The sequence below is a fragment of the Pan paniscus genome, chromosome 19, assembly GCF_029289425.2.
Source record: "Pan paniscus chromosome 19, NHGRI_mPanPan1-v2.0_pri, whole genome shotgun sequence".
NCBI lineage: Eukaryota > Metazoa > Chordata > Mammalia > Primates > Hominidae > Pan > Pan paniscus.
This window is the reverse complement of record NC_073268.2, coordinates 75,329,237-75,458,111: the sequence shown is the minus strand read 5'-3', so window position 1 is coordinate 75,458,111 and position 128,875 is coordinate 75,329,237. Positions and strand designations below refer to the sequence as shown.

The following is a 128,875-nucleotide window of genomic DNA, read 5'->3' as shown; positions in this document are numbered from 1 at the left end:
ACTAAAAATACAAAAATTAGCCAGGCATGGTGGTGTATGCCCGTAATCCCAGCTATTTGGGAGGCTGAGGGAGGAGAATCACTTGAACCCGGAAGGTGAAGGTTGCAGTGAGCCGAGATCACGCCACTGCACTCCAGCCTCGGCAACAGAGCGAGACTCTGTCTCAAAAAAAAAAAACAAAAAAGATTTTCTTGAGGGTAGGGCCCAATTTCAAAGTTTTGTACACATTAGACATTCCATATGTGTTTACTAAACTAATGAAAATTGGATGTGCACATTGAGGGAAAAAGTCACTCCAATATGATACCTTTTATTTTGAAGATGATTTTACTGACAATATCAGTTGGATATTGTGCTTCAGATTTTCTCAACAGTTTACAATGAGCCAGCTGCACCATTTCTCTCTGGTTTCCTGTGAATAATGGCACACGTTTGTGAAGGCAGATTGCCAGAGTTCAGTGATATGGAACAGTTCTTCTCAGCAAGAACTGACAAATTGTAATGTGGATCAAAGTCATACCAACATCTCATTAACTCAAGGTTCCAATTAATTAAACTGACCAGACTGGCCAAGTGTAGTGGCACATGCCTATAATTCCAGCACTTTGGGAGGCCAAGGCAGGAGGATCATTTGAGGCCAGGAGATGAAGACCAGCTTGGGCAACACAGCAAGACCCCCCATCTCTACAAAAAAGAAGAAAAACTAGCTGGGCATGATGGCGTGTGCCTGTAGTCCCAGCTATTCAGGAGGCTGAGGTGGGAGGATCACTTAAGATCAGGAGTTTGAGGCTACAGTGAACTATGATCATGCCACTGAACTCCAGCCTAGGCAATAGAGTGAGATCTGGTCTCAAAACAAATAAACAAACCAGGATGTAAAATGGCAAAGATATCGGGCAATTACAGGACTAAGTAGGCCTGGAAGCTCTGAGAAAGAGAAGCAGTAAGTACACATTCTGAAGATTAACTGCCCTCAAAACTTTTGGTATATATATATTTTTTCTTTTTCATATTTGATTTCCTAGAACTGAAAAAGTTTTGGTTTATAACAAGAGATTTATTTTAGAAGTTTTTCTCACTAACTTGCCTATTTATATTATTTTCCCCTATTACTTTTTTTTTTTTTTTTTTTTGGACACAGAGTCTCACTCTGTTGCCCAGGCTGGAGAGCAGTGGCGCAATCTCGGCTCGCTGCAGCGTCTGCCTCCTGGGTTCAAGTAATTTTCCTACCTCAGCCTCCAGAGCTGGGATTACACCACCATGCCTGGTTAATTTTTGTATTTTTAGTAGAGACGGGGTTTCACCATGTTGGACAGGCTGGTCTTGAACTCCCTGCCCACCTCGGCCTCCCAAAGTGCTAGGATTACAGGCATGAGCCACCACTCCTGGCCTCCTGTATTATTTTTGGATTGTTCATCAGTTCCTTCTTCACTTTTATGAACTATCAAATGTGCTGCAATATTTTTCCCTGTCTTTTGACTTATGATATTTTTGGACATACAGGAGATTCAAATATTTATAGATTAAGATGTAATTCATACAGGCCGGGCACGGTGGCTCACACCTGTAATCCCAGCACTTTGGAAGGCCGAGGCGGGTGGATCACCTGACGTCAGGAGTTTGAGACTAGCCTGACCAACATGGTGAAACCCCGTCTCTACTAAAAATACAAAATTAACTGGGTGTGGTGGGGCATGCCTGTAGGAGTCCCAGCTACTCTGGAGGCTGAGGCAGGAGGATTGCTTGAACCTGGGAGGCAGAGGTTGCAGTGAGCCAAGATTGAGCCATTGCACACTCCAGCCTGGGCAACAAGAGTGAAACTCCGTCTCAGAAAAGAAAAAAAAAAGATATAATTCATACAACATATGATTCCAGAAGATTGTGGGGAAAAGAAAGAGAGATCAGATTGTTACTGTGTCTGTGTAGAAAGAAGTAGACATAGGAGACTCCATTTTGTTCTGTACTATGAAACATTTTTCTACCTTGAGATGCTGTTAATCTGTAAACCTACCCCCAACCCTGTGCTTCCTGAAACACGTGCTGTGTTAACTCAGGGTTAAATGGATTAAGGGCTGTGCAGGGTGTGCTTTGTTAAACAAATGCTTGAAGGCAGCATGCTCGTTAAGAGTCATCACCACTCCCTAATCTCAAACCACTCCCTAATCTCAAGTACCCAGATACACAAAACACTGCGGAAGGCCGCAGGGACCTCTGCCTAGGAAAGAGACCAGGTATTGTTCAAGGTTTCTCTCCATGTGATAGTCTGAAATATGGCCTCGTGGGAAGGGAAAGACCTGACCATCCCCCAGCCCAACACCCGTAAAGGGTCTGTGCTGAGGAGGATTAGTAAAAGAGGAAGGAACGCCTCTTTGCAGTTGAGATAAGAGGAAGGCTTCTGTCTCCTGCTTGTCCCTGGGCAATGGAATATCTCGGTGAAAAGCCGATTGTATATTCCATTTACCGAGATAGGGGAAAACCGCCTTAGGGCTGGAGGTGGGACATGCTGGCAGTAATACTGCTCCTTAAGGCATTGAGATGTTTATGTATATGCACATCCAAAGCACAGCACTTTTTTCTTTACCTTGTTTATGATGCAGAGACATTTGTTCACGTGTTTACCTTCTGACTTTCTCTCCACTATTATCCTATTATCCTGCCACGCCCGATAATGATCAATAAATACTAAGGGAACTCAGAGGTCTTGGCCTCTGATTACCTTAAGGAAACTGAAGCAGCAACCCTTGATAGCTTTGCTCAACCTCAGGATTAGAGACCTGAAAAATCTAGTGGCCCTAGGCCCCCTCTTTGTACTTGTATCCAAGGGCAAATACAGCTCTTATTTAGTGAAGTCTCAACTAGAAGATCTGGAAGATTTATTTTTGACTCCAGATTATTGGGTTGGACAACATCAGATAGGACTGGGCCAGTATGAGCAGAGCCGTGTTTACAACCTTGCTCTCCTCCCCTGGAGTCAAAGTTCTTTCCTCCTCAAAGTATTTTTCAAAGACTGCTGGTTATTTTATTGATTGATTGATTGACTGATTTTGAGATGGAGTTTCGCTCTGTCGCCCAGGCTGGAGGGCAGTGGCACGATCTCGACTCACTGCAACCTCCGCCTCCTGGGTTCAAGCGATTCTGCTGCCTCAGTGTCCCGAGTAGCTGGGACTACAGGTACACACCACCACACCCGGCTAATTTTTGTATTTTTAGTAGAGACAGGGTTTCACCATGTTGGCCAGGCTGGTCTCAAACTCTTGACCTCAGGTGATCCTCCTGCCTTGGCCTCCCAAAGTGTGAGAATTATAGGTGGGAGCCACCGTGCCTGGCCAATTGAGCGTATTTTTTTTTTTTTGAGACAGAGTCTAGCTCTGTCGCCCAGGTTGGAGTGCAGTGGCATGATCTCGGCTCACTGCAACCTCCACCTCCCGGGTTCAAGCAATTCTCCTGCCTCAGTCTCCCGAGTAGCTGGGATTACAGGTGTGCACCACCACATACGACTAATATTTGTATTTTTGTATTTTTAGTAGAGACGGGATTTCACTACGTTGGCCAGGCTGCTCTTGAACTCCCAACCTCAGGTGATCCTCCTGCCTCGACCTCCCAAAGTTCTGGGATTACAGGCATGGGCCACCACACACGGCCATCAGCCTAATTTTTTTTTGAGTCAGTCTCGCTCTGTCGGCCAGGCTGGAGTGCAGTGGCACTATCTTGGTTAACTGAATCTCCGTTTTCCGGTCTCAAGCAATTCTCCTGCCTCAGCCTCCCGAGTAGCTTGGATTACAGGTGTGTGCCACTACGCCAGGCTAATTTTTGTATTTTTAGTAGAGACGGGTTTTCACCATGTTGGCCAGGCTGGTCTCCAACTCTCTAACCTCAAGTGGTCCACCCACCTTGGCCTCACAAAGTGCTGGATTACAGGCGTGAGCCACCTTGCCCGGCCTATCAGCCTATTTTTTAAAAGAATTTTTATTGTTTCATTTTCTTGATATTTAAATCTTTGTTCCATTTGAGATTTGTTTTGTTTTGTTTGTAGAGATGGGGTCTCCCTATGTCGCTAAGGCTAGTCTCAAACTGCTAGGCTCAAGCCATCCTCCTGCCTTGGCATCTCAAAGTTCTGGGATTACATGCCTTAGCCACTTTGCCCAACTAGGTGTAGTTTTAATATCAATGTTGGCCGGGCGGGGTGGCTCACGCCTGTAATCCCAGCACTTTAGGAGGCTGAGGAAGGAGGATTGCTTGAGGCCAGGATTTCCAGCCTGGCCAACATTGTGAAACCCTTGTCTCTACTAAAAATACAAAAATTAGCCCAGTGTGGTGACACACACCTGTAATTCCAGCTACTTGGGAGGCTGAGGCATGAGGAGTGCTTGAATCCAGAAAGCAGAGGTTTCAGTGAGCCAAGATTGCACCACTGCACTCCAGCCTGGGAAACAGAGTCTGTCTCAAAAAAAAATATATATGTGTGTGTGTGTGTGTGTGTGTGTGTGTGTAAATATCAGTTGGCCAGTTTACACATAAGTTTATCAAATTTACTTTGACCTTTTTTTTTCTTTTGAGGACAGGATCTCTGTTGCCCAGGCCGGAGTTCAGTGGCACAATCATGACTCACTGTAGATGCCTGGCTAATAAAAAAAAAAAAAATTTGTTAAGACCTGGAGTCTCGCTGTGTTGCCCAGGCTGTTCTGGAACTCTTGGCCTCGAGCCTTAGCCTCCTAAAGCACTGGGATTACAGGCATGAGCCATAGAGCCTGGCCTGTTTTTGTATTTTTAAAATAGTAGCCATTCTTACAGGTGTGAGTGGTTGTAATAACTTTAAAAAACAAGTTATTTGGGAGAAGTTATTCCAAAAATGAATGAATTTAGAAAACTATAATATTTTCCCTAGGGAAATGTCATACTTCTCAGCTTTCCTCATCTGAGTCAAGAGGTTTCTTTCTTCTAAGAGGATATCATTTATCTTAAGTTTCTGATAGGTTAAATTTGGATTGTTCTTAGTGATCAGTAGGACCAGGTGCATCCTGTTATATTTTGCAAAAGTGCCTAAATGTTTCTTATTTCAGAATCACATGACCTAAAAAATGATGACTGCAGGCATATCCATCAAAAAGGGAAATGAATCAGCCACAGAGGAGAAGGGTGTTGGTTGGGCATGGTGACTCATGCCTCTAATCCCAGCACTTTAGGAGGCCGAGGCAGGAGGATTGCTTGAACCCAGGAGTTTGAGACCAGCCTGGACAACATAGGGAGACCCTGTCTCTACAAAAAAATGCAACAAAAAATTAGCCAAGGCAGGAGGATCACTTGGGCCTGGGAGGTCAAGGTTGCAGTGAGTTATGATGGTGCCACTGCACTCCAACCTGGGTGACAGAGTGAGATCCTGTTTAAAAACATTAAAAAAAGAGAAAGAGAAGGGTTAGGAAAGAACTTGTGAAGGATTATATAGTTCATCTGTACTTTCCGCATAAGTAGACACAACTATAGACTCATCATCAGTAAATTTTACTATTTGACCTCCAAGAGAACAGAAGACAGAAAAGGTGAAACGCCTGTATTTTTAAAAATTCAAATTTCTTTCTTTCATAAATATGATGAAAATGGTTAGAATGAAGAAGTGAAAAAAATTCTCTCCATAACACCATACAGCAGTTGTATTAGACATCAACGTTAATATTAAACATTAAGCATCAAACAGTGTATTTAATCCAAAATCTTACTGGAAGAGAAAGGAAAACAATCACATGAGAGTTAATTTTCTTTTTTCCTTTTTTTTAAGAGAGTTTCCCAGGCCGGAGTGTAGTGACATGATCATAGCTGACTGCAGCCTCAAACTCCTTGACTCAAGTGATCCTCCTTCCTCAGCCTCCCGAGTAGCTATGACTACAGGTGTGCACCACCATGCCCTGCTAATTAAAAATTTTTTTTTGTAGAGAGGCTGGGCACGGTGGCTTATGCCTTCAATCCCAGCACTTTGGGAGACTGAGGCGGGTGGATCACAAGGTCAGGAGTTCGAGACCAGCCTGACCAACACGGTGAAACCCCTTCTCTACTAAAAATACAAAATTAGCCAGGCATGATGGCATGTGCCTGTAGTCCCAGCTACTTGGGAGGCTGAGGCAGGAGAATCACTTGAACCCGGGAGGCAGAGGTTGCAGTGAGCCGAGATTGAGCCACTGCACTCCAGCCTGGGTGACACAGCGAGACTCTGTCTCAAAAAAAAAAAAAAAATAAAGTTTTGTAGATTTGGAGTTTTGCTATGTTGCCCAAGCTGGCCTCGAACTCCTGGCCTTAAGCAGCCCTCCAGCCTCGGCCTCCCAAAGTACTGGGATTATAGGCATAAGCCACTGCATTCAGCCAAATTTTATTTCTTTTACGACACTCTTTCCAAAGTATTATTTAAGAAGTTTAGTGACAAAGGTTACAGAGAAAGAATAGCCGCGCTTGTGTTAAAAACAGCTTTGAACTTGCTCTCTCAAGATTTAGGATTAAAGGCTGGGGACGGTGGCGCACGCCTGTAATCCCAGGACTTTGGGAGGCGGAGGTGGGCAGATCACTTCAGGTCAGGAATTTGAGACAAGCCTGGCCAACATGGTGAAACCCCGTCTCTACTAAAAATACAAAAATTATCCAGGCATGGTGGCAAGCACCTGTAACCCTAGCAACTCAGGAGGCTGAGGCAGGAGAATCACTTGAACCCAGGAGGCGGAGGTTGCAGTGAGCCGAGATTGTGCCACGGCATCCCAGCCTGGGCGACAAGAGCGAAAACTCCGTCTCGAAAAAAAAAAAAAAATAGATGGGTTTGAATGCCAGGTTTGTCATCTTACTATCTGTGCAATTTTTCGTGAGTCACTCAACCCATCTGAGCTTCTATTTCCCCATCTATAAATCAGAAATAATACTACTTATCTCATAACACTATGGTGAAGATTAAATAAGATGATGAGTGTGATAGCAGCGTGGCATACAAAAGGTACTAAATAAAGGTTAACTGAATTCCTTCCTTCAAAGTAGGGTTGAAGTTGTCTAGTCATTTTGTAGAGCCTAAGGTATGCATACCTGGGCTTGGGATGTTTCTCACTTGATCTTAGCCAAAAGGCTGAGAAGTGATGGATAATGTTTCTCAAAATGTGAATTGAATCAGAATGTTTCACATTCCCATTGGAAATCTGTTTCCTTCTCAGTTTTCTCCATCTCAGTAAGTGACCCCACTATTCATCTATCTAGTTGTATAAGCCAAACCAATTCTGAGTGTTGAATGACAAATGTTTAATATTATTTTGTTCTTACCTGGGATTTCTTAATTTCTCAAAAAGGTAGTGGTATAGTTTTCCATCTGTTCCCACAGGCAATGGTTTCAGTTATTCATGGGAATAGTAGCTTGATTCCTATCTCCACAAATGCTATTAATAGTGTTTAAGTAAGGGAACAGTAAGTACATTTGGCATATGGGACTTTTCTGTTTTGTAGCTTTTATTTGGAAAGTTTACTTTCTATAGCATAACATTGCAACTGCCCTTTCTCCCGGCTTTTTACGTTTCTCTCAGCATTGAATGGTGAATGGAAGAAAAATTAGAAAAGTCAGAGTGGGTTGGAAGGTTAAGGAGACCCAACCACATCACTTCTAGCCAGGTGACCCTGTAAATTCCCTTTGAAGGTATCATCTAACTTACAGTTTCATATAAAAAACAGGAAGGTGATAATCTCAACTGCTCTACCAGGTTGTAGTAAGAAACACAGGAATACATGTAAATGTGAAGAAAAATTTAAACTTCACATAAATGTAACATTTACCGTTTTTTAACAATGCCCAAACTTTCAAACTCACTATTCCTCAAATTAATCAGAATTTAAACGTTTGAGGCTGGGTGTGGTGGCTCAGGTCTGTAATCCCAGCACTTTGGGAGGCCGAGGTGGGTGGATCACTTGAGGTCGGGAGTTCAAGACCAGCCTGGCCAACATGGTGAAACCCTGTCTCTACTAAAAATACAAAAATTAGCAGGGCATGGTGGTGCATGCCTGTAATTCCACCTACTCGGGAGGCTGAGGCAGGACAATCACTTGAACCTGGGAGGTGGAGGTTGCAGTGAGCCAAGATCATGCCACTGCACTCCAGCCTCGGTGACAGAGTGAGACTCTGTCTCAAAATAAAGAATTTAAACCTTTGAAAAGTTTATTTCCTCCCCCTAGTGATCTAGATTGTTTGTTATCAATACTCTAAATCTCCAAGTAGGTATCCAAGGAAACAAAGAACTACACAACCTCTTTCTGACAATCCCTGGCTACACTAGATTTCTTCTCTCTCCTAGCCCTTCTGTGGTCAGCTGCAAGTGCTGCCTTTTCCCCTTCCCATCTCTGCCTCCTCTCGCACATAACCAATCTCCAGCTCTCTGCTTTGACCCCCATCCCCACCTGTTATGAACTAAATTGTGCCCTCCACGCCCCCCTCCCCCACCAAATTCATATGTGTAAGCCCTGACCCCCAGTGTGACTGTATTTGAAGACTGGGCCTTCAGCAGGTATTAAGGTTAAGTGAAGTCATAAGGGCGGGCCCTAATCCTATAGGACTGATGTCCTGTAAGAAGAGTAACAGACCACACTAGTTGGCTTTACTACTTTATCCTCTTTCAAGTGCAAATCATCCCAGTCTTTCTTTTTTTTTTTTGAGATGGAGTTTTGCTCTTTTTGGCCAGGCTGGAGTGCAGATGGCACAATCTTGGCTCACTGCAACCTCCACCTTCAGGTTCAAGCAATTCTCCTGCTTCAGGCTCCCGAGTAGCTGGGATTACAGGCCTGCACCACCATGCCTGGCTAATTTTGTATTTTTAGTAGAGATGGGGTTTCACCATTTTGGCCAGGCTGGTCTCGAACTCCTGACCTCAGGTGATCTGCCCGCCTTGGCCTCCCAAAGTGCTGGGATTACAGGCGTGAGCCATGTTGCCTGGCCCATCCCAGTCTTTTATACTTTTCTTCCCATCCTTCCCTGAAGTATGTATAAAAAAGATACCTCTTCCTTCTCTCAGCTCTGGATAACTTAACTAGACCATAAGTACCAAGGGCAGGAAATGTTCAGTATGATTCACAGCTGTAACTCAGGTGCTTGGCAAGGCAGGCATTCAGCGAATCTAAGGATTCGTTGAATAAATTACAAGCCACACAGTCTTGAAACGATCATTGCTCACATGTCCTCTCTCTCCAATATCTCCAATCTCTCCACTAGCTCCTTCTTGTTTTCACACATTTATAAGCCTCCCACATAGAACACAACTCACTTGATACTGCTGCCCTTTCAGATGTCTTGATTTTCTAATTCCTGTGAATAAGTGGCTGATTTTTACTAGCCTCATTTAGTATAATTCAGTCCTCTTGATTCCTTTGCAATCTCATATCAGTTCCATCAACTATAGAGATAAATGAATCATAGTTACAGAGGCCTCCTTTTGAAACAAATGCAGGCCAGGTGCGGTGGCTCATGCCTGTAAACCCAGCACTTTGGGAGGCCAAGGAGTGTGGATTGCTCAGGAGTTTGAGACCAGCCTGGGCAGCATGGCGAAACCTCATCTCTACAAACAATACAAAAATCAGCCAGGCGTCATGGTGCAAGCCTGTAGTCTCAGCTACTCTAAAGGTTGAAGTGGGAGGGTCGCTTAAGCCTAGGAGGTCAAGGCTGTAGTAAGCCATGAGGATGGCACGGCACTCCAGCCTGGGTGACAGAGAGAAACTCTGTCTCAAAAAAAAACAAAAAAACAAACAAACAAAAAACGCAGTTATCCCTTTTCTGGCCCTTAATCTCAGTATTCTCTTTTGGGCATTGATGATAATCACCTTCTTTCTTTCTTTTTTTGAGATGGAATCTTGCTCTGTAGCCCAGGATGGAGTGCAGTCGCACGATCTCAGCTCACTGCAACCTCCTGAGTTCAAGCAATTCTCGTGCCACAGCCTCCCAAGAAGCTGGAATTACAGATGTGCACCACCACACCGGCTAATTTTTTGTATTTTCAGTAGAGACCAGGTTTCACCATGTTGGTCAGGCTGGTCTCGAACTCCTGACCTCAAATGATCCACCCACTTCAGCCTCTCAAAGTGCTGGGATTACAGGCTTGAGCCACCGCGCCCAGCCTACCTTTTCTCTTAAATTCTGTTTTAATAGGGTTGAAAACGTACTCTCCCTTGCTTCTATTTCTCAGACCACAACTTCTCTCCCTTGGGCATATTCCAAACTTGACTTTCTGGGTCATTCTTTTTCCTACTGAACTCTTCCTTCAGCTTTTTCTCTTAATTTCAATGATCAACTCTTTTGTTGATGACTTGTGAAATCACAACTGAGTTGAATGATTTCATCCCCTTATTTTTTTCTGTATTTATATATTTATTTTTTTGAGACAGAGTCTCGCTCTGTTGCCCAGGCTGGAGTGCAGTGGCACAATCTTGGCTCACTGCAAACTCCGCCTCCCGGGTTCAAGCGATTCTCCCACCTCAGCCTCCTAAGTAGCTGGGATTACAGGTACCTACCATCATGCCCGGCTAATTGTATTTTTGTAAAGATGGCATTTCACCACGTTGGCCAGGCTGGTCTCAAACTCCTGACCTCAGGTAATCCACCTGCCTCGGCCTCCCAAATTGCTGGGAATAATGGCGTGAGCCACCGCGCCCAGCCTTCTTACCACAATTTAAAAAAAACACTATTAACATTGGCAGATAGCATTTCAGACCTTTAAGATGAATATTTTTTATTTACACAATACACAATTTTGTGGCTGTTTTCACTTAATATTCTCATATCACTAGATATAGAACATTCATATTTTATAAGGATCTATCATAATTTATTTAACCAGTCCCTTGTTTTGCGATTTTTTTTATTTTTTATTTTATTTTTTGAGACGGAGTCTTGCTCTGTAGCCTAGACTGGATCTCAGCTCACTGCAAGCTCCGCCTCCCAGGTTCACGCCATTCTCCTGCCTCAGCCTCCCGAGTAGCTGGGACTACAGGTGCCCGCCACCACGCCCGGCTAATTTTTTTGTATTTTTAGTAGAGACGGGGTTTCACCGTGTTAGCCAGGATGGTCTTGATCTCCTGACCTGGTGATCCGCCCGTCTCGGCCTCCCAAAGTGCTGGGATTACAGGCGTGAGCCACCAAGCCCGGCCAGACATTTTGTTAAATAAACTTAAAAAAAAAAAAAAAAAGGCAGGGCATGGTGGCGGGTGCCTGTAGTCCCAGCTACTCGGGAGGCTGAGGCAGAGCTTGCAGTGAGCCGAGATCCAGCCTGGGCAACAGAGCAAGACTCCTTCTCAAAAAAAAAAAAAAAGTCTAATGTGAAAATGTACATGACCTAATTTTTACATCATAGTAAAACAGGCCCTATAGAGAGAGGGCATAGGTTTCTCTGCTGAGCAGCCATTATTTTTACTCATTCCAAGGCTTCTAACATGACGATACTATTTCCTCATATTACGTCCATTCCAATATTGTTCTGTTGCCTACTAGTCGCCATCTCCACACATTCATCTATCACAAGATTCATAAAGGGATCAAATCTTCACAATATGTCTGCCATCATTTAATTTCAACGATAATTTCTTGTTCATAAATTTTTTCAACTGGGGAGGATGAGCTTTGCTCATGGTGTCTGCTCTGTGGGCTCACAGATGCCTTGGAATGGAATGCACGGCCTCCCTCACTGTTTCGTTGCTGTTTTGTTTTTTTTTTTGAGACAGAGCCTCGCTGTGTCGCCCAGGCTGGAGTGCAGTGGTGCAATCTCGGTTCACTGCAACTTCCACCTCTCAGGTTCAAGCGATTCTCCTGTCTCAGCCTCCCAAGTAGCTGGGACTACAGGAGCCTGCCACCACGCCCAGCTGATTTTTTTTTTTTTTTTGTATTTTTAGTAGAGACGGGGTTTCACTATGTTGGCCAGGCTGGTCTTTTAACTCCTGACCTCATGATCTGCCCACCTTGGCCTCCCAAAGTGCTGGGATTACAGGCATGAGCCACCACGCCCGGCCTCCCTCACTGTTTTTTGTTTTGTTTTGTTTGAGATGAAGTCTAATTCTGTCAGCCAGGCTGGAGTGCACTGGTGTGATCTTGGCTCACTGCAACCTCCGCCTCCCGGGAGGTTCAAGTGATTCTGGTGCCTCAGCCTCCCAAGGAGCTGCGACTACAGGCCCGCACCACCACACCCATCTACTTTTTTTTGTATTTTTAGTAGAGATGGGGTTTTGCCATGTTAGCTGGTCTGGAACTCCTGGCCTCAAGTGATCCGCCCGCCTTGGCCTCCCCAAGTGCTGGGATTACAGGTGTGACCCACCATGCCTGGCCTAACCAGTCCTTTAATGTTGTATATTTAGGTTGTTTCCAATTTTTCACTCTGCATATGTATCTTTGGACACTCATCCTATTTTTTTCTTGGAATATTATTCCTAGCACTGGAATTTCTGATGAAAGGATGTATTTGAAGGTACTGTCAAATTTATCCTAGAAGTGTTCTGCCAAGGCCAAGTGTTGTAGCTCACACCTATATTCCCAACACTTCGTGAGGCTGAGGTGGGCAGATGGCTTGAGCCCAGGAGTTTAAGACCAGCCTGGGCAACATAGCAAAACCCTGTCTCTACAAAAAAATACAAAAATTAGCTGGCGTGGTGGTACATACCTGTAGTCCCAGCTACTCAGGGGTCTGCGGTGGAAGGATTGTTTGATTCCAGGAGGCACAGGTTGCAGTGAGCTGTGATCATGCCACTGCACTTCAGTCTGCAACAGAGCAAGACTTTGTCTTAAAAAAAAAAAAGCAGGGGAGGAGGGGTGGGCTCTGTCAATTTATATTCCTACCAACAGTTTATGAGTGCTTGTTCTCCTGTGCCTCTCACCAACACTTTCATTCTTGCTTACCTGAGAGTCGGGAATTAGTATCATATTCAATATCATTTCATTTTGTAAGTCTTTTATTATGAGGGAAGTTAAACATTTTTCATGTCTCTTGGCCATTTACACTTGTGAATTAGCTGTTCGTATCCTATGCCTGTCTCTCACCCCTCCTTCCCCACCTATTGGTTGTTCTTGAGAAGTTTCTGACCAGAAAAAAATGATCATAAACCATTAAGGGAACTGACTGAATTTTTAAAAGGCTTTGAGTGAGTTATCAGGGAAGGAAGGGAGGGAAGAAGAAAGAGAGGAAGAGGAGGGGAGAGAGGGAGGTTCTATTAAAGTCCGGGGGGAAGAATCTTAGATCAAAGAATGCAAAAAAGGTTTTTGCAGATAATTCCTATTTCAAATCAATTTTATGTTGAACTCATATATGAAACAGAAAAAAGTGGAGCAGCTCTCATCAAAGTGGGAATGGGTAACCTGCTACACCTGCTCAGCCTCCTCTTGCCCAGGAGAGGCTGTCCAGGACCTGCCTTGTTATCTTAGGACTTTAAAAAACTAAATTTAAAAACTACTCAACAAACCAGAATAATGTATTCTTTTCATAAATAATGCGATGAGTTAAAATTATGCCTGTTTTGGCTGGGCGCGGTGATTCACGCCTGTAATCCCAGCACTTTGGGAGGTCAAGGTGGGTGCATCACTTGAGGTCAAGAGTTCAAGACCACTGTGGCCACATGGTGAAAGTGCATCTCCACTAAAAGTACAAAAATTAGCTGGGTGTGGTGGCATGTGCCTGTAGTCCCAGCTACTTGGGAGGCTGAAGCAAGAGAATCGCTTGAACCCGAGAGCAGAGGTTGCAGTGAGCCAAGATTGCACCATTGCACTCCAGCCTGGGAGACAGAGTAAGACTCCATCTCAAAAAAAAAAAAAAAATTATGTCTGTTTTAATAGAGCTCTCTACTTTTGAAAGAAAAAGGCATAAATGAATGAGATCATTTGTTATGTTGTATGTTATTATTCAGTCTCACTAGGCATTCACGAACTAGGCATCTGGTGGCATGGTACTATTCAAATTGCAAGTAGTATACTGAGAAGCAACTAATATCACCTCTAAAGAGCTAACTTTGCAAATTCATACCTATGAAGTACAGGAAATGCCTAAATCTATTCCTCCAGATTTAGCCTTTCATCCAAGGGCGAATATATCTAAAGCATAGCCACTCAAACTTCTTTTTGCCCTTTCAAACTCAAGTGCGCCCACATTCATCATCTTTACCACCACATTGTTTCTCCTCTCCAGGTTCCCCATTTTTTTGCAGCTTTGTAACTTTCCCTTCTTCTTTTAAGCTTATCCAGTCGCCAGCTCTTATTATTTTTTCCCTTTTTTAACTTTCATTTATTGAGACAGAATTTCACTCTTGTTGCCCAGCTGGAGTGCAATGGCATGGTCTCAGCTCACTGCAACCTCCACTTCCCGGGTTCAAGTGATTGTCCTGCCTCAGCCTCCAGAGTAGCTGGGATTACAGACACCCACCACCACATCCTGATAATTTTTGTATTTTTAGTACAGACAGGGTTTCACCATGTTACTCAACCTGGTCTCAAACTCCTGACCTCAGGTGATCCACCCTCCTCGGCCTCCCAAAGTGCTGGGATTACAGGCGTGAGCCACAGCACCTGGCCTAATTTTTCCTTTACAGAGACACATAGATTCATTGTTTCCCTACTTATAGTACCATTACTTCCTTTTTTTTTTTTTTTATTTGAGATGGAGTCTCGCTCTGTCGCCCAGGCTGCAGTACAGTGGCACAATCTTGGCTCACTGCAACCTCTGCCTCCCGGGTTCAAGTGATTCTCCTGCCTCAGCCTCCCAAGTAGCTGGGACTACAGGCACATGTTACCACGCCCAGCTAATTTTTTGTATTTTTAGTAGAGAAGGGGTTTCACCTTGTTAGCCAGGATGGTCTTGAATCTTCTGACTTCGTGATCTGCCCGCCTCAGCCTCCCAAAGTGCTGGGATTACAGGCATGAGCCACTGCACCCGGCCTCTTTTTTCTTTTTTATTTTGAGATGGAGTCTCACTCTGTTGGCCAGGGTGGAGTGCAGCAGTGCCATCTCAGCTCACTGCAGCTTCCGCCTCCTGGATTCAGGCAATTCTTCTGCCTCAATTCTCATGTAATCCCGAGTAGTTGGGATTACAGGTGTGCACCACCACACCTGGCTAATTTTTTTGTTTTTTTTTGTTTGTTTGTTTGTTTGTTTGTTTGTTTGTTTTTAGTAGAGATGGGGTTTTGCCATGTTGGCCAGGCTGGTCTCGAACTCCTGGCCTCAAGTGATCTCCCTGCCTCAGCCTCCCAAAGTGCTGGGATTACAGACGTGAGCCACTGTACCTGGCCACCAAATTTTTATGCCATCTAATGGCAATTTAGATTTGTATTAATCTGTTTAGACTTCTGACCTGGTTTCTGGACAGTTCTCTGCTCTAGGCTTGTATCTTTCTTTCAGATTATAGGATGATCAACTTTCCAAACATTAATTTTTCAACACTACCTAAATGAGGCACAGAAAATGTCTTCGTATGCTCCGAGCATTTTGATTTCCTCTCTGACGCTTGCATCTGACTTCTTTAGTTCTGCTTTTGTTTTGAGGCCTGGTTGCAGACTGTTTTTCACATTTTTCTTTTGTGACTGAAATCATTATGTCATATTATTGCCTAGCAGTTTTGGTTCTTGTTTCCATTGTCTCAAGTTTAGCCATCTACTTGAGCTATATGACTTTCAGTTTAGAACAAACTCTTCAGCCTGGCATTCATGGCCACCCTTAACTTGTCATTCTTATCTATTGCAGAATCTCTTCTGATTTTTTTTTTCCAATGGATTCTTTCTGGGGTCACCATGTTGCATAACTCTAGGCAAAATCATTCAGGCTGTGTTATATATTAATGGTTTCCCATACTGGAGCATACTATGATTTATTATTTATGTTCTGTTTTCTCAACCCATCACAGCCATCCTTTCTTCACAGTGTGGCTATGAGATGACTCCCTGTAGTCCCTCCCCACTCCTCAATTTCTAGAACTGAAATGAGAGCTTTAAGAAATTCTGAGGCCGGGCGCAGTGGCTCGTGCCTGTAATCCTAGCACTTTGGGAGGCCAAGTTGGGCAGATTGCTTGAGCCATGGGCAACATGGAGCAACCCTGTCTCTACAAAAAAATACAAAAATTAGCAGGGTGTGGTGGTGTACTCCTGTAGTGGCAGCTACTCAGGAGGCTGAGGTAGGAGTATCACTGGAGCCAGGGAGGTTGGGGCTACAGTGAGTGGAGACTGAGCCACTGCACTCCAGCCTGGGTGGCAGAGCAAGACCCTGTCTCAAAAAACAAACAAACAAACAAAAAACTTGATGCCCCTATCAAAAAGCAGAATTCAGATGTTAACTGAATGATGACCAACTTCCTTGTTAGAAAATACTATGTTTTTATTAAGAAAATTAAAGTCACCTTGACTATAAAATCACCAAACTTTTGAAACATTATTTTCTAAACATCTTTACCTTGTTGGGTACTTTTTCTTCTACTGGTTTACATAAAATATAAGCTGGCCCTTTAATATGATCTGTTCTGAATCATAACAAAGCAAAATTTAGAAAGGAGAAATAACAAAAAGAATTCTATCAAAGATGATCAAAATGATCCCTAGCAACTATAACCATAAGTTACAATAAGTGAAATTGAAAATGACTGATTCAGTGGATTACCCGCCCAAGTTATTTGTTCAAATGCCAAGAAGTAACTTTCTTACCATAAAAGTGTTTCCATATTTTCTTTTCTTTACTAGAGAGAAATCTCAGGTGCATTTATTATTCATATGATTAAAGCATCACCTCATTAAATTCTGCAAAAAAATCTATAAATTATATTTGGAATTAAAACTGAAAAAAAATGAAGAATGCTTACTTTGTTCTTGGAAAACTTTATTTCAGTTTAAACAACAAAGCAAATGATATTTATGTCATCCAGGGACAGATGGGAGAGTACAGTCATTCTTCATAGCTGTTTCATTGACAAACTCCAAATGAGAGATGTAATCTAGGTAAAAGACACTTATTATTCCAGATTACATTTACCTCACAATCTGAGATCATGAAAATTAGTCAAATATATTAGAAACAGATGTACACGAAGTCACCTCAGATAAACTGAGAAAGTGATGTCTAATGCTTTGGAAAATTCTGTTTCTACTTAATACTCAGATTAATGAGTTTTAAAGAACTCATTAATAAGTTTTAAATAACTCAGGAACATCTTTATGGGGGTTCATAAATGTTAGGAACAATGATATGCACTTTCATCAGTTTAATTATTAGGATTCAAGATGGTATTTAAAATCTAGATGTAGGCTCAGTTAGTCAATGCCAAAAATGGAAATCTTATATTTTTTTAGAGGAAACACAAAAATATGACTATTTGGATCTTGTCTTAATTTACAACTGATAAGTTCCTTTTTAATGCTTAAAAAAATGGACATGGTAGAATTGCTACACACCTGAAAAAGGTCTCAAATAGAATGTTCCATTAACAACAACTCAGAAATCTAATTCACTCTACAGATTTTATTTCTGATCAACTAATCAACTTTTATTTTCTTGAGCCTGGCTGCTGCTGATTATGTATAACTTGCCAAATAACTACACATCACTGATTTCCAAGCTTTTTTCCATTTTATTTTTCCCCTTTAACTAAGGTGCACCTAGAAATAACAAGACACTACCAAATAGCTGCAATGGCCTTCAAAATTTCTTTTACTGGCCGGGTGCAGTGGTTCAAACCTGTAATCCCAGCACTTTGAGAGGCCGAGGTGGGTGGATCACCTGAGGTCAGGAGTTCGAGACCAGTCTGGCCAACGTGGCAAAACCCTGTCTCTACTAAAAATACAAAAATTAGCTGGGCATGGTAGCAGGCACCTGTAATCCCAGGTACTCGGGAGGCAGAGGCAGAAGAATTGCTGGAACCTGGGAGGCAGAGGTTGCAGTGAGCCAAGATCGCACCACTGCACTCCGGCCTCGGCGACAGAGCAAGACTACATGTCAAAAAAAAAAAAAAAAAAAAAAAAAAAAAAAAAAAAAAAAACTTTTACTAATTGATTGTATTCCAGTGAAGACTAATGCCAATTTTTTTCTTTTTTTTCTTTTCTTTCTTTTTTTTTTTTTTGAGACGGAGTCTTGCTCTGTCGCCCAGGCTGGAGTGCAGTGGCGCGATCTCGGCTCACTGCAAGCTCCGCCTCCCGGGTTCACGCCATTCTCCTGACTCAGCCTCCCGAGTAGCTGGGACTAAGGTGCCCACCACCACGCCCAGCTAATTTTTTGTATTTTTAGTAGAGATGGGGTTTCACCATGTTAGCCAGGATGGTCTCGATCTCCTGACCTTGTGATCCGCCCGCCTCGGCCTCCCAATTTTTTTTTTTTTTTTTTTTTTTTTGAGACAGAGTCTCACTCTGTCTCCCAGGCTGGAGTGCAGTGGTGCTATCTTGGCTCACTACAGCCTCTGCCTCCCGGGTTCAAGCAATTCTCGTGCCTCAGCCTTAAGAGCTGCTGGGATGACAGACGTGTACCACCACGCATGGTTAATTTTTGTATTTTTGGTAGAGATGGGGTTTTGCCATGTTGGCCAGGCTGGTCTTTAACTCCTGACTTCAGATGATCTGCCTGTCTCAGCCTCCCAAAGTGCTGGGATTACAGGCATGAGCCACCATACTCAGCCCATGCCAAATGTATCCAATAGTCTTTGATTCCAGAATTACTTATGATAGAACACTACATCATCTACAGAAATCTTGATCAATAACCTAGATAACCTAGTTTCTAGGTTATTGATCAAGATTTCTGTAGATGATGTAGTATGTACATATCTGTGTATGTTATTAATCAAGATTTCTGTATAAGATCTAGAAACAAAAATGCACGTTAAGAAATTAAAACTTACATCTCATAACCAATTATCTTTCTAAACAATTTACAAACATAAAATATACAATATTATTTAAAATAAATATACATACAATATATAGTTTCTACATTCTCATACAGGCTTAAAAATGAGGTAATAAAAACTGATTAAACCTTTTACCATTCTGGAAATGGCTTAGGGAAATGATCATGAAATATTTTTTTCTTAGGTCTTCATTTTTTCCTTCAATACTTCTAAGTACCTCCTTTTCTATGCTGAAAAGTTATGTAAAAAATCCCTAAGCTTTGTTGGATAGTCTGTCATCACCCCAGTTGCTCCCAAATCAAAAGCTCTTTTGTATTCTTGTTCTTCATTTAATACCCAAATATACACCTGAAAATTAGAAGTGTGAGAAGTATGAGAAGAAATGTTAAAATAGAAAATTATTTTTATAACAGTATTTATCCACTACAGTCTTGGTACATTTAGAAATAACCTTTTAAAGCTATCATTTAAATAAATCATTAGATCCTTTTTTAAAATTCCACTTTGTTCCTTACAGGAATGAGGAGTGTTAAAAAAAAATTCATGGTGCTTGTTAAATATACAGTCTCCTGGCTGAGCGCGGTGGCTCACGCCTGTAATTCCAGCACTTTGGGAGGCCAAGGCAGGGGATACCTGAGGTCAGGAGTTCGAGATCAGCCTGGCCAACATGGCAAAACCCAGTCTCTACTAAAAATACAAAAATTAGCCAGGTGTGGTGATGCATGCCTATAATCCCAGCTACTTAGGAGGCTGAGGCATGAGAATTGCTTGAACCTGGGAGGTGGAGGTTGCAGTGAGTCAAGACTACACCACTGCACTCCAGCCTGGGTGACAGAGTGAGACTCCATCTCAAAAAAAAAAAAAGAAAAAAGGAAAAAAAGAAATATACATACATATATTTATATATATACACACACACACAAACACTGTCCCACCCCTCTGGCATCAGCTATTCTGTACATAAGAGGAATCTAGATCCAGAAATGCCAATGCTTTATTGCTAAGTGTAAGGAAGAGCTTAAGGTCCTCATTTGTGGATCAGTAAAGCAGCAGCATCAGAGTCAAGGGCCAAACTAAGTCAGTTAAAAGTTCTTGCCCTTTATATTTGTGTTAAACTGGTGAGCTATGCTGCTTCCAAAATGCATCATTCCAGAAACTTACTTGAATGCCTCGAGCAGTTAGGTGGTCAAACAAAGCTTTCCTCATTAGTAAGCTAGAAAAGAAAAAGCAAAACTGATTTAGGAATTTAGTCCTTAGTCCTAATTTAGTCAATTTAGAGTTTAGTAATTCCAGTTTAATTTAATCCCAATGCTTCAGCAATAAAAGAAATGGTCTCAAGTAATAATAGCTGTTGTGAATTAATTTATGTCTTAATTGCTGGATCTCCTTTCACTGCAGGCTGCTGGTTGGTGGACAACCAGAACCTCCTTTCTACTTCTTGCTGCTACCAGATTCGTAGGAGACCCATTCTTGTTGGCACAGCTCAATGGAAAAGAGGCTGCCTCATTTTCACTGCTGAAGAAGGAGAAAGAGCTGGCTTTCCTTTCTTACTATTAATGTGTGTTCCTAACTTTCCAAGTTAAAATAAGTCAACAAATGCAGGTCAATTTCTATAACATCATAGTTCATTACACAATGGATTAGTCTTTTGTAAGCTATGTTAGAAGCATTATGTCCATTAATTACACTATCCTATGTCTAGGGAAAAAATATTTTTTTGTTCCAAGTAACTCACTGATAAGTGAACTTTCAAAATACAAACCTCTTGAGCAAGATAGGAATTCATTGCACTGGAAAGACATTATTTCTATTCTGTTATGTCTATTAGAATGATTAAATAACAGAAACTAGAAATCATGTGCTTTTAACACCAATTAACAATGCATCTTGTCAGTTAATAGGGTTGAAAAAAGAAAAAAAATGCATCCTGGTTTTACTTGAGTACAAAAAAAAAGGCATCCTTGAAAACTAGAGCTTAAATCAAGAATAAAGCAAAAAAGAATAAACACTGACAGAGAGAAAAGATAAAATTAATTGTTTAAGACTCCTTGAAAAAGGCGTTAAGGCTGGGCGCGGTGGCTCACACCTGTAATCCCAGCACTTTGGGAGGCTGAGGTGGGCAGATCACATGAGGCCAGGAGTTCGAGATCAACCTGGCCAACATGATGAAACCTCATCTCTACTAAAAAATACAAAAGCTAACCAGGCATGGTGGGAGGCACCTATAGTTCCAGCTACTCGGGAGGCTGAGGCAGAAGAATCACTTGAACCCAGGAAGCAGTGAGCCGAGATCACACCACTGCACTCCAGCCTGGGCGACAGAGAAAGACTCCATCTCGAAAAATGAATAAATAAATAAATAAAATAAAATAAAATAAAATAAGAAAAAAAGGTGTTAAATAATAAAAAGTTGTGATTTGGGACTATTAAAATATTTAAGCATTCAAGGTTCCATCTTAAAGCAAAATATAGTACAATTATTTAGTGATTTTTACTAAAATTAAACTCATCATGTCTAAATTAAGGCATTTTCTTTAAAGTTGATATCCACTCTATAGGTGGGATTTCCTTTCTGCTGTTAAGTCTTGGTGCAGAGCAGATTTTTCTGAGAAATGTGCTGTAGGCAACATACACTTTTATATATACTGTGTTGCTACACTTCTTTTCACCAGCAAGTAAGCTAAAGGGAATGGTTATTTAACCTAGTTCTGCTACTAACTAGCTAGATAACCCCAAGTAAATAATTTAACTGGGTATATGGGGGCTCAGTTTTCTCATGAAGTTGGATGACATTATCTCTCAAGATTCTTCCTAAGGTTTTGTGATTAGTAATTAAGATATTTCTAAATGATTCATACACATTTTACATAGCAGGTGCTCAATTTGTCCTTGTTACAAATTACATGTGGAAAGCTTGCACTACATTTTAAGGGTAGTATTTAATAAATATAGCTGAAGCAATAACTTGCATATTAAGAAATTAAAATTCTTACAGATCAGAAAGCCAGATGAGAAACTTTTGACTTCTGGACATGGTGTGTGGTTCTTTTAGCCTAGGGTAAAATAAAGTTTGAATTACAAATTAGAAACACAGAAATATATCAGTGTGATAAAATGAAACAAATTCAAAAATGAAAACAGTGCCTTGTACTTTGTATATTCTCAAAAAATATTTGTAAAAAGGACAAAAATAAAATAAAGGCCAGTTGGGTTCTGTTTGCACTGGTCTCAAGCTAACTTTTTGCCATCCCTATTCAAAAGTAATAAATAAATAAATAAATAAATAAATAAATAAATAAATAAATATTGTCTTTCCAGAGACCCTGGTGCCCTAGGCTCATATCTCGTTTCTTTTTTGGTGAAATCTTTCTCCTGCTTTGTCTCCTACAATTTAGTATGTGGCAAATGTAAACATACAACGGAACTGTATTATAGATCAAAGTGAGCAGTTTACCACGTGTTTTCCTTTCCTTTAAAATATCTGTAGGCCAGGCATGGTGGCTCATGTCTGTAATCCCAGCACTTTGGGAGGCTGAGGCTGGTGCATCACCTGAGTTCAGAAGTTCCAGACCAGCCTGGCCAACATGGTGAAACCCCGTCTCTACTAAAAACATAAAAATTAGCCTGGCATGGTGGCGCACACCTGTAATCACAGCTACTCAGGAGCCGGAGACAGGAGAACTGCTTGAACCCAGGAGGCAGAGGTTGCAGTGAGCCAAGACTGCGCCACTGCACTCCAGCCTGGGTGACAAAGTGAAACTCTGTCTCAAAAAAAAAAAAAAAGTACAAAATAAAGTACAAGTCCTTTTTTCCCTAACTCCGGCCCCAGTGGAAAGTCCTGGTTGCAATTTCAGGAATATTAGGGATTTAGTAGCTCAAATACTGATTACCTCATTAAACAATCACTATATTGTCTTAGAAAATATCCATTGTGTTCTATAGAAGTATTAAAACACACAAAAGATATCCTACTTGTGTCTTAATCCATAATCACTTTTTAGAGAAAATATTAATTCTATGGAGTTTGTTCTTATGTCTGTATTTCAACAATATTTGCTTCTAAAAGGAACATATGAAGATAAATATAGAGCAAACAGTCCACTCCAGGCCAGAGGAAAGCTAAGTACTTTAGGAATAAATGTTTTATTTATTTATTTATTGGCAGAGTCTTGCTCTGTCACCCAGGCTGGAGTGCAATGGTGCTATCTCGGCTCACTGCAACCCCCACCTTCTGGGTTCAAGCGATTCTCTTGCCTCAGCCTCCTGAGTAGCTGGGATTACAGATGTGCGCCACCATGCCCAGCTAATTTTGTATTTTTAGTAGAGATGGAGTTTCACCATGTTGGCCAGGCTGGTATGGAACTCCCGACCTCAGGTGATCCGCCTGCCTCTGCCTCCCAAAGTGCTGAGATTACAGGCAGGAGCCCCTGGCCCAGCCAGGAATAAATGTTTAGGGATCATTTTAATCTAGCAAATAAAATAGGGTGTTTTTTTTTTTTTTTTTTTTTTGGGTAGACAAGAAGCATTTTCTATTGTTTTGTCTGAGAAACAGCTACAAAGATGTTCATAAATATAATTTAGGAACAAATAAAATAAACATGTTTATCACTAAGATACTGAAATTGGAAAACAAGCATGAAATAGAAGTTGAGCACAAAAGTACTGACTAAATTGTTTTTCTTTTCTTTTCTTTTCTGAGACAGAGTCTTGCTCTGTCGCCCAGGCTAGAGTGCAGCCATCTCGACTCACTGCAACCTCCACCTCTGGGGTTCAAGCGACTCTCTTGCCTCAGCCTCCCGAGTAACTGAGATTACAGGTGTCTGCCACTGTGCCCGGCTAATTTTTGTATTTTTAGTAGAGACGGGGTTTCACCATGTTGGCTAGGCTGGTCTTGAACTCCTGACTTTGTGATCCACCCGCCTCAGCCTCCCACAGTGCTGGGATTACAGGCATGAGCCACCACGCCCGGCCAATTGTTTTTCTTTCTTATTTTTTTTTTTTGAGAAGGAGTCTCGCTCTGTCACTCAGGCTGGAGTGCAGTAGCGCAATCTTGGCTCACCGCAACTTCTGCCCCCCGGGTTCAGGCGAGCCTGGCTAATTTTTGTATTTTCAGTAGAGATGGGGTTTCACCATGTTGGCCAGGCTGGTCTCAAACTCCTGACCTCGTGATCCTCCTGCCTCGGCCTCCCAAAATGTTGGGATTACAGGCGTGAGCCACTGCACCTGGCCTGCTTTTCTTAGCAATATTGTCTGATGACTGCTACACTAACGTTCAGCTTTATTTTTTTCCCCTAAGTCATTACCTTTATTGAGACATGCTATAAAAGAGGAAAGCTCTTCAGCTTGATTTTTTAAAGTTCTGTTGGATATGAAAAGTGTTTTCTTTTCTTTTCTTTTCTTTTTTGAGACAGAGTCTCGCTCTGTCGCCCAGGCTGGAGTGCAGTGGTGCAATCTCCGCTCACTGCAAGCTCCGCCTCCCGGGCTCACGCCATTCTCCTGCCTCAGCCTCCGGAGTAGCTGGGACTACAGGCGCCCGCCACCACGCCCGGAGAATTTTTTTTTGTATTTTTAGTGGAGACGGGGTTTCACCGTGTTAGCCAGGATGGTCTCGATATCCTGACCTCGTGATCCACCCGCCTTGGCCTCCCAAAGTGCTGGGATTACAGGCGTGAGCCACCGCGCCCGACCATGAAAAGTGTTTTCATGCAAATAAAATCACATTTAAATCATCTCCCCAACGATTCCAAATTCCTTTGTCATAATTCAGTTATGAATCTACAGCTAGAAATCACATTCTACATGTGTAGAATTTTGAGATGAAGCTATCATTCTTTATAATAACAAAGATAACAATAAAAGCTATCACTTTTGAGTGCTTAGTATTTGTCAGGCAATCTAAGTGTTTTTATGTACCTATGTATTTTTACAATCTATGTATTTTTATCTTGCTAGTAAATTAGCAAGTGAAATGCAAGGCTTTTCTAGTAGTGGAATTACGTAAATATAAAAGGATCCTGGCTGGGCAAGGCGGGTCACGCCTATAATCCCAGCACTTTGGGAGGAGGTAGGTGGATCATCTGAGGTAAGGAGTTGGAGACCAGCCTGACCAACATGGTGAAGCCCCATCTCTACTAAAACTACAAAAATTAGCCAGGCAAGGTGGTGGGCGCCTATAATCCCAGCTACTCGGGAGGCTGAGGCAGGAGAATCACTTGAACCCGGGAGGCGGAGGTTGCAGTGAGTCGAAATCACACCTTTGCACTCCAGCCTAGGCCACAACGGCAAAACTCCATCTCAAAAAAAAAAAAAAAAAAAAAAAAAAAACACTAAAAAAACAGTATCCTATATAAACTAACTATACCCTTTTATTTTCCTATCTCCAGAGGTTTTTATGGTGGTGGTGGTTTTTTCTTCCTAAATGTATTACAGTAATACCATTGTTTAATTTGGAGTTTAATGGAATTTGAGCTGGGTAAAGCTGTCAATGAAGTAGAAAGCAATAAGGGAAAGTGGAGGGCAACTGCTATTTGATGTGAGAATAAAATAATTATTTACCTTCTGTAATTAAATTAAATTCCTTTTATCTGATTTCTGACTATACAGGCACAGAAAATCATAATCTGAGATGGGTCCTGATTATTTGTTTTAGAGAATGTGTCTTAATTATATAAAAATGCATAATATAGGTCAGGTAATAGAACATGGAAATCACTACAGAAATCTCTTCTTCATCATTGATACTGATATTAGTGAGCTTTTATCTTAGTCTTTCTGTAATTGATAATTGATTTTAAAATAAAAGGGCAACCACTTACTTCAGTATAATAGACGGCATTGGGATTTCAAAAAACTGTTCTCGAATGGGCACAAAGGGCAAGAGGCCAGTGAAGAAAAGGCCAAGAATGAGCAGGACACGTTGTAGACTGAAGAGTATAGGAATATCTGAATTCTAAAAGACACAAGCAATATTACATGTTATTTTTACAACTGCTCAAATAAAGAGGATTACTTCACAACTCTCAGTATTTCCCAAGACAATGTGTTGAAATCTATTACAAACATTCCTGGGATTATGAATATTCATTTGCAAATAACACCACACTTAATAGTGGCTAGTCCTTGATAAATGGGTCAGGATTGATCCTGGAGCCTCATAGTGTAATGATGTTACTAAAATTTCTCTATTACCATCTCTGCTTTTGCAATACCACTTCTGTGTTGGTTACAGTACTTACAGCTAAAGACTAAACATGTCAGAATCCAATGGAACAAAATGAAAAGATGAATATATGGAATATTCAGTAACTTTACTCCTGTTTAAAAAATATGTAGCTTTATAGCTCTATATATGAGTATATATAGATACATATCAATACTGTTGCAAATGTGTCATCTTTTAGCTATGTTATGAATCAAATATAAAATATAAATAGGATTTTGTAAACTAATCCAAGAATCTAACCACCATTTTAAGTTTCTATTGGAAAATATGCTCAATATCCCAAAACTTTAAAAATACAAGATAGACATACATATATATATAATTTTAATTGTGCTAAAATACACATAACACAAAATTTAAGATTTTTTTTTTTTTTTTTGAGACGGAGTCTCACTCTGTCACCCAGGTTGGAGTGCAGTGGCACAATATCGGCTCACTGAAACCTCTGCCTCCTGAGTTCAAGCAATTCTCCTGCCTCAGCCCCCCAAGTAGCTAAGATTACAGGCACACACCACCATGCCCAGCTAATTTTTTGTATTTTTAGTAGAGATGTGGTTTCACCATGTTGGCCAGGCTGGTCTCAAACTCCTGACCTCAGATGATCTGCCCACCTTGGCCTCCCAAAGTGTTGGGATTACAAGTGTGAGCCACCTCACCAGCCAAATTTAAGATCTTAATCATTTTTAAAATTTATTTTCTCACCACCCCCACCCCCCGCCACCCAGCAAAATTGAATGTCAATCATTTTTAAATGTACAGTTTGGTGGTTTTAAGTATATTCACACTGTTGTGCAACCAAAGTCCAGAAGTCTTTTCATTTTGCAAAAGTGAAAACAACTCTATGCCTTTTTTTTTTTTTTTGAGATAAGGTCTCACTGTCACCCAGGCTGGAGTGCAGTGGCACAACCAAAGCTCACTGCATCCTCGACCCTGGCTCAGGCAATACTCCCACCTCAGCCTCCTGAGTTATAATAGATGGGACTACAGGTGTGTGCCACCATGCCCAGCTACTTTTTTTGGTATTTTTTGTAGATATGAGGTTTCACCAGGTCACCCAGGCTGGTCTCGAACTCCTGGGCTCAAGCAATCCACCTGCCTCAGCCTCTCAAAGGGCTGGGAATACAGGTGTGAGCCACCTTGCCTGGCCAACTTTATACCATTAAATAACAAATCTCCATTCCCTCTCTCCTTGCCCTCCTATGTGTACTATATATAGATATATATATATTAGACAGGGTCTCGTTGTCACCCAGGCTAGAGTACAGTGGCTGGCTCATGGCTCATTGAAGCCTAGATCTCCCAGGCTCAAGTGATCCCACACCTCAGCCTCCCACACAGCTGAGACTACAGACATGCACCACCATGCCGAGCTAATTTTTAAAAAATTTTTTGTAGAGACAGAATCTCATTATATTGCCTAGGCTGGTCTTGAACTCCTGGGCACAAGCATTTCTCCTACCTCAGCCTCCCAAAGTGCTGGAATGACAAGCGTGAGCTACCATGCCAGGCCCTGCTATATTTACTGGAAAAAAAAAATTATGCTTACAGTGAACTTTTAATAAAAACATAATATATTTTTTTAAAAATCACATAAAAATAATTTATTTTAAATAGTTCTAGGCTGGGCGCGGTTGCTCACGCCTGTAATCCCAGCACTTTGGGAGGCCAAGGCGGGTGGATCACTTGAAGTCATGACTTCGAGACCAGCCTGGCCAACATGGTGAAACCCTGCCTCTACTAAAAATACAAAAATTAGCCGGGCGTGGTGGCGTACAACTGTAACCCCAGTTACTCGGGAGGCTGAGGCAGGAGAATCTCTTGAACCCGGGAGGTGGAGCTTGCAGTGAGCCGAGATTGAGCCACTGCACTACAGCCTAGGTGACAGAGTGAGACTCTGTCTCAAATTAAAAAATTATATAAATAAATAAATAGTTCTAAATTATCTACTTTTTTATTTTTTTAAAAAATAGAGTAAATAAGTTTGAGAATTTATTTTGCCCCTTTGTTTACATGGTGCTTTGTAATGTTCTTGGCTTACTTACATACAGGTGTTTCAGCTGTAACAAAATATACAAGTCACTGCAAAATCTTGAGTTCTGCAAAATCATACACTAAGGATAACAGAGCTTATGGGAAAACAGGGTTAGGGGCTGACCCTCAAAACTTACAGCCAGGTGCGGTGACTCACACTTGTAATCCCAGCACTTTGGGAGGCCAAGACAGGTGGATCACTTGAGGTCAGGAGTTCGAGACCAGTCTGGCCAACATGATGAAACTCTCTCTACTAAGAATACAAAAATTAGCCAGGCGTGATGGAAGGCACCTGTAATCCCAGCTAGTCTGGAGGCTGAGGCAGGAGAATTGCTTGAACCTGGGAGGTGGAGGTTGCAGTGAGCTGAGATCGTGCCACTGCACCCCAGTGTGGGCAAGAGTGAGACTCTGTCTCAAAAAAAAAAAACTTGGCTGGGCACAGTGGCTCATGCCTGTAATCCCGACACTTTGGGAGGCCGAGGCGGGTGGATCATCTGAGGTCAGGAATTCAAGACCAGCCTGACCAACATGGAGAAACCCCGTCTCTACTAAAAAATACAAAAATTAGCCGGGCATGGTGACGTGTGCCTGTAATCCCAGCTACTCAGGAGGCTGAGACAGGAGAATTGCTTGAACCCAGCAGGCGGAGGTTGCGGTGAGCCAAGATTGCACCACTGCACTCCAGCCTGGGTGACAGAGTGACATTCTGTCTCAAAACATAAAATAAAATAAAATTAAATTAAAAATACTTACGCAACTTTGGAACCAGAGCACTAAAAGAAAGAACCACTGCGTTAAGTGTGAATGAATGAAAAGTCATTAAGCGCCACATTTTCCCACTACCACTGTGTGCCCCAATTCCTTTAATGTTTATATTTTGGGTTTACATCTGGAAATTAAAAGGCTAATGTAAAATTCTTATAAATCATACTGTAAGAATTGCAAAAGTAGGCTGGGCGTGGTGGCTCACACCTGTAATCCCAGCACTTTGGGAGGCCGAGGCAGGTGGATCACCTGAGGTTGGGAGTTCAAGACCGGCCTGACCAACATAGAGAAACTCCGTCTCTACTAAAAATACAAAAAATTAGCTGGGCGTGGTGGTGCATGCCTGTAATCCCAGCTACTCGGGAGGCTGAGGGAGGAGAATCGCTTGAACCCGGGAGGTGGAGGTTGTGGTGAGCCGAGATTGCGCCATTGCACTCCAGCCTGGGCAACCAGAGCGAAACTCCGTCTCAAAAAAAAAAAAAAAAAAAGGAAAGGAAAAAAAGAATTGCAAAAGTTGTATCAATTATATAGTATGTTGGTAATATGAAAGACAAATTTTATTGAGACATTTTTACTGTGATGTTTGGAAAAGTATGGAAATCAAGGGAAAAGTTCTATGATTACAGGCCAAAAGTGAGCCTTTTATTTTGAAAGAATTATAGACTTAATCTCAGCACTTTGGGAGAATGAGACAAGAGGATTGCTTGAGCCTAGGAGTTTGAGACCAGCCTGGGCAATACAGAGAGACTTCATCTCTACAAAAAATTTCAAAATTAGCCAGGCATGGTGGTACATACCTGTAGTATAGTATAGTCCCATGCAACCTTCACCCAGCTTCCTCAAAAGGTGACACTTGATGTAACTATACTATAGTATCAAGACCTGGAATTGACACTGGTACCTTACTGTTCATTAGACTACATAATTTATTCAATTTTCATCATTTTTTAAACACTGCACTCATTTGTGTGTGTGTAGTTCTATGCAGTTTTAACATGTATAGATTCATGTAACCACTACCACAATCAAGATACAAAGCTGTGGCCGGGCGCGGTGGCTCATGCCTGTAATCCCAGCACTGTGGGAGGCCGAGGTGGGCGGATCACCTGAGGTCGGGAGTTTGTGACCAGCCTGACCAACATGGTGAAACCCTATCTCTACTAAAAATACAAAAATTAGCCAGGCTTAGTGGCGGGCGCCTGTAATCCCAGCTACTCGGGAGGCTGAAGCGGGAAAATCGCTTGAACCCGGAAGGCGGAGGTTGCAGTGAGCCAAGATCGCACCATTGCACTCCAGCCTGGGTGACAGAGTGAGTCTCAAAAAAAAAAAAACAAAAACAAAACAAAACCAAGATACAAAGCCGTTTCATCACTACACAAGAAATCTCTTGTAGTGGTACCCACTCTCTACCCTACCCTAAGTCCCTGTCCCCTAATCTGCTCTTCCAGGCTACAGTTAATGGAATCTACAATACAGTTTGAGGTTGATTTTTTTCACTAAGCATAATGTCTTTGAGGACCATCCAGTTCGTTGCATGTATCAATAGTTCATTCCCTTTTAGTGCTGAATAGTATTCCATTGTATGGAAATGTCAGAGTTTATTCAGTCATTTACCCACTGAAGGACATTTAGGTTATTTTCAGGATTTTGCTTTGATGAATAAAGTTGCTATAAACATTCATGTATAGGTTTTAGGGAACGTGCCTTCATTTTATATGGAAGGCTGCATCTCCCTGGTAACATATTTTTATTTTTAAAAAAATGCCTGTAATCTCAGCACTTTGGGAAAACGAGACAAGAGGATTGCTTGAGCCTAGGAGTTTGAGACCAGCTTGGCCAATACAGTGAGACTTCATCTCTACAAAAAATTTAAAAATTAGCCAGGCATGGTGGTACATACCTGTAGTCCCAGCTACTCAAAAGGCTGAGGTGGGAGGATCACTTGAGGCCAGGAATTCAGGATCAGCCTGGGCAACAAAGTGAGACCCTGTCTCTGCAAAAAAAAAATCAAAAAATTTGCCAGGCATGATGGCATGCGCCTGTAGTCCAAGCTACACAGGAGGCTGAGGCAGGAGACCATCTGAACCCAGGAAGTCAAGGCTGCAGTGAACCAAGATCACACCACTGCACTCCAGCCTCAGTGACAGAGCAAGACTTTGTTTTAAATAATAATAATAATAATAATAATAATAATAATAATAATAAAATAAATCATTAAATTTTTTTAAAAAATCATTTATGGGTTTTTGTAAGCATGTATTTCATTTTTCTGGGATAAATGCCTAAGATTGCTGGGAGTTATGGAAGAGTCTAAGTTCTAAGTTCTTAGGAATCTAAAGCCACTCAGCCCAGTGATTGCTCTGTTCTTCCCTTTTGTACACAGCTACCTTGGGATCTCTCAGCCCCTGCTGCACATAAAACATACTTGCTTTAGGCCAGGTGTGGTGGCTCACACTTGTAATACCAGCACTTTGGGAGGCCGAGGCAGGCAGATCACTTGAGGTCAGGAGTTCGAGACCAGCCTGGCCAACATGGCGAAACCCCATCTCTACTAAAGATACAAAAATTAGCTGGGCATGGCAGCACGCGCCTGCAATCCCAGCTAGTCGGGAGTCTGAGGCAGGAGAACCTCTTGAACCCAGGAGATGGAGGTTGCAGTGAGCCTAAATCATGCAACTGCACTCCAGCCTGAGTTGAAGTCTCCAAAACAACAACCACAACAAACTTACTTGCTTTAGTGGGAATCTCAATTATACTCTGAATTGTAATGATGCTGACTGTGCATGTTTTTGCCTTCTCTGTTAGGAAGGAAGGCTTGCCCAAAGAGGTTGTTTGTTTTGTTTCTTTGTTTTTTAAGACTAGTCAAATGAAGCAGTGGGAGTGGAGAAATAAAGAAATCTGTAACTGGTTGTAATCAATTAATTGTAAACACCATTACACTCAGATCAGCCACCAAAGAGTTCTTTGTATTTGAAAATTGCTACTTACATCATGATATTTCTTCTATATTACAGATTATTTCAGCATCTTCAATGCTCAAGATTTTTTAACATCTTAAATTTCAAATTCTCTTACCTGATGATGTATGTAAACTTGATTATGAAGGTTTAACTATCATTTTAAAGCATATAAAATTAATTTTTATACACTTTTTTTTTGAGAAGAGTCTCGGTCTGTTGCCCAGGCTGGAGTGCAGTGGTGCGATCCCAGCTCATTGCAACCTCTGCCTCCTGGGTTCAAGCCATTCTCCTGCCTCAGCCTCCTGAGTTGCTGGGATTACAGGTGCGCACCACCATGCCCGGCTAATTTTTGTATTTTTAGTAGAGATGGGGTTTCATCATGTTGGCCAGACTGGCTTCGGACTCCTGACCTCAGGTGATCCACCCGCCTCAGCCTCCCAAAGTGCTGGGATTACAAGCGTGAGCCACTGTGCCTGGCCGACATATTTTCTTTAACCAGAAAATTTTCAGTGGGTAGATAGATGGTCCTGCTTTTATATCTTGCTTAATAATCATGATCTTGCATGATCTTGGCTTAACTTGCTTAAATCTATTTGGAAGTTTTGAGACAGGGTCTGGCTCCGTCACCCAGGCTGGAGTACAGTGGCAGGATCTTGGCTCACTGCAACCTCTGTCTACTAGGCTCAAGCCATCCTTCCACCTCAGCTTCCCAAGTAGCTGAGACTACAGGCATGTGCCACCATGCCTAGCCAGTTTTTGTATTTTTAGTAGAGATGGGGTTTCCTCATGTTCCCTAGGCTGGTCTCAAACTCCTGGGCTCAAAGTGATCTGTCCGCCTTGGCCTCCCAAAGTGCTGGGATTACGGGGGTGTGAGCCACTTAGCCTGACCCTAAATAATTTCTTTTCTTTTCTTTCTTTTTTTTTTTTTTTTTTTTGAGATGGAGTCTTGTTCTGTCACCCAGGCTGGAGTGCAGTGGCGCCATCTCGGCTCACTGCAACCTCTGCTTCCCAGGTTCAAGCAATTCTCCTGCCTCAGCCTCCCTAGAAGTTGGAATTACAGGAGCACGCCACCACGCCTGGCTATTTTTTGTTTTTGTTTTTGTTTTTTTGAGACAGAGTCTTGCTCTGTCACCCAGGCTGGAGTGCAGTGGTGCGATCTCGGCTCACTGCAAGCTCTGCCTCCCGGGTTCACGCCATTCTCCTGCCTCAGCCTCCCGAGTAGCTGGGACTACAGGCGCCCACCACTACGCCTGGCTAATTTTTTGTATTTTTAGTACAGACGGGGTTTCACCGCGTTAGCCAGGATGGTCTCAATCTCCTGACCTCGTGATCCGCCCTCCTCGGCCTCCCAAAGTGCTGGGATTACAGGCATGAGCCACCACGCCCGGCCTCTATTTTTTGTATTTTTAATAGAGATGGGGTTTTGCCATGTTCGCCAGGCTGGTCTTGAACTCCTGACCTCAGGTGATCCGTCTGCCTCGGCCTCCCAAAGTGCTGGGATTACAGGGGCGAGCCACTGTGCCCAGGATTTTTTTTTTTTTTTAATAGAGTTGGAAGTCTTACTATGTTGCCCAGGCTGGTCTCAAATTCCTGGCCTCAAGCAATCTTCACCCCTTAAATAATTTCTTTCTTTAAAAAAAAAAAAAAAGGCACATGTTCTCAGGATCTCCTGAGGGCTGTGTTACAGGCAAAATAAAATTAAAAATAATTAATAATAATAATAATAGAAAGGGGGTCTCACTATGTTGTCCAGGCTGGTCTCAAACACCTGGGCTCAAGCAATCCTCCCACTTTGGCCTCCCAAAGTGCTAGGATTACAGGCATGAGTCATCATGCCCAGCTAAATAATTTAACTCAAAATTACACATAAAAAATTTAATTACCTAACACAAGACAGTGATTAAAAGATAGAAACTGTATTTTTTCCTTTAATACACATAATGAAATATTGGTAAGCAACTAACATTAGCATGTGAAAATAATAATTCCTTGAACCAGTTCAACTGCATTGACCTTATATTGCTAGGTTCAAATCCATTATCTCTACTATATTAAACTTCTGGCTAGTTGCTTCCACCCAGTACCATCTACCTGTGTATGAAGGCTATGAAATAAGATAAGTGTTTGTTTGTTTTTTTTGAGACAGAGTCTCGCTCTGTTGCCCAGACTGGAGTGCAGTGGCATGATCTCGGCTCACTGCAACCTCTGCTTCCTGGGTTCAAGCGATTCTTCTGCCTCAGCCTCCTGAGTAGCTGGGACTACAGGCACGTGCCACCATGCCCAACTAATTTTTATATTTTCATAGAGACAGGGTTTCACCATATTGGCCAGGTTGGTCTCGAACTCCTGACCTTATGATCCACCTGCCTTGGCCTCCCAAAGTGCTGGGATTACAGGCGTGAGCCACTGCGCCCGGCCTGAAATAAGATGTTTTAAAAATTATTACTGTAATAAGGGCCGGGCACAATGGCTCACACCTGTAATCCCACCACTTTGGGAGGCCAAGGCAGGAGGATTGCTTGAGTCCAAGAGTTTGATACCAGAGTGGGCAACATAGTGAGACCTCATCTTTACTAAAGATTTAAAAATTAGCTGGGTGCAGTGGTGTGTGCCTGTAGTCCCAGCTACTTGAGAGGCTGAGGCAGGAGGATCACTTGAGCCCAGGAGTTTGAGGCTGCAGTGAGCTATGATTGCACCACTGCACTCCAGCCTGGGTGACAGGGTGAGACCCTATCTCTAAAAATAAGAAAAAGAAAAAAAATTATTACTATAATAACTTATCATTTTTAGATACAAAACAACAACAAAGATAGATAACTCTGTATCATTTTTGAAGCTTACCTCTTTGTAGCACTTTTCTACAATTTCATAATTGGCATTACCCCACACTGTTAAGTGTTCTCGATTATACCGCTTCACCAACTCTGAAACCTACGTGTGAAAATTCAAAATTTTATGCATGTGCCTATTTGCAAATCCACTAACAACATTTCACTTAAAAAATGAATTAGAATTGACTATCTGTGAATGAATAGCATAACTTTTGGAAGAATCAATATGTAAATTTAGAATATTTTATAAAATGCAAAATTTATTCACATTATATCATTATATAATTTATTTAACAGAATAGAGTTATTTAGTAATTTGACATAAACTAACCATGAATGAAACAAGTTAAACTAGAAGATAATTACATAAATGCCAGAATGACTGGTTCATACAACCTTATTTTATCCATGACATGCCAACTCTCTCTGAAAATAGGCTCTCTCCTACAGTAAAATGATCTCTTCTACTAAGGCATTATTTAAAACAATGCTGATCCCTAGGGTATCACATTTCCTTGAGCATTATCAATCTATGCAGTCACTGACTCTAACCTTATTTAGTTTGTGAAATAGGATGCAACACACCCAGAGGAGGCAATGCCTTGAGTACCTTCTTAATCAGCACATTGTTGTTGACTTTGATATCGATGTTAATGGGAGTGTTAGGAAAGGCCTCAAAAACTTCCTTCAGTAATGGAATTCGGTTATCTTTTCCTTCACACTGGCATGCTGAGAAAGCAAGATTTTTAAATGTATTTTTTAAATATAAGTTTTACTTTTTGATGACTAGAGAAGGTATTGTATATATTCATTAAAGGACATTTATAAAATAAGGAAAAGTATAGAGAAGAAAAAAATCATGTAAATCCAACAACTTAGATATAAATGCTATGACCATTTGGTGTACTTTCTCTACTCTTTTTTCCTATGCATGATTTAATATACTAATAATATGATGTGCTACAGATTTTAACTTGATATTTTCACATAAAAATAAATATTTTCCTGTTGATTTACTGTGCTTATGATTATGATTTTTTATTAATTTTTTATTTTGAGATAACTACAGATTCACAATCAATTGTAAGAAATAATAGGGTCCATGTACCCTTTACCCAGATTTCCCAGTGGTAACCTTCTTGCAAATCTATAGTACAATATCACAACCATGATACTGACATTGATACAGTCCACCGATCTGATTCTATCATAATTTTTTAAAAGATGTCAAAATACTCCATTGAGTAGCTATACAATAATTTATTTTAATTTAACCATTTCCCTACTAGTAGATACTGAGATTGTTTCTAAAGTTTTGCTATATCATCATTGACTTTTTCAGAGATTAAAAATAACATTCAGGCAAGGGAAGTATACACTAAATCAGTAATGTGTTGAAGAATTATATGAATGCAGTTATTCAAAGAAAATTCAAGTAATGAAAAAATTAGAAGGGGACTTTAATTGTTCTTTATATTTCCTGAGGTTTATTTTCTTTAGTCTTTCTCTAGTCTCTTTTTTGTTTGTTTGTTTGAGACAGGGTCTCACTCTGTCGCCCAGACTGGAGTGCAGTGACACGATCTCAGCTCACTGCAACCTCTGCCTCCTGCGCCCAAGTGATCCTCCCACCTTGACCTCCTGAGTAGCTGGAACTACAGGAGCACCATCACGCTCGGCTAATTTTTTTGTAGTTTTTGTAGAGATGGGGTTTTGCATTTGGCCAGGCTGGTCTCAAAATCCTGAGCTCAAGTGATCTGCCCGCCTCGGCCTCCCAAAGTGCTGGGATTACAGGCATGAACCATGTACCCGGTCCCTTTTTTGTTGTTTTTTTGAGACAGGATCTTGCTCATAGCCAAGGCTGGAGTGCAGTAGCATGATGATGGCTCACTGCGGCCTCCCACACTCCAGCAATCCTCTGGCACTACAGGCATGCACCACCACGCCCATATATATATATGTGTGTGTGTGTGTGTGTGTGTGTGTATATATATACACGTATATATACATATATATATATTTTTTTTTTTTGAAACGGAGTTTCGTTCTTGTTGCCCAGGCTAGAGTGCGATGGTGCAATCTCGGCTCACAGCAACCTCCGCCTCCCAGGTTCAAGTGATTCTCCTGCCTCAGCCTCCTGAGTAGCTGGGATTACAGGCGCCCGGCACCACACCTGGCTAATTTTTTGTATTTTTAGTAGAGGCAGGGTTTCACCATGTTGGCCAGGATGGTCTCAAACTCCTGGCGTTTGGTGATCCACCAGCCTCGGCCTCCCAAAGTGCTGGGATTACAAGCGTGAGCCACTGTGCCCGGCCTATTGTTTATTTTATTTTTTTGTAGAGACAGGGTCTCACTGTATTTTGCCCAGGCTGGTCTTGAACTTCTGATCTCAAGCAAACCTCCTGCCTCAGCCTCCCTAAGTGCTGGGATTACAGGTGTGAGCCACCACACCTGGCTCTCTAGTCCCTTTTGACTCTAATTACTCTAATCATTTATATAATTTACTATACATACTATATAACTATTGTAAAAATTGTTCTGCTTCCGTCTGAACCTTCAATTCCACTAATCTGCAAATAACAAAATGATGAAAATCCTTTATTCCGTCTTATTATATGGCAAATCAAAATAAAGATGCATTATCATAAAGTAAATGAAATCCATGTCAGAAAATTAAATTATTTATAATTACACCCTGTGTGAAAAGCAGCATGTACATTAAAGGGGAAAAAAAGGAAAAGTCTGTTACTATACTTCTTGTAATTCTGATGGGGCTCTGGGTTACTCTGATGGGACTGTCAATCATTGGCTCTGCCTCTCTGACCACAGACTAAATATATGACCAGTCTAACCTGTTAAGCATAACAATATGGACACTGGGAGAGAAGCCTCTTGAAATCCTTTGCTGAACGGATCATGTACAAGCTGCCAAGAGTTCATCTCTGTGGAAAGGGTGTCCCTAAAAGCAAAGCTAACACAAATGAAAGCAAAAGCAAGAAACGGAGATAGAGAGAGACCAATTACTGCTTGAGCAACTGGAATCAGTCATGTCTGAGGGCATATAACCCCTGGACTTTCTAATTATGAAAAACAATATATTCATTTTTAATTTTTTTCTTAAGCTATCTTGAGATGTGCATCTAACACTTATAACTGAAAGAGTTTAAACTTATCATAGGCTACATAATTAAACTCTAAAAATTATGTTTATAGTAGATAGCTTATATATATATGTATATATATTTTGGGACAGGGTCTCAATCTGTCACCCAGGCTGGAGTGCAGTAGCATGACCACAGCTCACAGCAGCCTTGAACTCCTCAGCTCCAGTGATCCTCCTGCCTCAGCCTCCAAATAGCTGAGATTAGAGGCATGTGCCACCACGCTTGGCTTTTCTTTTTTTTTTTTTTTTTGAGATGGAGTCTCACTCTGTCACCCAGGCTGCAGTGCAGCGGTGCCATCTCGGCTCATCGCAACCTCTGCCTCCCGGGTTCAAGTGATTTTCCTGCCTCAGTCTCCAGAGTAGCTGGGATTACAGGCATCTGCCACCACGCCTGGCTAATTTTGTATTTTTAGTAGAGACGGGGTTTCTCCATGTTGGTCAGGCTGGTCTTGAACTCCCAATCTCAGGTGATCCGCCTGCCTCAGCCTCCCAAAGTGCTGGGATTACAGGCATGAGCCACCGCACCCGGCCCTTTTTTTTTTTTTTTTTAAGTAGAGATGAAGTCTTGCTTTGTTGGCCAGGTTGGCCTTGAATTCCTGGCCTCAAGGGATCCTCTCACCTTGGCCTCCTTGAATGCTGGGATTATAGGCATTATCCACCATGTTTTTTACCTACCCAACATTCTTCCTTCCTTTGGAAACCTGTATTTCACATCTCACATTGTTCTGATAGAGCTGTCATCACAGTACCCACTGTCCATTCACCCTCGGGAATGGGCATATGATCATAATAGCCCATTTCTTTTCTTCAGGATGGCTACATGACCCAAGCTGGGCCAATCAGTGTCTTTCTCTGGGACTTCACGCTTGAAGCTCATAAGGAAGGCTGCCTTTTTGTCACGGTGTGGGCAAATTAAAAAATTAATTTAGCAGTCAAGTAAGATGCATGTAAGAATCAGTTTACAAAAAGGTCAAACAGATGAAACTAACTTTGGAACAGCAAAAAAACACATAAGAATATTATATCTAACAGCGAGAGAATAAGAAAACTAAAATGTGTGCTGAGGAAAAAAAGTGCTATAGTGATGTAAAGATACAAATATTAGGCCAGGTGCAGTGGCTCACTCCTGTAATCTCAGCACTTTGGAAGGCTGAGGTGGGAAGATTGCTTGAGGCCAGGAATTCAAGACCAATCTGACCAACATAGCGAGACCTGATGTCTACTTAAAAATAATAATACATAAATTAGATGCCTCAGCCAGCTTAGAATGTAGAAAAACATTTGGAAAAAGAGAAGTTTGCCCTAGTATTTTTCTAGGCAGAAGATAACCAGCTAGGAAGTGGTGGACTACAAAAAGAAAAGAGGAAAATAACAGGAAATAGGAAAGATAGACAAGGAGTATGCCATAGGATGTGTTGGTTGATGGAATAGTGGCCCCTATGCAAGTTAGGGGCCACTATTTAAATAGTTTTCACTATTTGGGGAACTTTAAAACAATAATTATAGTCAACTGTAGATTATCCAAATTTTGTGTTTTCCATGAAAAAAAAAAAGGTTACCTTCAAATAATCAGGATAGATAATAACAAACCATTTGGTTAACACTTTTTTTTGTTGTTGAGACAAAGTCTCGATCTGTTGCCCAGGCTGAAGTGCAGTGGCATGATCTCGGCTCACTGCAATCTCCACCTCCTGGGTTTAAGCGATTCTCCTGCCTCAGAAGTAGCTGGGATAACAGGCGCACGCCACCATGTCCAGCTAGTTCTTGTCTTTTTAGTAGAGACGGGGTTTCACCATGTTGGCCAGGCTGGTCTCGAGCTCCTGACCTCAGGTGATCTTCCTGCCTCAACCTCCCAAAGTGTAAGGATTACAGGCGTGAGCCACCGCACCAGGCCAATTCAGCGTATTTTTTTTTTTTGAGACAGTCTCGCTCTGTTGCCCAGGCTGGAGTGCAGTGGCACGATCTCTGCTCACTGCAACATCTGCCTCCCGGGTTCAAGTGATTCTCCAGCCTCAGCCTCCCGAGTAGCTGGGGCTACAGGTGTGCACCACCACAATTGGCTAATTTTTGTATTTTGGCCAGGCATGGTGGCTCAGGACTAATCCCAGCCCTTTGGGATGCTGATGTGGGTGGATCACCTGAGGTCAGGAATTCAAGACTAGCCTGGCCAACAAGGTGAAACCTCGTCTCTACTAAAAATACAAAAATTAGCTGGGAGTGGTGGCGGGCACCTGTAATCCCAGCTACACAGGAGGCCGAGGCAGGAGGATTGCTTGAACCTGGGAGGCAGAGGTTGCAGTGAGCTGAGATTGTGCCACTGGACAACAGAAGCAAAAGCTCATCTCAAAAAACAATAATAAAAATTTAAAAATTTTTGTATTTTTAGTACAGACAGGGTTTTGCTATGTTGGCCAAGCTGGTCTCAAACTCCTAACCTCAAGTGATCCACCTGCCTCGGCCTCCCAAAGTGCTGGGATTACAGGTGTGAGCCACCGTGCCCAGCCTGGTAAGCAAGAATTCTATGCAAGGGAATAGGATAGAAAAAACGGAACCACTTTTTGACTAATCTGAGTCAAGTTTCTTGTTTTCTTTTCTTTTCTCTTTTTTTTTTTTTTTTTTTTTGAGACTGAGTCTCACTTTGTGCAGTGACACAATCATGGCTCACTGCAGCCTCAACCTCCTGGGCTCAGCAATCCCCCCACCTCAGCCTCCCTAGCTAGGCCCACAGGTGCATACCACCATGCCTGGCTAATATTATTTTTATTATTTTTGTAAAGATGGAGTCTCTGTATGTGGCCCAGGCTGGTCTCGAACCCCTGGGATCAAGTGATCCTCCTGCCTTAGCCTCCCAAAGTGCTGGGATTACAGATGTGAGCCACTGCCATTGTTCTGAGTCAAGTTTTTACACACGGTTTATTAGTCTGTTCCAAATGCAGTCAACTTCACATTTGAGGATCAGTCCTAAAGTCAATTATGATATGAGATGAATGCAATATAAAATGAAAGCTTATTATTATTTCTTTCAGATGTCTGAAACTTGACAGTACACAGTGTTGTTCTTTTTTTTTCCCACAGCATTGTTCTTTTTTTTTTTGAGACACAGTCTTGCTCTTGTTGTCCACGCTGGAGTACAATGGCGTGATCTCAGCTCACTGTAACCTCTGCCTCCCAAGTTGAAGTGATTCTCCTGCCTCAGCCTCCCAAGTAGCTGGGATTATAGGTGCATGTCACCATGCCCGGCTAATTTTTGTATTTTTAGTAGAAACAGGGTTTCACCATGTTGGCCAGGCTGGTCTCGAACTCCTAACCTCAGGTGATCCACCTGCCTCGGCCTCCCAAAGTGTTGGGATTACAGGCGTGAGCCACTGCACCGGACCCACAGCATTGTTCTTAATACAACATTTGGGAATAGTGTTCCAATGGAGAGGGAGTATGGTACAGCTGAACACTGGTCTGCTAAGATAGAGACCTAGTTCAAGTTCTAGCATTGTTATTTCCTTGTTATATGAAATTGATTAAGTTAATTTGCATCTTTAGACTTCAATTTCCTTGTCTATAACAGAAGACAAGATTAGACAGTCTCAAAGGTCTCTTCACATTCAAAAATTGGCTGGGTGTGGTGGCTCATGCTTATAATCCTAGCATTTTGGGAGGGCAAGGGGGGTCAGGTAAATCAGTTGAGGCCAGGAATTCAAGACCAGCCTGGCCAATGTGGTGAAACCTTGTCTCTACTAAAAATACAAAAATTAGTCGGGTATGGTGGCGGGTACCTGTAATCCCAGCTATTCAGGTGGCTGAGGCATGAGAATCCCTTGAACCCAGGAGGTGGAGGTTGCAGTGAGCTGAGATTGAGCTACTTCACTCCAGCCTGGGCAACAGAGCAAGATTCTGCCTCAAAAGAAAGAAAAAACAGTTTCATGACTTTCTGAGGGACATACAAACCCAGGAAAACAAATAAAACTTTTTTTTTCCTCAAAGGATTTTTTTTTTTTTTTTTTGAGACAAGGTCTCACTGTCACCCAGGCTGGAGCATAGTGGTGTGAGCATAGCTCACTGTAGCCTTGAACTCCTGGGCTCAAGGGATCCTCCCACCTCAAGTCTCTTAAATAGCTGAGACTATAGGCATATTCCACCATGACTGGCTAATATTTTTTTTAGAGACGGGGTCTTGCTATGTTGCCCAGGCTGGTTTCAACCTGTTGGTCTCAAGCAACCCTCCCGCCTTGGCCTCTCCAAGTGCTGAGATTATAGGTGTGAGCCACCACATCTGCTGGATTTTTTAATTTTTATGGGGCTTTCTTTGGCTTTGCTCTACAAAGTGAAAAATAGGAAAAACTTCATTTCTGAAATTTTCTTAACTTTCACAAGTCCAAAATTGACACAAATATTACAATAGTTTGGCAAGTATAATCCTATAAGTTACAAGAATGAAGAAAAGTTTCCTCAAACCAACAACTTCAACTTACCTGGAAATTGAAATCAAACACATCTGAGGTTTAAATATCCCTTAGAAATAGCTAATGTTAAATTTTTTCTGATTTTTATTTCATTTTCAAAAATTCCCCTATCAGTGGTCAATTTTTTTTTTTTTAAGAGACAGGGTCTTGCTATGTAGCCCAAGCTAGACTCCAACTCTTGGGCTCAAATGAGCCTCCCAACTCAGTGTCCCAAGTAGCTGGGACTAGAGGTGTACGTCACCACACCTGGCTTGGCCAATTTAAAATCTAGGTCACGAAGCAGTTATAGTTCTTTTAAAAAATTAATATAAATGGAGCTGACATTTAACCAAGGTTTCAACTATATGCAAATCATACCAAGATTCATGATATGTAACATCTTTTGGTTTTATTGAGTTATACATTTGAATCATTCAAAAATGTGAGGCTGACTTGTGACAATGAGGGAGCCTATATCTCTGTTCAGCACATACCTTAAGGTGGTATATTTTCCATTCTAACATCTGCAGTAACTAACAAGTTGGGTCAAGGGACATGTTTCTTTGTGAGAAATGTTCCCTTAGAAGAAAACAGCTAACTGAAGATGACTAGGAAATGTTTTATTTGAATGACAGAAGTCTGTTTAATCATTTAAAATATGGAGCAGTTAAAAGACAGAACTAAATATTATGGAACCAGAAAGGATTTGAAAGGGGTCCTTTCCATTTCTTTTCATTTATTTATTTATTTATTTACTTTATTTTCATTATATATATTTTTTGAGACAGAGTTTCGCTCTTGTTGCCCAGGCTGGAGTGCAATGGCGCAATCTCAGCTCACTGCAACCTCCGCCTCCCAGGTTCAAGCTATTCTCCTGCCTCAGCCTCCCATGGAGCTGGGATTACAGGTGCACATTACCATGCCTAGCTAATATTTTTTGTATTTTTAGTAGAGACGGGGTTTTGCCATGTTGGCTAGGCTGGTCTCGAACTCCTGACCTAAAGTGATCTGCCTGCCTCAGCCTCCCAAAGTGCTGGGATTACAGTCATGAGCCACCGTGCCCAGCCCTTTTCATTTATTTTTTATTATATTTTTTGATGGATGACTAATATAAGTTGCGGCAATATTCTAGAATTTGAAGCTTTAGAAGTGAAATGTTTCTTGCAATCAGTGTTCAGGTTTAAGTTAACTGTACGTGAATTTAAGCAGAATGAATCACTTAACTCTTTGGACCTGATAATTTCACGTCAGATAATTTTCAAGTCTTCAGATTTGTAGGCCTGAGGGAACAAACTTAGAGGTCAGTTACTTTTAGTAAGAACTTACTATGACAAGAAAACACACATATGCTTCTCAACACAAATGTTTAAGCCACAAACAAAAAATATTACCTCTTTGAAATGAGACATCCAGTTTGCCAAGGTAAGGTGGGAGCTCCTTTAAAAAGATATGATTGAAAAAAAAGTTAACTCTCAAAAAATAATAAGATTTTAATGTGTTACATTAAGACACAAAGATATGCTTCTTCAACATACAGAAGACTAAAACACTTTACATAGGCGCCCTTAGCAGAACATCCCCCACAGCAAATTAACCATATTACTTACTTATGCCATCTACAAAAAATATATCTGTACTATTTAATATAGACCTTTTCACAATAATATACAAAGATTTCAGTAGAAAAATGTCAGGAATACACAATTCAATGAAAACCAAAGAAAAATAACTAACAATTAATAGATCTTTAAACTAATTAATAATTAATGAAATGTTAATTAAAATTTAATTAGCAAATTTTGGTATAATTATAATGCTCAATACTAGTAAATATTATTTTTATTTTATTTTATTTTATTTTATTTTTGAGACAGGGTATCACTCTATTGCCTGGGCCAGAGTGCAGTAGCACAATTACACCTCACTGTAGCCTTGATCGTCTGAGCTCAGTGGATCCTCAGAAGGATCCATCCTTTTGGGAGGCCTTCTTTTGGCAGTCCTCAGCCTCCAAAAGCACTGGGACTATAGGCATGAGCTACCGCACCCAGCTGGCAAATGTTCTTTTACCCAATAATTTCCCTTCTGAGAGTATATTTAGAGAAATAATCTTAAAATAGAGAAAACGTTATATAAATAACTTTTATAAATACAAATATTTATATATCGTTATAAATAACTATATAAAAAGCTAAAGATAGAGAAAGCTTTATCTTTATGCACAAAGCTGTTCAGTGCAGGCCGGGTGCAGTGGCTCACCCCTATAATCCCAGCACTTTGGGAGGCTGAGGCAGGCATATCACCTGAGGCCAGGAGTTCGAGACCAGCCTGACCAACATGGTGAAACCCTGTCTCTACTAAATATGAAAAATTAGCCAGGTGTGGTGGCGCATGCCTGTAATCCCAACTATTTGCAGGGGCTGAGGCAGGAGAATTTCTTGAACCCGGGAGGCGGAGGTTGCAGTGAGCCAAGATTGCGCCATTGCACTCCAGCCTGGGTGACGAGAGTGAAACTGTGTCTCAAAAAAAAAAAAATTCAGTGCAGTGTTATCTACAATGGTGAAAACTTAGAACTAATCCAATGTCCATCAATCGAAGAATGGTTAAAAATAACTATATATCCACACAGTAGAATAACTATAGTCATTTGAAATGTTTATGAAAGATGAGTATGGAATCTGAAAGGCCAAATACAGTATGATTCCAGCTATATGACATGCTGGAAAAGACAAAACTATGGAAACAGCAAAAACATCAGCAGTTGGCAGGGGATGAGGGAAGGGGGGACTGAATAGGCAGAACACAGAATTTTTAGAGCAGTGGAACCATTTTGTGTAATAGTATAATTGTGGATACATGTCATTATAAATTTGTCCAAAACCACAGAATGTACAAGAGTGAACCCTAATGTAAACTATGGACTATGAGCATTAATATTGTGTCAATATATGTACCAATCTGGTGCAGATGTTAAAAGTGGGGGACTCTGTGTCTGTGCGGTAACTGTGCTGGTATGTGGGAACTCTGTATTTTCCACTCAATTTTGCTGTAAACCCAGACTTCTCTAAAAAATAAAGTCTATTTTCTTTAAAGCATGGAAAAGGCTGGGCGTGGTGGCTCACACCTGTAATCCCAGCACTTTGGGAGGCCAAGGCAGGAGGATCACCTGAGGTCAGGAGTTCAAGACCAGCCTGGCCAACATGGTGAAACCCCGTCTCTACTAAAAATACAAAAATTAGCCAGGCGTGGTGGTGCATGTCTGTAATCCCAGCTACTCAGGAGGCTGAAGCAGGACACTAGCTTGAACCTGGGAGGCAGAGGTTGCAGTGAGCCGAGATCATGCCACTGCACTCCAGCCTGGGCGATGGAAAGTGTAGAAAAATGTTTATCATTTATGTTTCCTTGTTCTTTTTTTCTTTTTTTCTTATAATGTTTCTATTTTTTTTTTTTTTTTTTTTTGAGATGGAGTCTCGCTCTTTTCAACCAGCCTGGAGTGCAATGGCACGATCTCGGGTCACTGCAACCTACGCCTCCTGGGTTCAAGCGATTCTCCTGCCTCAGCCTCCCGGATAGCTGGGATTACAGGCGCACGCCAACATGCCCGGCTAATTTTTCTATTTTCAGTAGAGATGGGGTTTCACCATGTTGGCCAGGGCGGTCCCGAACTCCTGACCTCAGGTGATCTGCCTGCCCAGCTAATTTTTGTATTTTTAGTAGAGACGGAGTTTTGCCATGTTGGCCAGGCTAGTCTCGAACTCCTGACCTCTGGTGATCTGCCTGCCTCAGCCTCCCAAAGTACTGAGATTACAGGTGTGAGCCACCGAGGCCGGCCATTATCATGTTATAATTTTAAAGTGTCTAAAATTCAATATACATGATGCACAGTGAGAATACAAATCTAAAAAACATAAAAGGTAGAATCCTTCTACATAAGGTAGAATCCTGTTAACATAAGTGTTTTTTTGGCAGTAACATTATGCACGATTTTTCCTTCCGTTCATGAGTATTTACTATAATGAATATATACGTTATAATAATCTTTTTTTTTTTTTTTGAGACAGAGTCTCACTCTTGCCCAGGCTGCAGTGCAGTGGCGCAATCTTGGCTCACTGCAACCTCCACCTCCCAGATTCAAGTGATTCTCCTGCCTCAGCCTCCCAAGTAGCTGGGATTACAGGGGCACCACCATGTCTGGCTAATTTTTGTATTTTTTAGTAGAGATGGGGTTTCACCATGTTGGCCAGGCTGGTCTTGAACTCCTGACCTCAGGTGATCCACCTGCCTCGGCCTCCCAAAGTGCTGGGATTACAGGCGTGAGCCACCGTGCCCAGCCAATTTTCCTATATTTTAATGAAGATGGAGTCTTGCCATGTTGCCTAGCCTGATCTCAAACTCCTGGCCTCAAACAATCCTCCCACCTCAGCCTCCCAAAGTGCTGCAGTTATAGGCATGAGCCAGTACAGTTGGCCTCAAAACAGTTTTTTAAAATTTCCTTTGATGTTTAGTATTTAATCAGTATTTAAATAATATTAGAAATTTTTTACTGAAGCAATATCTGATATTCGCTATTTAAAAAAAAATCTTACAGGCTGCGACATCTATTAGATATTAGTTTATCATGCATTTTTACTTACACAGTATTTGAGATCAGAGATGTTTACATTGACCCCAGTTGCTCTCTTTAGATTCTCATCATGTGACACTACAACTTGTTCATCTTTTGTGATATGGCAGTCCAATTCTAGCATATCAGTTCCGATTTTAACCGCACTGAAGAAATAAAAGAAGAATGACATCTGACACTTAAGTATACATTTGGGTTACATGCATCAGATCTAACAATTCAGAGTTACAAATCCAAAATCCCATAATACTAAAATATCTCCTTAATACCATCACTTAGTATGACTTATTAATATGAAAATATTCTAAATGAACTGAGAATAAAAGAATAATGTTGCCTCCTTTCCATACCCAGTTATCCTTAATTCTTCAACTGAATATAATAGACAGAATACTGAATCTGAAGTTAAGAGATTTGATATTAATTCCTGCTTTGCTGTGAATTTGCATAACTTTGGGCAAGTAAATTCTTCTCTCAGGGACTACATTTTCACTTCTATAAAATGAAAGGATTAAATAACAAGACAAGGATGCTTGTTTTTATTTTTATTTATTTTATTTTTTTGAGACAGAGTCTTGCTCTGTTGCCCAGGCTGGAGTGCAATGGCATGATCATGGCTCATTGCATCCTCAAACTCCTGGGCTCAAGTGATCCTCCTGCCTCAGCCTACTGAGTAGCTGGAACTACAGATGGATGCCACTGTGCCCAGCTAATTTTTTTATTTTTAGTAGAGATAGGGTCTTGTTATGTTGTTCAGGCTGGTCTTGAACTCCTGGGCTCATGTGATCCTCCTGCCTCAGCCTCCCAAAGTGCAAGGTTTTAAAAGCATGAGCCACTGCACCTGGCCACTTTTATTACTTTGATTTAACATAGTATTGAAAGCTCTAGCAATTAGGCAAGAAAAAATTAACAAAAGCATCCAAATTAGACAGGCACGGTAGCTCACACCTGTAATCCCAGCACTATGGGAGGCAAAAGCAGGCAGATCACCTGAGGTCAGGAGTTTGAGACTAGCCTGGCCGACAAGGTGAAACCCCATCTCTACTAAAAATACAAAAAAATTGGTCAGGTGCGGTGGCTCAGGCGTCTAATCCCAGCACTTTGGGAGGCCAAGGCGGGTAGATCACAAGGTCAGGAGATTGAAACTATCCTGGCCAACATGGTGAAACCCTGTCTCTACTAAAATACAAAATGCTCTTCTAGGAGCATTCGACTGGTAAGGGAAGAATGCCTCAAGAGAGCATGAGTACAACTCCAGTAAACACACTGCACATGTGGCCCCTCCCAAGTAGCGGCAGGCTACTGTGCATGCAGACAGCCCATCCCAAGGGAAGAATCAAGGGAGAAGGGATGCAAGACCCCGGAAGTATCCCAACATATAAAACCCTAAGTCAAAGGTCAAACTGGGCACTTGATCTCTCAAGTCACCACTTGGCCCTCTTCCAAATGTACTTTACTTCTTTTCATTCCTACTCTAAAGCTTTTTAATAACCTTTCACTCTTGCGGTAAAACTTGCCTTGGTCTCTCCTGCCTTAAGCCCTCGGTCAATTTTTTTCTTCTGAGGAGGCAAGAATTGAGGTTGCTGCAGACCTCTATGGATTCACCGCCACTAACAGAAGGGCCTATGTCTGTTCCATATTTTCTAATGTTTATGGTGTTGGGCACATTGTAGGTACTAAATATATTTCTAAATGAGGGGAATGGAGCCATGTTTTCATTATCAACATCTATTAATATTTTAAATTTTAATTAATTCCAACTCAGTTGGCACCTAAGTGTTTATCAATCATGATCCAAATCCATAGTATGTAATGTGTAGTCATTCAAAGAATATAGAATTCACATGGAATAGCATTGTTGGGGTATATCTGAATTTTAAAATAAGTATGATGATGGAGATAGGAGACAGCCAAGGATCCCTGGTGGAACCCCACCTTCAAGCCTAAAACAGCCTGATGGCTGAAAGACTGAACTGTTGGTCCAGGATAAAACTGCAACCCAGAGGGAGAACTGCCCCTGTTCGCTCACTTTTTTTTTTTTTTCGGTTGGGGGGTACTGAGTTTCGTTCTTGTTGCCCAGGCTGGAATGCAACGGCACAGTCTCAGCTCACCGCAACCTCCACCTCCCAGGTTCAAGCAATTCTCCTGCCTCAACCTCTCAAGTAGCTGGGATTACAGGCGCCCCACCATGCCCACCTAATTTTTGTATTTTTGGTAAAGACAGAGTTTTACCATATTGGCCAGGCTGGTCTCAAACTCCTGACCTCAGGTGATCCACCCTCTTCGGCCTCCCACAGTGCTGGGATTACAGGCATGAGCCACTGCACCCAGCCTGCCCACCTTTTCCTGAATAATTTTTTTTTTTCTTTTAGACAGAGTCTCACTCTGTCACCCAGGCTGAAGTGCAGTGGCGTGATCGTGGGTCAATGCAACCTCTGCCTTCCAGGTTCAAGCAATTCCCACACCTCAGCTTCCCGAGTAGCTGAGATTACAGGTACCCGCCACCACACCTGGCTAATGTTTGTATTTTGAGTAGAGATGGGGTTTCACCATGTTGCCCAAGCTGGTCTCAAACTCCTGACCTCAGGTGATCTGCTTCCCAAAGTGCTGGGATCACAGGTGTGAACCACCATGCCCAGCCTCTGGACAGATTCTTTCTGAATAATGCCCACATGTGCACTGCAAGGAGAGGGTGGAGCCATGGGAATTCATCCCTTGTGCAGGGGTGAGGGGCCTGGCCTCTTCAGCTCATGTGTGGTGGCCTGGTGATCAGTCTATGAGGTGGGAGCCTGTTAGCAGGACTTCTTTTTTTGCTGAGAGCTTTCTTTTAATAAATTCCTGCTCTCATCACCTTTGAATGTGTCTGTGTGCCTAATCTTTCCTGGTCATGTGACAAGAACCTGGTTTTAGCTGAACTAAGGAGCAAAAACTATCTGCATCAATCATATGATTTTATTGATGTAAAATAAAGTTTATGTAAAAAAAGTTTGTGTGTAAATTTTTAAAATAATAGAAAGATATAAGGCCAAATCATAACAGGAGTTACCTCTTATAAGTGAGATGAGTAGGAATGGGAGTAGGAAAGTGAGCAGGCCAATTTTTTACTTCACATAGATTATTTGAGTTGTTTGAATTTTTAGAATATAAACTTTTATAATGGAAAAACAAATATACTGCCATTAAGAATATATCTCTTAGCCAGGAATGGTGGCTCACACCTGTAATTCCAGCACTTTGGGAGGCCAAGGCAGGCGAATCAACTGAGGTCAGTAGTTCAAGGCCAGCCTGGCCAACATGGGAAAACCCTGTCTCTACTAAAAATACAAAAATTAGCTGAATGTGGTGGCACAAGCCTGTAATCCCAGCTACTCGGAAGGCTGAGGCAGAAGAACCTCGTGAACCCAGGAAGTGGAGGTTGCAGTGAGCCAAGATTATGCCACTGCACTCCAGCCTGGGTGACAGAGCAAGACTCTGTCTCAAAAACAAACAAACAAACAAAAAAACCCAGAATATATTATCTCTTATCTACAAGACAATATTATTGACATCAATTTATTCAACCTCAACATAGTAAATTACAGCAGGAATTTAATCTAATAAACACTGAGCATCCTTTTATTTTTATTTTTTCAGACGGAGTTTTGCTCTTGTTGCCCAGGCTAAAGAGGAGTGGCACAATCTCGGCTCACTGCAACCTCTGCCTCCCAGGTTCAAGCGATTCTTCTGTCTCAGCCTCCTGCGTAGCTGGGATTACAAGCACCTGCCACCACGCCCCGCTAATTTTTGCATTTTTAGTAGAGATGAGGTTTCACCATGTGGCCAGAGTGGTCTCGAACTCCTGAACTCAAGTGATCCACCCGCCTCGGCCTCCCAAAGTGCTGGGATTACAGCCATGAGCCACGGCACCCAGCTCAGCTAGTGTATTTAAAAGGATGCTCAGAGGCTGGGCACGATGGCTCATGCCTGTAATCCCAGCACTTTGGGAGGCCAAGGCGGCAGATCACCTGAGGTCAGGAGTTCAAGACCACCCTGGCTAACATGATGAAACCCCGTTTCTACTAAAAATACAAATAATTAGCCAGGCATAGTGTCGCATGCCTGTAATCTCAGCTACTCGGGAGGCTGAGGCAGGAGAATTGCTTGAACCCGGGAGGCAGAGATTGCAGTGAGCCAAGATCGCACCATTGCACTCCAGCTTGGGCGACAAGAGCAAAACTCCGTCTCAAAAATAAATAAATAAATAAATACACTAGCTCACATGATTCTTATTTTATCTGTGAATCACCTATGTGGGGTAAATGTATACTCCTGTATTCTTACAACACATAATATAAAAATATTATAAAGTCATGCACCACTTAACAATGGGCGTATGTTCTGAGAAATGTATGGTCAATTTTGTCATTGTGCGGACATCACAGAGTGCACTTACACAAATCTAGATGGTATTTAAACATCTATGTTATAGAGTATAGCCTATTGTTCCGTGGTTACAAATCTGTACAGCACATTACTGTACTGAATACTACAGGCAAATGTAACACAGTGTTAAGTACTTGTGAATCTGTCTAAACACAGAAAGGGTACAATTAAAATATGATATAAAAGATAAAAATGGTACACCTGCATTAGGGCATTTATCATGAATGGAGCTTGCAGGACTGGAAGTTGCTTTTGGTGTCACTGAGTGAGTGGTGAGTGAATGGAAGGCATAGGACATTACTATACAGTACTGTAAACCTTATAAACACTGTATACTTAGGCAACATGAAATTTATTTTAAAAATAGACCTGGCACGGTGGCTCATGCCTGTAATCCCAACACTTTGGGAGGCCGAGCCAGGAGGATTGCTTGAGGTTAGGAGTTGGAGACAAGCCTGGGCAACATGGAGAGATCTCATCTTTACAAAAAAAATTTAAAAATTAGGGAGGTATAGTGGCACATCCCTGTAGTTCTAGTGACTTGGGATGCTGAGGCAGGAGGATCGCTTGAGCCCAGGAGTTCATCTATGATCATGCCACTGTACTCCAGCCTAAGAGACAAAGTGAGACCCTGTCTCTTAAAAATATAATAAAATTTAAAAAATACCTATTTAGCTTACTGTAACTTCTTTATAAACTTTTAAATTTTAAAAAACTTGTTGACTCTTTCGTAATAACACCTTAAAACACAAACATTTTACAGCTGTACAAATATATTTTCTTTCTTTATATCCTTATTATGTAAGTTTTTTTCTATTTAACATTTTTAAACTTTTTATTTTTTTTTTTGAGACAGAGTCTCACTCTGTCACCCAGGCTGGAGTGCAGTGGCATGATCTCGGCTCACTGCAACTTCCGCTCTCCAGGTTCAAACGATACTCCTGCCTCAGCCTTCTGAGTAGCTGGGACTACAAGCGCGCATCACCACGCCAACTAATTTTTGTATTTTTTAGTAGAGACAGGGTTTCACCACATTGGACAGGCTGGTCTTGAACTCCTGCCCTCCTGATCTGCCTGCCTCGGCCTCCCAAAGTGCTGGGATTACAGGCATGAGGCACTGCACCCAGCCAAAGTGTAAAATTAAAGGTGCAGTTGCTCCGGCCTATAATCTCAGCATTTTGGGAGGCCGAGGTGGGTGAATCATTCTACAAAACCCCGTCTCTTAAAAAAATATGAAAAATTAGCCGGGCATGGAGGCATGCCCTGTAGTCCCAGCTACTAGGGAGGCTGAAGTGTGAGGATCGCTTGAGCTGGAGAGGGGGAGGTTAAAAAAAAAAACAGTGTGTCCTATGCTGGCAATTAAAAAAAAAAAAACTATACATATTACCTCAGAAATCTTTCTAAGTTTGAAGTTTGTCTCTAGCTGAAATGCTGGCTATTTTTAGAAATGTTTAGGAATTATTTGAAAAATATTTTCTATGTATGTTTATTGTTATTGACAAACTAATAGATAAAAAAATTAGAACAATAATAAGTGTATCTAGGACAACTTGTAAATTATTCTAGTAAAATTATCCCAAATTTGATATGTAAATAGCTAGAACACAGTGAGAAAAAATTTTTTTATCACTTTTGCCTTCAAAAATTTCCATGAATAACAACATGCACCTACTTCCATTGAAATATCAGATATTTTATAGCTGAATTTCTGACAAGCTGTTGACAAATACAAAAAAAAAAATACAAAAAAGAAGTTGGAGATGCCAAGGTTTCAACATTTCCAGAAAAAGAAATAAAAACTCTAGCTCTAAAAGAAAATGTGAAAGAAACTCCACAGAAACAATGCATAACAACTTAAAATAGGCACCATGTTAAAGAATTTATTTGAATCTCATTTACTCTTCACAACACTGAGGTTGTATCACTATTCCCATTTCATAGATAGTCATATTAATTAGATATTCTAAAATATTTATCATGAGAACCAGGTCACTGATTAATTACTTTGGCTGTCTGCCAACTTACACTTCTAGCTATTGCTAATACAATTTGCTTCTTTCTCCTTACCATTCCGGCTAATACTATAGGGATCACATTGTCCTACGGGTATTTCCTAAGGCAGCCTGGTTTAATAACCTAGTTTTATTAGCCCTTGAGAACCACATCTTACATACTCAAGGGTTTAGTGGCTCTGTGTGTATGTGTATAGTACAATTCCTTAGTTTTTGCTTCTGTGCTTTACTATGAAGGAGGCTCTGTCTCCTTCATCAGTCTTTTGCTAATGTTCTGCTTTATTCCTGAATGTCCCATTCCATATTTCATTCAGTAAGCAACTAGTGAGTGTCTATTTATGTCAGAGCCTGAGTTAGGCATTAAGAATTTTGAAATCAGTAAGAAAAGATTCCTGCTCCTAATGAAATAACAGAAGGCTGGGTGCGGTGGCTCACACCTGTAATCCTAGCACTTTGGGAGGCTAAGGCAGGTGGATCACAAGGTCAGGAGATCGGGATCATCCTGGCTAACATGGTGAAACCCTGTCTCTACTACAAGTACAAAAAATTAGCTGGGCATGCTGGCATGCGCCTGTAGTCCCAGCTACTCGGGAGGCTGAGGCAGGAGAATCGCTTGAACCTGGGAGGCAGAGGTTGCAGTGAGCCGAGATCTTGCCACTGCACTCCAGCCTGGGCAACAGAGTGAGACTCCGTCTCGGAAAAAAAAAAAAAAAAAAGAAATAATAGAAGAGCCATATTCATAACCTGAGGGAGATGGTGTTTGTGAAAGCATGTTATAAACCACATTAAAGGATATTTCATACATTGTGAGACATAATTACTTCTCTTTGTCAGTTTTAATTACTTCTTTCTTTTTTTGAGATGGAGTTTCACTCTTGTTGCCCAGGCTGGAGTGCAACGGCACAATCTTGGCTCACTGCAACCTCCGCCTCCTGGGTTCAAGTGATTCTCCTGCCTCAGCCTCCCGAGTAGCTGGGATTACAGGCATGCGCTACCATGCCCAGCTAATTTTGTATTTTTAGTAGAGATGGGGTTTCTCCATGTTGGTCAGTCTGGTCTCAAACTCCCGACCTCAGGTGATCCACCCGCCTCGGCCTCCCAAAGTGCTGGGATTACAGGCATGAGCCACCATGCCCGGCCTTTTTTTTTTTTTTTTTTTAAGACGGAGTCTCGCTCTGTTGCCCAGGCTGTGCCCAGCTAATTTTTAAATTTTTAGTAGAGATGGGGCTTTGCCATGTTCGCCAAGCTGGTCTCGAACTCCTCGTCTCAAGTGATCCGCCTGCCTTGGCCCCACAAAGTGCTGGGATTACAGGTGTGAGCCACTGCACCCAGCTGACCCTACATTTTCAAAATAGCTCCTTCTTGTCTTCAAATGACAGCCCTTCTAGTCTTAATACCTTTTGATTTTCTGGTTAATTTTAATCAGGCTTCCCACACCAACTATTTATATTGTCATTAATATCTCCTCATCTTCACCTCCATTTTGAAATTTATATGCTTTGTGAAATGTGTATTTAAATATGTACATAAATAAGATCTAAGTTTTAGCTGGTCATTTTATTTTTACTATCTCTCCCTCAACTACCCATCCTATCAAGAATATACCATACTTAAGCATAGTATGTATCTTCTCCTGATTGTACATTACAACTCTTTAGTATTTTAATATACAGTACCTTTAAAACAGTATGTTTATTTATTTTTATTTATTTATTTATTTTGAGACAAGGTCTGGCTCTGTCACTCAGGCTGGAGTACAGTGGTGCCATCTCGGCTCACTGTAACCTTTACCTTCCAGGCTCAAGCCATCCTCCCACCTCAGCCTCCAGAGTAGCTGTGACTACAGCTTACACCACCACGCCCGGTTAATTTTTTTTGTGCATTTTCTAGAGATGGGGTTTCACCCTGCTTCCCAGGCTGGTCTTGAACTTGTGAGCTCCAGTGACCTACCAGCCTTGGCCTCCCAAAGTGCTGGGATTACAGGTGTGAGCTACTGCGACTGGCCAAAATAGTATGTTTAAACAGTCTTTTCTTGTTATTCAATGAAACAAGTATGAAAACAAAACAAAACAAAACAAAAAACCTAAGTTTCCTAGCAGTTAACAGTAGAATATTTGTAATTTTTTGAAGTACAATTTAAAAAAGTATGTATTCATAGCAAGGGCACTAATGTGTAACACACATACACAAACCACCACCACTAACAACGAAAAACTCAAAAAAAGAGGGGTTTTATATAAATTTCTAGGTCAGTTGATAAGCAGCCTTACAAATAAATACATCTAACAAACATTAACAATAGCATATGAAAGGTTGGGTGCGGTGGCTCACGCCTGTAATCCCAGCACTTTGGGAGGCCAAAGTGAGCAGATCACTTGAGGTCAGTAGTTTGAGATCAGCCTCGCCAGCATAGCAAAACCTTGTCTCTATTAAAAAAATAAATAGATAAAACTAAAAACTAGCCGAGAGAGGTGGCGGGCACCTCTAATCCCAGGTATTCGGGAAGCTGAGGCAGAGAAATCATTTGAACCTGGGAGGTGGAGATTGCAGTGAGCTGAGATCCCGCCATTGCACTCCAGCCTGGGTGACAGAGCAAGACTCTGTCTCAAACAAACAAACAACAACAACAACAACAACAAAAATAGCATGTGAAAGAGGTGTTCCCTTCTTCTGAAGTACTAGAAAAATCTCCAAAAAAAATTTTTTAAGTTATAGAAAGCTTCCACATGATACAGAAGGCTGTGGTACTTTTCAGTAGTTACTATTTGAACAAAACTATATAAAAACTGTTCAAGATGAAAAATATGTTGTATTTAGCAAGTAAAAACCATTTAAATTAGATATCCTTTAAATATCAGAAAAATGTTAAGAGGATTAAAATCTTCAAAGGTTAGAAAAAATTGTGATATTTTCAAATGTATCATCCTTTAAAATAACTTATTGTATAACCCAGTGTTTTAATTTCATAAATAATGGTGGTTGGTAAAAATTTAACAAAAAAATATGGAGAAAAACATAAAATAATGTACCTTAAGCATGAAGAATGCTAAAATCACTCAAAGTTATGAGTAGTTTTTTTCTCAAGTTATATGTATGACCTACCTCAGGGGCAACAGATGATATATGATAGTGTGTGTATATGTTGTATAATTTGTACACATAAAATTATACATCTATATTTAGTTATGGCTAGCTAGCCAGATATGTAATCCAAGTAGAGAAAATAAATAAAGTATTTAAATTAAAATAGTCCATTTCATGGTCTGTGATAGGAGGAAAAATTTTACTTTTTTTTTTTTTGAGATAGAGTCTCACTCTATTGCCCAGGCTGGAGTGCAGCAGTGCAATCTCGGCTCAATGCAACCTCTGCCTCTCGGGTTCAAGCAATTCTCATGCCCCAGACTCCCGAGTAGCTGGGATTACAGGCGCATGCCACCACGCCCAGCTAATTTTTGTATTTTTAGTAGAGATGGGGTTTCACCACGTTGGCCAGGCTGGTCTTGAACTCCGGACCTCAGGTGATTCACCTGCCTCGCCTTGGCCTCCCAAAGTGTTGAGATTACAGGTGTGAGCCACCGTGCCTGGCCAAAATTTTACATTTTTGTAAGAGGCTTTTGAGATCATAAACAAAAGGCATCATAGTATAGAACAAGAGTAAGAGATGACAAATACAAGGAAGATAGGATTTAGGTGAAACTAGAATATGAAAAAACAATAGCTTTGTACCTAATAATAATAGGAAAAATAATCTCTAAGGTGTCTTTGAATGGTGAGAAGCAGAACAAAAAGTAAAGTCAAATTCTCCAAATTTCTTAGTCCCAATTATATACATTAATTGGCTCAAAAATTATATAAGAAAATATTTATCTTACTAAATATGGACCTTACTAATTATGGATAGGTAATGTCTTTCATTGGGTTTAACTTTTCACATCCTTTGCTTTATTTTTCAGGAAAAACAGTGTTCTCATGATTACCATAGACTGATGATAATCATTGACTCTAAGACAAAGAACGAGGTATTAATTAGTTTTCATTCCTGTCTCTCCTGCTGCTTCTCTGTGAGGTGCTCTAAAAGACACTTATATGAAATTATATATAGGAATTTAAAAATGTATTTTATTTGGAAAAAAAAAAAGATCAACACTCCTGAGGCTTCCAAGAAGAAACCAGATTGCAGGTTCAGTTCTGTACAAAAATTACTGGGTACAAAGACACATAATCCTGTTCATAAATAGCAGCCACTGTAACAGTTGTTTCATTTTCTCTTTCTCTCCAAGACTAATTAGCATTATACACAGTACATTCCTTGTTACAAATGTCTTCTTTCAGCTTTGTAACTATAGTATCTTTTGATTACCCTAAACTCCCATCTGCTTTTTCAGTAATACAGAAGCCAAACTCTTTGTAACACTTCTGACCAACTAATTAAAAAAAGAAATTTTAACAAAATAGAAACAACTATCACAAACTGATGCTACACTTACACTATCCTCACTTTGTGGATCATCATCACTTTAAAGAAAGCCTGCAAACTGTAAAAGAAAAGAGTACCTTTTACCTTTTTTACATACTTACTGCTGAAAGGCTGCCATTGTATTCTCCAAATTTTCTCCAGCACCTGTGAAAATTTAAACTATATTTACTTATTTTGAACATTTTAATTTTCCTGAAGTTAATTTTAATAAGATACACCTAATGAATCCTGACCTTTTTTTTTTTTTTTTTTTTTTTTTTTTTGGGTAGACATTACAAGTGTTTTTTGGGGTTTTTTTTGAGACGGAGTCTTGCTCTGTCACCCAGGCTGGAGTGCAGTGGCGTGATTTCGGCTGACTGCAAGCTCCGCCTCCCGAGTTCACACCATTCTCCTGCCTCAGCCTCCTGAGCAGCTGGGACTACAGGCGCCCGCCTCCACGCCCGGCTAATTTTTTTTTTTGTATTTTTAGTACAGACGGGGTTTCACCGTGTTAGCCAGGATGATCTCGATCTCCTGACCGCGTGATCTGTCCATCTCGGCCTCCCAAAGTGTACAAGTGTTTTAAAGAGTGTAATGGTACAGGTTCAGTATCCCTTATCCAAAATGCTTGGGCCTGGAAGTGTTTTGGATTTCTGACTTCTTTAGACTTTGGAATATCTGCATATATATAATGAAAGATCTTGGGGATAGAACCCAAGCCTAAACATAAAATTTATTTAGTTTTCATATACTCATCATACACATAGCTTGAAGATAATTTTACACAATATTTTAAATAATTTTATGCACGAAACAAAGTTTGCGTACACTGAACCATCAGAAAACAAAGGAGCCACTCTCTTCATCATTCATGAGAACAATCTGTAGTTGTTTGGCATCACCATCATTCTTGACTGAATTTATAGGCTACCGATAAGCATTTTCTTACACTTATTCATACATAAGTACTTAACAGTAAAAAATACGAAATACCACTAATGCAATGAAAAAATAATGTTCAGGGTAACTAAGTAACATAGTAGCATCACCAGAATACCTATATCAGTTGTTAAAAACAGCAACAAAAAAGGCAGGTGTTCAGTCTCCACCTGTCTCATTGTTTTGTTTTTGTTTTTTCTTTCTTTCTTTTTTTTTTTTTTTTTTTGAGACGGAGTCTCGCTCTGTCGCCCAGGCTGGAGTGCAGTGGCACTATCTCGGCTCACTGCAAGCTCCGCCTCCCGGGTTTACGCCATTCTCCTGCCTCAGCCTCCCGAGTAGCTGGGACTACAGGCGCCCACCACCACGCCTGGCTAATTTTTTGTTTTTTAGTAGAGACGGGGTTTCACCGTGTTAGCCAGGATGGTCTCCATCTCCTGACCTCGTGATCCACCCGCTTCAGCCTCCCAAAGTGCTGGGATTACAGGCGTGAGCCACCGCGCCCGGCCTGTTTTGTTTTTTCTTGAGACAGATCATCACTCTGTTGCTCAGGCTGAAGTGCAGTGGCATGATCTCGGCTCACTGCAACCTCCACCTGAAAGGTTCAAGTGATTCTTGTGCCCCAGCCTCCTAAGTAGCTGGGATTACAGGTGTGTGCCACCATGCCTGGCTAATTTTTATACTTTTAGTAGAGATGGGGTTTTGCCATGATGGCCAGGCTGGTCTTGAACTCCTGGCCTCAAGTGATCTGCCCACCTCAGCCTCCCAAAGCGCTGGGATTACGGGTGTGAGCCACTGCATCCAGCCTCACTGTGTTTTGATTAAAAAATTACCATACACTGTTATTTTTTTTTAAGTGAGAAGAAACATCAGAAGTAGTTGAAGGACCAGGAAGTGGGTTCTCTAGGAGTGAGGGGGAATTCTGCTAGATGGCTTTTTAAAATGTTTCCTCCAGAGTCATGTGCCTTACTGACAAGTTTTTGTCTTAGAAGTCTCTCTTTGATTTTATAAAAGAACATGATTTCTTGTCCTGTTATAAATGCACCCTGCTCTAGTCCTTCAATAAGCTCATCACATATTTTCATCATGTTGTCTATGGGCACTTTTTCTGCCATGTTAACATCATCTATATTGTTATAATGTCTATTATCATGATCACCTTGATTCAGAACCATTTTGGCTATTTCACCATTGGTCAATTAATGAACAACTAGAACCTCATGATCAATGTTAAAAACTTCTTCGATATCCATTTCTTTCAGTGTACTGACAATTTTTTTTTTTTTTTTTGAGACGGAGTCTTGCTCTGTCACCCAGTCTGGAGTGCAGTGGCGTGATCTCGGCTCAATGTAACCTCCGCCTCCCAGGTTCAAGCGATTCTCCTGCCTCAGCCTCCCGAGCAGCTGGGACTACAGGCATATACCACCACACCCAGCTAATTTTGTATTTTTAGTAGAGACGGGGTTTCACCATATTGGCCATGCTGGTCTCGAACTCCTGACCTTGTGATCCGCCCGCCTTGGCCTCCCAAAGTGCTGGGATTACAGGCTTGAGCCACCGCGCCCAGCTTGTACTGACAAATTCTGAAGGCAATTTTTTGTATATGTAAGGAGGTCAGACATCATTTTTTTCTCACTTTGTCGACATATGGCATCCTTAAAAGTCACCAACTTGTTCATTATCATCGCTAAACATAGTCAAAGGCCAGAGTTGTGCCAGACATGCACAAATTTATCTTTATTCACTGATTTCCAAGCACTGGCAACAGTATACAAGACATCCTTCATGCTAAACTCCTTTTGAAAACTTTCTGGCAGGGCATGGTGGCTCATGCCTATAATCCTAGCACTTTGGGAGGCTGAGGTAGAAAGATCGCTTGAGCCCAGGAGTTTGAGACCAGCCTGGGCAACACAGCAAAAATAATTTTAAATAATTTTATGCATGAAACAATGTTTGTGTACCCTGAACCATCAGAAAGCAAAGGAGTCAACGATGTTAGTCATCCATGGGGACAATCTGCAGTTGTCTTAATTTTAAATAAAAAAACTTAAAAAAGAACAAAAAGTCACACCCACACCTCTGTTTATCACTGCTTGCACAATAAAATGTTTTTGGCTGGGCGCGGTGGCTCACGCCTGTAATACCAGGACTTTGGGAGGCCAAGGCGGGTGGATCATGAGGTCTAGAGATTGAGACCATCCTGGCTAACATGGTGAAACCCCGTCTCTACTAAAAATACAAAAAATTAGCCGGGCATGGTTGTGGGTGCCTGTAGTCCCAGCTACTCGGGAGGCTGAGGCAGGAGAATGGCGTGAACCCGGGAGGCAGAGCTTGCAGTGAGCTGAGATCGTGCCACTGCACTCCAGCCTGGGCGACAGAGCAAGACTCTGTCTCAAAAAAAAAAAAAGAAAGAAGGAAAGAAAGAAAATGTTTCCATATTTACTCTCATTGATCCAAGCATAGCCTGGTCACATGGAATTACTAAAGTCACGTTTAGGGGAAAGTACATGGCATAAACATTATTTTTGATGAGAATGTCAGCTGGTGGATAAGCAGAACAGTTATCAAGGAGTAACAAAATCTTGCAGTTGTCATCCAGTCCAACTTGCCAGCAGTGAGCACGAGCCGCTGGTACAAAGTGTTTGTGAAACCAATCAGAAAAGATGTCCCTGGTGACCCATGCATGCCTTTTTGGTAGCATAACGGACTGGTAAGAAATTCACTCCTTGAAGACAGTGAGGAAGGAAGCTTTTGCCTACCACAGCAAGTTTACACTTATGCATGCCTGCTACATCAGCATATCCTAACACAGTTATTCTGTCATTGGCATCCTTAATTTCCATCTCATCAGCTGCAGTCAGTGTCTTTCTGGGGCAATAATGCCAAAAGAGTGTTGTTTCATCAGGATTATAGACTTGTTCTTGTGTCAGATTTTCAACAGCAATGACCCTGGCAAACTTGTCAATGTATTTCTTTGCTGCTTCGTGACCAGCAGATGCTAATCACCATTAATCTTTAAAAATGTAATGCCATGTCTTCTCTTAAATTTCTGCAACTGGGCCGGGCATGGTGGCTCACACCTGTAATCCCAGCACTTTGGGAGGCTGAGGCAGGCGGATCACCTGAGGTCAGGAGTTCAAGACCAAACTGACGAACATGGAGGAACCCCAGCTCTAATAAAAATACAAAATTAGCCGGGCATGGTGGCGCATGCCTGTAATCCCAGCTACTCGAGAGGCTGAGGCAGGAGAATCGCTTGAACCCGGGAGGCGGAGGTTGCAGTGAGCCAAGATCGCGCCATTGCACTCCAGCCTGGGCAACAAGAGCAAAACTCCATCTAAAAAAAAAAAAAAAAAAAATTATACAACTGGCCTGTTCAATATTCACAGTTCCTTTCATTTTAACTTCATCGCTTGAGATCTTCATTTTAGCTTTATGCAGTTTTTCTATTTTTAATTAACTTCTGTTCATCACTTCCACTTTATATATACTACTTCTGATATATATAAAACTTCAACAGTTTATCCTTCTTTTTCTTCAGGTCATATATAGTGGTCATTCTAATACCATATCCTCTGTAAGGTATTTCACACTTACACCAGTGTTCAGTTTCTATAACACCTTGACTTTCTGTGCTATAGATAAACATAAATGTTACCTATTTTTCTCATCACTATAACCCATAGGGGTATCTGTGGTCCTTTTTGATATTTTCACATCTTTATACCAAAGAGCAGAGAATAAGCAAGCAAGCAAGCAAGCAAACAAAAACACACAATAAATAATGCATATAGGTCTTGGCACCATGTAGGGCATCATGGGGAATCTGCTGTTGGTGTGATCAGTCTGAACATGTGCCATTTTATTACCCTTTGTGGGCACGCTTGCATAAGGAAACCTGGGCATACTCAGAAAAGATATATTGTAACTGAAGGGAGCTAGAAGAGTCTTTTTTCCCTTGGGGACGCTGAATAAGCCGTGTGTTGTTTGCTTTTGTTTTGACTGCAACCTGTCACATGAGGTCAGGTGTGGAATTCGTTATATATATATTTTTCTTTTTAAAAAATTTATGGCTGGGCGTGGTGGCTCATGCCTGTAATCCCAGCACTTTGGGAGGCCGAGGCGGGCGGATAACCTGAGGTCCAGGAGTTTGAGACCCACCTAGCCAACATGGTGAAACCCCCATCTCTACTAAAAATACAAAAATTAGGCCAGGCGCAGTGGCTCACGCCTGTAATTCCAGCACTTTGGGAGGCCGAGGCGGGCAGATCACCTGAGGTCAGGAGTTCGAGACCAGCCTGGCCAACATGGCGAAACCCCATCTCTACTAAAAATACAAAAATTAGCTGGGTATGGTGGCAGGTGCCTGTAATCCCAGTTTACAGGCACTTCTGTGTCAAAAAAAAAAAAAAAAAATTTAGCCAGGCATGATGACGGGCATCTGTAATCCCAGCTACTCGGAGGCTGAGGCAGGAGAATCACTTGAACCCAGGAGGTAGAGTTTGCAGTGAGCTGAGATTGCACCACTGCACTCCAGCCTGGGCGACAGAGCGAGACTCTGTCTCAAAATAATAATAATAATAATAATAATAATAATAATAATAACAATTTGAGGAAAAAAATTTTTTTCCTCATGTTATTTTTTACTAGGAATTTTCTACTTGTGGAGTTATGTCTGTGCTCAAAAAGTTTCAGATTTTGGAGCATTTCAGGTTTTCAGATTAGGGAAGCTTAACCTGTATTTTGAATTTTTTTTTAGCTGCAACAGTAGAAATCAAAAATCAAAACACAGCCACAGTAACACAGGAGGGTTAAAACAGAACCTAAACTGATTTTTTTTTTTTCTGAGACAGGGTCTCACTCTGTTGCCCAGGCTGGAGTGCAGTGGCATGATCGGAGCTCACTGCAGCCTCAAACTCCTAGCTCAAGCAATCTTCCAGTCTCAGCCTCCCAAGTAGCTAGGACTACAGGCACATGCCACCATGCTCAGCTAATTTTTTTTTTTTTTGAGACAGGGTCTTACTATGTTGCCCAGGCTGGTCTCAAACTCCTAGACTCAAGCAATCCTCCTGCCTCAGCTTCACAGTGCTGGGATTACAGGCATGAGCCACTGTGCCTGGCTGGCCTAACCATGATTTTTAAGCTATAATATCCACTTATTTGTCAAAGGAAAGACAGAAGAGGATTTGGTACACATAAGTCTCCTCAGACAGAGTTAAACAGTCTCTCCTCTGTATCCCCATAGTCTCTTATGCATAGCTCTACTAAGGCATTTATCATATTATGGCATAAATTATTTACCTGTTTCTCTCCTCCCATTCCCATGAATTGCTTAAAAGAAGTGACTGTGTTTTAATCACCTTGACTGAAGGCAGTATAGTCTAGTGGTTAAGGGTGAGACTCTGGAGTTTTAGGATGCTTGGTCTCCAATCTGTTTAATAATTGTGTGACCTTAGAAAAGCTACCTAAGAAACTTTCATAGAATTGGTATAATCAAATGAGTTAATATTTAAACTGCTGTATTTTATCAATTTTTTTTTTTTTTTTTAGATGGAGTCTTTCTCTGTCACCCAGGCTGAAGTGCAGTGGCACAATCTCGGCTCACTGCAACCTCCACCTCCTGGGTTCAAGCAATTCTCCTGCCTCAGCCTCCTGAATAGCTGAAACTACAGGCGTGCGCCACCACACCAGGCTAATTCTTTTGTATTTTTAGTAGAGACGGGGTTTCACTGTGTAGGCCAGGCTGGTCTCAAACTCCTGAGCTCAAGCAACCCTCCCACCTCGGCCTCCCAAAGTGCTGTGATTACAGGCGTGAGCCACTGTGCCCAGCCATTCAATTCTAAAATGATAACTTTTCATTTCTTAACATCTCTTAAGATGTATTTTACAATTAATGCTGTATAATGAACAGTTTAATTGGCAAGATTTTCTCTCTTATTTTAAATCAACTTTTATAGAGGTCTCTTTCTTAATAGTATGTAAAAATTGTATATTTATAACCAATGGCATTAGATTCAACGAAATACTAGAGTAAACATTCCATGAAAGTAAAGGATTATTGCTATTATTAGAATTATTATTACTATTGCCATTATCATAGTAACTGGTAAAGAATAGGTACTTGGTAAATGTCCATTAACTGCAATAATAAATAATATTGTAATTTTTAAAAAAGGACACAGATTTTGATGTGAACATATTGAATTATAAAATATTGTCTAATATTATATACTATGTAAAAAGAGTTAACTAACTTTATGCATGCTACCCAAAAGTTTTAAATTTTTTTTTTTTTTAGATGGAGTCTTGCTCCGTCGCTCAGGCTGGAGTGCAGTGGCGCAATCTCAGCTCACTGCAACCTCCACCTCCTGGGTTCAAGTGATTCTCCTGCCTCAGCCTCCCGAGTAGCTAGGACTGTAAGCACATGCCACTATACCCAGATAATTTTTGTATTTTTAGTAGAGACGGGGTTTCAACATGTTGGCCAGGCTGGTCTCAAACTCCTGACCTCAGGTGATCCTCGGCCTCCCAAAGTGCTGGGATTACAGGTGTGTGCCACCATCACCAGCTTAAAATGTTTTAAAACTAAAACATTTCAGTATTACCAAATAATTGATGAAATATACAGAAAAATACTTTGGAAATAATTTTCCATACACTTTGGAAAAACAGTCAATTTCTTCTTAATAGAAAGAGACAATTCAATAAACTCTCAATAAAAAGGTACTTCTCAGGGCGGGCGCGGTGGTTCATGCCTGTAATCCCCACACATTGGGAGGCCGAGGTAGGTGGATCACCTGAGGTCAGGAGTTCAAGACCAGCCTGGCCAACATGGTGAAACCTCGTCTCTACTAAAAATACAAAAAAAAAAAAAAAATTAGCTGGGTATGGTAGCAGACGCCTGTAATTCCAACTACTCGGGAGGCTGAGACAGAGAATTGATTGAACCCAGGGGGCGGAAGTTGCAGTGAGCTGAGATCGCGCCACTGCATTCCAGCCTGGGCAACAACATCAAAACTCCATCACACACACACACAAAAGGTACTGCTCAAAGTACCTAAAGGACTTAAGTATTAGCATTAAAATGTTTTATATACAATACCATCTGAACATATTTGTATTAAATTTTTCTTCTTTTACATTGTTAGGTTGTATTTTTATGATGACCTAATTAATAATCAACAGAAATACAAGATATGCAGAAACAAATACATTAGCTTTAATATGCTAAAATGTTATAACTTTAGCAGAGGGAAGATACCCATGTAAAAACAAAAAACTACTAGTTTGATTTTAGGTTCACTTGGTTACTAGAGTTGATGCATGATAGAAAACAGATGCAGTAAATATGAAGGGTATAGGTTTTTTTTTTTAAGTCTCCTTTCAAGGTTAGATAACCCTTTATTGGATGAGGCTAGTTGGCCCTTGTTTTGATCTAAAACTATGGAAATACATTATATTCAGATAATATTCAAAAACAAAGCACCACAGAATATTTCTAAAAAGACAAGAGTGCTAAAGGGGTTACCAGTAAGTTAAGTTAAACTACTGACCACTTGTACCAAAGAGCAAAGAAATTAAAAGAACACAAAAGCCAGCTTGAAGGACCTCTCACTGGACAAATCTGGGACAGTGCTAGCATCAAAATAATGATAGTAAACAGATTTTTAAATCAGTGAATAAGAAATTCTGAATCCAGGCTGGGCACGGTGGCTCATGCCTGTAATTCCAGCACTTTGAGAGGCAGAAGCTGGTGGATCATCTGAGGTCAGGAGTTTGAGACCAGCCTGGCCAACATGGTGAACCCCATCTCTACTAAAAGTACAAAAATTAGCCGGGCATGGTGGTAGGTACCTGTAGTCTCAGCTGCTTGGGAGGCAGAGGCAGGAGAATCACTTGAACCCTAGAGGTGGAAGTTGCTGTGAGCTGAGATCCCACCACTGCACTCCAGCCTGGGAGACTAAGCAAGACTTCGTCTCAAAAAATAATAATAAAATAAAATAAATTTTGAATCAATTTTAATAAATGGATTGATAATTTGTTAAGGAATTGGGTATTTGTGTAGTTTTAAAGTATCTCCCTCCAAAAGTTGGCCGAGCACAGTGGCTCATGCCTGTAATCCCAGCACTTTGGGAGGCCGCCGTGGGTGGCCTCTTATTAATTATGAGCCTTTTCTCTTATTAATTATAAGGAGAAAAAGTAACCTCACAGTGGAAAAGCTTGGCAGACACCACCTCATCAAGTGATCAATGTCAACCTCATTAGTTCCTTCAAGCTGATTTCTGCATCCTTTTAACTACCTTGCTTTGAAAATAGGCCAGGTGTGGTGGCTCATGCCTGTAATCCTAGCACTATGGGAGGTGAGGCAGGCTAATTGCCTGAGCTCAGGAGATCGAGACTAGCCTGGGCAACATGGCAAAACCCCATCTCTACTAAAAATACAAAAAATAAAAAATAAAAATTAGCTGGGCGTGGTGGCACCACCTGTAACCCCAGCTATTCAGGAGGCTGAGGCACCAGGATTACTTGAACCTGGGAGGTGGAGGTTGCAGTGAGCCGAGATCATACCACTGGACTCCAGCCTGGGCAACAGAGCAAGATTCCATCTCAAAAAAAAAAAAAAAAAAAGAAAGAAAAGAAAGAAAATAATAAACACATTATATGTTAAAATAACATTTTTATGAAAAGTAACTGTTTTTCTAAATAAAATAATGTATGAAAAGAGTGGTATTGTTTTATATTTTTGCAAATCTCTTTAATATCTGACTTAATAGAAAGCAGCAAGATTCTCATATCTGCTTCATATATACCCATTGTCACACAGATATGTAGTTGGAAATGAGTCTTCTTTGATATGGCATCAAATTTCAATAAGTGGTAATTTGTTTACTTTACAGACAGGGTCTTGCTATGTCGCCCAGGCTGAAGTTCAGCGGCTATTCACAGGCACGATCATAGCAACAACCTCAAATTCCTGGGCTCAAGTGATCCTCCTGCCTCAGCCTCTCAAATAGCCGAGACTACAGGTAGGCACCATCACACCCGGCTCAACAAGTCGTAGTTTTTTTTGTTTTTGTTTTTTGTTTTTTTTTTGAGACGGAGTCTCGCCCTGTCGCCCAGGCTGGAGTGCAGTGGCGCGATCTCGGCTCACTGCCAGCTCCGCCTCCCGGGTTCACGCCATTCTCCTGCCTCAGCCTCCTGAGTAGCTGGGACTACAGGCGCCTGCCACCACGCCCAGCTAACTTTTTTTGTATTTTTAGTAGCGACGGTGTTTCACCATCGTTAGCCAGGATGGTCTCGATCTCCTGACTCCGTGATCCGCCCGCTTCGGCCTCCCAAAGTGCTGGGATTATAGGCATGAGCCACCTTGCTCGGCCCACAAGTGGTAGTTTCTTAAAAGTTCATTGCAATATGGAATTTGAACCATATGAGTAATCACTTCATACTCTAGTATGTGAAAATCCACTGGCCCATCTTGAACTTTGAATGATCTTTCACCCATGCATGATTTTATAATAGCATGCATAAATCATTTGGAAACTATTGATTCATTGAATCATGCTGGTCTTCTATATGTTGACACGGTATGCAATATTTTAAAAATCTCATTTGTTAACATCTGAGTTCATTAGGAAAGTCTTTAAGAATTAAATGATGTCAAGCTCATCATGATGGCAGTGATTGCATCACTGCCCTCCAGCCTGGGTGACAGAGTGAGAACTTGTCTCAAAAAAAAGGTGGAGAGAGAAAGAGCCATCTGTCCATCTGTGATTCAACCCCTCGGAGTGCCCTGACGGAGTCTCGCACTGTCGCCTGAGCTGGAGTGCAGTGGCACCATCTCGGCTCACGGCAACCTCCGCCTCCCAGGTTCAAGTGATTCTCCTGCCTCGGCCTCTTGAATAGCTGGGATTACAGACATGTGTTTTTGCAGTAGACATAATATTGTAGAAATAGAGTAGATATTCAAGTTTTAGGTTATGTCAATTCAGTTGCATATACTTTATACACATAACATGATTAATGTTTCAATGGTCACATATCTAATTTACAAGAAATATCACTGTTTCCTTACTTATAGGGAAAAATAAGTAAATATCAGGTATTTGCAGTTATGGCAGTAGAGAATAAGCCCAAATACTAGTAACTTGCACAGAGAGACCAGTGATTGCTATTATCCGTGTCCAAGACAAAAATTAAAGGCAATCAATGGAGTGACTCCTTCCTAGTTACATTGTCTCTTATTTTCCAGAGACGTAGTATCTTGAATTACAAAGTGTTTTATCTCCTCTAACACTCTGGATTCAACTGGAGTATTGAGTGTACATATTCAACAAAAGCATATGAAGCACTGACATGGGAACTTACTACAGTGTTTATAGGACCATTATATAGGTAAAACAGATTTTGAGTCTGCAGATATTTAATAAGATTATCACAAAAAGTTCCATTACATCTTTAAATATATAAATACTGATGCCGCATTTACAAATAATGAATGGAAATTTTTATATAAGAGGTAATATTGAAATGACCTAATATCTAGGAAGAAAATAGTTTTAAAGTATTTTCAACAGTAAACGAAAATTTGAGGTCTAGCTTATCCTGGCTTTGATACTTGTTGTGATAATCTAGCACACAGTCTTTAACGCCTATGGAGTGCTGGGTTTTTTCACCTGCAGAGTGTTGCAAAATTTCAAAGATCGACACGTATTTCTTCTAAAATAAAATTTTGATCATTCACAATGACAGTTTAGATAGCTTTTTAGAGGATCTGGTTTTGTTTTGTTTTGGAGTTTTTAGTAAGCATACTTTTTGTAAATCAGTAAACAACAAACAAAAAAGTAATGTGTACTGCCTATCCCCAGAATAGGACTACTATCATTGAAAATTGCCTCTGGCAGGGTGCAGTGTTTCACGCCTGTAATCCCAACACTTTGGGAGGCCAAGGCGGGTGGATCACCTGAGGTCAGGAGTTTGAGATCAGCCTGGCCAACATGGTGAAACCTCGTCTCCACTAAAAATACAAAAATTAGCTGTGCGTGGTGGCGGGAGCCTGTAATCCCAGCTACTCGGGAGGCTGAGGCAGGAGAATCGCTTGAACACAGGAGGCAGAGGCTGCAGTGAGCCAAGATGGCACCACTACACTGTAGCCCGGGCGACAAGAGGGAAACTCTGTCTCAAAAAAAAAAAGGCTGGGCACTGTGGCTCACGCCTGTAATTCCAGCACTTTGGGAGGCCGAGATGGGCGGATCACGAGGTCAGGAAATCGAGACCATCCTGGCTCACACGGTGAAACCCCGTCTCTACTAAAAATAAAAAAAATTAACTGGGTGTGGTGGCGGGCGCCTGTAGTTCCAGCTACTCGGGAGGCTGAGGCAGGAGAATGGCGTGAACCTGGGAGGAGGAGCTTGCAGTGAGCCGAGATCGCGCGCCACTGCACTTCAGCCTGGGTGACAGACCGAGACTCCATCTCAAAACAAACAAACAAACAAAAAAACAAACAAACAAAAACACAAAAAGAAAAAAGAAAATTGCTTCTGTGACAACAACTTGAATACTAAAAGTTGGTCCCTGGTTCCAATGGTTGAAGGCATCTTAGTAGTTAAATGTCATCCTACAGTTTAACCAGGTAGCTATTAAAACAGATAACCCAAATAAACAATAACAAGGCATTTGGCTGACCACCCTTTAAAACCTCTGATGCTTTTCATGAGTGGGAAGGCTAGGATACTATTGAAGTCACTCATTAGAACTATGCTTAACTAATAAAATTATATAGAAGAATGATAATGTACTTCCGTATTTATATTTCAAAACCTTTTTCCTTGGCCAATACTTGTTAGTAAAGTGATTATGGTACTACACCAAGTTTTAGACTGTAAACTCCTAGAAATTATCATTTCAAGTGTGTATTAAATTTCAAGCAAATTTTAAACCGGTTTAAGATTCAGCCTTAAAGAACAGTTAAAATTGATTGAAAATAATCCAATTTCACCGCACTTTATACATCATAGTTGAAATGCAATGAAGACACATTATTACACAATAATGAAGAAGCAAAGATTTGGCCTGTTATCTGGAAAATTAGAGGGTGGACTACCTGGGCTCCTTTTAGCAAAACACTTTTCCAAAAGAAACTTATTTTTGTTTTCTTTAAACAATACTGTCCTGTCCTAAACGAAATCATTTTTAGTCTGTTGAAAATCCACGTGTCTTTGCGTGTTTATTTATTTATTTATTGCAGTGTTCAAAAAAAAAAAAAAAAAAAAAGATGCAAGGTTTCCAGCCCTGGGGACCAGGACGCTGTAGCTCCTGTCCCAGTTCAGCCCTAGCTCTAATTGTGACCTTGGGAAATGTCCCTGGCTCGGGGGACTCGGTTTCCCTCTCTTCTCAATTATGAGTGCTCGGAACGTGGGGGTGGGACGGGCCCCCAGCACCGCAGACAAGGGGTTACAGCTCGTCCAGCTTCATGCAAATCCCCAGCCCTCCTCGTCGCCTCGGCTCTTCCCATCCACTCAGCCACTAGCTCGCTCGGAGCAGTGTGCTCCCGGTGCCCCCCGCGGGGTACCCTCGGTTCTGCACGGCGCTCCCCCTTTGTGTCTTGCTGCTAGGAAGGGACCTTGCGATCATCCTTCCATCCGCCGAGAAACGCTCCACCTACCCTTCATTCTCGACGGTGTCTTTCCCGTTTCAGAGAACCCCTCACACTGCTGCCCTCGAGAGACCCCCGCCGTGGCTCTGACCGGGAATCCCTCTCCTTCCCTCCCCTCAGGAGACCTTCCCTTCACACAGCCTTCACCTCCGGAAGAGCCCTCAATTCACACAACCCCATTCTTCCTCAAACTCTCAGGGATTGGCACCCGGCTGCCTTTTGCGGAGCCGCGAAGGACCCTCAGCCTCCCCCACCTCCGTCATCGGGTTCTGGGGACCCCTCTCACCTCCGCGGTGAGAGATGTGTTTACTGAGGAATCGCTGCTTCTTTCTCTGGTGCAGCAAGGTCGGGTATTTAAGCAACAAGAATGAGGTCACCAAGTAACCTCCTAGCGTAGAGAGAAGGTAAAAAGCCGCAGTGGACGACATCTCAGTCACCGTGTGGGAAGTCTCCCACCTCCGGGCCCTCTGAACTCCGCTGCGGCAGTAGCAACGACGGCGGCGGCGGCGGCTGCTCGAGGTCGGCTCGCCCCCAGCCGGTGCCAGTGGTGCAGCGCACTTGTCAGTGCCGGCCTATTGCGCATGCGCAGCTGGACCCCCGCGCCCCAGCAACAAAGAGGCTCCGACGCGCAGGCGCTCTCCGGCTCCCGAGTAGGAACCTGCAGAGATCCTGGACTGAGCGTTTGTCACCTAGCTCTGTGGACGGACCCTCATGAAGAGAAAGCTTGCAAACCTGCCAGTGTGTTGGCCATCACTCAAGCAGAAAAGACTATTCACGGGCAGCCTTTCCTAATTAGAAAATCCACATCAAAAAGGAAAGATTCCAGGGCGCGTCTTATCCCCTGCTCTAGAAAATGCAAATAATTTGTACCTATGGAGGCGATAAAGCTTGCTAAAACACTAAATAAACTCCTCCGTTTATCTAGCCTAGAGAGAATTTCCCCTATGGTCGCATATACTAGAAAAGGTACTGGTTTATCAGTCAAATATCTGAGAGATCGGCCCCTGTCCTCCCTCATTTCATTGTGAAAGTGCAATCCTCATTCTTTGTACACAATAGGCACTGTAGAAGTATTTGTTGACTTACAAGTCCGTATAAAATAAGGAAACTTTGTTAAGGTTATAAGGTATTACCTAAAAGTCCTAGAAAGACAGATAACTAAGTTCCAGAAGGCCCTACTAGTTTTCCTTTTACCCGACAAATTACAAACTGCTAACACACGAAAAGCCACACACTTCAATGCAAAAGAAATAAGTCACCCAGGACTGAGGGAGAAATTTTACGGAGAAGACCATATCTCCCACAGGACTAGAAAAGCAGAGTGAGTATTTAAAATCCTGATTCAGCCGGGCGCGGTGGCCCACGCCTGTAATCCCAGTACTTAGGGAGGCCGGGAAGGAAGGGTGGATCGCTTGAGCCCGGGAGTTCGAGGCCAGCCTGGGCAACATGGCGAAACCCCATCTCTACAAAAAATAAAACAAAATGAGCCCGGCGTGGTGGCGTGCACCTGTAGTCACGCTACTCGGGAGGCTGAAGTGGGAGTATTGCTTGAGCCTGGAAAATCGAGGCTGCAGTGAGCTATGACTGCACCACTGCACCCCAGCCTGGGCGACAGAGCAAGACCCTATCTCAACTATAAAAAGAAAATTAGAAGAAAATAGGGGGTGGCTGGGCACGGTGGCTCAAGCCTGTAATCCCAGCACTTTGGGAGGCTGAGGCGGGCAGATCATTTGAAGTCAGGAGCCTGGCCAACATGGCGAAATTCCATCTCTACTAAAAATACAAAAATTTGCCGGGGGTGGTGGCGTGTGCCTGTGATCCCAGCTACTCAGGAGGCTGAGGCAGGAGAATCTCTTGGACCCGGGAGGCAGAGGTTGCAATGAGCCGAGATGGCGCCACTGCACTCCAGCCTGGGTGACAGAGCGAGACTCCGTCTCAAAAAAAAAAAAAAAAAAAAAAAAAAAAAAAAAAAAAAATTCCTTTAGTCGAGGTTGAAGTGAGCCTTGATGGTGCCACTGCACTCCAGCCTGGGCAACAGAGCAACATTCTGAGGAAACTTACAGGTTAAAAAATCATGTGTTCTGTTTAGGGCTGTTAAACTATTTCCTGTAGATCAACTGACGCACATAGTTCTATTTTTCAAAATATCACCTGATGACAATGGAAGCGTCTAGAATAAACCACTGTGGCATAAAAATTATTTTGAGGCTGGGCATGGTGGCTCACGCCTGTAATCCCAGCACTTTGGGAGGCTGAGACAGGCAGATCACCTGAGGTCGGGAGTTCGATACTAGCCTGGCCATCATGGTGAAACCCCGTATCTACTAAAAATACAAAAATAAGCCAGGCATAGTGGTGCATGCCTGTAGTCCCAGCTACTAGGGAGGCTGAGGCAGGAGAATGGCTTGAACCTGGGAGGCGGAGCTTGCAGTGAGCCAAGATCATGCCACGGCACCCCAGCCTGGGCGACAGAGCAAGACTCTGTCTCTTAAAAAAAATATAGAGAGAGAGCTGAAGGCATTTAAGTTCCTGGAATCCCTTATCAACCTAAAATCAAAGGCTCCCAGAAGAACTTAACTGTCATAAATCTCCTCCCTGGGAACAATTCTAATCCTGTCAGAGATGAGAGACATTGCCACAAAAGTATGACATCTCATGGGTATTCTCCTAAGGACACATTTATGTTTCCAAAAAATCATTTCTTTTTCCAAAAAGTGCTTTCTCTCCAGCTTCTAAGAAGTCATTTGTTCTTCTGGAAGTACCCCCTACCCCTTCCCACGTGTAAATTTTAGATTATATATAAACCTCAAATTCTAACCGCTTTTTTTTTTTTTTAGACAGAGTCTCACTCTGTGGTCCAGGCTGGAGTTCAGCAGCGCCATCTCGGCTCACTGCATCCTCTGCCTCCCCGGGGGTTCAAGTGATTCTCCTGCCTCAGCCTCCTGAGTAGCTGGGGCTACAGATGCGCACCACCGCGCCTGGCTAATATTGTGTGTGTCTGTGTATTTTTCTTTTCTTTTCTTTTTGAAAAGGAGTTTCGCTCTTGTTGTCTAGGCTGGAGTGCAATGGCACGATTTCAGCTCACCACAACCTCTGCCTCCCGGGTTCCAGCGATTCTTCTGCCTCAGCCTCCCGAGTAGCTGGGATTACAGGCATGCATCACCTGGCCCGGCTAATAGTAGAGACAGGGTTTCGCCATGTTGGTCAGGCTGGTCTCGAACTCCCGACCTCAGATGATCCACCTGCCTCGGCCTCCCAAAGTGCTGGGATTACAGGCATGAGTCACTGGGCCCGGCTAATTTTGTACTTTTAGTAGAGATGGGGTTTCACCATGTTGGCCAGACTGGTCTTGAACTCCTGACCTCAAGTGATCTGCCCACCTTGGCCTCCCAAAGTCCTGGGATTACAGGTTCATTCTTATATTTTCTAAGAAGACAGAACAACAGGAAAAGTATGAATTCAAAGTCAGAGTTCTGAATTTTTTTATTATTTTATATAATTTTCTTTTAATGAAGGCAAGAGAAGAAAGAGGAGCATTTACCTTTTTTTTTTTTTTGAGATGGAGTCTCACTCTGTTACCCAGGCTGGAGTGCAGTGGCGCAATCTTGGCTCACTGCAACCTCTGCCTCCTGGGTCCAAGTGATTCTCCTGCCTCAGCCTCCCGAGTAGCTGGGATCACAGGAGCACGCCACCAGGCCTGGCTAATTTTTGTATTTTTAGTAGAGACGGGGTTTCACTATGTTGGTCAGGCTGGTCTCGATCTCCTGCCTCGGCCTCCCAAAGTGCTAGGATTACAGGTGTAAGCCACCGCACCCAGCCAGTGTATATTTTTAAATTAAAAAACAATGGCTTTAAATGTAGCAAGATGTGTTAAATACATATTTCCTATATATTGAGAGTAAAATCTACAATTCTATTTGTCCAACGTTTCAAAATTAGTGTGTCTATGGAAATGTAATCAATTACACAAGAGTTTAGGTATGTTAACTTACTTTGTACTTACCTAATTGGTGATATATCACAATATACCACTATATTGCCATCTGATTGGTGATAACAACTAGATGGTGATAAAAATTAGATGGTGATATAGTGGCATATTGTCATGTGGATGCTGGTGAAAGTTACCATAGATTGGTAAGAATTTTTTTTTTTTTTTTTTTTTTTTTGAGACGAAGCCTCACTCTGTCACCAGGCTGGAATGCAGTGGCGCAATCTTGGCTCACTGCAACTTCCGCCTCCTGGATTCAAGCGATTCTCCTGCCTCAGCCTCCCGAGTAGCTGGGACTACAGGGGTGTGCCACTACACCCAGCTAGGTTTTGTATTTTTAGTAGAGATGCGGTTTCACCATGTTGGCCAGGATGGTCTCGATCCCTTGACCTCATGATCCACCTGCCTCGGCCTCCCAAAGTGCTGGGATTACAGGCATGGGCCACCGCGCCTGGCCCAAGATCTTTTTTTTTTTAGACAGGGTCTTGCTCTGTTGGGGTGGTATGATCACAGCTCACTGCAGCCTAGACCCACTGGGGTCAAGCCATCCTCCCACCTCAGCCTCCTGAGTAGCTGGGACTACAGGCATGCACCACCACATCTTTATCTTTTTTTTTTTTGTTTGTAGAGATAAGGTCTCACTATGTCTTCCAGGCTGGTCTTAAGGGATCCTCCTGCCACCTAAACCTCCCAAAGTGCTGCAATTAAAGGCATGAGCCACTGTGCCCAGCCTGATTGATAAGATTTGGATCACTTAGCAAATTGTTTCACAGTCAGGAATTTTTAAAGAATAGTCTGCATTGACCAGGCAAGGTGGCTCACGCCTGTAATCCCAAGACTTTGGGAGGCCAAGGCAGGTGGATCACCTGAGGTCAGGAGTTCAAGACCAGCCTGGGCAACTTGGCAAAATCCCACCTCTACTAAAAATACAAAAAATAGCTAGGCGTCATGGCACGTGCCCATAATCCCGGCTACTCAGGAGGCTGAGGCAGGAGAATCACTTGAACCCAGGAGGCGGAGGCTGCAATGAGCCAAGATCCCGCCACTGCACTCCAGCCTGGGTGACAGAGTGAGACTCCGTCTCAAAAAAAAAAAAAAAAAAAGAATAGTTCGCATTAATATACTGGATTAAAAAGTTTAGCTTAGATAATATTCATTTAAAATATGGTATCTCATCAGGCCAAGATAAGAACAAAACCGTTTAACTAAAGTACCAGAATTGTGAGTCAACCAATTGTGCTTTTTTTGGAATTAAATCAAGTATCTTCATATTATTACCAGATAACCTAATGTATCAACTCGTTTAGAAGATAATTTCAAGACTAGTATCTTAAAAAAAATCCCAGCTAGGCTGGGCTTGGTAGCTCATGCCTGTAATCCCAGCACTTTGGGAGGATGAGGTAGGCGGATCACCTCCTGAGGTCAGGAGTTCGAGACCAGCCTGGCCAACGGGGAGAAACCGTCTCTACTAAAAGTACAAAATTAGCCAGGCGTGGAGGCGCATGCCTATAATCCGAGGTATTTGGGAGGCTGAGGCAGGAGAATGGCTTGAACCTGGGAGGCAAAGTCCGCGGTGAGCCGTGATTGCACCATTCCACTGCAGCCTGGGCAACAAGAGTGAAACTCTGTCTCAAAAAAAAAAACCAGCTAAAACATTATTTTAACAAAAACAAAATTTTGGCTCAACATGGTTATGCAACATTCAGTTATAATAGAAACATGTTTAATTATGGAGAGTAAAACAGAAACGAGAAAAAACATATCATCCATGTATTTTATATTCTTTTCTAGAACAACCAATCTTTATTAGAAAGTTGTAGCCACGTTTACAATAAATATCAACAATATAATGAAAAAGTAGAACAAATTAGTTTCCAAATACTGAACTCCTGTAACCAAAACACATTTTGGATTTGGGAAAACACAGTAAACACATACCAAAAACACAGCCACACATACCAAAAACAAAAACCAGCTCAAGTATAGGATTGAACTGGCTGGAAAACACTTATTGTGTTACTGCCTTAAGAACCCCACGGAGCACCTTGTAGCTCATTAACTGCACATTTTCCTTAGGGGGGAAACAAGGTCCTCTCTCAGTCACATATGCATAAGGAAATCTCAAAACCCAAAGGCCATCAGGTGGAAGGGTGATTTCTTGTTTTTCTGGGTAGAATACTGGACATGGTGGTGGGCCTGGCTGAACCTGAAAAACACAGGTAGTATAATTATTTTCACATTTCTCAATATGAAACAACTGAAAGATAAATGCCTAAACAGACGATAGGTTCAAAGAACATACAAGGCCAGACCTGGTGGCTCACGCCTGTAATTCCAGCACTTTGGGAGGCTGAGGCAGGTGAATCACGAGGTCAGGAGTTCGAGACCAGCCTGGCCAACATGGAGAAACCCCATGTCTACTAAAAATACAAAAAATTAGTCGGGTGTGGTGGCGTGTGCCTGTAATCTGTTACTGGGGAGGCTGGGGCAGGAGAACAGCTTGAACCCAGGAGGCGGAGGTGCAGTGAGCTGAGATTGCACCACTGCCCTCCAGCCTGTGCAACAGAGCGAGACTGTCTCAAAAAAACAAACAAATAAATAAATAAAAGAGTATATAAGATTAAGCAGATATGGGTACACTCCTAACTCTAATTGTATCCAACAGTATATTATTTAGTCTCAAATATTATTCTGCTTTTCCCCAGAACTTTTTTTTTTGCAGGGGGAATGGAGTCTTTCTTAGTCACCCAGGCTGGAGTGCAATGGCGCGATCTCGGCTCACTGCAACCTCCGCTTACAGGGTTCAAGTGATTCTCCTGCCTCAGCCTCCCAAGTAGCTGGGATTACAGGCGCCTTCCACCACGCCTGGCTAATTTTTTGTATTTTTAGTAGAGACGGGGTTTCGCCATGTTGCCCAGGCTGGTCTCGAACTCCTGACTTCAGGTGATCCGCCCGCCTTGGCCTCCCAAAGTGCTGGAAATACAGGCGTGACTCACTGTGCCCGGCCTTTTCTCCAGAATTTTAACTTCAAGTTCTGCCTTTGAATGAAATGATGTGAATTGATAGCATGAACAGATTAAAATACCCACAATGTATTTTTTAAAAAACAGAATATTAGGTATGGAAGGTATTTAAATTTAAGACCTGTTTAATTAAATAATTCGTTTTTTAATTTAATTTTTTGTAGAGATACAAGTCTCACTATGTTGCTCAGGCTGGTCTTAAACTCCTGGGCTCGAGCAATCCTCCCACCTTGGCCTCCCAAAGTTCTGGGATTACAAGCATGAGCCACTGCCCTCAGCCTGAAATAATTAGTTTTGAGGCTAACTTGTACTTTTTAAAATCAATCAAAACAAACATCAGCATTTTTTACTTGTCTGGGGCTGCAGAGGGTTATATTTCTTACCTGAGGCATTAGTATTATCTGCAAAGGAGCATCAGGAACCACAACAAAAAGCCTCATAAGTTGAGCATAATGAGGTTTCAGCCCTCTACCTTGAGAGGATGACAGAATATATAAGGGCATGTCACTATTTAGGGCTTTTAAAGCTGATTCCTTTGGCCCACTTCCCATTACTTTCATTACTTTGTCAGGCCCAGAGCACATGAATCTCCGACCTCGAGAGTCTTCATATTCAAAGCCCACAAAAGCTCGAGCTATGTCATCTCGCCGTCTTCCTCTTCCCATTACAACCGCACTTCTCTTTCCAGGAATAGCTTTATTTGGAGCAGGCCAAGAGTTTGTGTCTAAGTCTCCTTCATCTTCAGCTCTAGTCCTGATGACAATGTCCCAAGGCATAAGATAATTTGTTCCTGGAATAAAGCCCTGTTGGTCCAAACCTGTATGAAAGTTATAAGACTTAGCAGGGCCTAGTTTAACCAAAGACCAGCTGGAGAATTTGGGTAGGAGACCTTTAGGGCAATTTGAATGTAGCATGCCTGGGAGATACTCAACTGTGGATGCCTGTCGATCAACCAAGTTTGGTCTCTTCTCAGTTTTCACTTCTACTTGACCATGAACTTCTGGATTATCTCCTCCTGCTTGTGGATCAGCTGGATAGGTACCTAAGCTATCTGTGGATTGGCCCAAACTCAAAGCTAAACTCAGGCTCGTGCTCTCTCCTTGGGTTTGAGGTTCTTTTTCTTTAAGTTTATCAGCATCCGAATCTGGAGGAGCAGGAGAGGATTCATTTTTAGCAGGAGCAGGATCTGGAGTACTTGGTTCAAATACTGGGAAATTGATATGATCCAATTTTCCACAACACTTTTCTTCCAGAAGCTATAGAGGGTAAGAAAAAAAATCCAGTAAGTTTTTCATTTTAAATAATACATTCTTCATTCTAACAAGATCAATAATTGATGTGTAAGTAAATATGTACACATAAAGAACTTGCTCTTGTTTATATATTATACTGCAGTTGCATTTGCTTTTCTACTTACTCTGCTATTGAAAATATGTTTTTACTCAGATGATATTTAACAAAAAAAGACAGAAGAGGAAGAAGAAAAAATTCAGAGTCTACCTGATAGAAGTCATAATTGGCTGCTTTGATATCAAAGGGATCATCTCGAGGTGCTTGTTTCCTTCCACAGTTGCAAGCACCAGTAGATCGAGCTCGGCTATTGTGATATAGCACAGGCGGATTTCTATCAGCCTCTGGTTTTTCTCCTGGAAAATATAACAGCCACTATTAATTTCACAAACACAATGTGCAAATTTACTTTGCATTCTACAACATCTAACCCCACAAATACTCCCAATAGTTCTTTGGAAAGAAAAACAAACAAAAACCTTACCTAAATACACATAACAGAAGAAGCAAGTGAAAGTATATAAAATAATTTATATTATAAATCTAAAGTTTAGAGTTTTTAAGTGAATTTTTCCTCCTGCTACCATTATCATGTACCATCATCTAACATAACATTCATTTTAGTTCTACAAATCCTCCAAGGCAAAAGTGTTAATATGAGATGTCTGAAATTTTATACTACTTAATAATTCTCACTTACCAATTCACTAGGACGTATCCTTTAAATGAAAAAAAATAAGAAAGTAGTCATAGCTGATATTTTCCTTTTACAGCAGGAGAGAAAACGTATAGCTGATGCACCTAAATTTCTGTAGGGCTCTTTCTAAAATATCAATACATAGTGAACAGACTATCTTAAAACAAGAATGAAAACACAGCTCAAAGTTTTTATTTCAAAATGCTGAAAAAATTTTAGCTACCTGATTTAGGTAATGAGTGAAATTTGTGCACACAGTGTTGATCAGTTAAACTCCTCTCCTCACAGAGCTGATGGCCATTGCTCCAAAATTTGTAGCAGTCCTCATGTAACTGCATGGCGTATTTGTGAAATGCTGGACCTCTAGCATGTTGACTGTACACTCGAAGAGCCTGGGCAAGCTGATTCTTATGGACAGTCATTGTGTAATTATGAGGCAAATTTGACTGGTAGGCACTGTGGGCCATGGGTAAAGCTTTTTGGCATCGGTTTTCTGAGAATTTTGTGTCAATATCCAAAAATCCTTCCAAGACTTTAATACTGCTTAAAATCTTAGATGTTAGCTCTCCAGTGGGTGACCCCAAGTCCTCCTCTTTCCCATCAATAGCCACCTCATACAGTTTTGAAGCTGCTGAGATCCACTTCTGATAAGTAGGAAGTTCAAAATGGGAAGGCTGTGGGTTCCTGCCCACACTGTCATCGAAACCTTTCTTGCTTAGAACTAGCTCCACATGCTGCCATAGGAATTCCCGAAGAGTGAAATCCACTAGCTGGCCTGAAGAACTGGAACTGCTGCTGTCAATGTGAAAGGAAAGTTGTTGTCGGCTGTGCTGCCTCATCACCTGGTATCGCCTAGGCCCAGAAAGGGGTGCAGGCACCAGCAAAGATTCCGGGTCCTTCACAGTACAATGACTCCTAAGTTGGTCCAGCAACATACCTACTGGGTCCTCCTCCTGGCTTCCGGGTACTATGTACACGAAAGCTTGGTTGGCAGGCACAGTAAAGAGGCAGTTGATGCTCTGATTAGTCAAGACACGACTCTTCCGGAAGATTCTATAGATCTGGTCCTCCAGGGCATGCTGCAGCCTCCTTTTGGGAGAATGTTTCTTGGGCTTGTCTGGATGAGCTGGGTCTTGGTTCCGAGGAGGTTCTACCTTGAGGGCTCCATTGAGTTGAAAGAGGAAAAGGAGTCTAGGTGGGCAAGGTCGGCAATTTAGCTTCCAGTCTTTGCCAACTGGACAATCCTTAATGGCTGTTTTAAGGAGCGGCAGGACCTTCTGTCTCAGCCCATCCAGGGCTCTGAATACTCGATCATAAGTGATATCAAAGGAGCAAGTGGGATGGACCAGAAGCAAGATATGACAGACAGAGAATAGGTAAAGGAGACTGAGGCACTGCAGCTTCTCTTGATGCTTCCAGAACTCGTGTGCTTCTGCATGAGGTAAAGAGAGTCCACCTCCAGCTTCCCCGCTCTGAAGAGCCCGACAAGCCCGGAGAAGCTGTGAATTGTCACAGATGGAGGTGAGGAGAAGATACAGAACTTTGCTTTCCTGATTGTAGTAGGCCTGCAGAAGGCTGTAGTCCTGGGAGCCTGCCTCAGTTCGGTTACCTTCCGCGACAGCTCCACTTCCCCGAACTGAACCCCCGGCTGCAGCCCCAGGGTCCTCGGCTCCACCGGCCTCACCCACGGCGCCAGCCTCAGTTCTGATTCCAGGTCCTGGATCCCCAGGATCTTGGTGGCGAAAGAGAGGAAAGACCTGTCGGTCGCACACGGTATTCACAAGAGAGAACTTCTCGGAATTCAGGCGTAGAGCCGTCTTGCCGAAGATTCCCACAACGCAGATCTCATCCTCCCGCCATGGAGGCTCCGGTCCGCCAGCCGCGCTCCCTCCGCCCTCAGTAGGGGACCCTCCGGGACTTTCAGAGCCCATCCAGGCTGACGCTCCCATTAGAAGGTCTCGCAAGCTCACGGGACCAGCCATAGTGCAGAGCCTTCTCTAGAGTCCTTCCGGTCCGTTAGTAAAACCGACCGGCTTTCGTCCAATTTTGAAATCCTTCCTCCGCTTCTTCAGTTCCTGCTTTCCCGTCACTTGAGTTCCGCCTCCTCTTCTCCTCCCCTAGTTTGTTTCCTCAACTGTAGGAATTGAGATATCAAAAACAAAAAACAAAAAAACAAAACAAAACTGGGGACTACTGCGGTGGCTCACGCCTGTAATCCTAGCACTTTGGGAGGCCGAGGCGGGCGGATCACCTGAAGTCAGGAGTTCGAGACCAGGCTGGCCAACATGGTGAAACCCCATCTCTACTAAAAATACGAAAATTAGCCGGGCGTGGTGGCGGGCGCCTGTAATCCCAGCTACTCGGGAGGCTGAGGCAGGACAATCGCTTGAACCCGGGAGGCGGAAGTTGCAGTGAACCGAGATCACACCATTGCACTCCAGCCTGGGCAACAAGAGCGAAAACCGTCTAAAAAAAAAAAAAAAAAGCAAAAATTACGCGTGGTGGCGCATACCTGTAGTTCCAGCTGCTCAGGAGGCTGAGGCAGGAGAATTGCTCGAACCAGGAGGTGGAGGTTGCAGTGAGCCGAGATCACCCCGCTGCACTCCAGCCTGGGCGACAGAGTGAGACTCCGTCTCAAAAAAAAAAAAAAAAAAAAAAAAAAAAAAAAAAAAAAAAAAATTGCGAAATATCTTTGTATGTAAATTATAACTTGCAGAACCTCTCTAACTAGAAGGCATATTCACAAATAGCTGCCAGGATAAAACTTACAACCAGATTTAAATGTATAATTATAACGTTTATTATTCTGGGGTTTTGTAAAAAATAAAAATATTTGAATCTAAAAAAATTATCTATAGCACTATACAATAACATGACTGAATCTTTAAAATAAATGTTGATTGAAAGAAATCAGAAACAAAAGTGTATATACCCTATAATTCCTTTTTTTTTTGAGATGCAGTCTTGCTCTGTGGCCAGGCTAGAGTTCAGTGGCGCGATCTCGACTCACTGCAACCTCCGGCTTCCCGGTGCAAGTGATTCTCTTGCCTCAGCCTCCCAAGTAGCTGGGATTATAGGTGCGTGAGACCACACCCAGCTAACTTTTGTATTTTTAATAGAGACAGGATTTCACCATGTTGGCCAGGATAGTCTCAATCTCCTGATCTCATGATCTGCCCGCCTTGGCCTCCCAAAGTGGTGGGATTACAGGCGAGAGCCACTGCGCCAGGCCTGATTTTATTTCTATAGAGTTCAAAAGCAAGCAAAATAAACCATTGCATTTAGGGGTGTGTTCTTACTAAAAGCAAGGAAATATTTATTGTACCAAGTAGGTCAGTGATTACTTAGTGAGGGAAGGGATTATGATATGATATATATATTATATATATACATAATAATATATATTATATATACATAATAATATATATTATATATATACATAATAATATATATTATATATATTTTGAGACAGAGTCTTGCTCTGTTGCCCAGAGTGGAGTACAGTGGCGCAATCTAAGCTCACTGCAAACTCCACCTCCCAGGTTCAAGTGATTCTACTGCCTCAGCCTCCCAAGGAGCTGGGATTACAGGTGCACCACCATGGGCGGCTAATTTTTGTATTTTTAGTAGAGATGGTGTTTCACCATGTTGGCCAGGCTGGTCTCGAACTCCCGACCTCACATCATCCACCCACCTCGGCCTCCCAAAGTGCTGGGATTACAGGTGTCAGCCACCACACCTCGCCTCCGGCCTAAAATTTTTTTTTTTTTTTTTTTTGTGAGACAGAGTCTCACTCTGTCACCCAGGCTGGAGTGCAGTGGTGCTATCTGGGATCACTGCAACCTCCATCTCCTATTCTCTGTCTCCGTCTCCTCAAGCAATTCTTCTGCCTCAGCCTCCCAAGTAGCTGGGATTACAAGCACGTACCACCACGCCCACCTAAACTTGTATTTTTAGTAGAGGTGGGGTTTCCCCACTTTAGCCAGGCTGGTCTCGAACTTCCAACCCCAGGTGATCTGCCCACCCCGGCCTCCCAAAGTGCTGGGATTATAGGTTTGAGCCATCACGCTCGGCATTGATTTTTTAATTCATATATTTTCTATACTTACTATATACTTTTTTGTTTTTTTGAGACAGAGTCTCGCTCTGTTGCCCAGGCTGGAGTGCAGTGGCGTGATCTCAGCTCCCTGCAAGCTCCGCCTCCCGGGTTCATGCCATTCTCCTGCCTCAGCCTCCCAAGTAGCTGGGACTACAGGCGCCTGCCACCACGCCTGGCTAATTTTTTGTATTTTTAGTAGAGACCAGGTTTCACCGTGTTAGCCAGGATGGTCTTGATCTTCTGACCTCATGATCCACCCACCTTGGGCTCCCAAAGTGCTGGGATTACAGGCGTGAGCCACTGCGCCCGGCCAATATATACTTTTCTATAGGTATTATTATTTCTAGTTAAAAAAAAGGTTAAAAAGGGAAAAACCAAAACTTTTATTAATCTTTATTTAAAGATGCAAGGTAGAACACATTTTAACACTGTACAATGGCAGTAGCAGCTTTGCAAATGTTTATCTATATGGACTTTTTTTTCCTGCCTGGCTTCATTATATAGCAAAGCATTTTTCTTTTTTCTTTCTTTCTTTTTTTTTTTTGAGACAGCATCTTGCTCTGTCACCCAGCAGGCTGGAGTGCAGGTGGTATGAACACTGCTCGCTGCAGCCTCAACCTCCTGGACTCAAGTGATTCTCCCACCTCAGTCTCCCGAGTAGCTGGGACTACAGGCACATGCCACCATGCCCGGCTAATTTTTTGTTTTTTGTAGAGACAGGGTCTTGCAATGTTGCCCAGACTGGTTTCAAACTCTTGGCCTCAAGTGATCCTCCCGCCTCAGCCTCCCAAAGTGCTGGGATTACAGGTGTGAGCCACTGTGCCTGGCCCCCAAGCCTATAATTTTTTAATTTATATATTTTTCTATACTTAACATATACTTTTTTTTTTTTTTGAGACAGTTTCGCTCTTGTTGCTCAAGCTGGAGTACAATGGGGCGATCTCGGCTGACTGCAACCTTTGCCTCCCAGGTTCAAGCCATTCTGGCTCAGCCTTCCCAGTAGCTGGGATTACAGGTGTCTGCCACTACGCCCGGCTAATTTTTGTATTTTTAGTAGAGACAGGGTTTCACCATGTTGGCCAGACTGGTCTCGAACTCTTGACCTCAGGTGATCTGCCTGCCTCGGCCTCCCAAAGTGCTGGGATTATAGGCATGAGCCACCGCACCCGGCCAACATTTACTTTTCTATAGGTATTATATTTCTAGTTTAAAAAAAAGGTTAGAAAGAGAAAACCCAAAACTTTTATTAATCTTTATTTTAAAACATAACCAGATGCACCTTGGTTGTTTACATTCTCTGGTTGCCATTCAGTCTCAAAGTAAACACCGGGAGCATATGATAAATCGTAGTTTAAGGAAGCCATAGCACTTACAGAGTTCTCAAATGGTTATAATATAAAATCTGTCATAAAAATCAGTAAAAGATGCAAGGTAGAACACATTTTAACACTGGTACAATGGCAGTAGCAGCTTTGCAAATGTTTGTCTATATGATTTCCACAGGACTTTTTTTTTTTGCCTGGCCTCATTATGTAGCAAAGCATTTTTTCTTTTCTTTTTGAGATGGAGTCTTGCTCTGTTACCCAGCAGGCTGGAGTGCAGTGGTATAAACACAGCTCACTGCAGCCTCAACCTCCCAGGCTCAAGTGATTCTCCCACCTCAGTCTCCTGAGTAGCTGGGACTACAGGCACACATCACCGCTCCTGGCTAATTTTTCGTTTTTTGTAGAGTTGGGGTCTTGCAGTGTTGCCCAGGCTTGTTTTGAACTCTTGGCCTCAAGCAATCCTCCTGCCTTAGCCTCCCAAAGTGCTAGGATTATAGGTGTGAGCCACTGCACTGGGCCATAAAGCATTTTTTTTTTCTTTTTTTTGACACAGTCTCTCACTCTGTTGTCCAGACTGGAGTGGAGTGGTGTGATCTTGGCTCACTGCAACCTTCACCTCCAGGATGCACATAATTCTCATGCTTTAGCTTCCTGAGTAGCTGGGGCTATAGGCACATGCCACCACGCCTGGATAATTTTTATTTTTATTTTTGGTAGAGACGGGGTTTCACCATGTTGGCCAGGCTGGTCTCAAACGTCTGACCTCAAGTGATTTGCCCGCCTCAGCCTCCCAAAGTGCTGGGATTACAGGCGTGAGCCACTGTGCCAGGCCTTTTTTTTTTTTTTTTTTTGAGGCAGGTCTGGCTCTGTTGCCCAGGATGGAATACAGTGGCACAATCTCAGCTCACTGCAACCTCTACCTCCGGGGTCCAAACCATCCTCCCACCTCAGCCTCACAAGTAGCTGGGACTACAGGCGCACAACATCACACCTGGCTAATTTTTTTGATTTTTGGTAGAGACGGAGTTTTCATCATGTTGCCCAGGCTGGTCTCAAACTCCTGAGCTCAAGTCATCCACCTGCCTTGGCCTCCTAAAGTCCTGGGATTACAGGCGTGAGCCATGGTGCCCGGCCCTAGCATTTTTTTAATGATCTCTTATCCCACAAGAATGGTCAAGTCATTTAGCATTAAATGAATAGAGTACACAGTGGTTTACAATATTATAAACATTATAAGCGCCCCATAAAATATTATTGTTATAAATACTCAACTGCTTTATTCTCAGTGATTATTCCCTTTATTTTTACATAATGTAAATGTAGCTAGCAGGTTTTAAAAAAAAACTTTTACTAGAAGCTGATATATATATCTCTTAACGTCACTACCCATTTAATTTTTTTTTTTTTTTTTTGAGACAGGGTCTCTTGCTCTGTCACCCAGGCTGGAGTGGCAGTGTTGCAATCTCGGCTCACTGCAACCTCTGCCTCCCAGGTTCAAGTAACTGGGACTACAGGTGCGTGACACCACACCTGGCTAATTTTGTATTTTTAGTAGAGATGGGATTTCACCATGTTGGCCAGGCTGGTTTCGAAGTCCTGACCTCAAGTAATCCGCCTGCCTCGGCCTCCACAAGTGCTCGGATTACAGGCATGAGCAACCGCACCCGGACGCCTGTTTAATTTTCATCCATAAATGTGTTATAAATATAGATGTGGATCTCTGGCCGGGCGTGGTGGCTCACGCCTGTAATCTCAGCACTTTGGGAGGCTGAGATGGGTGGATCACCTGAGGTGAGGAGTTCAAGACCAGCCTGGCCAACATAGTGAAACACCATCTTTACTAGAAATACAAAAATTAGTCAGGCATGGCAGTGCGCGCCTGTAATCCCAGCTACTCAGGAGGCTGAGGCAGGAGAATTGCTTGAACCTGGGAGGTGGAGGTTGCAGTGAGCCAAGATTGCGCCACTGCACTCCAGCCTGGGTGACAGAGTGAGACTTCATCTCAAAACAAAACAAAACAAACAAACAAACAAACAAACAAAAATCTCTATATATAGATGTGGGTCTCAAAAACAGGACTGCCTCTTAGGTGGTAAACACTGTCCCCAGGTCTGCTTTCTAGTCTGGTGACTTTACAACAACACTCTATTTGGCATCTCAATGCAATATTTATCTGTAGAAATACAGTCTTTCTGGGGAGTTGCTTTTTACTTTTTAGAGATGAGTTCTTGCTCTGTTGCCAATGCTGGAGTATAGTGGAACAATCATAGCTCACCATAGCTTCAAACTCTTGGGCTCAAGTGATCCTCCCACCTCAGCTTCACAAGTAACTTGGACACTTAGACTACAGGTGTGCGTCACCATGCCTGGATAATTTTAAATTTTTGATAGAGACAGGGTCTCGCTATGTTTCCCAGGCTGTATTACTGTCTTTGATTACATAGGTCAGTGACAACAGGGAACTAGGTCTCACAGTGACCTGCTATTGATTTCAGAGATTCCTTGGCAAGGCATTGTCGAAAATATAAGGTTCATGTTGAAGTTGTCATAAAATTTTTATGTAGCTGTATAAATGTGGACAGCAGATATAAAAATAAGGAATACCTTAGACTTCTGTAAGCCAGATATGAGTACCTACCTAAGATGCTAGAAATGATATTCTAATTAAAATTTTTTTTTAATTTTTAGAGATGGGGTCTTGCTATGTTGCCCAGGCTGGAGTAGAGTGGCTATTCACAGGCATAATTATAGTGCACTACAGCCTCAAGTGATCCTCCCTTCTCAGCTTCCTAAGTAGCTGGGACTATAGGCATGTGTCACCACAGCTGGCTGATTTTTGTATTTTTAATAGAGATGGGGTCTCCCTGTATTATGTTGCCCAGGCTAGTCTTGAATTCCTGGGCTCAAGCAATCCTCCCACCTTGGCCTCCCAAAGTGCTGGGATTACAGGTATGAGCCAAGAGGCTATTTTTTTACTGTCATAACTGCACCTATACAGTACAAACTAGAGTTATCTAGTTAAATTTGAACAACCTCTCTAATCTAAATTGGGTAATTCCAGGATAAACATCACTTTGGAGATTGTATTTTCCCATCTGGTTCTCTTAATCATCATGCAAACTAGAAAATATCCAAATATCTGTATATACACTTTATATCACAGTATGTGTGGGCTCCATACATACTCTAATTCTCCAAATGCAATTATATTAGTATATCTATATAAACCCTACTACATTAAAAAAAAGGATTTGGGTGGGTTTTTTTTGTTGTTTGTTTGTTTTTGTTTCGCTCTTGTTGCTCAGGCTGGAGTGCAATGACGCGATCTTGGCTCACTGCAACCTCTGCCTCTTGGGTTCAAGCAATTCTCCTGCCTTAGCCTCCCGCATAGCTGGGATTACAGGCACCCGCCACTATGCCCAGCTAATTTCTGTATTTTTAGTGGAGAAGGAGTTTCACCATGTTGGCCAGGCTGGTCTCAAACTCCTGACCTCAGGTGATCCACCTGCCTCAGCCTCCCAAAGTGCTGGGATTACAGGTGTGAGCCACTGCACCCAGCTGGGTGTTTTTATCTGTATTTGTTATGGATCATCTCATGGAGTGAGGCAGAGTTGGCATCAGTTTTGTTCATCAAAGCTGCTTGTAGAAAGTGGCAGAGTTGGAGTTGGGCTTCTAGGGTGAGCCAGCTATAAAAAAAAAAAAGTCCCAATTATAATATCAATTATATTCCTGTGATAAGTACAACTCTCCTTCTTTCTCAACAGAACCCAGAATTTTTGCATGGCAACACTGCATTCAGATTGTAAAAACCACTTTTCCCAGTTTCTCTGATGCAATCAGAAGTTCCTGGATAGGGCTTCTTTGAAGAAATGAGGCATAGCTTAATTAACATTTGCCTTTCTCCTTCTCTTGCCTAGAATGTGGACATGAGGCTTCAGGAAATGTAGCCATTTTGTATTAAGAGGATAAAAACCACACATTAAGGATGGAAGAACAGTGATTATATGGTGAAGCCACTGTATTATAGTTGTGGAATTCCTACTGCCCAAAGAAATATTTAAATTAAAAAAATAAGTCCGGGAGCTAAGCTATGAGGATGCAAAGGCATAAGAATGATACAGTGGACTTTGCGGACTTGGGGGAAAGGGTGGGGTGGGGTGAGGGATAAAAGACTATACATTGGGAACAGTGTACACTGGCTGGGTGATGGGTGTGCCAAAATCTCAGAAATCACCACTAAAGAACTAATTCGTGTAACCAAACACTTTCTGTTCCCCCAAAACGTATTGAAATAAAAAATAAATTAAAAAAAAAAAAGATAGTTGTGGGCCGAGGACGGTGGCTCACGCCTGTAATCCCAGCACTTTGGGAGGCCGAGACAAGAGGATCACTTGAGCCCAGGAGTTTGAGACCAGCCTGGGAGATATAGTGAGACTTCGTCTATAAATTTTAAAAAAACAGGCTGGGCCCGGTGGCTCACGCCTGTAATCCCAGCACTTTGGGAGGCCGAGGCAGGTGGATCACAAGGTCAGGAGATCGAGACCATCCTGGCTAACACGGTGAAACCCTGTCTCTACTAAAAATACAAAAAATTAGCCGGGCGTGGTGGCGGGCGCCTGTAGCCCCAGCTATTTGGGAGGCTGAGGCAGGAGAATGGTGTGAACCCAGGAGGCAGAGCTTGCAGCGAGCCAAGATTGCGCCATTGTACTCCAGCCTGGGCGACAGAGTGAGACTCCGTCTCAAAAAAAATTAAAATAAAATAAAATAAATGAGTTAGTTGTATATATTAAAAAAAAAAGTCCTAATTTATTTATTTATTTGTCAAGGCAGAGTCTTGCTATATCGCCCAGGATGGTTTCAAATTCCTGGCCTCAAGCGACTTTCCGGCCTTAGCCTCCCAAAGCACTGGCATTACAGGTATGAGCCACTACACTCTGCCATGTCCCTATTTGATTAAACCACTATAGTCAGATTTCTGATACCTGAAGCCAATGCAAAACCTGATACAGTTGCTTCACAGTTTAAGAAAAAAAGAAGCCTAAGGGTTGGGTGGGATAAGTCATCTATATCTAACAACAACTTTAACTAGACATCCTCATCCTGAGTAGATTTTGGCAGCACAACATATGCCATAGGTCTTATCTGTGATTTTTGTTGTTGTTCAATATGTGGCTTTACAATTTATTATCGTTTATCCATTTCCAGAGTTCTCAACTCACTGTACCTGCTATGAAGTGGGGGCAGTGACAACAAGGATCTTAGAGCTAAACAGAAAAAGCAAGGGGCTAAGACCTGTGAGGCCTCGTCCCTTTGCTCCTGCCCTTCACAATTTTGGGTATCACCAAGGAACTTGATTAGGGGTAGCATGCTCTAAGAGGAGGAAAGAAGAACCTGGTCACATCTCCACTACACAGAAAGCTGTATAGTGCCCAGTAGGACCAAGTTGATTGGTAAGAGAGAAATTATATTGTCCCACAAAAAGCACTGATTCTCAAACACGGAACAAAAGGAAGACAATATTGGGGTGGAAAGTGTCAGCAGTGGAGTCTGCTACGTCCCTGCATCCAGAGAGAGAACGAACTATAAACTTTAAAGCCAAAGATGCCAGCAGCCCTGTGTTCCAGCACTCCAGCAGGGGCAGCCGACGGATGGCTGTTCTTCACAGATCTAATGATAGAGGCAATTAGGGAGATGACTAAGATCAACAGGGTTTGGAAGAAGTCACACCAGGGCCAGCTGATCTACTGGGTTGGGTATGTGGTTGTATATGAATGTGACAAAGAAAGCTCTCAAGACCTTTTCCTTTCAACTCTGCAGGGTCTGACTCCTAACTACATCTCCATCTCTGTCTTTCACCACCACTGGGCTCCCTCTCTGTGTTACAGCCACACTGGTCACTTCTCAGTTCCTTGAATAGGCCATGATCCCTCACCCCATGGAACTCTTACGAATGTTGTTCTTTTTGCCTGGAACTCTCTCCTTCCTGACACTCATGGTGGACCCACCCCACAGTTACCCTATCCAGTAAATGCCTCTTCCTTCTTCGACTCTCACCTCAAGCATCATCACTTCCTAAGGGAGTCCCTCCTAGATCATCCAGGCTAGATCAAGTTCCTCTCTGGGTTCCCACAGAACCTCATTCCTTTCCTTCACAGCACATACTGCCATGTGATATTATACAAATATGGGATTATTTGATGAATGCCTATTTTCCCCACTAGACTGAAAGCTTCAAGACAGTAATCTGTATCTGTTTTTGCTTACCACTATATTCCCAGTACTTCAACACACTGCTGGGCATATAGGAAGTGCTTAGTAAATATTTACTAAAAATATGTACTAAAGGGATTAATAAAATCAGACATTTACAGATAGACATGATAATCCTACCTATAGTTCTTTTTTTTCTTTTTTTGAGACAGGGTCTCACTCCGTCACCCAGGCTGGAGTGCAGTGGTGCAGTCTTGGCTCACTGCAACCTCCGTCTCCTGGGTTCAAGCGATTCTCATGCCTTAGCCACCCAAGTAGCTGGGATTACAGGCACGAGTCACCATACATGGCTAATTTTTTTTTTTGAGACTAAGTCTCGCTCTGTCACCCAGGCTGGAGTTCAGTGGCACAATCTTGGCTGACTGCAACCTCTGCCTCTCAGGTTCAAGTGATTCTCCTGCCTCAGCCTCCCGAGTAGCTGGGACTACAGGCATCTGCCACCACACCTTGCTAATTTTTGTATTTGGGGTAGAGACGGGGTTTCACCATGTTGGTCAGGCTGGTCTCAAACTCCTGAGCTCATGATTCACCTGCCTCGGCCTTCCAAAGTGCTGGGATTACAGGCGTGAGCCACCGCGCCCGGCCATTTTTGTATTTTTTTAGTGGAGACAGGGTTTTGTCATGTTGGCCACGCTGGTCTCAAACTCCTGGCCTCATGTGATCTGCCCACCTTGGCCTCCCAAAGTGCTGAGATTACAGGCATGAGCCACTCAGTGTGCCCGGCCAATCCTACCTGTATTTTATAGAATTTTATGAAGCCTAAATATGAAAATACTTTGCAAAATACGGTACCATTTAAAAATTATTGTTACTAAGAAAGCTGCTTTAAATTATGATCATAAATTATGATTATGATTATTTATTTGAGACAGGGTCTTGCTTTGTCACCCAGACTGGAGTGCAGTGGTGCAATCACAGCTCACTGCAGCCTTGACCTCCTGGGCTCAAGTGATCCTCCAACACAGCTTCCCAAGTAGCTGGAACTACAGGCATGCACCACCACGCCTGGCTAATTTTTTGTATTTTTTGTAGAGACAGAGTTTCACCATGTTGCCCATCTTGAACTGCTAGGCTCAAGCAATCTCCCCACCTCAGCCTCCCAAAGTGTTAGGATTACAGTCATGAGCCACCACACCAGGCCAAATTATTTTCAAGCAAAGGAACCAATATTCTTTTCCTAAAGGGTTACCTGAAACTTTCTCCTTAAGGCCTGCGTCATCACTGGAGTCAGTCCTGTTCCTGTTTCCATATTTTCTTTATTGGTAAGAGGGGTTCCACCTGGGCTCCTGCAAAGGTATTGAAAATAACAGTAGCTGTGTTTTATGGCAACTTTAAAAATGGACGTAGAAGGCATAAAGATATGAGAGTGTATTACCTCTCTACATCGACTTTTCTAAGCAGTTTCCGCAGATCCATCTGACTTTTTCCAGGAGTGCTGATAAAACAAAGATATAAAAATTAGAACTTTGGGAGGCTGAGGCAGGTGGATCACAAGGTCAGGAGATCAAGACCATCCTTGCTAACACGGTGAAACCTCGTCTCTATTAAAAATACAAAAAATTAGCCAGGTGTGGTGGTGGGTGCCTGTAGTCCCAGCTACTCGGGAGGCTGAGGTAGAAGAATGGCGTGAACCCGGAAGGCAGAGCTTGTAGTGAGCCAAGATTGCACCACTGCACTCCAGCCTGGGCAATAGAGCAAGACTCTGTCTCCAAAAAAAAATAAAAATTAGAACTTGCCAGATTTTATTATTTTTTTCCCAAAGGAAAGCAATCATTTCTATAGGCAACATCCTAGAAAGTAGTTCTATATGTTACATTAAAAAATAGCAGTAGAAGCAGGGTGCGGTGGCTCACGCCTGTAATCCTAGCACTTTAGGAGGCTGAGGCAGATGGATCACGAGGTCAGGAGTTCATGACCAGCCTGGCCAAGATGGTGAAACCCCATCTCTACTAAAAATACGAAAATTAGCTGGGCGTGGTGGCGGGTGCCTGTAATCCCAGCTACTCGGGAGGCTGAGGCAGAGAATTGCTTGAACCTGGGAGGCGGAGGTTGTAGTGAGCCGAGCTTGCGCCACTACTCCAGCCTGGGTGACAGAGCTCCTTCTCAAAAAAAGAAAAAAAGAAAAAAAATAGCAGTAGATGCCGATGGGAACATAAGATGATATAGCCATTCCAATATGTAATACTTCTTGACCCAGGAGTTACATGTGTAAGAATCCATCCTAGGGAAAAACTCAGCCATGTACAGAGTTGATAGGCAAGGATGTCCACTGAAGACTTACAGAAATTAAATGTCATAACCTAAGTCAGGCGCAGTGGCTCACCCCTGAAATCCCAGCACTTTAGGAAGCCGAGGGGGGTGGGTCATTTGAGGTCAGGAGTTTGAGACCACCCTGGCCAACATAGTGAAACCCCGTCTCTATTAAAACATACAAAAATTAGCCAGCACTGTGGCACACGCCTGTAATCCCTGCTACTCAGGAGGCTGAAGCAGGAGAATTGCTGGAACCCAGGAGGTGGAGGTTGCTGTGAGCCGATATTGCATCACTGCACTCCAGTCTGGGCGACAGAGCAAGACTCCATCTCAAAAAATAAAAAAATACAAAAAATAAATAAATAAAACAGGTTGCTTTCAGAAATTATATAATATGAAAACTAGTATGTCTTGGAATCAAGCAAATATGGTATATGTGTGTATCTGTCTGTGTATAATCATATTGTAGATATAGTTTTTCCCATTCAGTATATCATGAACTCTTCCTATCTTTTTGAAAATTAACTTAAAGTGTCATTTTGACATCTTCAAAATATGCAGTTAATTGTATGTAAATTTCATAGATAAAATCCTGTTTTGAGACATTTAGGTTATGATTTTTTTTTTTTTTTTTGAGATGGAGTCTCTCTCTGTTGTCCAGGCTGAAGTACAGTGGCACAATCACTTCTTACTGCAGCCTTGATCTCCTGGGCTCAAGTGATCCTCTTTCTTCAGCCTCCCAAGTAGCTGGGACTACAGGCACACACCACTGCATCTGGCTAATTTTTAATTTAATTAGTTTTTTTAGAGATGGGGCTCTCACTATGTTGCCCAGGCTGGTCTTAAACTCCTAGCCTCAAGCAATCCTCCTACTTCGGCTTCCCAAAGTGGTGGGATTACAGACATAACCCACCATTCCCAGCCTAAAATTCTTGATAGTATATCTTTTTCTCCCAAAATCTGTTATTAAATCAATGCCATATCTTATAATAAATAGCATCTTTAAATGGGGCAATAAACCATATGCCCAGAAAAAGACTAGAATGATAAACAGCAGTATGTTAACAGTGGCTATCTCCAATGATAGGATTATTTAGATAATTTTTGTTTTCTTTTTTAAACTTTTCTGTAGATTTCAGTTTTTCTATAATGAGCATATATAACTTTTAACATTAGAAATACACACAAAAAATCTTTTTTTCCTTTTCTTTAGGCCTTTGTACAACAATATCATTCTTTTAAGTAGTAGTAGAGCATAGCACTGTGCAGTTCCTTACATTAAGACGTTTGTAACTCGAGTCGATAACACTTTGGAGTTAGGTTTCAGGGTAACATGCTGCAAGTCAGAGACAGTAACTAGTGGATTCCGTGCTTTAGGCGATGGTATAAGCTTTAATTATAAAATGAGACATTATTAAAACAAATTTTAAAATATCACTCAAAATGTAAACATGCAAAAACGGCAAATATCTGAGTGCTGAGTTTGTGTAAGATATATCCAGTATTCTACCCAATTTTTATTCCAGAGCTTCAAAGGATGTCTCTACCTCTTCAGACTAAGGGTTGGAAGATAAAATTGCCTAATTAAATCATTTCCTAATATATACATTTTGTTGGGAAATCCAAAACTACTAAAATAAAAACATCAAAAACTTAACTTGAAATGAAATGACTTCTCCCTCCAGCACCCCCGACCCCAATTGTATACAAATTGAGATGAGGTCTTGCCATATTCCCCAGGCTGGTCCTGAACTCCTGGGCTCAAGTGATCCTCCCACCTTGGTCTCCCAAAGTGCTGGGATTATAGGCATGAGCCTATATTGTTAAAAGCAAAAAGAGCATGTATGTGGTCAATGACATCTTACCTTCCTCCTTTCATCTAAACTCTGTGTCTTCTTTAATTTTACAGTCAGCAGATCTTTAACTGTTATCTGCATGGGTCCATCTTTTTTTAATGGTCCAGCCTTAAAATACATGGTAAGGTTAGAATTCAAATTGGAACCAGCACAACTGGTGAAATGCAAATCCAAATCTAGTTTTTAAAGACTCAGAGTTAAGAGGTAACTCTTATCTACCCTAGGAACCTGTCATATTCTTTCTACTCAACCAAGAATAATCCTATTTTTATCACCCATTGAAAAGCATTCATCAAAATGTAAGGCTTCCCCCACCCCGCAATTTTGTTTTTATAAGCTAAGACTTTGCTAACAAATAAGAGATGGACTAGTTTCCTGCAATATTGCATCTTCCCCGGGAGTCATTATAATAAGACAAGAGTTGAAGGAGTTAATCGGGTTAAAGTGAAGTTTTGCTTGAATTACCTAGAAAGATGACTCAGTTTCCACAGAACAAGAATGTATACAATCAGAGAGGTATAATTAGGGCAAATATAACAATAGGCTCCAGGTTTTGTTTTGTGTGTGTGTGTGTGTGTGTGTGTGTGTGTGTGTGTGTGTGTGTGGATTGGGAAGACTCTGGATTTAATTCAGCTACATTAAACCAAATTATCCATAGTGAAAATTCAGCAGATTTTAAAACAGGGTCATGCCTGTCTTAGTGATTCACAAATTGTCTGGTCCCCTTGGTAAATAAGTAACTGAAATAGAGATTGGTTCTCCAGCCTAATGATATGAAACTTTGGAATCCACTAACTCTTTGTTCTGACTTTACTCTCTAAGCAATCTTCTATTCTAAATTTGGTTTCCTAGGGAGGTTTTCTTCCCTAGGAAAAAGCCATGCTGAGAAGCGAATAGGAATCTTCCACTCTACTGGGTTTCACACACATCACTTTCATTTCTCAATCCAGCTTCTAGGAATTTCTCAGGAACTGAGATTTTAAAAACACAATAATTAAGATACAGAATCAGAACAAAATATAGCCTTCTGGCCCAAGCCCTGATTAGCCTGGCCTTAAAAGGCCACTTGGCTTTACTCCTATATTACACACTCACCAAAACATATCAAAACATATCATTACTAGATTGTTACCTACCTGAAGTGCTTTAGCGAGACTGGGTTTTCTGAGCAACACAGGTGCTAGTGGTGGTGGAGGAGGTGGCAGAGGGGGAGGTGGAGGAGGAGGAGGAAGATGGCTGGCTGGCTGTGGCAGTGTGGGAGGAAGCACAGCTTTGGAGTCTCCAGGGGTGATCAGAATGCAGGCAGGCACATTTGTAAGTTTACCACTCATGTGACATGTTTGACCACAGCTTGGACAGGAAGAACTTTCTGAGATAGTCTGGAAGAAGACATCACATTTGGCAAATAAATAACAAGTTAATTTGATTCTTGAGGGTGAGAGTCATCTAAATAATAGCTACCATGTATTGAATGCTTTCTCAGTGTACCATGTGCTTCCTGATATTTTCTCATTTATAATCATAAGTTTCTTCATTTCATTCATTTGTTTATTTTGTATGTGCTATATGCCAGGCACTATAGGTACAATGTGAGCCCTGTGTGTCACCTCATGGAGCTGACAGTTCGGTGACAGAAGACAGACATTAAACATGCACAGAAGGCCAGGAATGGTGGTGCACACCTGTAATCCCAGCACTTTGGAAGGCTGAATCCAGCGAATTGCTTGAGCCCAGGAGTTTGAGACCAGCCTGGACAACATAGTGAGATCTCATCTCAAACAAACATGCACAAACACACTTGAAACAAAACAATACTTCAATAAGAGCAACGAAGTGTGCTATGAGCATGAACAGCTGGAGGCTTGGGAAGTGATATTTAGCCATGATCTCAAGAATAAATTGAGACTTAGCAGACAAAGGGAGATAAGGACTAGGGGAAGAGTTCCTTGCAGAGGAAAAAAATACTTAATACAGCCAAGAATATAGTACTTTCAAGAAACTGATAAAGCAAAGGATCTGGAACATGACTACTGTGGACTGAATTGTGTCCCAGAATTCATATGTTGAAGTCTTAACATCCAGAACATCAGAATGTGACTATATTTGGAGATAGGGCCTTTAAAGAGGTGATTAAGTTAAAATGAGGCCGTTAGGGTGGGGGTCCTAATCCATTCTAACTGGTGTTCTTACAGTAAGAGGAAATTGGACATGCAGAGAGATATCAGGAATGTACTCACACAGAGGAAGGCTGTGTGAAGACATAGAGCGAAGACAGCCATCTACAAGCCCAGGAGGGAGCCTCAGAAGAAACTAACCAAGAAGCCACAGACTTCTTGCTTCCAGACTGTGAGAAAGTAAATTTCTGTTGTATAAGCCACCCAGCCTGTGGTATTTTGTTATGGCAGCTCTAGCAAACAAATACAACGACCCTATGAAGTAAAACGGTGTATTAATTTCCTGTGCCTGCTGTAACAAATTATCCCAAACTTGGTGGTTGAAAACAATTGAAGCTTATTTTCGCACAGTGCTAGAGGCGAAAAGTCTGACATCAAGGTGTTGTAGGAGCTTCACTGCCTCCCATACCTCTGGGGAAGAATCGGTTCCTTGCCTCTTTTGGCTTCTAGTAGCTGTCAGCATTCCTTGGTTTGTGGCTGCATCACTCCAATCTCTATCTCTGTGGTCACATTGCTTCTCTTCTCTGTATGCATTCTCTGTGTGTCTCTCTCATAAGGGCACTTGTCCTGGGACTTAGGGTCCACCTAGATAATCCAGGAAGATCTCCTCATCTCAAAATCCTTACCCTAATTACATTTGTAAAGCCCTTTGTCCAAATAAGGCAGTATTTACAGGTTCTGGGGATTAGGACTTGAATATACCTTTTGGAGGCTGCCATGTAATTCAGTCTCCCACAAATGGTATCATCCCAAATTTATAGAGGAGGAAACTGAGGCCCAGAGGAGTTAAATGACTTGCCTTTTTCTCCTTTGGCTAATTCATCCTGAGGCACAAATTCTGGGAGCAGGGATGGAATTCCAGAAGCTTCTCTCCAGACCAATGAGCACAATGTTGAGACATAGGGGCCTTGCTTAGGGGAGTTTGGAGTGGATATTTTCCTGCATATATCAGTCAGGAAAATAGAAACCACTCTGGATATTGAAAAGAGGGGTAATGTAATACAGGCACTTGGTTACATTTATAATGGAAGAGCTGAGAGGCCTACTGGGTACCATGAGGCAATCTAGAGATTAGCAACAGCAGGAAGGCATTAACTTCCTGAGGCTGGAGAAACAAAAGGTGGAGGTGGTATATCCAGAGGTCTGGAGGTAGGTTTACCCAGAGAATCAAGAAACATTAGCTGGGTGCGGTGGCTCACGTCTATAATCCCAGCACCTTGGGAGGCTGAGGCAGGTGGATTACCTGAGGTCAGGAGTTTGAGACCAGCCTAGACAACACAGTGAAACCTCATCTCTACTAAAAACACAAAAATTAGCCAGGCGTGGTGGCGGGCACCTGTAATCCCAGCTACTTGGGAGGCTGAGGCAGGAGAATCGCTTGAACCCAGGAGGTGGAGGTTGCAGTGAGCTGAGATTGTGCCACTGCACTCCAGCCTGGGCGACAGAGTGAAATTCTGTCTCAAAAAAAAAAAAAAAAAAAAAAGAAAGAAAGAAACATGGAGTATTTATCCAGTGGGAGATGGGGCCAGGAAGGCAACAACTACCATTGCTGGAGAAATCACGCAGTAAAGAGGAGGGGAAGAAACTCCTTGCCTTCTCCCTCCCTCTAGTCTCTCATCAGTGTCTTGCAATAGGCCATCATAACCAGGAACCAGGTGACCTGGAGCTTGAGGAATGTATCCTGCAGGAGCCAGCCCTCCCAGCAATACAGAGCAGAGCTTCTGAAGTGGGGCAAACAGGCCCAGGGACTAGCCCTCACCTGTAACCATTCCTCCTTCTGGTAAAAGCACCTGGGTTTCCCTTCATTCCCTCAGTCCACGTGATCTGGTCAGGATACTCACTCAAGGACTAGACACATAACCCAGGCCAAGTTCTCTTGGCTGAGATGGTTCTGTTATGAGAATAAGAATCTAAGGCTGCCAGCAGCCATGTTGCTAGTGCAAAGGGAGAGTCTGTCTGAGAAATAAACTTACTGTAAAGAAGGCAGAACTGAAAGATGAGACAGAGCCAGAATGTTGACAATATCATTTGAGCCTCTGAATCCAGCCATACCCTAGACTTACTGGTTTTATGGGCTTAAGCCGGATTGCACTGTGTTTCTGTCACTTGTGGCTAAAAAGAATTTTGACTGATACAGCCTTCTAGGTGCTTTCTTAGTGAAGGAAATAACATAAGCTTCATTCTTAATTCTTTTTTCTTTTTTTTTTTTGAGATGGAGTCTTGCTGTGTCACCCAGGCTAGAGGGCTGGAGTGCAGTGGCGTGATCTTGGCTCACTGCAACCTCCACCTCCTGGGTTCAAGTGATTCTCCTGCCTCAGCCTCCCGAGTAGCTGGGATTACAGGTGTGTGACAACACGCCCAGCTAATTTTTTTGTATTTTTAGTAGGGACGGGGTTTCACCATGTTGGCTAGGATGGTCTCGATCTCCTGACCTTGGGATCTGCCAGCCTTGGCCTCCCAAAGTGCTGGGATTACAGGCGTGAGCCACCGTGCCTGGCCCATTCTTAATTCTATATCATCATCCTCCCTGGTACATTGAGATTAGTGATTTGGGGTTAAAATATAAGGAGAGCTGAAATAGGAGAAAAGTCATGAAAGGTAGTGTGTACACTAGAGGTGAAGGAGAGAAGGGAAGGTTTATAGAATTATTTCACACATACACACACACATTCATTCTAGACTTTTTAAATTAAAAGAAAACTTTTTTTTTTTTAGAGACAGGGTCTCACTATGTTGCCCAGGCTAGAATGCAGTGGGCTGGAGTGTCCTGAGGCTCAAGGAATCCTCCCACCTCAGTCCCCTGAGAAATTGGGACTATAGGTGTGTACGCCATGACCAGCTAAAAAATTTAATTTTTAAGGTCTGTTTGAATACTGCCTTGTCACCCACAGCAAACTTCTCTGACAAAGTTACAAAATTATAGGAATTAAAAAAAGCAATGAATTTACTTCCAGAACCAAAATCTCAACTGGTCAATTAGTTTTATTTTATGTTTAATTTAATTTTTTTGCTATTTATTTTTGGAGTCCCACCTAGTCTCAATAATTTTATTTAGGCCTGGTGTGGTGGCTCATGTCTAGAATCCCAGCACTTTGGGAGGCCGAGGCAGGCAGATCACTTGAGGTCAGGAGTTCAAGACCAGCCTGGGCAACATGGTGAGATCCTGTCTCTACTAAAAATACAAAAATTAGCCAGGCATGGTGGCGGGCACCTGTAGTCCCAGCTACTTGGGATGCTGAGGCAGAAGAACTGCTTGAACCCAGAAGGCGGAGGTTGCAGTGAGCTGAGATCACGCCACTACACTTTAGCCTGGGCGACAGAGCGGTACTTTGTCTCAAACGAACAAAAAAATTATTATTATTATTTTTTGTCTCAAATAATATTTTTTGAGACAGTCTCGCTTTGTCACCCAGATTTGAGTGCAGTGGCACGATCACAACTCACTGCAACCTCTGCCTCCTGGGTTCAAATGATTCTCCTGCCTCAACCTCCTGAGTAGCTGGGACTATGGACATGCGCCACCACGCCCAGCTAATTTTTGTGTTTTTTAGTAGAGAGGGGGTTTCATCATGTTGGCTAGGATGGTCTCGAACTCCTGACCTCAAGTGATCCAACCACCTTGGCCTCCCAAAGTTATACATTTTAATAATATATGGGAACATCCTATAAACACTGTTCTGAATATACCTTTACACTTAATTTAATAATGTATTATTATTATTATTATTTTTGAGACACAGTCATGCTCTGTTGCCCAGGCTGGAGTGCTGTGGCGCGATCTCAGCTCACTGCAACCTCTGTCTCCCAGGTTCCAGTGATTCTCCTGCCTCAGCCTCTGGAGTAGCTGGGATTACAGAAGCATGTCACCATGCCAGGCTAATTTTTTGTATTTTTAGTAGAGATGGGGTTTTGCCATGTTGGCCAGGCTGGTCTCAAACCCCTGGCCTCAAGTGATCCATCCACTTTGGCCTTGCAAAGTGCTGGGATTACAGGTGTGAGCCACCACGCCTGGCCATTAGTGTACTCTTTAAAAAAGCTTTTCCTGGGGGAAGGGGACTGATGGTGTGTTCTTGAGATCATACCTCATTAGTACATACAGAACTACCTCATTCTTCTTAACGGCTACATAGTATTCAATTGAATGAATGGATTATAATGTATTAAATTAATCCCATATTCTTTGACAGTTTTCTTTGTAAGTTTTCGCTATTTTTCAAATCACACCGCAATAAATAACCTTGTACATATGTACAAAATTTGGTTGCATCACAAGATATATATTTTAAAAATTCTGATAGATGTTAATTAATTATAGCCCACAGAGGTTTTATCAATTTAGGCCATTCTCAATAACAAGAGAGCACCTGTTTCTCCAAAACTTTTGGTCTTTGATTTGTTTGTTCTGTCAATCTGATAGGCTAAAGGCATTACTCATTGAAGTTTATTTTGCATTTCTGTTTTTTGTGTGTAGCAGTGACTACTAATTGCCTCCCAATATACATTTTTGCCTTCTTCTTTAGTAATAGGAAACCTGACTTTTAGCCGGACACACTGTAATCCAGATGATAGATTACATTCCTCAGGTTCCCTAGTGGCTAGGTATAATTACATGACTATGTTTTAGCGAAATGAGATGTAAGTAAAAGTTCTGTAAATGAGTTTGGGAAGTCGCCTTAATAGGGGTAGTAGGATAACTTTTCTCTTTCTTCCTGCTGCCTAAAATAAAGACATTTTGTTTATGCAAATATTCTTTGAGGCTTTGTCACTGGTACCACACCTAGTCTTGACACACTTTTTTTTTTTTTTTAAATGGAGTCTCATTCTGTCACCCAGGCTGGAGTGCAGTGGCGTGATCTCGGCTCACTGCAACCTCCGCCTCCCGGGTTCAAGTGATTCTCCTGCCTCAGCCTGCTGAGTAGCTGGGATTACTGGTGCCCGCCATCACACCTGGCTAACTTCTGTATTTTTAGTAGAGACAGGGTTTCACCATGTTGGCCAGGCTGGTCTCAAACTCCTGACCTCAAGTGATCTGCCCACCTCGGCCTCCCAAAGTGCTGGGATTACAAGCGTGAGCCACTGCGCTCAGCCCTGATTCACTCTTGAGATGGAGTCTTGCTCTGTTGCCCAAGCTGGAGTGCAGTGATGTGATCTCAGCTCACTGCAACCTCTGCCTCCCGGGTTCAAGCAATTCACCTGCCTCAGTCATCCGAGTAGCTGGGATTGCAGGCATGCACTACCAAGCCCAGCTAATTTTTGTATTTTAGTAGAGAGGGGGTTTCACATTGGCTAGGCTAGTCTTGAACTCCTGACCTCAAGTGATCCACCCTCCTCAGTCTTCCAAAGTGGTGGGATTATAGGGGTAAGCCACCGCGCCCAGCCCCTGATTCACTCTTAAGTGAAGTTGAGCACCTACTCATGTATTTATTTATTTTATTTTATTTTATTTTATTTTATTTTTATTTTATTTTATTTTTGAGACAGTCTAGCTCTGTCACCCAGGCTGGAGTGCAGCGGCACGATCTCGGCTCACAGCAGTCTCCACTTTCCGGGTTCAAGTGATTCTCCTGATCTCAGATGATCTGCCTGTTTTGGCCTCCCAAACTGCTGGGATTATAGGCATGAGTCACTGTGCCTGGCCCTACTCATGTATTTAAGAACCATTTGTATTCCTTTTCTTTCTGCCCAGGATGGCCTCAAACTTCTGTGCTCAAGTGATTCTACCATTTCAGTTTCTTGAGTAGCTGGGATTATAAGTGTGTACCACTGTACCTGGCTTGTATTCCTGTATTTAGGTGAATGCTGTGTTCATATTATTTCCTCATTTTACTGCTAAGTTGTTGGTCTTTTTTGTATTGATTTGTAGTGGTTCTTTATATATTTAATAATTAATCCTTTTCCTGATATTTGAGCAAATATTTTTGCATCTTATTTTGCTGTGCATAAATTTATTTTTATGTCTGACTTGCTATTTAAAAATGTACAAACAAGCCAGGTGCCATGGCTCACGCCTGCAATCCCAACACTTTGGGAGGCTGAGGTAGGAGGATCACTTGAGGCCAGGAGTTTGAGACTAGCCTGGGCAACAAAATGAGACCCCCATCCCTATAAAAAACTAAAAAATTTGCCGGGCAGGTGGCACACACCTCTGGTCCCAGCTACAAGGGAGGCTGAGGCAGGAGGATCCCTTGAGCCAGTAGGTCAAGGTTGCAGTGAGCCATGATCATGCCACTGCACTCTAGCCTGTGTAACAGAGTGAGACTCTGTCTATAAAAAAAAAAAAAAAAAAAAAAATTACAAACAGCTGGCAAAATTTTTTTCAGATCTTCTGCTTTAATACTGACAATATTGAACTTCACCTGAGCTCTGTGATTCTGGAAAATAAGGATGGCCAAAAAATCTCCCCATCCTAGGTGGGTGCAATAGTGCAAGCCTGTAGTCCCAGCTACTAAGGGAGGCTGAGGTAGGAGGATCACTTGAGCCCAGGAGTTAGGAGTTGGAGTCTAGGCTGGGCAACATAGTGAGATCCCATCTCTAGAAACAAACAAACAAACAAAAATCTTCCCACAGTTTTATGTCCAGGAAATAATTTTTTATTTTGGAAGTGATGTGGAACCAACTTTTTCCACATCAGTTAGATAAGCTTTATGGATGGCTCCCTCGTTTATCTGACAAAGCCAGACACAGACCCTCCAAATTCCCATTCTTTGTCTCATAAGTGATTAGCTGAACTGTTCACTGCCACTGACCAATCTGGACAATATATCTACTAACTTGACCAAACTTTAGTCAGGATTTAGCCCTCCCCATAGGCCCTAGAACCTTGACCTATTCTTGGGCTTAAGCAAGCATTGGTATGCTGAAGAATCTTCAGGAAAAGATGTTCCCTGATCCAATCAGCTATCCCAACTCTTCATCTTACTTCCCCATAACCCGGTTTGTTCTACCCTTTGTATTCCTTGCTAACAAAGAAAACTTTTTCGCTTAATGTTTGAGATATAAATCTTATGACTTGAGCATTTTCCCTATTGCAATAGTCTTTTCAAATAAAGTGTCTCCTTACCTAATTCCAGATTTGCTTTTTATTTGACAATACCAACCTTCAGTGCTTCCTGGAGCTTGCATAATTTACTTTCCAAAATGCAAAACTGTTGTTTTACACTGTAAAGTTCTCGGTGGCAGATACGAGATGGAAAGATGGTGTCTTTCAATACTTCTAAACTCTGAAATTAATAATAAACAATTCTGAGTCCTATGAGTAATATGATAAGGACAAGAAAACAGGAACCAGAAAGTGACTTGATGTTTTTATAGAAGCAAAGGCAGACTTGACGCAATAATTTCATCTTATCTAAGTTTAGCTTGAGGGTTGGACTGACTTGAGCACGTATGTATATAAACACCAAGTGTGTAGAAAAACTATAGCGCTGAAAACAGGGATGTCACATCCATACCTGGGTTATGCAGTTCTGGCACCAGCTGTATATAGACCATACTCTATTTGTCCAAAGTTTTATTGCATCTCTGATGTTAGGAAAATTGAAGTTCCAGGATGATGTTAGCCAGCTTCTGCTTTGATATATATCTATTGAAGAAATACCAACTCTGTAGGAAAAACAAAATGAAACAAATAAAAAACTCCTAAGTCAGAATAATAGCCTTGGCCTGGTGTGGTGGCTCATGCCTCTACTGCTAGCACTTTGGGAGGCTGAGGTGAGGAGATTGCTTGAGACCAGGAGTTCAAGACTAGCCTCGGCAACATGGCAAAACCCTGTCCCTACCAAAAAAAAACAAAAAACAAAACTTAATCAGGCATGGTGGTGTGCCAGAAGAGAGAAGAATATGCAAACCAGGTTTGAAGATGGGTTAAATCAGAGCTTTTCATTCCACAAAAGAGAACTTTTAATGGGGTCAGAACATTGATCTTCTAATATATGAAAGCCTGTTAACTAGGAGAGAGATAGCAAACTGTTTTGTCAGGGCCCACCCAGCTCTGGCGGTTTAAAGCGTCATGAATGCAAATTTGAACTCCAGAAAAGCAGAGCTTCCTAACAATGGGACTTCCATAGCAATGGGATCTGCTTCCTCGTTCAGTTTGTGCCTTTCCCATGAGCAAGAGACTCCTAGGAGAGCCACAGCCCATTAGGAAGCCGTATGGGAACTCACTCACAGGTTCTTTGTTTACTTTTTTGAGACGGAGTTTTGCTCTTGTTGCCCAGGCTGGAGAGCAATGGTGCGATCTTGGCTCACGGCAACCTCTGCACCCCGAGTTCAAGTGATTCTCCAGTCCCCGCTCCTGAGTAGCTGGGATTACAGGCACCCGCCACCATGCCTGGCTAAAGTTTTGTATTTTTAGTAGAGACGGGGTTTCACCATGTTGGCCAGGCTGGTCTCACACTCCTGACCTCAAGTGATCCACCTCCTTTGGCCTCCCAAAGTGCTGGGATTACAGGCGTGAGCCACTGAGCCCGGCCAGGAACTGACAGGTTTTTTGGATGGTCTCTGAATGTCATCCAACTCTTTTTATCAAAAAAATTTTTTTGACATAACGTCTTGCTGTGTTGCCTAGACTGGAGTGCAGTGGCAAGATCATAGCTCACTGCAGCTTCTAAGTCCTGGGCTCAAGCGATCTTCCTGTCACATGAGTCTCCCAAGTAGTTGGAACACAGGTGCCAGCCACCACACCTGGCTAATTTGGTTTGGTTTTGTTTTTTTAGAGATGGGGTCATGCTATGTTGCCTACACTGGTCTTGAACTGCTGGCCTCAGGCAATCTTCCTCCCTTGGCCCCCCAAAGTGCTGGGATTACAAACATGAGCCACTGTGCACAGCTGAGATTTTTCGACTTAGTCTTTTTGTACATGCGATATTTTATTCATAGAATCCATAAATGGTAGGGAAATTTCTGAGTTCAGAGCAATACATATGATACAAAACTTAATATATAGACTAGAGTTTCTTAGCCGAACTGGAGGGGCTGGCCTTAGGTAATCCATGGACTCCCTGAAATTGGGGACACCATTGGAAATATGAGTGAGCTCATGGGCAGTTTCCCATGATTTTCAGGCCTCAAAATGTCTCTTGGACTCAAAGATGCCTTAGGGCAGAGGACACGTGTACCCCCAGTATAGAATCTCGGACAGTGAATGTCAGTAAACATTCGGCAGAAAAGCTCTGCCAAATTGAGTGCTCTGATGTGACTTTTTCATCAAGTCAATGTTCCTGGGATCTCTTGTACATGATAATCTCACACTTGTAAGGTTTCATAGTTTCTGCTTACCCTAGTTTTCTTTCCCACCCTCCCTCTCCCACCAGACTGGACTCTGAAATGGGCATGTACAGAGAAGAGGAGACCCCAACATGCTTCAGGCTTTGAGTGGAGAAGACACAGCCTTTGCTGGGACAGGGAACAGATGGATACGGAGACCCTGAAGATGCTTTTGGATGGTGGTCTGAGGTTGGGACAGTGGCAGGAGATACCATTCACCCAGGATCTCCAGGACAAGAGACCAGCCTGGCAGTTACATGTGTTTTTCTTCAAACTGGTTGCCAGGTTGGAATGACCAATGACATCAGAGATTCCAACCTTCCTGATTGGAAGGACTGGACTCCACGGGCATCTGGGAGCTCAAGTGGACAACTGCATCTTCTCAGAGCTGTTCTCCACTCCTGACTTCTCTCAGCCTCGAGAATTGATAACACACCTTCTGGGTCCTAGCAGAGTCCAGAAGAAGGCCTTGGATAGAACAGAGACTAGGTTCCGTGGGTTGGGACAGATTTTGGGAAAGATCATGACCAGCCATCAACCGCACCCCCAGGATGAGGAGCAGAACCCCCAGCTGAGCACCTCAGGGTACCCCCTCCAGGAGGTGGTGGATGATGAAGTGTCGGGACCATCAGGTGAGGGGACTGGAGGAAGAAGAGGTGGGATAGGATTGACTAAGGTGAAGGAAGGGGGCCAGGTGCAGTGGCTCACACCTGTAACCCTAACACTTTGGGAGGCCGAGGCGGATGGATCACCTGAGGTCAGGAGTTCAAGACGAGCCTGGCCAACATGGTGAAACCCCATCTCTACTAAAAGTACAAAAATTAGCCAGGTGGTAGTGGTACACGCCTGTAATCCCAGCTATTTGGGAGGCTGAGACAGGAGAATCGCTTGAGCCTGGGAGGAAGAGGTTGCAGTGAGCCAAGACTGCGCTACTGCACTCCAGTCTGGGTGAGAGAGTGAGACACTGTCTCAAAAAAAAAAAAAAAAAAGAAGGGTCAGAGGTCAGGAAGGAGAACCTGAGGAGGGTGTATGGGAAGAATGGAGAAATTCAGGCCAGGTGCAGTGGCTCACACCTGTAATCCCAGCACTTTGGGAGGCCAAGGCAGGCAGATCACTTGAGGCCAGGAGTTTGAGACCAGCCTGGTCAACATGGTGAAACCCCATCTCTACTAAAAGTACAAAATTGAGCTGGGCATTATGGCAGACACCTGTAATCCCAGCTACCTGAGAGGCTGAGGCATGAGAATAACTGGAATCCGGGAGACAGATGTTGCAGTGAACTGAGATTGCACCACTACACTCCAGCCCGGGCGACAAAGCAAGATTCTGTCTCGAAACAACAACAACAACAAAAACCAATAACAAAAAAACAAGCAAAAAAGGAGGGACTCAGAGAGCCAGGGACCAGGGAAGGACATGAAGAAGTGTTCTGAGGACAGAGATACGGAAGAATGGGGAGGGGAAGGAGCGGCTCATGGGGTTGAGCAGAGGAGAAAGTCAGAAAGATGGCTTGGAGAAGCCAACAGTCTGCAAGGCTGGGGAGGATGGAGAGTGGTTTGGGGTTGGGGTCTAAGGTGGTCAGTTGCAGAAGCATTACATGGTGGCCTGGTTTCTTTACTCAGCCCCTGGGGTAGATCCCAGCCTCCCATGTAGGTCCCTTTGCTGGAAAAGGAAGAGGGAGTGGTTGGACCAATCTGAGGAGTCATCGGAGGAGGCGCCAGAGAAGGAGCTCGCCCCTGAGCCTGAGGAGACCTGGGTGGCGGAGACGCTGCGTGGGCTCAAAATGAAGCTGAAGCTGAAGCAACGGCTAGTGTCATTCGTGCTCCCTGAGCACCATGAGGACTTCAACAGGCTGCTTGGTAGGAGGACACCCCAGAGAGCACCTCCAATCCTGTTCTTTTAAAAACGAGGAAAACTTCCAATAACCACACTTTTCCAATGGGAAAAATATGCCCCCAGTGGGTGAGCTCTCCATGCGGGAGGACTCAGAAGTGATCACTCATGAGGGACGCTTAGGAGATGATAGAGGATTAGGCTGGAGTTGATAAAGTTTGGCTCTCGGGATAAGAAAGCTTGGTTTTGGGCTGGGCGCTGTGGCTCACGTCTGTAATCCCAGCACTTTCGGAGGCCGAGGCGGGCGGATTACGAGGTCAGGAGATCGAAACCATCCTGGCTAACATGGTGAAACACAGTCTCTACTAAAAATACAAAAAATTAGCTGGGCGTGGTGGTGGGCGCCTGTAGTCCTAGCTACTTGGGAGGCTGAGGCAGCAGAACGGCGTGAACCCCGGAGGTGTTGCTTGCAGTGAGCTGAGATCGCGCCACTGCACTCCAGCCTGGGTGACAGAGAGAGACTCTGTCTCAAAAAAACAAAAAAACAACAAAAAAAGAAAGTTTGGTTTTGGGACAGGTGCTGTGGCTGATGCCTGAGATCCCAGCACACTGGGAGGCTGAGGCAAGAGAATTGCTTGAACTCAGGACTTTGAGGCTGCAGTGAGCTATGACTGCACGACTGCACTCCAGCCTGCATGACAGAGCAAAACCCTGTTTCAAAAGAAAACCAAAGGCCGGGCGCAGTAGCTCATGCCTGTAATCCCAGCACTTTGGGAGGCTGAGGCGGGTGGATCACCTGAGGTCAGTTGTTCGAGACCAGCCTGACCAATATAGTGAAACCTAGTCAATACTAAAAATACAAAACTTAGCCGGGTGTGGTGGCGCACGCCTGTATTCCCAGCTACTTGGGAGGCTGAGACAGGAGAATCGCTAGAACCCGGGAGGCGGAGGTTGCTTTGAGCCGAGATAGCACCACTGCACTCCAGTCTGAGAGACTGAGACCCTGTGGCAAAAAAAAAAAAAAGAAAAAAAAAAAAAAAAAGGACGGGCCCAGAAGTCAGGAAGGAGCACCTGAGGAGGTGTGTGGGAAGAATGGAGGGACTGAGGCAGGGTGCAGTGGCTCACACCTGTAATCCCAGCACTTCGGGAGGCCAAGGCAGGGGATCACTTGAGGCCAGGAGTTTGAGACCAGCCTGGCCAACATGGTGAAACCCCATCCCTACTAAAAGAACAAAAATGAGCTGGGCGTTATTACGGGCACCTGTAATCCCAGCTACTCGGGAGGCTGAGGCAGGAGAATCACTGGAACCTGGGAGACGGAGATTGCAGTGAGCCGAGATTGCACTACTACATTCCAGCCTGGGCGACAAAGCAAGACTCTGTGTCAAAAAAAAAAAAAAAAAAAAAAAGGAGAGACTCAGAGAACTAGGGATGAGGGAAGGAAATGAGGAAGTGTTCTGAGGACAGAGAGATGGAAGAAGGGGGAGGGGAAGGAGCGGCTCATGGGGTTCAGCAAAGGAGAAAGACGGAAAGATGGCTTGGAGAAGCCAGCAGTCTGCGAGGCTGGGGAGGATGGAGAGTGGTTTGGCGTTTTGGGTCTGGCTCTAAGGAGTTCAATTGCAGAAGCATTATACAGTGGCCTGGTTTCTTTACTCAGCCCCTGGGGTAGATCCCAGCCCCCTGTGTAGTTCCCTTTGCTGGAAAAGGAAGAGGGAGTGGTCGGACGAATCTGAGGAGTCATCGGAGGAGGAGCCAGAGAAGGAGCTCGCCCCTGAGCCTGAGGAGACCTGGGTGGCGGAGACGCTGTGTGGGCTCAAGATGAAGCTGAAGTGATGGCGAGTGTCACCCGTGCTCCCTGAGCACCACGAGACTTTCAACAGGCTGCTTGGTAGGAGGACACCCCAGAGAGCACCTCCAATCCTGTTCTTCTAAAAAAGAGGAAACTTCCAATAACCACACTTTTCCAATGGGAAAAATATGCCCCCAGTGGGTGAGCTCTCCATGCGGGAGGACTCAGAAGTGATCACTCATGAGGGACACTTAGGAGATGATAGAAGATTAGGATTAGGTTGGCAATTGGGATAAGAAAGCTTGGTTTTGGGCCAAGTGCGGTGGCTCACGTCTGAGATCCCAGCATGTTGGCAGGCTGAGTTAAGAGGATTGCTTGAACTCAGGACTTTGAGGCTGCAGTGAGCTATGATGGCACCACTGCACTCCAGCCTGGGTGACAGAGCAAAACTCTGTCTCAAAAGAAAAAGCACAGTAGCTCAAACCTGTAGTCCCAGCACTTTGGGAGGCCGAGGCAGGTCAGGAGTTAGAGACCAGCCTGACCAACATAGTAAAATCTGATCTCTACTAAAAATACAAAAATTAGCCAGGCGTGGTAGCACACGCCTGTAATCCCAGCTACTCAGGGGACTGAGACAGGAGAATCGCTTGAACTCGGGAGGCCGAGGTTGCAGTGAGCTGAGATCGTGCCACTGCATTCCAGCCTGGCCCACAGAGCGAGACTCCATCTCAATAAATAAATAAATAAATAAATAAATAAATAAATCACAATAAAAAATCAAAGAAAGCGGCTTCAGCTGTGCCCTCTGAAACTTAATGTCTCTTGCTGACTTTTCTAAACCTAAGTGTCTCCATCCATAGAGGGGGATACCTAGGCCATAGTCACACCCTGATGTGACTGTCTCATGAGGAAATGATGGGAATTCCTTTATGACTCTGCAGTGGTCCCTCTGTGTCTGCTGGGAGGGCGTTCTGGCTTTTTGCCAGCTCTACATCCTGTAGATTCTCACACCCAGGGCCTCCTTCGGCCTCGTCTCAGGGGAGTCTCAGAGCGGGAGCCTCTCTCCCTTGCCCAGTGAAAGTCATTCTCCCCTCTCCCATCCACCTCACCTGTGGCAGCAATCCTGAGACTTCCCCCTGGGAGGCACACTTCTCCTTGCTGCCCTGCTGCTCCCACGGAAACCCTGTCCTGCTTTTCAAGCTGACATCTGCTCTCTAATCACAGAGGATCCTGTCATTAAAAGCTTCCTCGCCTGGGACAAAGATTTGAGGTTGTCAGACAAGGTAAGGTTGTTCTCCACGGAACCGTGTTCCTGCTTCAATGCACCGCCAGGGGGAGGGCGCAGCTTCTAAACCCACAGTTCCTCTCTTCTCTCCCTCCAGCACTTCCCACCAGATGCTCCCACAGTCTTCTTTTCTTTTTGTGAGACAATCTCGCTCTGTTGCCCAGGCTGGAGGGCAAGGTCTCAACCTTGGCTCACTGCAGCCGAAGCCTCCTGGGTTCAAGGCATTCTCCTGCCTCAGCCTCCCAAGCAGCTGGGATTACAGGCATGGACCACCATGGCTGGCTAATTTTTGTGTTTTTAGTAGAGATGGGGTTTTGCCATGTTGACCTGGCTGGTCTTGAACACCTGACCTCAGGTGTTCCGCTTGCCTTGGCCTCCCAAAATGCTGTGATTACAGATGTGAGCCACTGTGCCCCTCTGGCTCCCACAGTCTTGAGTCTTGGTGCCCACCTTTTTTTTTTTTTCGAGACAGTATCTAGCTGTGTTCCACAGGATGGAGTGCAGTGGCATGATCACAGCTCACCACAGCCTCTAATTCCTGGGCTCTTGCAATCCTGCCTCAGCCTCCTGAGCAGTTGGGAGTACAGGCACATGCCATCATGCTCAAATAATTTTTATACAAACAGTCTTGCTATGTTGCCCAGGTTGTTCTAGAACTGTTGGACTCACTTGATCCTCCTGTCTCAGCCTCTCAAACTTCTGGGATCACAGGCTTGAGCTGCCACTCCCGGCTATTCTTGGTCTTTTTATGATTTGTCAGCATCTCCCTCAGGACTCTCCTGGTCTCTTGCTGAGTGAATGAGTGGCCCCTGCCTCTCCTATGGGTCATTTGGGATCTGAGCTCTGGGCCGCAGTCAGGCCGCAGCCCTGAAGCTCCTGGCCCCTTTACTCTCAGTTCTTTGGGACAGTTCTCTGCCTGGCACACAAAAGACCCTCCTGATACCAGCCGACCTAGACACACTCCTTCAAAGATCCCATCAGAGCCCACCATCCTGGGAGCATCACCAACATGCCTTCCTCCAGCTTCTCGGATTTGCATCCGACCTTCAAATACCCCACCACCCCGCAATTTCCACATGAGCACAGTCACCCCAACACTCAGGTCCCTTCTCTGATGGGCAAACCCTCCCTAGACCCCCATTCCACTGTCTCCACGATCTTCCTCTCCCAAGATGTGACCTCTCCCTCTCTGTGTTCCTTTCTCTCCACCAGTATCTCCTGGCTATGGTCATAGCATATTTTAGCCGCGCCGGCCTCTTCTCCCGGCAATACCAATGCATTCATTTATTCCTGGCTCTGTGAGTGGTTTGCTTCCTCCTATCTGTCAATATCCAATACCCTGGGACAGCGGGGGAAGTGGGATTCCAGCCTTTCATTTATTCTTGCACCTATTTGTCCTCTTTACTCTGTGTACAAAAAAGAGGATTATACTATCTTGATTTTAGACTGCTGTTTCTAAAAAGAAACTCAGGCTGGGCGCGGTGGCTCACGCCTGTAATCCCAGCACTTTGGGAGGCCGAGGCAAGCAGATCACTTGAGGTCAGGAGTTTGAGACCAGCCTGACTAACATGGCAAAACCCCATCTCTACTAAAAATAGAAAAATTAGCCAGGCATGGTGGTGTGCACCTGAAATCCAAACTACTCGGGAGGCTCAGGCAAGAGAACCCGTTGAACCCAGGAGGTAGACGTTGCAGTAAGCTAAGTTTGGGCCACTGCATTCCAGCCTGGGCAACAGAGCGAGACTTTTTCTCAAAAAAAAAAAAAAGCCAAAAAAAACAAATTCCAACGCCAGTGTACAAATAAAAGAATAAAACAAAAGGAACCATAAACCGCTCCTAAGGGGAGAAGAAAAGGAGCAAAGGAGCGGACACGATGCTTCCCCCAGCAAGCAGACATTTCTGGTTCTTCTGTCTCTCTCCTTCCCATATCAACTGCAAATGCCATCGACCTCCTCCGGGTTCCTATGACAGAGGCAACAGTTCAGGTCCCCCTCGCATCACTCGAATCCACTGTCAAATGCTCCCTGCTGGGGCCTCCTGGAGTCTCTCCCCAAGCCTGGGGGCTTCCTAGTGCAGCCTGAGCATCTTTCCAAAGCACAACACCCTCACTGCCCACCTGAACAACTTCCTTAGCTGATGTCTTTCTAAATTGAGGCCAGGGTCCACAGTGCAAATTCCACCCTCTCTATAATCTCTACAACCAAACTGGCTCGCCATCTTGGTGTTTCCTGGTGTGGCTTCATCGCTCTTTCCAAATGCCCTCCACTCGACTTTGCGTTTGTGTTTTCTGTCTGGGTGTCCCGCACACATGTGGTTCTGAAGGGAAGGACCCATTCCTTAAAGTCAGTTCACCCCATAGCCTCTGTGATGCCTTCCCTCATCTTGCAACTTTTACATGCTTGTAGCTCTCCAGTTACATCCTATTATAATGTGATATTGGGATTAGGTCATCTGCCCTGATTACTCCCAGTCCCATTAGACTAGATGCCTGTAGAAGGCAGGGTCTTGGCACAATATCAATGTATTCAATTTCTTTTATTTTTTTGAGACAGACTTGCCCTGTCCCCCAAGCTGGAGTGCAGTGGTGAGATCATAGCTCACTGCAGCCTCCATATCCTGTACTCCAGTGATCCTCCCACCTCAGCCTCCGGATTAGCTTTGACTACAGGGCTGTGACACCACACCTGGACAGTTATTTATTTATTTATTGAGACAGAGTCTTGTTCTGCCTCTTAGGCTGGAATGGAGTGGCCCAATCTCGGCTCACTGCAACCTCCTCCTCCTGGGTTCATGTAATTCTTGTGCCTCAGCCTCTTGCGTAGCTAGGACTAAGAGGTGTGCCACCACACCACGCTGATTTTTGTATCTTTAGTAGATATGGGGCTGGTCTCGAACTCCTGGCCTCAAGCGACCCACCTGCTTCAGCCTCCCAAATTGCTGGGATTACAGGCATGAGCCACCACGTCTGGCGTGTCTTTTACATTTTTTATAGAGACGAGGGTCTTGCTATGTTGCCCAGGCTCATCTCAAACTCCTGGCCTCAAATGATCCTCCTGCCTCAGCCTCCCAATGTGCTGGGATTCCAGGCGTAAGCCACCACTCTCGGCCACCAGTTGGGTTTTTGTCTTCATCCTGAAGGAGTGGGAGACGCCCTTCAGCAGGCCTCTGACAATCAGGGCCCTCCTGAGGAAGGCATGGTTCTGCAGGGTGGGTGCCAGTCCTGAGCTGAGGATGGTCCCCTGCCCTCCTCTCTGGGAAGCTGACCTCAGCCAGAGGTCTCTCCTGGTGGTGTCCCTGAGCGGCAACCTGATTTCTGTCCCCAGCTACCTGGCCAATGACATGGAGGAGGACAACGAGGCCTCCAAATGAAACATTTTCTACTTCCTGTACGGGAAGAACCACTCCCAGATACCCTTGTTCCATAAACTTCGGTTCCAGTTCTTCCATTCCATGCGCTGGAGGGCTTGGGTTTCCCTGGAGGAGTTGGAGGAGGTAGGCGGGGCGGGGGGAGGTGGAGGAGGTGGGGAGGAATCAGGTGGGCTGGAGGCTGGACAAGGGGAGGGAGGGGTATCCTGGGGAGTCCCCATCTTCTTAAGGGGCGTTTGTTTTTCCAGATCCAGGCTTATAACCCAGAGCACTGGGTGTGGGCATGAGATCGCACTGCGTTTCCTAGAGCTCCAGGGACTGTGAGGCCTGAGGTCATCGGCCTGAGGGAAGGTACATCTGTGTCCTCTGGGGTAAAGGCAGAATATTGGGGTCTATTTTGGAAATCCAAGGAACCCAATTGCTTGATCCGGCTTCGAGCCTGGGCAACATGGCGAGATCCCCTCTCCATAAAAATACAAAAATTAGCCAGGCGATGTGGGAGGATCGCTGGAGCCTGGGAGGTTGGGGCTGCAGGGAGCCCTGATCCTGCCACTGCACTCCAGCCCGAGCAACAGAGTGAGACCCTGACTCAAAAATAATCATAAATACTGAGTTCGGGGAGGTTCATTATGATTGACACACTTGAGTTACCGATTTGGGTCGAGGGTTCAGTGAAGCTTTGGTTCACATCTTGTGCAGCTAACCACGTTCAGCACAGAGCATGAGACTTCATCATGAGGAGGTAGGATTATGGATTAGGCTTCTGGACTCAGGGTTTGTGATGTTGTCACATTAGAAACGGATCTAGCATGGTTACGAGTTTAGCTCTTAAGTAACGCAAAAGGCCCCAGTTGTGATGAAGTCCAAAGCCACATTCTTTGAGGGTGCCCTACTCCCTGGGCAGACCCACCCAAAGTCCTTGCTATGAAGCAGATCACTGGGGCTGACCTTGGGTATATTGAGTGAGTTTTGGAGTCAGGGTTACCAAAGTGTGAGTTTCACAGTTGAACACGATGGTTCAGAAGCAGGCTATAGAATGAAGGACAGGAGATAAAATTTGATTTCTCAACTGCTCTGAACTCTAGTTAGACTTGATGTGGGACGTGAATAACCTTCCTGTCTAGAGAGCCGCCTCCTTTAAGTATGACATCCTCTCTCTCACTTCCAGAACACCGGATCCAGGGGAGATGTGAATTTTCAGCAGGAACTTTATTCCAATGCTAATGACAGACACCAGGAAGGAGGAGAGGAGCCATTTGTGCAGATCATCTAGAAGAACCTGGACTGTTCTAGACGGAGCTGAATAGAGTGATCAAGTCGTCCTCCCAGAACCAGGGGGGTACTTCTGTGTCTGGCATTGGTGGGTTCTTGGTTTCACCAACTTCAAAAATGAAGCTGCCAACCCTCGCCATGTTACAGTTCTTAAAGGTGGCGTGTCCGGAGTTTGTTCCTTCTGATGTTCGGATGTGTTCAGCCTTCTGGCGGGTTCGTGGTCTCGCTGGCTCAGGAGTGAAGCTGCAGACCTTCGCGGTGAGTGTTACAACTCTTAAGGCGGTGCGTCTGGTGTTGTTCGTTCCTCCCGGTGGGTTCGTGGTCTCACTGGCTTCAGAAGTGAAGCTGCAGACCTTTGTGGTGAGTGTTACAGCTCATAAAGGCAGTGCGGACCCAAAGAGTGACCAGTAGCAAGATTCATTGCAAAGTGCCAAAGAACAAAGCTTCCATAACGTGAAAGTGACCCCCACCGGTTGCCACTACTGGCTTGGGCAGCCTGCTTTTATTCTTATCTGGCCCCACTCACATCCTGCTGATTGGTCTGTTTTACAGAGAGCTGATTGGTCCGTTTTCACAGGGTGCTGATTGGTGCCTTTACAATCCCTGAGCTAGACACAAAAGTTCTCCATGTCCCCACTAGATTAGCTAGATACAGAGTGTCAATTGCTGTATTTACAAACCCTGAGCTAGACACAGAGTGTTCATTGGTGTGTTTACAAACCTCGAGCTAGATACAGAGTGCTGATTGGTGCATTCACAATCCCTTAGCTAGACATAAATATTCTCCAAGTCCCCACTAGACTCAGGAGCCCAGCTGGCTTCACCCAGTGGATCTCGCACCGGGAGGGCAGTTGGAGCTGCCTGCCAGCCCTGCGCCATGTGCCCACACTCCTCAGCCCTTGGGCGGGCATGCGATGGGCGCTGTGGAGCAGGGGGCGGCGCTCGTCAGGGAGACTCAGGTGGTGCAGGGGCCCACCATGGCAGGGAAGACTCAGGCATGGCGGGCTGCAGGTCCCGAGCCCTGCCCCGTGGGGAGGCAGCTGAGGCCCGGCGAGAAATCGAGCACAGCGCCAGTGAGCCAGCACTGCTGGGCGACCCCGCGCACCCTCTGCAGCTGCTGGTCCGGGTGCTAAGCCCCTCACTGGCCGGGCTGGCCAGGGCAGCCGACAGCTCAGAGTGCGGGGGCCGCCAAACCACGCCCACCCAGAACTCAAGCTGGCACGCAAGCCGGCGCGCAGCCCCGGTTCCCGCCCGTGCCTCTTCCTTGACACCTCCCCGCAAGCTGAGGGAGCTGGCTCCGGCCTTGGCCAGCCCAGAAAGGGGCTCCCACAGTGCAGCGGCAGGCTGAAGGGCTCCTCAAGGCTGGCCAGAGTGGGCGCCCAGGCGAGGAGGCATGGAAAGCGAGCGAGGGCTGCCAGCACGCTGTCACCTCTCACTTCTAGGAATCCATAGAGAACAGTGAGAAACCAGGGGTGTTTCTGGTTCCACCCCTTTCTGCACCACCACCTCTATTTTTATACTGCTGAATTCCAACCTCCCTGGGGCGGAACCTGGAGGTCCTCTTTCCTATGGACTTGGTTGCCACAGTCCAAGAGCATTTGAAGGCACAGTGCAGACACTCAGATTAGCACAGAATTCTTCGTAAAAATATGAGTGCCATAGACTGTAACAGATAGCTTCATGCACACTATGCATTTATTGGTTTGTTTGGAAAATGTTGGCCATCGAATTATTAATAGGTTTATTTCAAATAGTTTCAAAATTGTTGTACTTTTGAAAATATGCTGTTCCTGTAGATTTTTTCATGAGAGTTATAGCTGTTATATATATATATATAAAGATAATTTTCATTTTAACAGAGAATCCTTTTTATCCTAAATCTTTTATCTTTAAATGTTTTCTGTATTATTATATGTGCCCCTGAAGCAAGTACACTTTTTATCTATGATACTTACATAATAATCTCTTCTATTTATAGCTATTGGTAGTTACCCTGAGTTCCTGTCATAGAAATTTTTATTTGCTGTTTAGATTTGTGACTGAATTGTGAGAATTCAGTTGTAATTTTTAACATGTCTTAGATATACTAACATGTCTAATATATACTATATATTTTATTGGTTTATTTTGAAAAAGATGGGCATAGAATTATTACTACATTTATTTTAAATATTTTGAAAATACTGGTATTTTTGAATAGATACTGTTCCTGTAAAGTTGTGAGATGGGTGTCATAGCTGCTATATACATATAATTTTGTTTTCCTTTTTAAGAGAGGATTCTTTTTATCCTAAATCTTTTATATTTAAATCTTTGTATCTATGGTTACATGTGCTGCTGAAGGGAGCACTCCTTTTATCTATGATACTTAATATATGTATTACACTTATAGCTACATGATAGTTCCCCTAAATTCTTATAAAAATAAATTTTTATTTGATGTTTACTGTATGTTTTTGAAATGTGAGAATTCAGATGTAATTTTTTACTTTGTATTGTCATGTTTGTATGTTACTTTTTTTTTTTTTGAGACAGAGTCTCGCTCTTTCGCCCAGGCCGGAGCGCAGTGGCACTGTCTCGGCTCACTGCAAGCTCCGCCTCCTGGGCTCACGCCATTCTCCTGCTTCAGCCTCCCGAGTAGCTGGGACTACAGGCGCCCGCCACCGCGCCCGGCTAATTTTTTTTTTTGTATTTTTAGTAGAGACGGGGTTTCACCGTGTTAGCCAGGATGGTCTCGATCTCCTGACCTCATGATCCGCCCGCCTCGGCCTCCCAAAGTGCTAGGATTACGGGCATGAGCCACCGCGCCCGGCCGTGTGTTACTTTAAAGAGGATGTGGGTTTTAAAGGAGGACATGAGCTGTGTGTTTTCAAGAGAACAATGCAGTGCGTCTGTTGGGGAAACGTAATAAAGATGAAGTTTTCTCACCTTCACAGTGAGTGTGATCATATTGGTCTGGATTGATTATTTGCTGTCATGTGACATTTTTCCTTAATGGGGTTTTGGTTATTTGAACATATTAATTAGCTCTAGAAGATAATCCTGCATTATTTTTTATGTAGAAAAAAACATGAGGGTGGGTGCAGTGCTCACACCTACATTCCCAGCACTTTTGGAGGTCATGGTGGGAGGATCACTTGAGGCCAGGAGTTTGAGGCCAGCCTGGGCAACACAGCATCAACATCTATTTTTTAAAAATTTTTTAAAAAAGAAAAATAATAGAAGAGAAGGCCAATCCCAAGCTAGAGGTTTTGTTTGTTTGTTTTGGAGACAGAGTGGGAAGATCTCTTGAGCCCAGGAAATCAAGGCTGCAGTAAGCCTTGATCATGCTACTGCACTCCAGCTTAGGTGACAGAGTAAGACTCAGTCTCAAAAGTAAATAAATAAATAAAAATTAAAATAAAAAATTAATTTCAGATAAAGCATGCATAATTTTAGTATAAATATATTCCAAATGTCACATAGGACATAATTATATGAAAAAATTATTCATTGTTTATCTGAAATTCAAATTTAACTGGGCCTTCTTTTTTTTTTTTGAGAGGGAGTCTCGCTCTTGTTGCCCAGGCTTGAGTGCAGTGGTGTGATCTCGGCTCACTGCAACCTCTGCCTCTCTGGTTCAAGCAATTCTCCTGCCTAAGTCTCCCGAGAAGCTGGGATTACAGTTGCCCGCCACCACGCAGGCTAATTTTTGTAGTTTTAGTAGAGACAGGGTTTCGCCACATTGGCCAGGCTGGTCTTGAACTCCTGACCTCAGGTAATCCACCCACCTCGGCCTCCCAAAGTGCTGGGATTACAGGAATGAATGACTGCACCTGGCCTGCCTTCTATTTTTATTTGCTAAATCTGGAAACTCTATCTCAAACTGATCAGATCTCTCTTTTCTGTTCCACATTATGCCTTACCTTTCTGGTGAGGGTGGTGGAGGAGGAGGTGTAATTAGCTTGGACTGAAAGTGAGAGGCTTCTTTTTTTTTGAATAATCTTTTGGCGTTGGCTTTTAGCTTTCGTCTTCGTTGTTTGAACTTGGGCATGATTTCTGCAGAGAAATTTTTTTACATTTTTAATTGAAGAATAATATATACATATAGAAAGTACACAAATCTTAAGTGTATAGTTAATGAATTATCATACCATGAACACACCCTTGTAACCACCATCTTGGTTAAGAAATAGGTCACTACCAGCATCCCAGAAGAGCCCTGAAGTAGGGGAAAATGTAAACCCAGATTTAAACTATCTCTGGAGAGATCTTGGTCTTGGCATTATATTACTCTCTCAGTTTGTTTTGCTTGTGTTGCTTTTCTTCATTAAGTTAAATGAATTTTCCTTTCTTTATAGTAGCGAAAATGGCTGTAGTTGGGTTATAGTCAGTTATTAAAATAATATGTTGGCCAGGTGTGGTGGCTCATGCCTGTAATCTCAGCACTTTGGGAGGCCGAGGCGGGTGAATCACCTGAGGTCAGGAGTTCGAGACCAGCCTGACCAACATGGAGAAACCCCGTCTCTACTAAAAATACAAAATCAGCCAGGCATGGTGGTGCATGTCTGTAATCCCAGCTATTTGGGAGGCTGAGGTAGGAGAATCGCTTGAACTCGGGAGGCGGAGGTTGTGGCGAGCTGAGATTGCGCCATTGCACTCCCACCTGGGCAACAAGAGCGAAAACTCCGCCTCAAAAAAAAAAAAAAAAAAAAAAAAAAGAATATGTTTCTTTACCAGCAGCATCTACTGAGCATCCACTGTGACAGGTGGAACTGGTAGTGAGAAGATAAGGAAACAACATTAACCATTTATTCAATACCCCTTTACTGTTAGGTATCTTCACATACATCTTTTCAGTTAACCCTTACTATCCTGCAAGGTATTATCCCTGACAAGGAGGATTTTTATTCCTGTTTTTACAGAAGAATAAACTGAGGATAAAAAAGATTAGACAATCTGTCAATGCAATGCAGTAAGTCCAAACCTGTAAGTCTTCCATGTTCTTTCTAATATGCTGTGGTGTGACACTAGATTAAATAGGCAATACACTGTAAAACGAAATAACAATTACCCCAAATCTAAGACATGGGTGTTTTAAAACAGTTATATTATTTTTTGAGGCACAGTCTAGCTCCGTCACCCAGGCTGCAGTGCAGTGGCGTGATCTTGGCTCACTGCAACCTCCACCTCCCAGGTTCAAATGATTCTCCTGCTTCAGCCTCCCAAGTAGCTGGGACCACAGGCACACGCCACCACACTGGTGGCGTAATCCCAAAGTGCTGGGATTACAGGCATGGGCCTTAAAAGAGTTATTTTAAAGCATTTAAAAACATCACCGGCTGGGTGTGGTGGCTCACGTCTGTAATCCCAGCACTTTGGGAGGCCGAGGTGGGCAGATCACTCGAGGCCAGGAGTTCGAGACCAGCCTGGCCAACATGGCAAAACCCTGTCTCTGTTAAAAATACAAAAATTAGCTGGGCATGGTGGCACGGTGCCTGTGGTCCCAGCTACTGGGGAGGCTGAGGTGGGAGAATCACTTGAACCCAGGAGGCAGAGGTTGCAGTGAGCCGAGATCACGCCACTGCACTCCAGCCTGGGTGACAAAGCAAGACTCCATCTGATAAATAAATATATAAAATAAAATAAAATAAAATAAAAACATTACCTAGTAGAACAGAGGATACTAGAGGGATAGTATCTTTCCCAGGATACTGGGAAAGGTGGGGAGGAAGGAGGAATAGGGAAAGATTGGTTAAAGGATACAAAATAGAGGCATTTGAACCACAGCAACTCAATCTTGAATAGGAGCTGGGTAAAATGAGGCTAAGACCTACTGTGCTGCATTCCCAGGACGTTAGACATTCTTAGTCACAGGATGAGATAGGAGGTTGGCACAAGATACAGGTCTCAAAGACCCTTCTGATAAAACAGGATGCAGTAAAGAACGTGGCCAAAACCAAGAGAGCAATGAAAGTGGCCTCTGATTGTCCTTACTGCTCATTATACACTAGTTATAATGCATTTGCATGCTAAAAGACACTCCCACCAGCACCAAGACAGTTTACAAATGCCATGGTAATGTCTGGAAGTTACCCTATATAGTCTAAAAAGGGAAGGAACCCTCAGTTCTGGGAAATCCCCACCCTTTCCCCAGAAAACTCATGAATAATCCACCCCTTGTTTAGCATATAATCAAGATATAAGTATACTCAGTTGAGCAGCCCATGCCACTGCTCTGCCTATGGAATAGCCATTCTTTTATTCCTTTACTTTCTTAATAGACATGCTTGCCCTTTATGGACTTGTCCTGAATTTTTGCTTGCACAAGGTACAAGAATCCTCTTTTGGGGTCTGGATTGGGACCCCTTTCCAGTAATATAATTACAGCTAGATAGCAGGAATAAGTTCTAGTGTTCTATGGCACTGTAGGATGACTATAGTTAACAATAATATATTATCTAGTTTCAAATAGCTAGAAAGAGTGCATTGAATTTTACTAACACAAATAAATGACATGTTGAAGATGATGGATATACTAACTACCCTGATCTATTCACTATACATTATATGTATCAAAACATCACTATGTACCCCACAAATATGTATAATTATTATTGGTCAATTTATTTATTTATTTAGAGACAGAGTCTCGCTCCGTCATCCAAGCTGGAGTGCAGTGGCGCGATCTTGGCTCACTGCAAGCTCTGCCTCCTGGATTCACGCCATTCTCCTGCCTCAGCCTCCCGAGTGGCTGGAACTACAGGTGCCCACCATCCACGCCTGGCTAATTTTTTGTATTTTTAGTGGGGACGGGGTTTCACCATGTTAGCCAGGATCGTCTCGATCTCCTGACCTCGTGATCTGCCTGCCTCGGCCTCCCAAAGTGCTGGGATTACAGGCATAAGCCACCACGCCCAGTCCTATAGGTCAATTTTAAAATAATCAAAATAAAATTTAAAAAATAAAAAAATAAAAAGTGGCAATGCCACTTGATACACTAACAGCAAATTAGGATCTGTCGAAATAAAGTGAACTTTTTATACAAATGTCGGGATATAATCAAGAATTATCAAGAGAATAAAAGCTGCTTTGTACTTAAGAATGTAACAAATATTTTTATATAAATATATCTGTTCTTTCTAAGACGCTATACACACTAATATGCTATACACTAACATATATATAAGTATATATCATAATGATCAATTTAACATTAAATATATTACCATTAAATATATGTTAACATTATCTTGGTTGTGACCAAGTGAACATTTTGGAAACTTTTAATAAAAGGGTCCTTCTTGCTGTGGTACAAAATGAAAAAAACAAAACAAAAACATTATCTAGTATATTCACATTTCAATCTGGATCCTTTTCTGAAGAAAATTAAGTCACAGCTAGTTTGAGCTGAAGTTCCAGAAGGGCTTTGCTGCTTTTAGTTGTTGCTACTTGAGGAACAAAGATGTTGTTATTCAAGTAGCAGAACTGAAAATGATCTCAAGGCCTGGGCCTCCTTCCCTTCAAACTCAGATTTGAATGGGAACAATTGGCCTTTAAAATACACATTCATTCCACTTTTGTTCACTCAGTAACCTTTCAGCACTTGGTATGCAGCACTATACTTGCTCAGCTCTCAGATTCCACTGGCTGATGAACCCCCACTACCCTGTTGCAGGTTGTAAAAACTGAGCGCTGGCTTGGTTCCATGATTTGCAGAGGGCACCCCTAATGGCAAATAGTGGCAGTGCATATATTGACAGCCCTTCTAGAAATAGATTCCTGATAACATCTAATTGGACTAACTATCAGGTCCCAATTTGACAAGGTGCTTTTCTTAATTGTCCTTACGGGCTTAGAAAACACACCAAAACATAGTTGGCTGACTTCACCTTTATTATATCACCTTTTCTTCCTGCTGAAATAATGAAGGAAGGTGAAGCAGGGATTATTAAACACAAGGGATGTCTAAAGGATTTTGTTTTGTTTTGTTTTGTTTTGTTTTGTTTTTGTCTTTTTTTTGAGATAGAGTTTTGCTCTTGTTGCCCAGGCTGGAGTGCAATGGCACGATCTCGGCTCACCGCAACCTCTGCCTCCCGGGTTCAAGCGATTCTCCTGCCTCAGCCTCCTGAGTAGCTGGGATTACAGGCATGCACCACCACGCCCGGCTAATTTTGTATTTTTAGTAGAGACGGGGTTTCTCCATGCTGGTCAGGCTGGTCTGGAACTCCCGACCTCAAGTGATCTGCCTGCCTTGGCCTCCCAAAGTGCTGGGATTACAGGCGTCAGCCACCGCACCCAGCCCTGATTTTTTTAAATTTAAAACAACACAAGCCTGTAGTCCGAGCTATTCAGGAGGCTGAGCTGGGAGGATCACATGAGCCTAGGAGTTTGAGGCTGCAATGAACTATTATTGTGCCACTGCACTCCAGCCTGGGCAACAGAGGGGGACCTTGTTTCCAAAACAAACAAACACATAAACAAACAAAACCAGACCGGACGCGCGGTGGCTCACGCCTGTAATCCCAGCACTTTGGGAGGCCAAGGCGGGCAGATCATGAGGTCAGGAGATCGAGACCATCCTGGCTAACATGGTGAAACCCCGTCTCTACTAAAAATACAAAAAATTAGCCGGGCGCAGTGGTGGGCGCCTGTAGTCCCAGCTACTCGGGAGGCTGAGGCAGGAGAATGGTGTGAACCTGGGAGGCGGAGCTTGCAGTGAGCCGAGACCGAGCCACTGCACTCTAGCGTGGGCGACAGAGCGAGACTCCGTCTCAAAAACAAAACAAAACAAAACAAAAAAACAAAAACGCAAGATAAAAATACTCTGATGAAGATATTTAGGAGCGCCTCCTAGGAAGGAGCGATCTTGTGGCTGCCTGAAGAAAAAAGGTTACATTTCATCAAATCTATCAAAAAAAGGTCAGGACCTTTTTTTTTTTTTTTTTTTTTTTTGAGACAGGGTCTTGCTCTGTCGTGCAGGCTGGAATGCAGTGGCATGATCTTGGCTCACTGCAGCCTCCTCCTCCCAGGTTGAAGCGATTCTCCTGCCTCGGCTTCCGGAGTGGCTGGGATTACAGGCGCGCGCCACCATGCCCGGCTAATTTTTAAAATTTATTTATTTTTAGTAGAGATGGGGTTTCACCATGTTGGCCAGGCTGGTCTTGAAGTCCTGTACGGCCAGGACCTTCTATAGACAAATGCCACTGGAAACTTCTATCTAAGGGTGAGTCCACTGATTGGGAGCCCTAGAATCTGAAATTTCCTAGCATCTTCCTTTTCTTTGTCTTCCATCTGATCCTTCACAGTCCTCCCCCATTCTTTTTCTGTTGCCCAGGCTGGTCTTAAACTCCTGTGCTCAAGCAGTCCTCCTACCTCAGCCTCCCAAAGTGCTGGGATTACAGAAATGAGCCACTACGCCCGGCCCCATCATAGAATTCTATATTAGGCCAAACTTTCAGTCAGGTGTGAGGAAAGAATTAAGATAAAAGATAAGAATTTTCAGGATAATGGTGATAAAAAAATCTAGGGGAAACAGCTTTGCAGCAAGCTTAGGACAGGGGTCAACAAACCTTTTTTGTAAAGAACCAGAAAGTAAATATTTCAGGTTTTGCAGGCCATATGGTCTCTGCTGCAACTGCTCAACCTTGCCAGGGTAGCACCAAGGCAGTCATAGACAATACTCAAGCAAAGGAGCTGTGTCTAATAAAATTTTATTTATGACTGAAATTTGAATTTCATATACTTTTCTTTTTTTCTTTTTTTTAAGACGGAGTCTCACTCTGTCGCCCAGGCTGGAGTGCAGTGGCATGATCTCAGCTCACTGCAACCTCCGCCCACCCCCCGAGTTCAAGTGATTCTCCTGCCTCAGCCTCCGATTACAGGCACCTGCCACGGCGCCAGGCTAAGTTTTGTATTTTTAGTAGAGACGGGGTTTCCCCATCTTGGCCAGGCTGGTCTTGAACTCCTGACGTCGAGATCCATCAGCCTTGGCCTCCCAAAGTGCTGGGATTACAGGCATGAGCCACTGCGCCCGGCCAAATTTGATATACTTTTCATGTGTCACAAAATATTGTTCCCCTTTTGATTTTTTTTAACTGTTAAAAGTTATAAACCATTCTTAGCTCACAAGCTCTACAAAAGCAGTAGTTTGCTGACCTGAGGCTCACAGCCAGTGAAGACTGGCGCAGAAGGACAGGACAGAGGGCTTCAGCAACAATGTCTCTAAGGAAAAACGGAAATAGATAAACTGCCTAGTGTGTTTGACCATTCTGAGCAGAGTTTTACTGTTCTGTAAACTTGTGGCCAAATTGCTGGTAAGTGCTTAAAAAAATAAGCATATAAAAAATAGCTAGGAAAAAAGTTGTATAAGAAAGGAAATGTAATCTTAGTAGCACTAAATGTTAAGCTGTTAAACAATATTTAAAGTATAAGCACTGGCTGGGCGTGGTGGCTCATGCCTATAATCCCAGCACTTTGGGAGGCCGGGAGGCAGGAGGATAACCTGAGGTCCCGAGTTTGAGACCAGCCTGGCCAACAGGGCAAAAGCCTGTCTCTACCAAAAATACAAAATTTAGCCAGGCATGTGGCTGTAGTCCCAGCTATCTGGGAGGCTGAGGCAGGAGAATCTCTTGAACCCGGGAGGCAGAGGTTGCAGTGAGCCGAGATTGTGCCACTGCACTCCAGCCTGGGCAATAGAATGAGAGTCCATCTAAAAAAAAAAAGTATAAGCATTGACAATTTATTTAACCAAAAATGATGATGTAGGTATACTAGGAAGAAGGAGAGAAAGTGGGCCAGGTGTGATGGCTCATGCCTGTAACCCAGCACTTTGAGAAGCTGAGGCAGGCAGATCACCTGAGGTCGGGAGTTCGAGACCAGCCTGACCAACATGGAGAAATGCCGTCTCTACTAAAAAAATACAAAAATTAGCCGGGCGTGGTGGTGCATGCCAGTAATCCCAGCTACTTGGAGGCTGAGGCAGAAGAATCGTTTGAACCCAGGAGGTGGAGGTTGCGGTGAGCCGAGATCGCACCATTGCACTCCAGCCTGGGCAACAAGAGTGAAACTGTGTCTCAAAAAAAAAAAAAAAAAAAAAAAGGAGAGAAAGTGAATGGAAGTCAGTATTTGTCTAAATTTATATAGTGCCTACACTTGAAAAAAAAATCATGAAATAATAGTACGAATGTTACTTAGAAATATGGAGGTAAATACCAGAAGAAATAATTACAAGACTTAATAGTGTTGCCTCTGACAATTGGGAGTCAGGATTACAGAGAGGTGGTTTAAACTGGACTGCCATTTTTTTTTGTTATTTCTTTCTAATTCTAATAAGGCTTGTATTGTATTTGACTTTCAAACTTTGGTATGTACCATTAGCTGGAAAAGTTGAGTACCACCATTCTGAAACAGGGCCATTTCTTTCTAGTCCTTTCCTGGTGGCTGTTTCAGTGTCTATGCATACAAATTTCTAGAGTCCTACACAAACCAATGTCTGTCATTTTGGGAATTATTTTTCAATGATAAAGATGTCTAGGAACTAAGTCATATTTCTTTCTCTCTCTCTCTCTCTCTGTGTGTGTGTGTGTGTGTGTCTGACTTGGGTTATTAGTGCTTCTATCTAATCTCCTTCTAATTAAATACAGTAATTGGCACATGCAGAGGATTAAGGAACCATGCAAAATCTGTCAGGGTAGAAAGATGCAGTCTGAGATAATTCCTAGATAGTTAGTTGTTCCATCCAAAAATAATCACAGCTCTTGC

General features: G+C 43.0%; 4 protein-coding genes and 1 pseudogene across 5 annotated transcripts in view; 1 reads left to right on the top strand and 4 right to left on the bottom strand.

Moving 5' to 3' along the window:
- Window positions 1-8,449: 8,449 nt before the first annotated feature.
- Window positions 8,450-15,576, bottom strand: LOC129394436 (small nuclear ribonucleoprotein G-like; annotated as a pseudogene).
- Window positions 15,577-16,416: 840 nt separating this feature from the next.
- On the bottom strand, window positions 16,417-71,936 carry GDPD1 (glycerophosphodiester phosphodiesterase domain containing 1). 2 transcript variants are annotated; one of them, XM_034942593.3, is made up of 10 exons: window positions 71,633-71,933; window positions 57,881-57,923; window positions 46,879-47,014; window positions 43,639-43,684; window positions 35,262-35,380; window positions 34,662-34,751; window positions 25,658-25,791; window positions 21,836-21,895; window positions 20,004-20,055; window positions 16,417-19,190 (listed from the first exon to the last, which is right to left on the bottom strand). In XM_034942593.3, exons 1-10 carry the CDS (start codon window positions 71,772-71,774, stop codon window positions 19,068-19,070), a joined length of 945 nt encoding a protein of 314 aa, XP_034798484.1. In that variant the 5' UTR covers window positions 71,775-71,933; the 3' UTR covers window positions 16,417-19,067. The 2 variants fall into 2 exon arrangements, with proteins under 2 accessions (XP_034798484.1, XP_003817412.3); XM_003817364.4 differs by having other exon boundaries at window positions 17,453-17,680; window positions 20,035-20,055; window positions 71,633-71,936.
- Window positions 71,937-77,110: 5,174 nt separating this feature from the next.
- On the bottom strand, window positions 77,111-82,978 carry SMG8 (SMG8 nonsense mediated mRNA decay factor). Its single transcript, XM_003817359.5, has 4 exons — window positions 80,571-82,978; window positions 79,861-80,006; window positions 78,744-79,616; window positions 77,111-77,543 (listed from the first exon to the last, which is right to left on the bottom strand). The coding sequence occupies exons 1-4, from the start codon at window positions 82,327-82,329 to the stop codon at window positions 77,346-77,348; spliced, it is 2,976 nt and encodes a 991-aa protein (XP_003817407.1). The 5' UTR covers window positions 82,330-82,978; the 3' UTR covers window positions 77,111-77,345.
- Window positions 82,979-85,683: 2,705 nt separating this feature from the next.
- PRR11 (proline rich 11) overlaps window positions 85,684-128,875 on the bottom strand; it is a 49,684-nt gene continuing 6,492 nt past the window's right edge. Inside the window, exons 2-10 of the mRNA XM_008970554.5 lie at window positions 121,039-121,171; window positions 105,776-105,926; window positions 105,422-105,544; window positions 97,287-97,529; window positions 96,160-96,258; window positions 95,572-95,684; window positions 93,417-93,476; window positions 93,231-93,327; window positions 85,684-89,457 (exon numbers count right to left, since the gene is read on the bottom strand). Of these exons, the coding sequence (XP_008968802.1) occupies window positions 89,389-89,457; window positions 93,231-93,327; window positions 93,417-93,476; window positions 95,572-95,684; window positions 96,160-96,258; window positions 97,287-97,529; window positions 105,422-105,544; window positions 105,776-105,926; window positions 121,039-121,166 (1,083 nt within the window). The 5' untranslated portion in view covers window positions 121,167-121,171 and the 3' untranslated portion in view covers window positions 85,684-89,388. The remainder of the gene's footprint in view (window positions 89,458-93,230; window positions 93,328-93,416; window positions 93,477-95,571; window positions 95,685-96,159; window positions 96,259-97,286; window positions 97,530-105,421; window positions 105,545-105,775; window positions 105,927-121,038; window positions 121,172-128,875) is intronic.
- LOC103785924 (speedy protein E4) lies at window positions 107,966-117,134 on the top strand. Its single transcript, XM_063598833.1, is given in 7 exon segments — window positions 107,966-108,220; window positions 111,079-111,309; window positions 112,435-112,493; window positions 113,708-113,793; window positions 115,819-115,987; window positions 116,110-116,232; window positions 117,030-117,134. Coding segments are annotated over 7 exon segments (882 nt in total). The 5' UTR covers window positions 107,966-108,111.

Coding starts and splice junctions, on each gene's coding strand:
- GDPD1 (XM_034942593.3), bottom strand. CDS start 71,774: ATGTCGTCCACTGCGGCTTTTTACCTTCTCTCTACGCTAGGAGGTTAC. Junction 57,924..71,632: donor ACACATCTCTCACCGCGGAG/GTGAGAGGGGTC, acceptor AAATTTTCACAG/GTGCTGGAGAAAATTTGGAG. Junction 34,752..35,261: donor ACAATGTGCTGATTAAGAAG/GTACTCAAGGCA, acceptor TTTCACACGTAG/GTTTCAGAGTTGGTGAAGCG.
- SMG8 (XM_003817359.5), bottom strand. CDS start 82,329: ATGGCTGGTCCCGTGAGCTTGCGAGACCTTCTAATGGGAGCGTCAGCC. Junction 80,007..80,570: donor TCACTCATTACCTAAATCAG/GTAGCTAAAATT, acceptor TATATTTTCCAG/GAGAAAAACCAGAGGCTGAT. Junction 79,617..79,860: donor CCAATTATGACTTCTATCAG/GTAGACTCTGAA, acceptor TACCCTCTATAG/CTTCTGGAAGAAAAGTGTTG.